A 133,861-nucleotide genomic window follows, 5' to 3' on the forward strand; every position below is an offset into this window, starting at 1 on the left:
CCTGCTATACGGGTAATAATTAATCCATTATATACATCACATATTGCTACCATATATACCAAAACAAAAAAGAATAGCAACAATCAAAGACAGATAGATAAATGTGGGACCAAATATACAAAGAACAAATAGCAAATTTAACCAAATATTTGCTATGTACAATGTCAGATTGAACTGAGAAACTTTATTGAACCATAGTAAATATAAATATTAATATTAAAGTGTTTACTGTCTTACCAATCCGAATTTTTGCAAGATTAACAAGTGCGTGTTCATTGATGTACTCCGCGTATACTCATATAAGACATTACTTGTACACTATTGTGAGAATATACATGTAAATCAATTGGGCCAGGAATAAAACGATTGTTTTCTTGATAGCAAGCCTTTTATTCCTTTTTATTCATGAAATTGACGCGATTAACATGTAAAAAATAACCTTTTAAAACAATTATATCTCATATTCTTTTACCAGTATGCTTTTCCTTTACCTCTATCAATTGGAGTGGTTGAAGTACGCCTGATGATATTCATTGCTGTGTATTGGTTGACAAAACAGTTATTGCAATGACGAACTGAAGCCCGAATTGAATACCCTCAAATTGTCACCTATCCCCAGCCGTTTATCCACACTGATTATGTATGTATACACACGGATAAACGCAACAGCTGGCACTGTCTTCTCTCTAATGTGTAACCTGTGTATTAGAGCGTTGAATACGCGCATCCCCATCAAGGGTTAAACAACCCGTTAAGGGTCTTAATTCATCCCGTCGACTGGCGCAACAAGCCTCATTATTCCTAAGCCGATAAGAAACACTCCTTGGATAGGCCTGTGACACTGAGAGTTAATTCTCTATGTCGACCCAATTGTTTTGACAAGATAATGGAAAAGATATATATATTCCGACTGGACGTCATTGCCTTACATCCTTCTCTTGAGCAACATAATCTAAGCAAAGGCAAACAGTCTGTGATAAAACCATGAAGAGCAAGGCTGTGAGGATCGACTACCTTCATATGACCAGCACGCCTGTGAACGGAGGGTCGAGGCCACGAAGTAAAATGGCTACACCATCAGCACCCAACATGAGCAAGATCTACTCTTCGTGTTGTCCTTTGAAATGTGTTGGGGATGATTCCAGTTGTGACGACTGGGATGTCAGCCCTGAAATATCGCCAGATCCCACTGTTCCGTCACTGACGTCTGTTTCTCGAAGACCGGAATTCCCCGTCCGCCCGTTAGTACGCATGCGTAGTGTGGAACAAATCGAAATGGGTGTTGTTGAAACTTTACGACGAGAAGAAGCAGACGTGATGAAAAGAAACGACGATCTTATTCGACGACTCTGCGGCAGTCTGCAAAATTGCTCCGAAATCCAAGATGGCGTATCCGAAGAGGTGAAGGACAGTCGCTGGAAGAAAGTGAAGTCGAGTATCAGATGTATATTGAAAAAGGACACGTCATCACAAAGACAACGTTCCAATTGCCCCGTCATCAGTGACCCCATATCGATACCCGTAGGAACAGCGACACCGTCGAAATCGCGGCTACTTCCCTTGACAGTTGTGCCACTATCAGAGGATACCCAAGACCACGGCATGGACTCAGGTTGTTTTGTTTCACCTGATATGGACTATCCACGGACAATACTAAAGGATGGAAAACAGTGCACATTTTGTTGATAACTTTCTACTTCCTTTTCGAATTCAGGAACCACTGGGGTTTCCACCTTTTGTGCTAGATCTGTGATGTGTTCTAACATGATGTAAGTGACGAATTGTCTTAAATTATAGTTATGAATATGTGCCAATCGATCAACAGAATAATATCAGATTCACCACATTGGACTAAAACCGTTTTGATGAGGATATAACAGGTAGCAATGTGTTCAACTACTTTCTATTTATTTCTATGTCTTCAGCTGATTGTTTCCGTCTAATTACTTGAATCCCACCTGTTGTTTTACCCACAGACATGTTGTTTTACCCAAATGTTGTTCTCAAAACAATCGCCTGTTTAACACAATCATACTGATCCAATCAACTATGTGCTTGGTTCAATCAGCGATGGGCTTGAACCAATCAACTGCTGTGCTCCTTCTTTGAGTTGTACATGTGATTGTTATTTGTACATACATATATATTGCTAGAACTCAGGTTCATTTGTATATACTGTATGTGTTGTATATACTGTACAATCTATCTCTTTCGTAAGGATGCTATATCATTTGTAAATAAACAACATAGTAAATAAACTGACCATTTGTTTTTACTACTGATCAGGTTAAATTTTCTGGTGAAAAAGACAAAGGTATATCGTAGGCGAATAGGGGTGGGGTGGATTGCGTTATTGCGAGAGTGCCAATGGTCATTTGTTAAACGTAAGGACAAAAATGGGGGATGTGGTAGGATCCTACCTTTTTCACCATGACAAATTGAGTTACTTATTAAATGCGCCTTCCCAGTGGAGCAAAAGGACCTGACGAATGGTATATCTGCCTCGAGAGGTAAAGTACGAGGTGAGGTAACTGTCTACCACTGTTAAAATAATTCTTCTCTTTTTCAAAACAAACCAGAAAAAAGACCTTTATTGTAAAGACGTCAGTATTTCAAAATGATGTAAACATGTTTACCTTCTGAAAGCACAGATAGTGATGACGCTGATGTGTTGTGTTAATTCAGGTCCTTGTTTTAGTAGGTGAAACAATACACAGAGTAAATCGGTCAACCTAGGCTGTGCTGTTATGAATCCTTAGATGCAAAAGGACCATACCAGAAGTTATTAACCTATAAGAGATTCACAGACGGTTCTTACTACTTAAACACTGTAGCCTTTAGTAACGAAAACTTTCGAAATCAGTTCACTTTACTTCAGCGAAAAGGACAACGTTCTCTGACTACACACCGCTATTTGATCTTGTTGAGGTAAAATGACCGACAACGGCTAGTAAGTTTTTCAGACTCGTAATTACAGGTATAACACATAATAACAAAGGGCGATTTGTACCCAATGCAATAGAGAAATACCTACAGTTAAAAAACTCACATGATGTGTACTTTACTGCGGTAAGTACATGTTTGACACAAAAGGTAGTTGTCTGGTCATCATAATCACAGGAATAAAATTGCACAGGGTATTTACTTGTTTTGATAAGTGAAATATAGACTGGCCCCACTTTACGGTAGACAGTCTCATAAAGTGTCACAATGTGCGGTTTCATAAATCAGCTGGGAAGACGCCTACAGTCTGACAGATGGATGTACACGGTACATGTTCCTTTGGCCGGATTACCCTGTGGAGGGAGTAGTGTCTCCTTCTATAACTACAGCACATTCTTATCATCATATCAGACTGGAGCTCTTACTCCTGTCTGCCGTACCAAGACGACACGCACAAAAGCTCTCAGTCGTATCTCTTTCATCAACACAAGTTGCAGAGACGGTATGCAGTCGAGCAGTGTTTGTCACACTATGTTTGATTATTGTATTACAGTATCAAGGCGATTATGCAATTAGGTTTTCCTACTGAGCTCCCAGGTTGCCTGGAAATACTCATCATAGCGTTACCAGCTTTGAGGGTTCGGTATTGAGGGCTATTTATTTCTCTTCACGAGTAAACAATTACACGTGTTAAACAGGCATTGCAGAAAAGAAGAACAATGAGCCGTTGATGGAATGTGTCCAAAGAATAATTATTCAGTTCAAAATTTGTATGTTTTCATATTCGTTTAATCATGCCACTTCAATACAGTCGCGCGATCCGGTCTTTTGCACGGATGCTACGTGTTCGAAACCTGAACTTGTCCTTGACCTTCACTAATTTTCAGAAAACACTTGCACGTATGTGATTTCTTAAGACTATCCCAAGTTAAAACTTTGAAACACTAGTTTTAATGGAATTTGTCATGTGTCAAATGTTATTCTATTTTGTGTTTTTCGTGATCAGAAGCTGGAACGTGAATGCTGACGTCAGATGGCGGAATACAATCTGACGCAGACATGTGATTCGCCACTAGCAGGGAGTCATACTGTTGTTTAGCTGTTAGAGATTAGATTAGAACAGCCTGTCTCGCGAAAGAGGCATGACATGTAGAGCGTCACACAAACGCATGTGGACCTGATGTATTGACGGAGCAGATGTCACGGCAGGAGAGAAACAACGAGATCGAGTTCCACGTGTCGTTGCTGACATGTTTTCTATCCGCTATTTTTATGTCCTGAAAGTATAAAAAAAACTTTATTACCTGAGAATGTTGGATCATCGTGGATCTCCACTTTAAGATAACAGTGTTCATCTCCAGCTAAAGCGATATGTAAATGGTATGTTCAAGGAGTACTTGGAATATTGTGTTCATCAAGTACACGTCATTGCCTGACTTTTAGCCCTATTCCTACAATATGGGCTGGACACATCTGCAATCCGTACGTTGTTTTTCATGTATGGAGGGGCGGTGGGGTAGGTTAGTGGTTAAAGCGTTTGCTCGTGAGACGGAAGACCGGGGTTCCATTCCCTACATGGGTACGATGTACACTGGTGTCCCTTGCTGTGATATTGCTGGAATATTGCTAAAACGGCGCAAAACCAAACTCACTCATTCTTGTGTAGAAACCCGTGTGCGTTTCAACCGCCGGGCCGATTTGACATTATGTTTGATCAGTTTCAGTAATTGTGCCTGCCATACACTCGTCTCTCCTTGAGTGTCCAATATGTTCTTCATCGTGTAAATTGAAAAAAAACTCCAATACTTTGAGTTGTGCCCTCTGGGGCTACCAGGATCTGTCAATCACGGTTCTAATCTCAGCCACACAATGATTGTGATTCTTGTTGTTTGTATGTCTTTCTCCGTGCTTGACGTTGCCACCAAGGCCGCAAATGTCCATTAGTTTATTGAAAAAAGAGCATTGCAATCTTTTTTCTTCACAACAAATATTTGGTATTCTGACACAGAAGAACAGACAGGACATGATAGATTGTGGGATCTATTCTTTAGTTAGCTATTACGGAAGTACAGACCCTGGTGCGTTTTATACTGCACGCTAATACATGATACGGTCTCTTTCACACATACGTGATACCTGCCCTTCCGCACATACGTAATACGGGCTCTTCCACACATATGTAATACGGGCTCTTCCACACATACGTGATACGGGCTCTTCCACGGGCTGCTCCGACAACCCTTATTTGTCGTTGCAATTGGTTGTGCTGCAGTGTGCGAAATCGTTCCCAGATTGTCGGGCTAACTATGCCTGAAAGTTATTAACCCACTAAATAATTCACTTGCCCTAACTTTCAATGTAGAAACAAGCAAAAGATTACAAAAATAAACGAAATGAAGGTATTGTCGGCATGACACGGGTGTCATCACTAAGCTGCTGATATGACGAACAGTCGCATTAGGACATAATCTTAAAAATGTATTGTTACTTGAAACAAGTGATATATTTTCAAAATAACCCCACTAAAATTCATCTAGTCTGTGAATGTTCATTAATGTATTTACTGACCCGACTGGATGTTTACTAGCCACAGACTAGCGGGCCAGTGTCACTTTCGCACACTGTTGTGCTGCGCTACTCTTGCGGGAATCTACGGTCAGATGTGCTGCCTATACACGTGTTATGTCCATCATCATTGTCATTGGTGCATGGCACAAAGTGGCCACAGTTAACGTAGATCGGTAACTGGAAGATCATGATTAACCGCGATTCAATGCACACTCAATTTACAAACTTCGTTTGAACAGAAAGAGACAGATCCAGTCAGACGGCAGAGATAATTTTCAACTTAGTGGTCCTTAATGCGCATTTTACAGCCGCATCTTTCAATCTGTATCACTGAATGTTAAGGATGGCTTACGCTGGCACGACAATCATATTCTTTTTATAAATGTAAATAGATAAAATGTGTTTTATTCGTGGAATGTCTTTTCATGTATGATAACAGTTTTAAAATCCAAGGAACTTAAGAAATCTAGATATGGAAACCGTTCCGAACTTAAGATTTATTAAATAGTTATGAGACATTTGTATGCAGTAAAGACTTGAGCAAACCTGAAGCAAACCTCCTTGCGAGAACGTGATTACAGTGGGTTGAGTATGTAAATAACTTGACATCGGTTACTGAAACAGAGCCATTAGTCATTTAAGCTGTCGGTGTACCAGTATTTCAGGCAGACCACCTAGAATGTTGCTAAACACAAAAGTCAAAATTAGTAGTAGTAACTTAAACCATACAAAACATGGATTGCTATTGTTCGTTCTGTTAATACGTATTCCTTCGATTTCGTATGTGTGTGTGTGTGTGTGTAATATATATATATATATATATATATATATATATATATATATATATATATATATATATATATATATATATATATATATATATGTGTGTGTGTGTGTGTAAAATAATGCCTTACCTTTATTAAACAAGCTTGATATGAATTTCTTCATGTCTGTTTCCGCACATGATAAAATGTGTAGGTTAAAAGCTAAACTATGGGTTCTGCGTTTGCTCGTTCGTGCCTCCAGAATATTTTTCTTTCGGCCCATCTATGTCAATGTGGGTAAAACAAATGAAGTGATGAAGCGCACGTAAATTGCCCAGCTGCTGCACGAAGTTCTCGGCTATGTCACCATTTCTCTAATGAACATCCGGCAAATTTATTGAAAATCAGTTTAGCAATAATATCCCCTCTTAATAAGACCGCAATTTATTAAACCAAGAGTTGTCATATCTGGGTCATATAGGACCTTGTCTATCACACTGACAAAAGAGTGGATTTGGAAGATATCGCCGAAGTCACACGAGGAGGCTGAAATTTTATCAGGTGTTTACAGTTTGAAATCCGACTTTGTGGCGGCCTTAAGCCTCACTCATACTGTCAGTCATTAGTTTGCATGACCTATGTTCCATTATAGTAAGGCCGCCATGATGAGACCGGACTATATTGGAATGCATTTTAAATAATATCCCTTATTACCCATACTGACTAGGAGATACAGCTGATTATTGTTGTGATAATCGGACATGTGCTTCTCAACGTTGATTTTCCCGCTGTATCCAATGTACAGGAGTAGATGAAAATATGGAGACAATAAATATATAAGTTATAAGGCTAAGTGCTTTAAAAGAACTAAACAGCATCACGGTGCTGTGTTTTATAAATTGGTTAAAATCAACCACAACTGGGATGTGGACTTGACTTGTACAGTGATGTCATATCACTGCCGATTGAACCTCGTCGAGGACGCGCACAGGGAACAGAGAACCGTGTGAATATTAATGACGTCACAATATACTTCAGCACAATATGATGACGTCACAGTCAGCTTCCACGGTACTTGATGAGCGTGCAATGACACTACACGCAGCCATTGCGTTACATTTTTCGTATTAGGAGGGAAACAGGTGCATTTATACACAATGCACGGGCGACCTGAGTAAGTGTTTCATCACCTTTCGGCTCAAGTATTTACGAATCATGCGGATTATGTTTGAACCGGTTTCATAATCGTAAAATAATGAAGATGTGCATCCTGCTAAAACCACCTGGGCCCTCTTCCACAAAACAATATTAGTAATAGGTCAGTCTCAGGTCTTTGTTCGAGTATGGGAGTTCCGAACATCGTTGCACTAAGATCGGTTTTGTGCAAGCGGGCCCTGTCTTGCATGTATGAAATCAAATATTGAAAGTGGGGTGAAATAATTAATTTAGAAATGTATTTGAAAATTGGAAGACACCTGTGAGGTGTCAATGTGCCGTTTTAACCGTAACTCATTGCAACAAATATGTTCTTGTTGATTGTTTTTGTGTAAAGATTTCAGCAAGAAAACACTACCCCAACAATGTTTCGAATAAATTAGGGCCTATTAATTCAAATGTTTTATTTCTCAGGGAGCCTAAAATTCCCATCAGCACAGCAATGTGTAATTTCTTTTGGGTTTAAAAAACTGTTAAATATTAATATAATGCGAGACATCTATGTTGATGTATTCTTGGAGTTCTGGTGAAACTCTGTACATTTCATAATATTTATTACTTAAGACAGTTTCAAATAAAAATGAAACAAATAAGAAGATACAAAGATGAGTACAGTTACTTTTGCTCCTCGGTGTGAATTTGGGGCAGGAGCTAAAGTAAGAAAACATATTTGTATATTTGATGAGGTTAAAGTGATATGTAAATCACGCGCGCACGCGCGCACGCACGCGCGCACACACGCACACACAAACAAACAAAGAATTTCGTCCACTTGAACAGTATATTGATGAAGTCTTTACTCGGCAATATTCAAGCTATACAATTCCGGGCTGTAAATAACCAAGTATGGATTAGACAGTCCAGTGACATCGCAAGCACTAGTCTATGCAGTCGGGATACAATGACATACTTAAACCGAGTCGGTCACTTCTGTGCTAACCTTCAGTCCCCCATCGATCATATATCAACACACACACACACACACACACACGCACACGCACACGCACACGCACACGCACACGCACACGCACACAGAGAGAGAGAGAGGTTATGTTAAATTAAACGTTGATAGTGTATGATAGGGGTTAGTGTTGTCGTATGACATCTGACAAGATTTGAGTTTACCTATGGTGACATTTTGCGTACTTGTTGATCTGTTTCTGGGATAAAACCGATTTTCTTACAATAACATGTACATAAACAATTATATACAAATCAAGAACATAATCATGCAGTTTGTTAACTAAATAACCGTTAATTAGGACCGACGAAATATTTTTAAAATCTTCTTATACGAAATTGGGAAAAATGAATTGTGTTGACTAATACGACCCACATAAACACATTCTCTTATCAAAAAGTGAGCAAAAACAATATCTAACGGTACACAGTAAAATCTGTCTAAACCTGACTCTGATTAAGCCAGATCTCTGACAATGTCCTCCTTTGTGTGACACTGAATATCGTTATTCAAACGAGTTAAATCTTAATAATACAACTTCAACTGTCTATCAAATAAAAGCCAAGCAAAAACTGGTCTGCAATTATCTGATTATACGTTGTTTTAACAGTACATTTGCATGCAAACAAAAAACAATTTTTATCTTTTTCGTCATGCCCACAAGGTATCAATATGGTTTGAACAATAGCTCCGCTATGTTGATTAAACTGTCAACTGCTGTGTCGCATAGTCTGTTTAATCGAGGGGAGATTGACATACGTTTGGACACCGCGCGTACTAATACGACAACACACCAAAAGATAGATCGCGTTTACCGTAACACGTGCTATTAATATTACGGTATCACAGCAGCTATCTTCCTGTAGGGTGTTTGGATTATGTAATAAATCTCGCTGTTGTGAATACCCGGGTCTGTGATATTAATTCGGTTATTCGTGTTGGAACAGGCGCCGGTCTTCGGATTTGGAGAATATCGGGCGGAAGTTATACGGTCGCAGTTTGTTGAGTGGTGGGTTATGTGGAAAGGCCAAGCAACAATTCATTACCCCGGCTGAGGAAAAACTACTGGACGCGTTGGTGACAGGGGAAAACTCAACCATGCCACAAAATCCTACATCTAAAAAGAAAAAAATCAGACCTAGCTCGGCCGCGGCCAATCTTCAAAGCCACCCAAGCTTCACTTCTGGGCTTTATGGAACGTCGGCCCGACCGTCCACAGCCCTTGGGCAGGACAGGGGACTGTTCGGCCAACGCCCTGCAACCCAGGCAGGAGGACCACGGCGTCCATGGCAGTTTAAGGGACAAACTGAGATCCAGCCTGAGAAAGAAGCGATCAAACACGGTCGCCGATTGACCCTAGGGGCAGTGGACGGCATAGCCGAATCTGACAACTTCACGAGACCAGGTCAAATTCACGGATCTATAGCACAACAACTGAAAAATAAGGTGAGAGAAGCTGAAAAATGTGTGTTAAATATGTTACCCTTGGTGATATTTAATTCATTTTCGATGTTGAAAGCTAATGTTAGTGTTGTTTACATGATGCCATTGTGAGCATGCGTGTATGTTGCTATCAACTCGTGTCGTCTGCTCCATGTGCGTTTGTTTGTGTTGTTCTGTGTTCTTTAAACCGCACCGTCACCGCGTGCTCATTTGACAACGTATTTGACTGACTTGTTACAATTCCCAAGAGTGTTTTCCTGCTACGTTCATTATTTATTAACTGTGCTGCGTGTTTCTTGTCAGTGGCGTGCACAGCCGAAACGAGACCTTCGTTCCCCATTCAATATGGCGTTTGTTGTAGCAACTAGTCGTCTTGCCCACTTCCGTATTTTGCTAGCATGTGTTCCCAGAAGCTCAGCCGTCCGCTCAGATATGGCTGACGTCTAACGTACGTTGTGTGGCCGGGGCGTCAAGAAATTGATCTGCTTAGAAACTTAATCAGCCGTTTGTGAACTGCCAGTATACTGCCATTATAAATATTAACGCCCTGTTGCACATGGTTTCCAGACCAATTCTGAAACTGAATAAATATATTTATGTGGTAAAAATGATTAAATTGTATTGCAGGTGTAGGGACTTTTTTTCCAAGAAATGATAAATAAATGTTTACCTTTTGCTCAAAATGTCGTCAGTGGATTCGTTGTTTCCCTCTTTCCTACTTGCATATCAATTTCAGGGGTGTAACAGGATATTTTAATGGATTCAGATCAAAGCCTGTTTTCGTGTTTGTGGTTGTAGAAACACTAGATTTTTATTGACATTTCAATTATATATCAAAGCAACACCTTTCAACAGGAAAGGTGAAATGTCATTTAGGAAACAGAGGCTTTTCAGTTTTGGCAGTAGGAAGCTGAAATATTGCCAGTTATTGAGAATAGCATACTCATAACGAATGCCCAATTTTACAACAGCAAGTAGATCAGAAGTACAGTAGGGGATATATATGACCTCATAATTACCTACTCAAGATGACTAGACATACACCCAACACCCATTATAAATCAGTATCAATGAGCAATATCTAACAGACATGCAATAAACTTTGTCCTTGAATGTACTCATTTTCATGTATGTTCAATGTTATGCTGTCTACAATTAATACTGTTGATGCATCACTATTCAATGCTTGGTGTAATTTTTTTTAGCTCAACATGCAATATCAGGTTCGTAGCAAGCTCTGAAGTCTAAAGGGAATTTTTATAATCACATTATTTTGCAGAATATTTGAAGAAGGAGCTTTTCTAGTTCTGACAAGAACCATAATGATATAGCTACCCGCGAAGATGCAGGTAGAATTGGCAATCCATGCTTTTTGTAAAGTGTGACTAAGTGGATTGGGTGGTCATAATCACTTGGTTGACACATGTCATCATATCCCAAATGCCTAAATGTCTGGTTTGGACTTGCTTATATACAGACTGGTGCCTTATAGCTGAAATGTTGCTGAGTGGGGTGTTAAAGCAGGGTTAAACAATAATCAAACAAAGTTTTCTAACACTAACAAAAGTGTTAGAGTTATCCTCTTCCTAATCATTGAATTGTGTCTGATATATCATTTATCACATGTTCCATTGATGATGTAGTATTTTGACATTGTGTAAATATGCACAGGCAATATGATATGACACACATTGTTTGTACAAAGTAGCATTTATGGCAACAAATTTTATCATATGTTAAAGTGGTGAATTGCCTTTTGTAAGTATAGATCTGTTGCAGTTCAATGATTACATTCTTCTCGACCTGACAGACACTCTGACACCAAGTAGCCTTATTTATCAGAAAGAAAGATTTGAAATATTGTCTCGTTCATCTACTCAAAAACTGAGAAAACATGTAGAAACAGACATATTTCAAACATCTACTTGAAATCATCTGTTTTCATATGACAAAGTAAATGTTCTGCACATTTTCCATTTCAAGACAGTAAACAACTGTTGTCATTTTCTTTTTGCTTTGAGGATGAACTGCATCTACATTGTCAAAAACAAGATTTTGAGTATAGCTGTAGTCATTTTATCATATTTAAAAGAGTGTCCAAAAACACCAGACATATCTACTAATCTGGTTCAGAGTACCAGCATTCCATGTTGATTACATTCATTCTGTTTTTCCATGCAGAGAAAGATAAGTCAATAAAATATTAATAGTTCAGCTTTTGAGCATGCATGTTCTAGGTGAAATTCCCAGTCTCATTTATGTAGTGGGTTTTCTACGGGACATTCTTGCCTCTGAACCAGTTCAGTGTGCTGGTAGATTGCCTTTCCTGTTCATAAACATGCCAAACATTGCACGTTTTTTATAAATTTGACTCTCACCAAGGAGATGGGACATACATTAGTCATGGGATGACAATGAGGTTGTCATCTGGAAGGTTTCCATGCATTTAGTTATGTCATGTAAACTGAATGTATGGATTGGATGGTTGAAGCTTATTAGTACATGTAAATGAAATGGGTTTAACACTGCTTTGAATGGTGACTTTTGCAATTGTGTCACAGTGAGTCAGCTTAGTATTGGAGAAAGGCACAGAGTGATAGAGGTCTCATACCTTTATCTGACCCGTGAAGGTCCAGGGTAGAATAGGCTTTCAGCAACCCATGCTTGCCGTAAAAGGCAACTATGCTTGTTGTAAGTGGTGACTAACGGGATCGAGTGGTCAGGTTCACTGACTTCGTTGACACATGGCATCGGTTCCCAATTGCGTAGATGGATGCTCATGTTGTTAGTCACTGGATTGTCTGGTTCAGACTCGATTATTTACAGACTGCTGCCATATAGCTGGAATATTGCTGAGTGTGGAGTAAAACTAAACTCACTCACTCATACCTTTATCTCAATAGACCCATTAGAGCATAGATATCGTGCTGACAGACCCAAAGAACATAAACTGGCTGTCCGGGGAGGGATTCAAGGCTACAATTGTTCCTGGGCTTAGATTTTCAAAGCTCTCTTGGTGCGAAGATAGTCGTAAGTGCCATACATCAACATTAACTTACGACTATCTTAGGACTAAGAGAGCTTTGAAAATCTAGGCGCTGGTGTGCCCAAGGCATGCATCTCTCCGTGATGGAATATGGTGTGACAGTGCATTCCTGTTTAGCAACAGTCAGTAAACCTTACATGACTGATGTCATTGTTTTTACGATGAGTATATTGGACAATATTTTAAGCAGCACAGACAATAGAACGAGTAAGGTTTTAGCAAAATTTCAGCCCTATCATGGTTGGGCATAGCAGATTTGGTTGGTTGGTTTGTTGTTTGATGGTGCATTCAGAAATATTTCAGCTCTATACCATGAGTCTGTAAAAACACCAAGTGTGGACTAGACAATCCAGTGATCAATCTATGCAACTGGTATGTGATGGCATGCATCAACCAAGCCAGTGAGTCTGACCAGCTGATCATGTCAGTTGCCTCTGGTGATGCATAGCAGAAATGGGTTTCAAACATTGTACATGTCCAATGCTGGTCTTTGGCAGGATGAGCGAATGCTTTAACCACTAGCCTACCCCCACTAGCCATGATTCTGAAAAACGGAAATTATTTCTGGTTTGATGGTAAAGCTACACATGATAATAGGTTGTTACTGATTTCTATCAGAGATTATAAGGAATATGAAGAGGGAATTTTGACATTAGATTCCAAGTCATCGGCAACCTATGCAGATTGTAATGGGGCACCAAATGGATTTGGCGGTAATAGACTTCTGTAGAAGTACCAGCTTGCTGACAACAGTGACCACTGGATTATTTGGTCCCAGTTAAATGATTTACAGGCTGCTATCACATAACTCCTCTTACACATGGAGTTTACTAAGCCACAAACATATTTTGTGAATTTGTGCAAGAAACATCAAAGGCAAGATACAGTTTGGAGGACAGATACAAAGGCACAGAATTCAATATGTTATTTAGAACCTGATGTTTTAGGCTTGGAAGTTCAGTTCAAAGAATAACAGTTGATGGCTGTGCCTGTTAAACTTTCATACGAATATTCATCAGTATTATTGAATGAGATAGTGGGCATGGTTTTATGTTGTTTTCTGCAATATCACAGTCGGGGACACCAGAAATGGGATTCACACATTTTACCATTGTGGGGAATCCTGTCTTCAGGAAGCTTTCCAGTTTAAATCTAGACAAGTATAGGAAAACTTCATCTGTAGTATGAGTTAGAATAATATACTCAAGTAAATATTAAGGTTGTGTTTCCAGTCAAACAAGGTTGAAGAAGAGATTTTGGTAAGTAAAGATGTTTTATAAGGCTTATAGTGAAGATATTAATTAAGGCTTTTAGTGCTACATTATCATGATTATTCGCCTCATTGTCTCATTACAGAGACAGATGCATGCTTTTTATGTTAACATACTCAGGCCCACATGGAATACACAGTAACAAAACACTTGGCGCTTTACATATAGAGTTATCAAAAACATTTAAAACATAGATATGTATGACTTTCTACAAACCTGACTCGGGAGGATGGGATGACTGTGTTTATTAATATTAATTTCTTTGTGTCACTTTGTTTAGTAGCTCACTCTGTTCTTTCATGCTGACAATAATGAAGTGTCCTTTTGCCCTAAAAGTTGGGTTATTTTATAATATAGCATAGAAATCAGGTGGCAGCAGATAAATATGTGTTAAGGTTTCAAGAAATCAATAGCCAAGTCAGGCTCAGTATCAAATGAATTTTGAAGGACAGTACCACATGGACAAAGCCATCTTAGCTCTGAAATGAGCAAAATTTGTGTGCTGTAGCATAAGCTTAAATGGTCGTGTTGTGCTTGTGGGCCCTTCTTACAAGGATTTGTAACAATCACGACAGATGTTTGAGAAATCATCAGTTGAAAATCTAGCCATTATCCATTTTGGCAGTTATTTCCTGTTTCAAATTTTCATACTGGACAGCTGAAAAATTATAAAGTTTACAAGTTCAAAAATTGTATTAGCGAGTTTGGTGACCATACAGTAACAGCAGGCTACAAAGCAGGTGCTTTTATCATACACTGACGGTTGAAAGTGTATTCAGGGTTTCAACAGTAAGTCATTAAATAAGCTGAAGGGGATTAATGACAGTCAGTTGTTTCTCACACATCTGATCTATTAATAGTTCACACTTCTATATTAACGATGTTATGTATCTCCAAAATGTAATGTACTTATGTTGGCAATGTGTCCAGCTCAAGTCTAGAATGTTTTGGCGAGGCTGGAGTGCCGTTGAGTTAGAAAAGACCAGACAGTTTTTAACCTGTAGGATTTACTTTTCATGTTAGTTTGCAACAACTTTAGTGCTGTATTTGTCATGCTTAGTAGCTCCAAGTATCTTTTTTAAGTCTGGAGTCGCTTTTTATTGTACTGTTATTACACTTCCATCAACAGTCACGTGTTTAGAAATTTTAGGAGCAACTTTTTTTATATTGCTTTTTATTGCATATAACAGCACACAGAACGTTTCGTTCCCAGGTTTATTTTTATTGCATTGTATAGTTTATATTGCCTTGACTCAATTATTCCACATCTGTTCTTTCCTATTCCTGGAATATTGTTGACAACAGCATAAAACAAAGACCGGAGAACACATTCCACTTGTATTGTTCTTTGACAACAATGGTGTGTGACTCACAGACTGTCTTGATCCTCAGATCCTACTGCCACAGTTGAGGTTGTGATCAATATGATTATGCATTGACATGACCAGTTTAATTGAAGCATTAAATGATTGATGTGTGTACAGTTGACAAACGCAATCATTTCGATACTGTTGAGTAATAATATAACTCTTTCAGTCTGTCTTTTGACAAGATACATGGTTTTGACAAGGATCACTTTATGACTTTCTTCTTAAAAAGTCAGCAGCAGGCATTTACATACCAGTACCGGGATATAAGATGCACAAATCTTTGTGGTCTTACTGGGTTTAAGAAACAAAACAAATCCTCATGTAGTCATTCAGATAATCTTTGTATTTGTTATGTGGTTTTTTTTCTTCTTTTTTTTTGTCTTTGATGAATTATACTTGTTTTGTCTGTTTGACCAAACCATACTTCAGAGAGTGACAAATTTATCATTACATGTTAAGCTGTAAACTTTATTGTAGCTCATATTTTTAAAAGGTTTATTGACTGAATCTTACTTGCTGAGAGCATGTTTCACCAAAGATATATTCATGATTTTATTTTAAACTATATCATTAAGAAGAACAAGCATGAAACATATTTTTTTCCAAAAATTTAGAAGTTTGGCAATGGTTGTAATATTGCAACCTTCAGAGATATCCCAAAGTTGGATTCAGTTCACTTGAATAGCACACACTGGTTTTTACATTTCAAGCTATGTTGAAGTCATTATCTTCTAGGAACTTACCAGTCTGTGTTTAAGGTGAATGTTTAAGGTTTACGAGATGCAGAAATATGTGTCTAAAACTCACAAATGTATAAAAAGGATGCAGAAAAAGACATGTTTTTGTCCTGAAGAATAGACAATAATGTTTATCCTACCAACATCTCCACAAGAAGTATAAAGCCCCTGAATTGTGTTTTGCATTCAATCTCAGACATCATTTCACTGCATCTTTTCATTACTTAAAAATACTTCCCTGGAAAGGCCCTCAAGATTAGTTGTCTTGGGCCATCTGGACTCCTAGTTTCGCAGGACAAGATAAAACCCTAGAAACTACATGGGTCTCAGTTCAGTGTTAGACTTTACGCAAACAATGATTGCTTGACTGAAATAAACTGAGCGAAACATCCACATAAAAGATACTCACTTGAATATTGTCTCCATCAGCATTTCTGTGTATATTTCATTGAAATAAAGTTCTTTCTGATAAAAATATTAAGAGACACTCGATGTCACCAACTTGATTGTTTACTGCTGGGAAATGTAGTACCAAAGAGCAAGCTTATCTAATTTTCACTCAGTGTCTGAAGAATCAATAATGATTGGCTGCATCTTATTGTGTTGGAGATCAACTGTCATGTTAATTATTCATGTATCTCATCCTCTAATTCCACACATGAGGCCTCGTTATAACTTACACCAACTGTTCACCGATTCCAAGAGCAAGGTACCAATCATGCCAACTAACATTGGTCATCCTACAAGTCCAACATGGTTTCCATGGGAAATGTGTTATTTATGTCCATTTGGTTGCATAACAGGAAGACTCCGTAACTCCGCGTTATTTTGAAACTTTTCTGGTTAATTGATGATGGGTGCTAATGTGTAGCTAATTGGACAAGATAAGCACTGTAGGTGCTAATTTTTGCCATGGTTGCATGGTAACAAGCAAATGTAGCAAGACTTGTGCCATCAGTTCAGCACTGTGGTCAACCAAGTGTAGAAAGATGCTTGTTGGATTCAATAGACATCATTGATATAACAGAAACTTTATCTCTTGTCTGGTATTGACTGATGATCGGTTGCCAGAAATCAAAAGACAAACTCGGAGACCTATATCCCCAGACAATATGTTTAGTGAAGTGGAAAAGATGTCTTTGGGTCCATACCAGTGCTGCTTGGTATACTGAGTATGGACAAGGTGCGGTATTTAGGGCTTGCTGCAGATTTTGTGGATGATACCCACATCAAGAACTGGAAGTTTTCTACTGCAGCCAAATCCTCCATTTATGAGAAGAATATATCTTTCTGTGGTGATGATGAAGAGAGAGCCGCTCGTCAAGCAGAAGCAGAACGGATAAGGCTTGCTAGGAAACAGAACAAATACAGAACGAAACGATGGGTAAGTGAGCACTGACAACACAGTTAAGGTGTAGAGATTTTGTTTGATTGACATTTTGAAATATGAGAAGAACGATACTTACAAAAATCTGTACCAAAATGTCGCTTTAAAGAAATTGCTTCCATAGATTTTTCAGTAAGGATAATGATATCTAAACAATAAACCACAATTATTGAAATACGTGTAAAACCTGTATAAGTGTATCTAAGCACTTGTGTAAGTGTATCTAAGCACAGGCAAACAGTAGTGAAGAAGACTGGTCATTTTCCCTATGCTGTGCAACCCATTTGCGCTACAGTTTGCCTGTGATTTAACTGTAATGATTAATTAAATATAGTGTTTTAACATAAGGGTGGCATCTAAATGCATCACCAGTGTAGTATCAGTCATTTTACCTTAAACTGTTTCTTAGTATGAAACAAAGCAACAGTTAGTGTAGTTTTTCCAAGGTTGAGTATAGAAATACACATAAGTAGCAGATTCTGAGATCATGTTCGGTTCCCGCTTGCACAGAGCAATCTTAGTTACAATCAATATTAGGCCCCTACAATCAAGTTTACGATCACCGTACAATTGCTCTAATCCACTTGCACAAACACGATCTTAAGACAGCATGGATTTAAGATCGCAATCTTAACTAAGATCGAACTCTTCAACGTTGGAGGTAGAAATTTCTTAAACTCGGCTCCTGTCTACAGTTTTCTTCAAGTACGCATAGCATACAGCGCAAATGAAACGTAGAACTGGTTACTGCACGCAAATGACACCCCTTCCTTAATCGCACCTAGCAGATTTTTAATGAAAACAAAACAAAACAAAAAAAACCCCAAAACCCCAACCCACAAATCGTTGAAGGAAATGATAACGTTGAAGAAGGAAGCGCTAACGTGAAAGGTAACATGTACAATCACTCGTACCTCAGGGGTTATTCGCTAGTTTTTCTACATTCTAATTTTTTATGAACTAAACATGTAATACTGCAAACACAGAAATATCATGTTTTATGCAAGTATTGAAATACAAACAAATATGTTAACAAAATGGGTCTTATTGACCTAAATGGGAGTTATTGACCTAATAATCATGAAATTAAAAGATAACACATAAATAAAATTTCCTTATGATATAACACCTAAATGTACCATTATTTGTCAGTGGCTGTCAGTTGAACATAGTTTGGCATCTCGTAGGTGTTTTTTGGAGTAAAATCCCAAATATATCCCACAAGCATTAGATTTGTAAAGATATGAAAGTGTCATATGACTGTGGGAGTGTTGTGGAAAATTCATGACAGGGAAATATGAAAACGTTATTATTTCGTGTGTGTTTTATGTGTTGTTGAATGCTCATCCACTGTATATTAATTACTTTATGCTATGTTGTTGATAATTATTTTTTCGTTTTGTTAGAAAACGTTTTATGCAAATTTCACATACCCCAGCAAGTGTATTTTTCACGTTTGAAGAATACTTGTATTATAATTAAAATTCATAGATTGCAACTCTTGTCTCTCGTCAGAGTCAATTTTTACAAGTAGAAAAAACAAAATTTTGCACGTTATCCAACTGTAGATTATTTCAATCACACACTAAGACAAAATCGTTAACCGAAAAGAAACATGTGGAGATCATGCTGTCACAACAGAACATGCATTGTATTTGGGCATGGAAGATTTTACGGCAGCGGCATAATATGCAAAGGGAAACCACTCCAATCTTGCGTAAAAACTAAGATTAGCTGCCCTTGAGTTATTGAAAAGGTCATGGCCACTGCTAATCGCATGCAGACACCTTTCATTACTATCCGTTCCTTGTTTATCAAAAAGGTATGGTGTTCATACTTTTTCCAACACTGAATCGGGTGAGAATTGTACTCTTTGATATCGACTCGATAATGATGTTGTTCACTACCTCAAATAATGATATATCAGACGTTAAATCGATGTTGCATTCTCCGTGTTGTTGAAGTGTCGAGGCAAATCATACAGTTTTATGCAATATAAAAGCAATCCCCTAACGCAAAGCTAATTATTTGCATGAAACTGACAACAACTTGAACGCCATTTTGCTACTGACTACAGTGATCTTAGCTCCTTACAATTGGTTCCGACCAATTGTAAGTTTTGATTGTAACTTACAATGATCTTAGCCTACAATCGCTTTGTGCAAGGGGATGGCGATTGTAGCCGAAGCCTAAGATCGCGATCTTAAGGATTTACAATAATTGTAGCTCTAAGATTGTTTTGTGCAAGTGGGCCCAGAACTGCAGTATCTTTAAGCAACAACTTCACTAAGTTAAAAGCGTGTATTCATCTTCAACATCTAGCCTCAAATTTAGTTCAGCGCAGGTGACAGACATCTTCCTCATAACAGTACACCTAGAGTGAAACTCAAGAGCAGGAATGTTAAATTTAGGAGCAGGAATGTTAAGATTTGGTCATGATATCTGAGCATCAGTGAACAATAGGTCAAGATTTGGAGCAACCATTTACTCAGTCCAAGGGACATCACTGTAATTTGCAACACAAAGTTCAAGGTCATAATACATGTTGTAGCGATGATTGTTGTAATAATTTTTTCAACATTATGGTTTATCTGTGAATTACACTACTACAACTCAACATAGGTAATCAGTACACTTGTTTTGGAATGTATTTTTTCACCTGTGGTGCGATAGGAATCTACAAACACTCAGGGATATGACATGTTCAAGTAAAATATGTCAAATCAGTTTGCAGATAGTGTTTGTCCATGTGCTTCTTGTGTTTCATGAAAGGTAGTAGTGCATGTCCGGAGTTAAACCTGTTATTGTATTGGAGTAAAGTAAATCTGGAGTAGACAGTGCCACAGTACATTGGCACAATGCAGCCAAATGCCCCATTCACTCTCCACCCATTACTGCCAAGAATATCCCATCTACATGCAATGTTATTCAACATTTTGATAAAGATGTATTGTTTTTATTCTTACTGGTTGCCAACAAGACCTTGATGGGGAAGGCTGTTATGGCATCAATACCATGCTGTTTGGACAAAGTTCTAAGGACATCTGACCCCTGCCAGCTTAATGGGTTGATTGATGATTAGTTGTAGAACTTCAATATTGTTTGATCAATACATCTGTCAGCAGACCCGTGAAGGTCTCGGGGTAGAATAGGCCTTCAGCAACCCATGCTTGCCATAAAAGGCGACTATGCTTGTCGTAAGAGGCGACTAACAGGATCGGGTGGTCAGGCTCGCTGACTTGGTTGACACATGTCATCAGTTCCCAATTGTGCAGATCGATGCTCATGTTGTTGGTCACTGGATTGTCTGGTCCAGACTCGATTATTTACAGACCGCCGCCATATAGCTGGAATATTGCTGAGTGCCGTGTAAAATTAAACTCACTCACTCACGCATCTGTGAGCAAACAGATGATTAAATAGAGGAAAAATAGTTGTAATATCAGCATTGTCTTTGTTATGTGTATCACAATAGTTCACATCAATATAATGATGAAAGAAAGATCCATGTCTGTCTGGGTTCATTGATCCTTCTTCCTCAAATATTTAATCAGCTTGATGATAATATTTAGTGTCATATTAGACACTGGGAACTAGCCAAACATTTATACACAAGATAGATACATTATCTAAAATACTGTTGTTGGCAATTGAACCCCATTGTCTCAAACACCATTTTGACCATAATGTATCAAACTTGTTCCATATTACGTCATGCACTCGAGTAACCATAAAGTTCAAACTTAACCTGATAAGTGATAGTAAACAGTCTACATAGCTCCAGTTAAAGCCCAAATCCAGGAAACTTGTTTAGTAAATATACAGTGCTGGTATCCTATTTTGTGTGATCTCTTGGCTGATGCGGAATTAAAATTGAAAGTTAAGTGCAGATAAAACTTTTGTTCTGGAACTACTTTCTCTAAAAGGATTGCACTGACTTGCAACATTTGGAACGAGGTCTAAGAATATTGGCAGGAACTTCCATGTATTGGACTGGCAAGGGATTATGATAGCCCTGTTAGGAACTTCCATGTATTGGACTGGCAAGGGATTATGATAGCCCTGTTAGGAACTTCCATGTATTGGACTGGCAAGGGATTATGATAGCCCTGTTAGGAACTTCCATGTATTGGATTGGCAAGGGATTATGATAGCCCTGTTAGGAACTTCCATGTATTGGACTGGCAAGGGATTATGATAGCCCTGTTAGGAACTTCCATGTATTGGACTGGCAAGGGATTATGATAGCCCTGTTAGGAACTTCCATGTATTGGACTGGCAAGGGATTATGATAGCCCTGTTAGGAACTTCCATGTATTGGATTGGCAAGGGATTATGATAGCCCTGTTAGGAACTTCCATGTATTGGACTGGCAAGGGATTATGATAGCAATGTTAGGAACTTCCATGTATTGGATTGGCAAGGGATTATGATAGCCCTGTTAGGAACTTCCATGTATTGGATTGGCAAGGGATTATGATAGCCCTGTTAGGAACTTCCATGTATTGGACTGGCAAGGGATTATGATAGCCCTGTTAGGAACTTCCATGTATTGGATTGGCAAGGGATTATGATAGCCCTGTTAGGAACTTCCATGTATTGGACTGGCAAGGGATTATGATAGCCCTGTTAGGAACTTCCATGTATTGGATTGGCAAGGGATTATGATAGCCCTGTTAGGAACTTCCATGTATTGGACTGGCAAGGGATTATGATAGCCCTGTTAGGAACTTCCATGTATTGGATTGGCAAGGGATTATGATAGCCCTGTTAGGAACTTCCATGTATTGGACTGGCAAGGGATTATGATAGCCCTGTTAGGAACTTCCATGTATTGGATTGGCAAGGGATTATGATAGCCCTGTTAGGAACTTCCATGTATTGGATTGGCAAGGGATTATGATAGCCCTGTTAGGAACTTCCGTGTATTGGATTGGCAAGGGATTATGATAGCCCTGTTAGGAACTTCCATGTATTGGACTGGCAAGGGATTATGATAGCCCTGTTAGGAACTTCCATGTATTGGATTGGCAAGGGATTATGATAGCCCTGTTAGGAACTTCCATGTATTGGACTGGCAAGGGATTATGATAGCCCTGTTAGGAACTTCCATGTATTGGATTGGCAAGGGATTATGATAGCCCTGTTAGGAACTTCCATGTATTGGACTGGCAAGGGATTATGATAGCAATGTTAGGAACTTCCATGTATTGGACTGGCAAGGGATTATGATAGCCCTGTTAGGAACTTCCATGTATTGGACTGGCAAGGGATTATGATAGCCCTGTTAGGAACTTCCATGTATTGGATTGGCAAGGGATTATGATAGCCCTGTTAGGAACTTCCATGTATTGGACTGGCAAGGGATTATGATAGCCCTGTTAGGAACTTCCATGTATTGGACTGGCAAGGGATTATGATAGCCCTGTTAGGAACTTCCATGTATTGGACTGGCAAGGGATTATGATAGCCCTGTTAGGAACTTCCATGTATTGGATTGGCAAGGGATTATGATAGCCCTGTTAGGAACTTCCATGTATTGGACTGGCAAGGGATTATGATAGCAATGTTAGGAACTTCCATGTATTGGACTGGCAAGGGATTATGATAGCCCTGTTAGGAACTTCCATGTATTGGATTGGCAAGGGATTATGATAGCCCTGTTAGGAACTTCCATGTATTGGACTGGCAAGGGATTATGATAGCCCTGTTAGGAACTTCCATGTATTGGATTGGCAAGGGATTATGATAGCCCTGTTAGGAACTTCCATGTATTGGACTGGCAAGGGATTATGATAGCCCTGTTAGGAACTTCCATGTATTGGATTGGCAAGGGATTATGATAGCCCTGTTAGGAACTTCCATGTATTGGACTGGCAAGGGATTATGATAGCCCTGTTAGGAACTTCCATGTATTGGATTGGCAAGGGATTATGATAGCCCTGTTAGGAACTTCCATGTATTGGACTGGCAAGGGATTATGATAGCCCTGTTAGGAACTTCCATGTATTGGATTGGCAAGGGATTATGATAGCCCTGTTAGGAACTTCCATGTATTGGACTGGCAAGGGATTATGATAGCCCTGTTAGGAACTTCCATGTATTGGATTGGCAAGGGATTATGATAGCCCTGTTAGGAACTTCCATGTATTGGATTGGCAAGGGATTATGATAGCCCTGTTAGGAACTTCCATGTATTGGACTGGCAAGGGATTATGATAGCCCTGTTAGGAACTTCCATGTATTGGATTGGCAAGGGATTATGATAGCCCTGTTAGGAACTTCCATGTATTGGACTGGCAAGGGATTATGATAGCCCTGTTAGGAACTTCCATGTATTGGATTGGCAAGGGATTATGATAGCCCTGTTAGGAACTTCCATGTATTGGACTGGCAAGGGATTATGATTGCAATGTTAGGAACTTCCATGTATTGGACTGGCAAGGGATTATGATAGCCCTGTTAGGAACTTCCAGTATCAGTATATCAATTGAACCAACTTATTTAGAGGATAAAATTTTACTTGAGTAGGAGCACACAAAAGCCTTATGCGTTTGGTTTCTGTAATGAAACTAAACGAGATTCGCATGTTTGCTTTCTACTGTCTGATGGCTATGTTAGATTGATGCTTAGAATGCTGAATAAGTCATTATTTTTCTGACTGTGGAATAATATATCTTGATTATCTGGCAAAGCAGATTCTATTGAATGTAAGAGGAAAATAGTGGTGGACATAATATATGAATGGATTGCGAGAAAGTCAGAGATTAAGCAGTCCAAGGATTACAGAGGTTGTAATGTTGTGATTGCTGTAGGGAATGGGAATCTGTTCACATGGTTTGATTTGTTTCTGTTTGTGTATTATATCCAATCAATACACTATTGAAGACAACCAACTGAAAATTCAATAGTTAATTAACACAGTCAGTAATAAAAGGTTGCAAATGGAGCTTACTCACTACCATAACATCTCAAATATGTTTTTGTTGGCCTAAATTTCACAGTAAATCAGTTATGTAGCATGAAGATGTAATACTGCTTACTATGAAATAAGAATTACTATTTACAATAAAGTATACTTCAGGTAACCATACTTTTCCCACGACCTTCACATTAGACTCATAAGACATGTTTCCTATCAACCACTCTTTATGACAGTAAATGTACATGCTACTGATATTTCTACTTCCCAGTAGAATCATTTGGGTAAATGGCACTATGTATTGTCAAGGTATTTTGAAAACTAAAATCTTTAACAATATTCTCAAGAGATGATTGGTTGAATTTCTTTTGCTCATTTTGGTTTTTGTTTTTGATGGAATATCTCTGGAACAGATACGTATCTACCATGATGCCCAGCTGCAGGTTAGAACTTGCCTTCAGCAGCCCCTGCCTGTCATCAGAGGGATCAAGTGGCCAGGATTTTTGATTTAGTTGTCTCAAATGCACAGAAAGATGCTCATTATATATGTCACTGAATTGGCTGGTCCAAAAATAATTATTTACATTTTGCAGTGTTTGCCCTAATGCAGAAACCTGCATATTTGATGCAAAAATGATCTCATATGCAAAGTGAATTTAAAGCTTGCATCATTTGTTACGAGAGTGTGTTTTCTGTAATTTATACTGTCATTGATTAAGTGGGTCTAAATGCTTATGGTTTTAAGTGTGAATTATGGGTCACTTTTCATAACGTATATGTCAATGGCAATAGTATTTATAGTGGCAGACCTTCTTGATAGTGCTCCAGTTACCAGCCCTTGACAATCTATGGTTTACTTCCTGTTTAAGAATGTATTAAGTTAATAGCGATGCAGTCAAACTGTGCTCAAATGTGCCTGACCGTGTCAATGTACATTGTTATTGTGTTGAGGGACACGCACGGACCTACACTTGGAATTACTGGAGTTCTGCTCTTCCCATCATGGTCTGTTCAGTGTTTGTCAGCATCATCTATACTAGGCACATAAAGAAACTGTACATACAAAAATTTTAAATCTAAATTTGTCAAACCTGTGTAGATAGATGAGGATTTAAAGTGACATATATCCAACATGCATGCACATGCCTCATTTCGTGATGTCAGTGGTTTCTCCTTGAGACATGCAATACGTTGTTGCACATGCTTTCCGGGAAAGAGAAACCGAGCAAACGAATGCCACACTATACTGTCACTTTGGAAAGCTCAACCCCTACCCTTGCAATCGTTCAAAAACTGAAATGGCTATTGAAATGGCTTGTGCTATTGCATGCCAAGGCTAATGTCTGCACAACGTCATGAGGCCATTGGGATGGTCAGTAGGGGAATGTCTCAATGACAAGTGGCTGCACATTTCCATTGCCACAGGGACACCATTTCTGCGTGGGTGAGATGCCTACCTTAACACAGATTGACTGACCACATTCTGGACATCAACATATAACAACGCCAAGACAGGACAGATGGGTAAGGGTGGCGTGTCTTTGCCACAGGTTTCAGACTGCAGTGATGAGTGCCCGGACAATCCCAGGACTTTGCCGTGTTCACCCCAATACAGTTCGACAATGTTTACATAATCACGGGATCAGACCACAACATCCCACCTTACGACCTATCATGACACAACATCATCGACAAGTTTGCCAAATGTGGTGCCGAAATCATGTCCGCAGACCCTTGTTTTGGTGGAGAAATGTTGTTTTCACAGATGAGTCCAGGTTTAACATTTCCCACAGTGATAGATGAAACATGCCTATAGATGCTTGGGAGAACGTTATGCACAGGCCTATGTCTTGGAAAGGAATTGCTTTGGTGGTGGTTCCATGATGATTTGATGTGGGATAACAACTCCTTTGGTGATTGTTCAGGGCAACATAACTGGTGTGGGCTACAGGGATCAGATTCTTCGACCTGTTGCAATTCCTCTTCTGCAACGTCATGGCCCTGGGTTAATATTCCAACAGGATAGTGCCTGCCCTCATCTGTATTGTGATTCATAGCTACTTGGTTATCGTTAGTTCAATATATTATTGAATGTTTGAGGCTTATCTGTGTTATATTTTGATGGTTCAGCGGGTATTTCTTATACCTTTTGCCACAGCAATTTATTAACCGTAACACATTGTTGATGCAATGCTACTGGGCCCTAAGTTCAGATGATCACAGCTTGTAATTTGCTGTTGGTCCAGAAATAGTTATTTACATTTTAATGTTACTGGAATATTGGTGAGTGCAGTGTTAAAGAAGAAAATTAGATATCTAACTCTGATTAAATGTGTCAGGTAAATTTGAATGTTTTGTTTAAAGCTTTTAGGATGATTTTTGGTCCTGTTCCTTTCTTTTGGGGGCTTTATAACATGCATCCCTGAAACAATACCCCTTCACAAATACAGTGTCAGAGGGTCCATAAAACTCAGGTTGGTCTGCTCTAACAAAAAGTCATACATAGTCTGGTCTGCTTTTATTTCCATCTGCCAGTAAAACAGTAATGAACTCTCAAGAAAATTGAAGCACAAAGTGAAGTTAGCAACTCCCCTGTGACTATAAATCAATATATGTTGTCAACAAAGGGTATGTGAATATCAAGTTTATACCATCTCTGTATGGAGATAAGAAGCTTATGGTAGCATCTAAGTGACTGAGATATGACAAGCACCTCAGTTAGCAGGTGGTGTTCTGGAGTATATATATTGTTATACAGCACTGGCTGAGAAGGTCATGTTCAGCACATTGAGTGGCACTATGCTTGAAGTGACTGTACATAGCAATGAAGAGTATGTCATCTTCGAATTCTTAGGATATTATTTCAATGTAAGTTGTTGTTTTTGCTTCAAATGATGAGTTTTCTTGCAATGATGTTTTTGTGTCATGATCATTGAACATGAAACATGTATTGATCTTTATTATAACTAGAGAAATTCTTTCAAATATAAGCTTTTACGTTTATGAGTTTCTAATATCTTACTAGAATGGCATGAGAAATTAAACCTTTGGTGAGAATATATCAAGATGCAGTTTGTTTCACACACATTGAGCCATGTTGTACACTTCTCTTAATTAAAAAGCAGAGATTTATGGGACATACATTTTTGTGTTCTATGCACAAAAATTTACAGTGGACGCACCAGTATTTATTATCATGTCCCCAAGGACCCAGAAAAAGTCCAAATATGTTTTGTTAAAAAACTGATGAAGTAACAATGGTTACAGAGATGGTAAGTTGTCACGGAGTGTGTTACTGGCTGGGCTCAGTTTAATTGCTGGAACAATGTGATGATCATGATACAAATACAATAACAGTACCTGAATTACAACACTAGTACAACATCGTATTAATAATAACACTTAAGTGTCTTGCCCCCCAATGTTGTCCAGGGCCTAGATTTTCAAAGCTCTCTTAGCACTAAGATAATCATAAGTTAATATTCATGTATTGACTATCTTAACACTAATGCTTCAAAAATCCAAATACAGGACCCCTGAATATTTCGGGTATGAGTCCCAGGGACATTCAGATATTGAACTCAGAGTAAATACCTGAAGAAGTTTGATAAACCTTCACAGAATTCACAATCTAACTGGAGTAGTCCATTACTGTGAGATAGTGTACACATGCAGTTATTGTTGGAAGTTAGCATGCACAAGATTTACTTCTTAGTACATATGTCATATATGTGGTATTTTTTCTCCTTGATAGGATTCTTGTCATTAGAAATAACTTTACAAGATGGGATGGTGACAGACTTTGTGATGGTTTGGATGAGGAAAATCACTTGATCATCTGGTCTGCACTAAGTCATCCATAGACCACATTCATATGGATGAAGTATTGCTTTGACAGAACTCATATCTGTCAGCACTCTAAGAAATGTCAAGACAAGCCTATTGTCTTTGTAATGGCAATATTTGGTTTAAATCATTTTAACATAATTTTATCATTCTTTATTTTCAGTGACTGTTAAATGGTAGCAATATGAATTTTACATCTTTTATAGATTTACATAGTGTATATTGGACATATATGGGTGCAGGGTTTGTGTGACTCTACTTTCTAATGGTCTTGTAGGAGCTTTCCTGACATTTTAACCAGTTGTGATGTAATATAACTGAAATACCATTTTAAGTGGTTACCAATCCATATCACTTCATGCAGACTGTTCCTCAACATTGTCCCAGGTTTGATGATATTATTTTGTTATTTCTCTGTCTGAAGTCACCATGAGTTATGTTCCCTTTGTTGTCATTCTTTTCTGTATGTTTACTAATATTAAAACAGCCATGAATAAAATCCCCCAGAAATACTAGGTTTCAGTATTTGATTTAGTTTCAAGTGAACATAAAAGTTTATGGCTTAACGTTACCCAGTCAACCAAGTCAAGACAAGCTATCAAACTCTCGAGAGGTGTATGGTTACCAAATCAGCATATCAAGGCAGCCATGTATTTGACATGAGATTTACACATTTTCAGAGAGCTATATCGGATGTCCTTCCCCCCTACCTTGTAAAATGTTATACTTATAAAATCAATAATACTTCACATTCTTGACTCATGGTGTGTCTGATCTGGGAAACACTTTTGTGATCCTTTTGTCAATCCAGCCTGTGGTTGGGTCTCTTAATCCATGTCCTAGATTAATCATTAAATTTGGATTATTGTATTTACAGGGATAGGTATGATGATCTTTTTCATGAACATTCTACAGTCACTAGATTTTGATAATTGCTGTGAGATAAGGGTTGGTAGGGTAGCCTTGTGGTTTGCTTATCACGATGAAGACCAAGGTTTGATTCCATCTTTGGATACTATTGTGAAGCCCATATCAGGTGTCAACCACCTTGATATTGCTGGAATATTGATACTCATATCATTCATTGTAGGATTTAGCCTAGTGGTTAAAGCGTCCACTTGTCATGTGAAAGTCTAGAGTTTGATTCACTTCATGGGTGAAATGTGTGAAGCTTATTTACCCCGCAAAGTGATACAAATAGAAGATTGCCAAGTACTGCATAAACCCCAATATATTCAATTCATTAGTCACATGGACAGTATTATATCACATACTGAGCACAAGTTATGTGATTCTGATAGTCTGGGGCTTGGCTTTAGCCACTTGACTGAGCTCAAATTGCAGTAAAAAGTAGTCAATTTATAGTATAACAATCTCATTATACGTCTGTGAATGACAAAAAAGGTAACATTTAGATTATAGACTTTAAAATTATAGGTGAAATTGCCAGTAAAATGTTGTTTCTTGTTGAGTCTTCCATTATTTATAAGAGCTGTAAACATACCAGGAAATAATTCGAGATGCTGGTTATTACGCACAATATGCAGATGGATAATCAAAGCTCAGTAATCGATCAATAATCAGTTGTAATCATAAACTCCAGCACAAAACTCCCATGGACAATGTGTTTGTCCAATGTGCAAATGAAACATCCACTGAATGGTGATAAAAGATACTTCCTGTTGAGGTAGCACATGGGAATATATAGCCTACGTTGCAGTTTTATGAGTTGAGAAACTGTGTTAGTTGCTTATGTGTTGATTTAACAAACATAACAATGAGACACTTACTCTCTAAAGTTTAATTTGATGTTTTATTTTCATACATATTGATTAGTCTCCCGAGCCTAAGCGAGATTGACTGATTGACCAATTATTCAATCAGTTGCTCCAGCACTAATAACCTGAGTGCCAGTTATCAAAAGAAAGTGAATTGATTGCAAATGAAAAACAAGAACACTTTATATTTTTATGGATCATAGAAAAACGGTCATCACACCAGGTGTTGACTGTGAAAGAAACACAATCACCTTTTGTTATTTCAGTACAGAATGAAGATAAAAGTTATATGAGAATAACTGAGGACAAACAAACCGGTGCAGTGAAAATATGACAAAGTAGTGTGAGGAAATGTGCTTGGCAACATAATTTACGCCTTTGCTGTACTCATAATAAGTGACATAAAATTAATGTCCAATTAGAGAAATTTCAACCATGCAGTGACCTTTTCATTCATAAATGACCCTTAGAGGAGAAGCTTCCAACAAGTCTGTATATTTTTCACTAAAGGTGAATAGATCCGAGACAATGGTACTTGTTAGTGATAACAAATTCGTTTTGATAAATTTGTATGTTTCATGCATGTGTGAATCTGCTTGCCCTTTTTACACTCTGTAATGAGCATATTTATTTGAGGATTGTTTGATTACAGGTGTAGCAGCTTTATGTGTGCATTTTTGATAAAGTTGACAACACAGCTACCGTTGTGATTTGATTTATTGATGATTGAGCAGATAGTTGCATGATTTCCTTTTACAGTATAAAATTACACCAAATGAAGGTGGTAAATACGGAGTCACTGCATTGTTTATGATACTGGCCTAGCAAAACCGTCAAGCATCTGACTATGCAGTACTGTCAAGTAAGGTACAACAACCTGAATTACAGTTGTCCGGATATTGAATATATGAAATATACACTCATCTTTCTGTATGTAATACATCATGAATAGATAATCATGAATAGGAATGTGAAATATTATTACCCTTAAATGAAATTTGTCAAATTCTGATTAATAGCCAAAGCATACGAAACCTTGTAGGCAGATTTTCCAGGGTGTACACCTCATCAAATCTGTCTCATTACACTCTACAAGGGTTTTATGAATGACCTTGACCTTAGATGAAATGTGGCTGCCAAATGGCTGATCACTTCAAAGTTTTAGAGACGGCATACACAACTATGAATGTGAACAGAGTAGTAAACTTGTTGCCATAATTTCTTATTTGCTTGTGTCAGATAAATATATCAGAAAAATTAAATGTTTCTGTATTTCACTTGTCATTTAACAAAACCTTAAACTGGGTCATTCTTATCATAAAGTAAGCCATCCTGAGTTCTCTTCCTTTATGACCGTTCTTGAAATATCATGGCAAAACATATGCATCTCATTCTGCCAAAGATTTAATGGTTGTTTAAGAATAAGTTGATTTAAAAGGTCTTAAGGGTGATAAATTTATTAAACATTGATTTGATAGGGTGTATGGGACTGTAAGACCCTTGAATAGTCCGTATTTCCTGCACCTCAGGAAATATAAAATTCCTAAGGGTCTTACAGCCTTGGACACCTTTTAAAAAAAGTAACAATAACATTTCAGAAGTATGGCCTCTAGTTGTAGGTCACACTACAGTTTTCCACGACAGTGGCACTGAAAGTACCTACAAATGTGGAAATGGTTTGGCCTCAAGAAACAAAGTCTTCTGGTGTTCTTTATTACCGACAGGAGACAATTGCTTCTTGTGCCTGTTCTGTCAACATATGAAGCTTGTTTTAAAATACCACTTAAATAACTATGAGATAACTCGTAGTGGCAAATTCATCAGACATTGATACTAGGAGTATACTGGCCGTCACAGTCAACATGTTAAGCCTAACTGCAGCCTGTAAACCTACAGGGTGTATTGATATTTGAAAGGCAAGTCAAGATTATTGTAAATCCTTGGTAGTCATTTTGGTGTCAGAATGATTATTGCAGTGATTAATGTAAAGAGAGTGATACATTTTCATACTCTTCGATTTGGATACATAGGTCTTGATGACACCAAAATAAAATAAGAAATATACCATTTTCATACCAGATACTCTACTAGTAATGTCAACAGCAGGTTTTCTGCACTGGGACCATTACAATTGTCCAACATCTCAAAATGCTTCACTAAATTAATACAATTTTTGAGTGTCATAATGGGTTGACATCCTGACTCTGTCTCAACTACCTTCTCCATGGTATGTGGAATAGTTTTATTCCATGTCAATGCTCAGATACATTACACATTGCAAGGCAATATACATCACATCTCTGAAGTATATAGATGTGCATGTACATGCATATATATACCCAGAATATCTTGACAGTATCTGTAGAGTATATATACTGAACATCATTGAAAACGCACCACCCCTAAAATTGTGGATTTCTAAGAGCAGAAGTGAGCAATCTATGTAAATTTTACATATTTGTGTAGACCAATGTTTGATAAAGAAAAGAAGCAAAAAACAATCAAGCAAAACAGTGAAGATTTAATGCAGCTGACAATGAAATAAAGATGGGGTCAAAATGGAAAGTCAGTAGCGTGTATGACCCCCGTTAGCAGCAACACAAGCTGTGCAACGTCTCCTCATTGAACGGATAAGTCTCTGAATAAAGTCCTGAGGCACTGCATTCCACTCTTGCTGCAAGGCATTGTCGAGTTCCCCAAGGTTGTTGATCTGCGGACGACGTGCGAGGCGTTGGCCGATGTAATCCCACAAGTGTTCGATGGGTGACAAATCTGGTGACAATGCAGGCCAATGAAGTAGAGGAATGTTGTTGTTAGCCAGATACTGTATCGAAACACGTGCAGTGTGGGCTCGTGCATTGTCATGTTGAAATGTGTGCAGATCTTGATGCTGGTGAAAGAAGGGAACGACGTTGTTCTGAAGAATGTTGTCACGGTAGTAAACGGCATTCACTCTGCCACGACAAACAATCAGAGCGGTTCTGTGGTGATAACTTATCCCCCCCCACACCATAATGCTGCCTCCACCCCACCAATCGGTTTGCACAACACAATCCTGATGATAACGTTCACCCCGTCGACGCCATACCCGTAGACGCCCATCAGCATTTCGCAAGTGAAAACGCGACTCGTCGGAGAACACCACACCATGCCAACGTCGTAACAACCACACACGATGCTGTTCAGCCCATTGTCGGCGTTCACGGCGATGCCTGTCAGTCAGGATGGGTCCAACGTAAGGGCGTCGACAACGTAACCCTGCCACACGGAGACGGCGTCGGACGGTGGAAGCGCTGATCAAACCACGTCGACCCTGGACAGCATTGGCGGTTCTGGCAGCGGGCAAGGTTCGATCCTGAATATGGCGCCGTACAATGTCTCGATCTTGACGAGGGGTGGTAACACGTGCCTGACCTGGGCGTTGCTGGTTCCTGTTTGTTGGTATCTGTTAGCAAGCCTCAGAATGGTCGAATGATGACACCCAAATCGTCGTGCAATGTTTCTGCTTGAAGCGCCGACCTGCAACATACCCAAGGCCTGTTCTCGTTCCTCTGGTGACAATCTTGGCATGGCGAAAAAACTTTACTTACGAAAGTACTGCGAAAATGAGAACGGTTTTGTGCCGAAGGTCATTTATACCCCTGAACAGCATGCTTTCTGCATGCAATTTGTGCCCTTCGTGTGTGATGTGCATGAATTTTGTTGTTTTCATGTGATGTGTTCGATGATGTGTTCGAACGATCCGTTTTTTACTGTAGAGCGTTATTTACGATCTGGTGTGTTATTATCAAAATTCCCACCATTAATTTTCCATTTCCAAAAGATTCTATTGCCTTATTTCAAAATTTACAGGTGGTGCGTTTTCAATGATGTTCAGTATATATGATTAAAAAATAAGTTTACTTAAAACGAATACATTGGGAAGAGATTGGAAACATCAATTGATATTATATTTTATGAGTGCCTTCCCCAAGGTATATGCCAGTTGTCCAGTGGAATTACTTTACAGAGGTTTATTTTTGAATACAGTACAGGATCCAGGGTGAGGTAGCCGAATGGTTAATGCGTTGGCTTGTCACACCGAAGGTCCCGATTTGATTCCCCACATGGGTACAATGTGAAAAGAGCATTTCTGGTGTCACCTGCCATGATATTGCTAGAATATTGTTAAATGTAAAACCATACTCATTCACTCACAGTCCTAATGTTTCTATATTGAATTATTGTAAAAGTACATACCATCCCTGCCCCATGCTGTATATTAATCAACTGTCTTGCGTCAGACACTGCACTCCTTCAACTAAGTTGTCAATTTCAAATAAAGGTATCCATGGAAAATCAATGCACATAGTTTGGTGGGTTCAATGTGTTCTTAAATTGTAAATAACGAATAGGTATTCTGGTTCAGCGGACTCCATTCTTATCCGTAACAAAATCCATTACTCTATAACAAGCTAATTATGAGGTTAATTAGGAAGGCGGCAATTGCCATCCTGATGAATCAAGAGACCTGGCAATCAATTATTCTCAGCGTGTCGAGGAATTGACAATTTCCATGGTGTGATAGATGATCCCCTTTGTGGTAGGGGTCAAATGACTTGGCAACCTGTGATACTATATTATCGGAAATTTGAAGTCACTTGAAACCAGGATGCAATCAAGCTGGGTTTGCTCAAGTAATAATATGGAGGGAGTCTAAAGCTCTTCATCCTTTCTCAAAGATTACAGTATGTTTGATACAGATACCTTTGCTATGTACAAATTTAGATCGATTGGTAAATGGTGGGGTTTAACATCGTTGTCATGAGAATGTCCTAGGATGAAGTGTTCAGTACTGAAGCAGGTGCTTGCCATCCTACTGTACCGAATGGGCATCTCCCTGATGAACCCGTCTTGCGGGAAAGAGGTAATACATAGTGTACAGTTAAAGGTTCTTGTCAAAGGTTGCAAGTCCCAGAGGGGCCAGGTGGTCTTTATGAACGTATGGATTTATTATCCATCTTCATGTCAGATGAAGAGTGTGTACTGAAGTATGTAACTGACCATTTCTGTAGTTGGCCTTAGTTCTTGAGGATCAGTACAGGTTGAATACTTGGGAAGTTGGATTGGACTTTCTTATGTGAATATGCACAACAGACGGATGTTACTGCTCTCATGATGATGTCAAATGTCTGTATTTTTCACCATGGTTTGGATTGGTCATGATGGAGTTAGCTGTCGACATTAAAAGTTTATGGACTCCTCAACCTTGTTCTGAAAGTTGACAGTTTTTAAATACCAACCAAGTGGTACTTCCGAGTGAAATTTTCTCAATTTTCACTTTTTCATAGAAAATGTGATCCACAAAGAAGAAGCAGGATACATTTTGATAATATTGGCCCACAATCTGGTCACTTGTGAATCCTCTTCTGCCAGTAATTATATATGTTCAGAGTTCAATAATATGTTAAACTGCAGTGACTAAATGGATGAAAACAGAAAACAGAAAAACTGTGACAGAAAAACACTTGATCAATGGAACCCCACTTTTCAGCAAGGGTAGTGGTATTGCAACTTGTTTTGTGAGTCTTGGTGTTCATAATGGACTCCAGAAGCTACACAACTGTGGGAAAGAGCACATTCTTAACTGGTGATGGGATGCCCTTAACTGATGAATCGGTGACCTCAATCAGATCTACATCTGGCAGTTCACTGTCATCCCAGCATAAATTGCAGAGTACCAAGTTGTCCTCCTCAATGCCAAGCCCTGGACCTGCTTTGCTTTCAGGCCAGAGAACAAGCAGCACGTCTGGACATTTTGGAGGAATCTGCAAGCCTTGCAAGTTCAGCGACACAACAGAGGTAGACTCTTACAGTTATGGTTTGTGAATTAATCATACAAAACAATATCTGGTTAAGGTGTTTTTATGATACCATGTGAAACAAGACATATTGCTAGCTTCGTCTTCAGCTCTTTGTTTGGGATTTGTTCTGCAAATTGTCACTTAAATTATAATTATGATTGTTTGAAAAGGTCTCATCCTTATTATTTCCATGTGATCAAATAGATCATAGCTTGAGGGTCATGAGTTACTTGATGCATGTATTGATTTTATCGTAGTTTGGTTTGAACATAGACAAAGTTTCCCCTTTGTGATGGACCTGTATTAACCCTCAGTGAAGGTTTTTCAGTCAACTGCATGCTTGCTAATAAAAGTTAAGGAAGAAGTGTTTCTGTTAGATAATGTATTCAGTATCTGGGGGAACACCAGAACTGGTCTTCACACATTGTAGCCATGTGGGGAATCAAACCTGGGTCATCAAAATGACGAGCCAGCACTTTAACCACTGTCCCATCCCTTCAGACTTTCCCTCCATGAAGGGATGACTCACCATGCTGTAGCTGTAACAATGTACAAAGTTGTATTTAACTTAACTCTCTCCCTGGGACAATATCAGGGTTATTGCCTAGTTGATGTATGAATATATAAAAATCTAACTAGCAAACAGATTGCATTGTGAATTGCCTGATCGAATTTGCCAGGATTGTGGACACATGACCAGGTGTTTGCTTTGTACTCACTAGTGGAAATACTGTTGTATTTCTATGTATCAAATGTAACCATTAATAGTGTAGCCATGTGTACATATGCTGTTGATGTGTTTGCAAGGACCATTTTATGGCCAGCTCTGACAAAAGGTTGTGATCCAAGGTCATAAGCGTTGACAGATTTCGACCTTTACATCATAAATGTCAGCATAAATCACATTAAGAAGTGCTTTCTTATGAGCAAATCTTTGTTGACAGTGTGATGAATCCACTTTCAGTATTCGTAGTGGATAAATGGTTTTGGAAGGGGGAGCAAGGTTGTTTCATGTTTATTAATGCTCCTATTGGGAACTCCTGAGTGCCTTAACAAGTAATATATATCATGTGTATATTAGAACTGCAAAGAGATCTATCTGGATGTGAAAAGCATTGGTGGTGCAGATGATGAAATCCGTTAAAAGATGGAGTTTTTGTTTGTTTCCAAGATTACTTTGGAAGGCAGAAATATGTATTACATGTATATCATATTTTAGTAGATTACAATATTATTATCCAGAAAATGGTTGGAACAATCATTGATTTTGTATGTATTTCCAGACAGACATCTGAGAAATTTTGTTTATTTTCCTTGATGTTTTAATGTAACAAATGTGATTGAAAGACACCCTTGTGTATGATCCCTGGAGAAGATGTAAAAAATATATTATGTTTGATTGTAAATGATCAGAGATGTTAACTTATAAAGCCATTTGCAAATGCTCATTTTATTCACTGAATCAGCATGCTCAAGTAGTATGCGACCACTTCAAAAGCAGTCAGAATAGCAACATTGCAGTACCCAAAGATCCATTCTAACTGAAATGACATTGTGTTAGCTCTCTGTGTGAAGATTCCTTCATTAAACATCTAGTGTCAATTGAACATTTCAATGAACTTGGCAGCAAGGAATCTGTTTTCTTTTACAAATGTGCTGAGCATTGAAAGCGCTGCAACCGATTCTTGTATCTATGAAAATGAACATAAATAAGCATTTCTCAGCTCAAACTGTTTAAAAATCACATAAACTCCAGGGGGTGCAAATGCATAAATCACTAACTGACATCAATATAAATGATTCCCCATCATTAAAACTGCTCATTTCGATCTTTAATTACCTTAAATCGATCTTTTTGACAACAGCGCACAGTTCTCAGCCACAAACGAAATTTCAACCAATCAGAGCAGCGCATCTCCATGGCGTAATAGTAGGTATAGATATGAGAGTCTATGCAGAATTCGTCTACATTTCAGGGGGTAAAGTATTTCATTTACAGGTTTGTACAAACCTAAAATAGCGACAGCTGTTGTGAGAACTGAAAGCTCTATGTTCTCACAATCTACTATCATTTAGTTTTGTCTCCTGCTTTGCCTAGTTTCCAAGTTACAGCCCTTGTTTCCATAGACGATTTTGTCAAAATCACTTGGTGTCGCTAGATTATAATCCATGTTAGGTGGTATAAACCTACGCGTTATTTGTCATCATTCACTAGATGCTCAGTTAATGAATTTATAACAGGCATAATTAGTGGTAGCGCCACCTAGATTACCCGACAAAGGTCCACATTTGGCATTTGTTGTGTCTGGATCGATCAAAGGATTAACCGATAACACACTGATTTATTAATTACTTTTATACTGATTTCAATTGGGATTTGTCAAAAGGTAGTGTTTATATATGTACATGTACAAATCTATACTGAATAAACTCTGTCATGTATGTGTCCTTGTAAAAACAACACCCTTCTTTCAAAGGATTAACTGTCAATACATTGATTGATTGCTCATTATTGGCTAACTAGATTACTTTGTTAAAAGAATGATGCACATTATGCAGTTAGTTGCCAGGTGTGCTATCTTGGGTGATCAATGAGACTATACAGCAATGTGAAAAACCTGAAACAATACATTTCGTATATTAGATTGTTGATAGACACGTCACTTAGGAAATCTGCAGATGAATTATATAGCACTCGTTTTTGTGCATATTGATGAATACATTCCTCGAACAAGGTAAGAGCCTGATATTGCTCCTATAACTTTAATTTGTTTTGATTTTAATATTTGCATTTTGTTTTTATTAAGTTGTCGTGGCTTTCAACAGAATCATTGTTTTCGTCGTGAAGTGTAATGATACAGACAACATACACTAGGGCATGCATGTGAATTATGATTCATGTAGGCAAACTATAAAATGTCTAGGTATTACATCCCTGTTATACAATCGCAGATCGCTTCCTTTTGTTAAGTTTCAAAATGCATACTTGTATGATTATAAAGTAATTAGGATCATGAGACCAAATATAAAGACATATATTGACAAGCGTCTGCATACAGGTGAGTGAACGTTTACAAACCAAGTAAATTTAGCAAGTGTAGAAATTATTCGTGTAGTATTTTCACTTCGACCCCCGACCTCGCTTACATTACGTTGTGTCATGCAAACTCCTTTTGGTCATGATTGAAATACTTATTTAACTACTAATGGAAAGCAGTTTTGATTTTCAACTTGATGAAAACAAACCATAATCTCAATAATTCAAATGGACTTTAGTCCGTGACTTCACGATTTTAAAAAATGGTGGCACCCTGTCTGAGAATGAATGCTATTTAAGTTTGTTTTCACCGACTTACAAAAGCAAAATTACTTTCTACTGGCAGTAAAATATGTATTTTATTGATGGACAGTAGGATTTTGCATGACATTGCTTGTAACATAACAATTTCACTCTTAGAAGCGAGGCAGGGGTCGATATAATATTACTTTCGATAATATTGGCACTTCGACCCCAACCTCACATCCAAGGAAGAAAGCGTTACATCCATGCAAAATCCTTTTGGTCAGCAATGTGTAGTAGACAGTCTTTATTTTATAAACTCAATGAAACTTGAACTCCATTTTCTATCCTGGAAGCATGGTAGGGGGTGAACCATCCGATTTAGTATATACCACAGGCTTCCACAACGCTCGCTTCACACACACAAACAACCAATTTAAGCACAAACTATGGGTTCCAGTGGAAATCTGTACATAGTGACACCATCACCCAACCCCAAGGAACAATTGAAGGCAACACAACAATTCGGCATGTCTTTGATGATGTCGAGAAATCAGCAAAATGACGAGCTTCCTACACATTTTCTATAGAACTAACTGAAAATAGTTCCTTCTATGACGTCACTGAGTTACGTAACCTGTCTGTGGTTTTGTTTGCGGGTGAGAGAGACGCAGATGACTTTTTAGCAACTTTTAGGCGCTTGGTATTAATTAACCACAAATTTCTTTTTAAAAAAAAATGGTGTTCCGTTTATGACTAACCAAAAGTCTTTCATATGCAGTGGTAAAAAGAGTACAAAAAAATTGAGTCTAGTTGTTCTTTGAGTGATGAGTGAGTGAGTGAGTGAGTGAGTGAGTGTACCTAAGTTTTATGCCACTTTTAGCAATGTTCCAACAGTATCATGGTGGAGCACACCAGAAAAGGTGTTCACACATTGTATCTCATGTGGGGAACTGAAAACGGGCCTTCAGCATGACCAGATAACGCTTTTTTAATCACAACGCAACCATACCATCCTACAAACTGTTCAAAGGCTGGACGTCAGTATTGTTGATATTTGAGACACCTTGTCATGTTTTATTGTCATGGCATGTTCACCCCAAATATGATTGTATGTAAACGATTTATGATATTTGTGTTAAATCTTTGTTTCCTCAGTTGAAGATTGAAATCATATTTCTGAATTAATATAGCTTTGAAGGGAACCTGCAAACAGCAAAAAAATAACATACTAACTGGTAACGTCTATGTTACTGTTTAAGTTTCCATTGAAGTGATTTAGTACAGTATGAACTTATGGGACATATTGTAATTTATACCCCAAATCTAAACATTAAATGTCAGGGATAGCCCTCTACACCCACGAGACCGGGTATGTTATAAATAATACTACATAGATCCTCACTGTAGGTTGTTGTAGCGAAGTGAAGTAGAGAGTCTAATTCACTGTTCTGTAGTGTCATTTTTCAGATCCGGGGGAGATATAACAAATGTTATGTGTAGAACACACAGGTTTCATTGCTTTGTCACTTGCTGATTTCCCAACTGCAAGTAGCTGGCATTGTAGATCCTTAATTAGATTTGAGATCTGATGTGGACATGTTTTATGTGTTTTAATTTCAATTGGTGGAAAGGACATTTGTGTCTTATAGGTTATGCTTGTCTCTCTTTGTTCACTATTCTCCATGTAGGATATTAATATTTCTGCATACAAATACAGTTTGTAATTTTTTCTGCCAAACTGCTATTGTACATGGTATAATATTTGCATTTGTGTGGTTCGTATGAATTAGATAGTTATCAAGGATACTGACATTTGGTCTGGTTCGTTTTTTAAGGAAGACACTTATCTGTTTATGAATTTGACTGGAGATGGAATGTAAAGTCAGTAAAGAAATTGCAAATCGTTTTACTCTCCCTTTATTGCAATGACTGCTCCAGCTTCTGCTTGTTTAATGAATTAGTTAACTAGAAGAAATATTTTTAGAAATCAACTAGATCTGTATTAGTAAACTGGAATAAGTATGTTTAGAAATCAACTTGATCTACCATATTTAAAGAATATGAACAGTTTTAATTATGATTAATCAAATACATTTAACTTGTAACTGGTTACTGAAAATCTTTAGATCTGGAGAAGAAAACCTTCTCATGAGAAATATAGGCATACATATATTAATGAAAACCTCTTTAAACCATTCCATGTTAATCAGTGTTTAAATTCATTTTTATATCTGTGAGTCAAACCCACCATCTTCCATAAACAACATCATGCCATGTGGCGTACTGAATGTAAGTATTTTTGGACAAGCTGACCTCCTCATTTTCTAATCATTTTGTGTTTTTTATTTTACCATCTCTTCATGTTTACTGTTCTACACATGACTGTAAGACAAGAGCTGTGGCATGTTTGATAAGTCAGAAAGGAAAATGTTTGATATCTCTCACTGCAGTGTTTGAATAATTAAAATAATCACAAGAGAGACGACTGTCTAATTAAATGATAAAATATTCATGATTTGTTGTATGTTGTCAAGTTGTAAATGACTTGGAAAGATTATGTAGATTTATCAGTTGTTTGGAAAATACTTGGATGTGAAAGTATCTCATCATGGAATCTGCAGCATCTGTACATTCTGAAAAGTTTGATCTGAGGTGTCTGCGATTAATTGGAAATACCCTCTCTGCACGGTACCGACAAGGATTGCAGGACTCCACTGTATGTTGACCTTATTACACGTATCACGCACCTTCCACAGTTCCAGGTAGAAATTGGTCACCTATTTTTTCTTTGAAAAATGTTTATCATACTGCAACAAGCTTTGTCTTTCTGTCCAGTAGGACAGAATTATATGTGTGTTGCCTACTTAGTCAGTGTTAAGCACTCCAACTCGACTAGCCTGTACTTCATCCTATCATTTGCCTTTTTGCTAGTTGCCATCGTAGTGTTCAGAACCTCATTTTTCTGTTCTGTGTCTTTATATCTTTTACAACATTTAGCTACAACAAGCTACAACATTTAGTGTGCTTATTTAAAACATTTAGTGTAGTCACTCCAAGGTTTTTCATTCATCCAACCATCCGATTGTTCAGCCAATAACTTGAAACCTAATGGTTGGATTGTTTTCAAATTTGGGAACCACCTTCTTAGTCTAAACAAAGGTGGAGTGCAAATTATTGTAGCAATATTTCATTTACGCAGTGTACTTTAAAAGCACAGTGTCATACGACCCCCTTCTCTAAGAATTGATTCTTACACCCTCTACTGACCAAACATTACTTCAAGCAAACCCCATAGACATATGTGGATTGGACGTCTCGAGTGCAAATTATTGTAGCGATATCTCATTTACGCAGTGTACTTTAAAAGCACAGTGAGTGTCATTCGACCCTTCTCTAAGAATTGATTCTTACACCCTCTACTGACCAAACATTACTTCAAGCAAACCCCATACACTTATGTGGATTGGACGTCTCTTTACAAATACCCTATGCACAACTTGTGGTTGAAATCAGCAAACACAGACAACACTGCATGGCACAGTTCTTGATGTACTGAGCAATCATGTATGGAAAGTATTATCTGAATGGAAGGTGATTGCCCCGAAGTCGCAGTTTGCGATTTCAGGAAAGTCATAATGGATAATAAGTCTTATTTGCATGAATAGGAAGCTAAATTGAGTGCACAGGCACCCAATATATAAGATATAGGCCAAATATCAATGAAGATGTGTGACATTTTGCCTTAAGTCAGCAATGAAGATGTGCTGCCAACTTTGACATTCTTCTCTTACTTACCAGAAACACTTTTCTCTTGGATATCTATTTATGTACTGACCACTTATTGGCACTATACGTTTGTTTTGAATAGGAGTGTGAGAATGAGACATGAGGGTTAAATAACCATTCCTCAATCTTTCCTGTGGACCATTATCCAATATTCTGAAGAATCATATGCATTAGGATTATTTCAGAAGAGAGCAATGTTATTGGAGACAAATCTACACATCACCATTACCTATGACTTAAAGTGTAAAAAGACATGTAGAACCTTTGGAAATTAGATTTTTTATTGGCAAATGCAGCCATGACATATGTTAAAGTCTTTTGGGGTTATTTAGAATTTTCATTGCAGTGTTTCATTGATGCTATGAACTCTATCTTATTCACTCAACATTTGTGATGGACGCTGGGATATTTCATACTGTTGCATAACTATATTACACCAACTGGTGTCCGTGAATTGTGTATATTTTTTTATTATCCCACCACATGTAATGTGTGAGGATGTAGTTGACGCCTCTTCTGTCTGTCTGTAATCATTTTGTTTCCGCAGCACAACTCAAAAACCGTTCAATATTCATAATTGGTAAATATAATAAACTGAACCAATGGTTAAGAATGAAGATTTTTATGGATATCAACTTCTTTATGAGAGAACACAACGTTTCGTGATATCACCTGATGAAGGAGTAAGCATTAACTCCGAAACGTTGTGTTCTCTCATAAAGAAGTTGATATCCATAAAAATCTTCATTCTTATGTATTTTCACTTCTAAATGACATTCAAAGACTTGAACCAATGGTTGTGCCTTTTTCTGTTTACATACTTTTGGTATTATTATTTTGTCTTTTTGTTTTTCCATGGAGCGTTTTGGTGTTAGTCTAATGGGAAGGATGGGCTTCGTTTCTGAAGCATAACTCAAAAACCATTCAATATTTTGCTGGCAGATATGTGAGGCAGACCTAAAAGTGGTGCTTCTTGCTATTTACAGATTTTTGTCATTTTTATTTTTCCCAGTTTCCAAGGAAACGATTTGGATCTGAAAAGGGAGGTATCGGCATCCTTTCCAAAGTACAACTTGAAAATCATTTGATATCTTTCAACAGGTCTTGCCATATATATGAGACAGATCTTGAAGTGGTGCCTTACGCTGTTTACAGATATATGGCATTTATGTTTTTCATGATTCAAACTAAGTCGAAGAAAACTTCAAGTAACTCTCAGATGATTTGTCGTTTCAAATATGTTGGTGCTGGGGGGATATGTCATCTCCTGGTGACCCTTGTTAAATGAATCTGAGCACAAAATAGTAGCATGACATTATAGGATATTATATATATATCAAATCATTGCCAAACCGCCAGCCTGCATGTTCAGGCCGTAACACTTTATATCCCTATCAAATGATGAACAGTATGCATTGTATGTATAAAGAATTTTGCAAGGTAGATGACACAGGCACAAGTTGTGGTTAGTGTAGTTTTAAGTATACTGATTTTAGTTTTTTATGATACAGTTTTGCATTGTATTGCTATGGCGTTAAGGTATTATACTACCGTGTTTCCATGTGATTAAGCCAAACTTATTATATGGTGATTATCTTGTGTATCCAGGCCTGTAATTAGGTTAGTGCAGGTAATCAAACCCTTCAGCTGTCCAATGTCTCAGGATTCTATAATGACTTTACCTGCAATTACTGCAGTCAACAATCAAGGATTGTCAATTACCTGTCGCACACCTGTCACACTCTAGAGGGTTAGAATGGCTTTATCTCTTTTACCTTCAGCAATAAGCACAAGTACACTGGCAACGAATGAGAAAGAGATTTCTTTACCAGATATCCTATATTTTATGTCACTGGTTGCTTGGAAAGTTGACGGAGTAATTTTTTTTCAGAGATTGAATGGAAGTCAACGAACACAATTAACAGCTTTTGTGATAATAGTTTATCAATGATATGTTCCTATTAAAATGCAGTGTTTCATATGACAAATCTTCTGTATGCAAAAGCAAAGTTTGAATCTGATGTAGTGAGGAGCCACCCTTTGAACCAATTTGTGACATATATTTTAATGCATTCTTCAGTGGAGTCAAGGGTGCTGTTATACAAAACATACTTTGTGCTAAGACTACCATAAGTCTGTGTTAAGGTCTCTTTAGTGCTAAGATGGCTTTGTACAGTTGTACCAAGTACAATAGACATATTAAGATGGTAAGATCACCTAGTATCTTTAGCTATGAACAGGCTGTAGAGACCACACTGCTTGGATCAAGTCGATAGGATGATTATTACTATCCAACAACATTCCTTGTATGGTTTGTCTTTAACGCTGTAACATGACTTTACACCACATGACCACATTTCACCCAACCATTGAGCACCAAGAACTTTCAATACTCTTACTTTATAAGTGAGCAACACATAAACAATTTGTAATCTAAGATTTTCAACGCATGTGACACAGGAAACAACTAGCAACAAAACTGTGAATGTATGAAGAAGTTTTCTTTGCCACACTCTGCAATATTCCAGCTATATGATGACGATCTGAAAATAAGCAAGTCTGAACCAGACAATCCAGTGTTCAACATGTATGAAGTCTACAGTCCACAATTACCAGTGACAGTCAAGCACCATTGTGTTGAACTGTGATAACTCGATATCACAGTTGTCTTGATATAACTTCTGTGTCTCAACAAAATCCTTCGTAAGTTATCATATTGAAGCTCTTTTAACTTGATACAGGAGTCTCTGTTATTGAGATAAGTTGATATAATTTCATTATCCCAACAAGCCGATTTACCCTTTAAAGGTCACATATACTCTAGTAGGGAACAAATACAAAATCACTTGCTGACATCGCTATAAATGAAACCCCGCCATTAAAACTACTCACTTCGACCTTTAATTAACTTAAATCGACCTTTTTGTCAATTCTCACAATTCTCAGCCGCAAACGAAATTTCAACCAATCAGAGCGGCACGTCTCTGTGGCGTAATTGTAGGTATAGAAATGAGGGTCTGTACATTTCAGGGGGTAAACTCTTTGCATTTTGTTTTTAGTAAGTTGTCGTAGCTTTCAACAGAATCATTGTTTTCGTCGTGAAGTGTACACTAGGGAGTGCGTGCGAATTATGATTGATATAGGCAAACTATAAAATGTCTAGATATTACATTCCTGTTATACATTCACAGATCGCTTCTTTTTATAAAGTTTCAAAATGCATACTAGTATGATTATAAAGTAGTTAGGATTATGAGACCAAGCATAAAGACATATATTGACAAGTGTCTACATACTGGTGAGTGAACGTTACAAACCAAGTAAATTTAGCAAGTAAAAAATTTATATTTTCACTTCGAACCCGACCTCACTTAGGTTATGTTACAGGTTGTGTCAAAGAAACTCCTTTTGGTAATGATTCAAATACATATTTATGTAGTTTTGATTTTCTAACTTGATGAAAACAAACCATAATCTCATTAATTCAATTTCTGTACATTTAACTGGAAATCGACAGCTTTTTTGCAACTATGGAGCGCTTGGTATTATATGACTAACCAGAAATCTTTCATATGCAGTGATAAAAAGAGTACTAAAAAATTGAGTTTAGTTGTTCTTTAACTAGATCCAACTTTATTATCATTCAAGATAGACCTTGTAACATGCACTGTATTGTGTGTCATTGTGATCCCTGTGAGTGAAAATGTATATACAAGTAAATGTACATGGAATCTACTGTCTGTGTTGTTTTCTTTCACAGTGATATGTGATGATGCGCCCTGGTTGGTTGACCCAGTATTCTTTCTTGGTCCCATGAATATAGAGATAAAGCTTCTCTAATGTCATTTTTTACCAAGAATTAATGACTAACTGGCTTGTAGATGGATTGTGATCCCTTTGCTATAGAACTGAGTTCATTTTTAAGGATATCTTGTGATTAGCAACAGTCAGAATTACAGGAAACTAATAACTGTGGAATAGACTATTTTCTATACAGAGGAAACTGTGATTTGAACACCTAACATAATCTATGGGCTTATGTTTTGAGGCATATTTGTCTAATATATGTTAATGTGATTGTGATTGCTTTTCATTTCAGATAGAAGAAAAGATCAACATCGACACACTTGAAGAGTTGAAGAGGGCATTTCAGCTTGCTGATGTTAACAGAACAGGATGTCTGGAACTGGACGAGTTCAAGGAACTACTGAAGAGTCAGCTGGCGCTCACAGCAAACAGGGTGAGTACATCTGGTTCATATCTCCTGTTATTCCAGGATAGATTTTTAACAGCTGCCAAAGATGCAGAATACAAACAATAGCAGAAAGGTAACCACCAAAGTGAAGAGCATACCAGGTGTTTTTGGTAGTTGTGCTTGTTTAGATCAGGCTCCATGACTTCGTTGCCTGTATGTACTGTACCCGTTGGTGTAGTTCAGTACTCATGCTTCAGTCAGGAGTTTGACTTATCCTTATCTTATTAACATTATCACAGTAGAAAACAACTATTGATGGCTTCACACTGCAATTATGTATCACTGATGTATTATCTTACTAAGGATATTGTTGCTTTTGTAAGTTACCACAATTCCCATGATACATTTTTGAAGATGCAGTTCGATTATGGGTGTTCGTATCCCTCCAAATATTAAGTTACATTTCTGTATGGGTACATACTTTTTGCATCTGTGGTGTCTCTATTTCTTACTCCTCGACATACTGTTTTTAATAAAAAGGTATCTATTAAAGCTTGGGCAATATACATAGCATGAATATTAATTCATATTTCCATGATATTTCCTTGGTAATATGCCATACAATGATTATGGGTGTCAAGTGAATATTTATACCTGCATCATTTTAACCTTTTCGTTAAGTGATCTTGAATTTTATCAAAGAGTTGTTTTAATCAAATTGATTTCCCAAATGTGTAATATCTGTCTGAGAAGGATTGTTTACACTACATACTGAAGTTAATCAAGCCATATTGGCTTGGGTATTGACTATGCTTTGGCGTAAATAGGTAATGAGTCTCCAGCACACAAGGAATTTAATTAACTAGCTTTCTAAATATGACCAATGGCAGTTTGAACTGCACATGTTACATAAAGTATTTGAGTTACACTTTTTGCTCAGTCTTCAACTTGTTTAACATATATGTTACCCTGCTTCAGGTAAACAAAGAATACATTGTAGTTTGAATAAGTATGTCTAAATGCTGTAGTGTTTTTACATGTTGCATCGTACATATACTTGGCTCATCTTTATTGGATCTGTTTGTATTCTCAGTGACAGGATCCAACTTATTACCCCTGAAAATGGTCCCCCATTTTTGGAATTGTAAGTTGTCAATTCATAATGATAAATTTGTTTCATCTGAATTGTGAAATTTACAGGACACCTCTTAATTTTGGAGTTTGTGGTGTGCAAGTTTTATTTGGCTGGAATAATTCTATTATTACCTTGTTAATAATTGGTGTTTCTACAAGTTATGCGTGCTTCAGTCATGTTACTGGATAGTGTGGTGTTTGCTCACTGACAGGTTTGTATGATCCAACCTTTCTTTTGTTCAAACCACTATCAAATAACCTGAATGTCATTGAGCGCAACATTATGTGCCAAGCTGATAAATGAGTACATGCAGTTCCGTATTGTCTGTTCAGGAACAACAAATAGATGCACTGTTTATGAAGATAGACTGGTCATCGGAAGGTTCGATCACGTGGGATGAGTTCTGTACATACATGCAGCTGGAGTATGCGGAGAAGGAAGATTCCTACCACCGCACCAAGGAGGTGTCTTTTCACCTACCTGCCAAGATTGAAAACATTCCCCATCGAGACCCCATCTTGAAGATAACAGATACCTCAGATGGAACATTTGTAGCTTGCAGTCAGGTAAGCGATGAATTTCTTTATTAATTACCAGAGATGTATCGCTGAGACTGATCTTGGCACTGAGACTGTTGAAACTCTGAATCTTTGACTGGAACTTAGTGCAGGAGTAGCGCAAAGATCGGACATTGTGGAACCTGGCCATAGACTGTATTTATTTCTTTAATAAACTGATGCTTCATAACATATTTAAAACATAAACTAAAATGGTTTGTACATATACAAAAATTATCTGATAACATGAGCTCATACTTCAGATGAAACTGGCAGGCTTGTGAGAAATGTTAGGAGTATTTCTCTATCGACTACAATCGACATTTACTTTTACTGTGATTTAATAATTTTGACACATTGAACATTGTTAGTAATGATGTAGACAGATTTTTGCTATTGGATAGCAAAGATTCTGAAACAATAAAAACCTTGAACTATTTTCATTTTTTTTAGAAGCCTGGTCTCTAATGTTCTTGTTTTCCTTTACTTGGAATCTCAAGACTTAGTTTTGTTCACACGTCTTTTAGCTGCATCAGGTTGTGCAATAAAGAGTATTTCATCTTCATTTTCAGGATGGTATTGTCTCCTTCTGGAACACAAATGCAGATATCCGGAGAACAAGAAGTGTGGTAGTAAGTGCTTTGATTGTCTTTTGTAACCTTTGTTGTTGAACAAATAACTATATTGTGTTTTGCAATGCATATACCTGGAAGAAGACATGCTAGGTCTCACCAGATTTATCTAGGATTACACATTCAGTGCCATTGTCAATTTTTCCCCCAAAAATTTTTAATTTCATAGAGCTCTTACTTTCTAATGGTAATTTAGAATAAATTGCATGCAAACAATTTAATATGAATTACAGTCAGTCCTTTTGAGTGGTTACAGAAATACAAGTGACCTGAACAACACCATGACATTAGCAATGACTATATAAACTGAATGCTTTTTCTTATATAAAATCAATTTTTAGGACTGAACATTGGTCTCTCAGTATGTCCAGATAAATATACGATCCTTGAAAATTTAACATCTCTCTACAAAGTGGTGTAGCATTTCAACTGCTTTTTGTAATTTTTATCCCAAAAATATATGTTGACATTATGTCAACACAAAAGAATAAAGACATCATTCACCAGTCAGTCAGTTTCATTTAACAAGAAGATGTGTTTAGAAGTGATTTAAAAAAGAAAGTGTGATGGATTAACTCTAATTCCAAAATAATTCTATCTGTATTCACCTTCAAAAACTAAATATACATTTCCTGTTAAGTAAGATTATTAAACAGATTTTGGCCATATGCATAACCTAATGTATTTTTGTTTTTATTTTTGCAAGAACTCAGAACAGAACAACAGACAGAAGCCAAAATGGATAACAGACTTTGTCATCATGCCACATTTCAACAAATTCATTGTAGGAACGGGGTCAGTAGTTTTACCATTTCTTCCATGTAAAGTTATTTCACTTTTCACTATTCAGATGTCCACTTAGACCAGTAGCAAAAACAAGGTAACTTTTGATATTCAAGACCTTGAAGATCCGGGTTAGAATTGATCTTCAGTAACCCATGCATGAGGTGACTAACAGGATGGGGTGATCAGGCTTGCTGACTTGGTTGACTTATGGCATCGTATCCCAGTTGTGTACTTAGATGCTAATGCTGGTCATCACTGGATTACCAGGTCCAGACTTGACAATGTGCAGACCGCAGCCGTATAGCTGGAATATTTCTAAATGTGGTTAAAAATTATAGTATTAGGCTTTATCCTTTGCATACATACAAACTGGAATCTCTTAAGAACCGTTGTCTAGATTCTTATCGTAGTTGGTATCTAGGTTCATCACAGTATGTGAAAGGTCCCACTTATGGTTGGTGTTCATGACTTTCACTTCAAGATCACAAGGGGACTAGCATTTTACCTAGTAAGCAGTAAGTCTCAAGAGCTGTTCTCTGGATTTTCTTCATATTTGACATCAAGCTTCATTTGGCGAATATGCAGGTCCCAGTTGATATTGGTCACCTTCACATAATTTTCAAGGTCATGGCAACACTTTGCAGATTTCAGTATCATAACCAGGGCCTAGATTTTTTAAGCTCTCTTAGTGCTAAGATAGTTGTAAGTTAATGTTCATGTATAGCACTTACAACTGTCGTAGCGCTGAGAGAACTTCGAAAATCGAGGCTCATAATGTTAACCTTGTCAGCAAGGTACCTCTAGGACTGGTCTCTGCATTTTTGCATATTTGACACTAAGCTTCATCTAGAGAAATGCAGGGTCAGTCGATTTTGGTGACTGTCACTTAATTTACAAGGTCATGGGGGCACTTTGGAGGTTTCAGCATGTTAAGATTGTCAGCTAGATATCTCAGGAATGATTCACTGGGTTTTCTTAATAGACTTCCAAGACTTCTTTTGAATGTGTTTTGATAAGTAGTTGCATATTTACTATATCTGGCACATTTCATACACCATGACATTCATGTCAAGGTCAAAGTGAGTCAGTAGAGGTACAGAGCATGATATCATGGGTTGGCTGACTTGTGATGTTTTCATTGACATTTAAGTTCATCTTAAACATTCACTTTCATTACTATTTTAGTTTGATCTTATAATTTGCAGCGGGGGATTATGTCACCTTAGTGACAATTGCTTGTTTTATTTGTGAGGAAAATTAAAAACATCATATTTTGTTCTAGTGATCGAGAAATCCAGTTCTTTGAATTGTCATCATTTGAACCTTACTGTCAAGTCAGTGGTTTAGAAACAGTACCATTAAAGTTAGATTACAGGTGAGTGCATTCCCTTTGCTTTTCACCTACAGTTTTGCTCTGTTGTAATTTTATTTATGTGAGATTAGTTAGTTGAGCATCAGTAACAATGTTCCATATGTTATTTCTATCGTTACTAGTCTAAGGACAACCCTTATTGTATTCACAATTCTGATCTGTGTCTCCGTTAATATTTTGTTTAAGGACTTGGATATATGCCCTCAGTTGTTATTAAGAAAAGTCTCCATCCATGCTAAGGGCATTACTTATTGTTTGTAACTTCATATCTGTGCCTCTGGTAGTTATTAAGAATATGCTCCGTGAATGGTAATGGCATGTCTCATTGTTTTAGAACTTCTTATCTATGCCTCCAGGCTTTATGAATGATATTCTCCATCTGCAATAATAACAACTCCTATAGTTTGACACCTGTTGACTATGCCTCTCTTGGCTCTAACACACATGGCTAGATTATTCTTGTACAGAAGTGTAGTATATTATTTTCTGTTAGACTGATTTATGCAGCAGAATCATTTAAGAGTCGGTGTATAGAGATTGTATGTACATCATTTGTTTGTGTACAGCTCAACAGGGTACGATGAGTGTCTGATACTGTATGGAGACAGTCAGGGCTGTGTCAACATTCTGGTCATCAAATCAGCTGGTGAATGTCTCAGGTAAGAGTCCCTCATATTTCCCACCGTTTGGAATACAATCAACTCTCTGACCATACATGCTACATAAGAGTCAGATGAAGTGCGAGGGAGTGTATATGAAAGCTTTTTCTAATCCTGTAAAAACGCTTTAACACATTCATTTATCGCCTATAAAGCATGAACAACACTTGACGAGGTCGGCTGTAGTATATCTATTATCTATCTTTGCTGAATATCAGTTTATTGGTAAGATTCAATCCATTAGTAAATTTCTGAGAAAAGTTTTGTCCAAAACCTGGACACATGGCTTACGAAGCTATCTTACACCCGTGGTCATCATAGACTTTTGACTGTGGTACAACTATTTAACTTTTTAGTATACCATCTTCTTCTAGGGCTCATGTTCCATTCACTGTGTAGGTATTATAATACAGCTGTATGCCTGATCAGCTCCTTAGGAATAAATATTCAGTAATGTTTAAATGTTTCCTGTAATCACAGCTTGTGTTGGTTTGCACTGCTCATGTTCAGCCAGTCATATGTCTAATATATTGTCTTTTCCCTAGGACGTGGAAGAAGATGCCACGACATGATGGCTTCATTGCCAGCATCAGCCTAGACTCTGTGGCAAGTGGTCCCAATGTCCAGTTCATCAGATGGCAGGTTCATGGGGATTGGGTGCAGCAGGTTAGCTAACAGCAACAGCGTTTTGCTATCATCAACAAAATGAGGATCTCCCAGTTACGAATTTTAAGCGTCCTTGAAGATTTTATGAGAGTGATGTAAAGTTACAAAATGGTTTAGAGTACTGTGCTTTTGGATTACAGCAGTATTACAATGATCATTTCCAAAGTGATGATGATTCATCGATATGCTCCAAAACATCAACGCCTGCCCTTGATGCTCTCTTACACTGTGTGAAGCCCATTTCTGGTGTCCCCTGTCATGATATTGCTGAAAGCAGTGTAAAACCATACTCACTCACTTGCTCACACACATTGATGCTCTGGAAGTACAATAGATATTACTGTGTGCCTCAGGACAGTGTGTAGTTTTTTCACATCCATTCTCTACATTTCAGCATACTCGATTCACATTGGCGTGTCCCATAAAACCCTGAATACCAAATCCTTCTAGAAACTTCCTCAAAGTCTTTTATTTGAGCCATTTTCCAGAATTGGGCCTAGTCATGAAGTAACTATAGAACTGTTTTTAGGCTGTTACTGTTTTTAGGCTGTTATTCCTACCATTTACTCAACTGCTAATAGCATATGTCGTAATAACCCACTTACCGGTAGGCCTAACTGAGCATTCAGTGAGATGTGTAAGAGGATATCCTGAAAAGCATGTTTACTCGTATTACAATGAGCTGCTGAAAAGAATAGATCAGAATATAAATGGCAATTTGGTCACTCAGACAACTATGACAATTGACCATTGACTCACCTGGCATGAAATGCATGTGCTGCCTACAGGAACAAGGGGTCATCTCAAAGATATTTTGTTCTTTTTCATGTGTGTTGAATATATTCTATAATCATCTATTGATTAACATCTTACATGTCTTTCCGTCATACAATTTTGTTAAATTATGTGTATGATTCTTGATAACCATAGAAAGCATGCCTTAAGATATATAGGTGACATGACCACCTGAAGTTCGACATGACTGGATATTATTTGTAAACTGTTATGACTTGGCGTGGTGGGCAAGTCGGCTAAGGCCACAGGCTAGTAACCAGCAAGCATAAGGTTACAGGATTGAGCCCACCTGTTACCGGGCGTAAAAACTTTGTGTGCAGACTTTTTCAGTGTTGTCATAACCCCATCTGTATCGTACACAACCCTGTGTAAGTAAAAGAATCCACGAATCGTTTAGTATATAACCAAAATGAACATGTGCAAACATTTGGTTGTGAGTACGGAACGTGCATTAAACTTGGACAAAGTACATTGACTTTGTGTCCCAGTCCACCCAGCTGTAACTGGGAATCTCATATGTGCACCTTGTAGCAGAAAGATTCATATAATCCACAGGGAGTTGAGATTGATAATGAGGTGTGCAACTGAGATTGACCTCCAGTGATCGAGGGGGAAAATACCAGTGCCTCCAGCCCAAACCCAACCATCATCTGAGACACCAGTGCTGTTTTTTCTTTCGAGATGAACCCTCTTATCGGTTTCTTTGTATATTGACACAGCGACTACATGTTAGCTGGACCATTAACAGTTTCAGCATGACAGTTAATTTTTTTGCGTCATCTATTGTTTATAATGACGTTAGGTCAAATGTCAGAATGGGCATTTAGAAAGTGTTCTTTGTAATACAATATCATTGCATACTAATTAGCACAAAGTTGCTTTGAACTTGGGAAAAACTGCATTGCACATTTCTACGCTAATATCTCACCAGTAAAGCCCTTTTTATATGTTTCCTATCTCCCTACCACTGTGACTGTAGGTAGGCAGATCTAGTTTAACAGATATTTCACACTTTCTCATATCAACTACAGAAGTTGTAGAGATAAGTGTATATATAAAATATCCTCATTATTCCTCTGTTTCCAGCAGTATTTTACTGTATATTTGATACCTGTGTTTGCCACATTGAAGAGCACAGTAGGGATGAAGGGTGTACAGTAATTTATCATCTACCCTTTTTAACAGCTCAAAAATATTTTGGCATGGTATTGTTAGTAGCATTGCATTAGCCTATTCACTGTGGCAAGTCTCTATAAGTACTGGGCTAGTTACCAATGACATACAAGGCACCTGCATGTTAAGTCAAGCATTATACAAATTTTGGTTATATATATTCATATTCTGGAATATTTACTGATCTTGCCTGAACACTAGCACCAGGGTTAGTCAAGATAAATGCCTGTAAGCTTTACTTTGCACCGACCAAATGTCGTATGAAGAGCATAATTAGAATGTTCAAGAGACATGTATTATGACTAAGTTAGACTTTACTGGGACAGTTGTCACATGTAGTGATGTTCTTTTGTTCTCTAGCTGAAGTACTATCATGACATTGGTCAGGTCATCTCATGCTCCAACCATGCAAACACAGCATTAGTCATAGGTGAGTAGTACGCCACCAGTCGGAGATGGTGGCCTTGACTTGTGAGATTATTGTGTTATGAAGACACTGCACAATACAACAAACTTTACTTGATGAAGACAGATTGTGTGCATCTGTCCTTGAGTTATGTAACATAGAAGACAGAAAAGGGATGTTCGATACTGAGGCAGTTCACAAGTAACAACTGTACCAGGAAAAAGCTTCACAAGGAAAGTACAAGAATTGAGTAATTCTGTCAATTGTGATATACCATATTGATGTTGTAGTATTTTCTTGTGTATAGTACAGATCTCTATTCAGAAAATGCATATTGCATAAAGAGTGTGCTTACTTTATAACTATTATTAAATGACATTTTTTTCTAAACTGCTTGCTCTTTGACAGAAAATGAAATGCATAGTTTGTAATAATCCTTATTTCTTTAATACCTGTATTTATTACATGAGATTACATTAAGAAAATGGGAAACCCTATTTTCCTATGAAGCTGCACTGTTCTGAGGCTCATCTTTTCTAGTAAGTCCTATGGACTAAGGCCCTCCCCTTCTGCAAAGGTCCTGTTGTCAAATTCCTGTTGCTTAAAATGTTTGTCGTATGTTAAAAGTCCTGCCTCCTCAACTGTCCTTTGATCTAAGGATTGCTAAGTTTTAACCATCCTAGGTTCAATAAGAGTCATCAAGTATTGATTTATTGTGTACTGTGTTTCAAGTATTTACTGTGTTTACAGAGGTATTTGACATGCAGATTTTCTGCAAGGACTTTTCAGTCAAAAAGTTTTTTGGAAAGGAAAACTTGAAAAGAAGTCATGCAGTCACAATGCAGTTCATGTATGTGCCTGCATTTGCTTCTTTCACTGTTGTGTGTTTTTGTTTTTTTTCCTTTTTGAAAGTTGTATTACCAATGGTATGTGTATTTGTATCGCAGGTTGCATTGTCGGTAATAATGCATTAATGCAGTATTCAGCAATGTTCGAGATACTTGGCAGTGGTCTGAAATGAATCAAGCTTGAACTAGACAGTCCAATGATGAACACCATGAGTATCAATGTATGCAGTTGGGATGCAAAGACATGTGCAAAGTTAGTCAGCAGGCCAGACCCCCTGATTGTTTTAGCGACCTCTTATTATAAGTATGGACTGCTGAAGACATTTCAAACCTGGATCTTCATAGGTCAGGTAATATACCATGTGTGTTTGTGTTTGTAGGTTGTACTATTGGCAGCACCCATGTGGAACAGCAACTGAAGGAGGTGAAGGACCCAGGTGCCGGCCAGGACAGGAACAAGGGGAAGGGCTTCTATGCCTACAACAACACCAAGACAAGGCTGGAGGCTGACCAGGCCATCTTTAGGGTCTACAAGGGTGTCAAGTGCTTCGACTTCTCAAAGGAAAAAAATATCATGATTACAGGAGGTGAGTGTGTATGACAGTGCTGTGTTGGCTAATAGGGAACTGAACTAGCTATAGGGATTAGGTGGCTTTGTTTGTTGTTTAATGCTGCACTCAGCAATATTCCGGCTATGTGACAGCGATCTGTAAATGATCTAAGCTGAACCACACAATTCTTTGACTTACATCATTAGCATTGCTCTATGAAAGTGGGATATGGTGACATACATCAACCAAGCCTGACCTTTCGATCATATTAGTTGTCTGTTACAGAAGCATGGCTTTTTGATGACTAGTTCTAACCCAGTCTTCAGTTCTTTTGGAAAGAGCAAACACAATGACTAATAATGGTGGTGCGATTAACTGAAATAATCAAGGATTGGTTGCAGTGACTAAACGACCAAGAAATCGATCGTGTTTTCTCATAATGGAACACACACAAGTCTAGGGCACTTGTATGCATTAACAATATTTTTCACAAGGTTGGTTTTGCCTTTTACATATCATGAGCATTACAGGCTCTTTCCAAGACAGAATTTAATGACTCCAAGAAATTTATTATCACCCACATCGTGTTTCGTGGGGGAGTAATAAAATGTGCTCCATCTGTCCATCCATGCATGCATCTGTCTGTGCACATTTATCTTTTCCGGAGCAGAGCTTTAAAACTGTTTGATATTTCTTCAACAAACTTGGCACATAGATAGCTCTGCTGTTGTACTGGTGTCTTTTGTTAGTTTTGGAATTCTGATTAAGATATTTTGGTGTATCCATAGCGACAAGTTTGACTGAAATTGATGGTTGCGCTCCTTTCAGGAGCAGAACATTTAAAACCTTTCATTGCTCTGCTTTCACTTTTCTATGTACACACCAAAACATTTGGCATAATCGTAACTTGTATCCATATTCATGGAGGATATTTTACTGTTGTGGAGAATATTGATGACTTTGTCTTCTTGTGTTCTTCATATACCGATCATCCTTTTAAATGATGTGAAATTTGCAAATGCATTTTGTGCATTTTGACCCAAACAGACCCCAAAGAACTACATGTCTACTATTTCTATGTTTTTGTGCATTATCAAAAATAACCAGGAATTTTCATAAATGATGCTTACCAATTATATTCAGTGATTGATAAGTTGTAATGAACCAGTCATCAGTTGTGAGATTTTAAGTAATTCCAAACACTAATGACAAACAGCAGGTCCTGATGTGTTCAGTATCTTTTCCATCAAAATGGTCTCTATATATACATAGGCCCCATGTTTAGAACAAACAGTCTATTAATAGAGCTTGATTTCTTGCAGGCATGGATCGAATTATCAGGTTGTGGAATCCTTATGTGTCTGGGTAAGTTGAAAAGCTGTCTCATTTTGGATATAAAATGCATCAAAGAACCTCTGTCCTTACATGCTGGTAGGTAATGTTGGTAACAAAGTTGTCTTAAGCAACTGTGTCCACTCACCAATGTCATGACACACCTGTGTTGTGCACTGTCAGCACAATTGTGTGTATTGTAGTCATTGTCAACAGTCTATGTCACTGGTCTTTCCCCTCACATATAATCAAACTGACATGCCATGATTTGACTAGTGTATGTCCAAAATGGTATTTGGCTCAGGTAGGGTGGTACTCAGAAGTGCTAATTCGCATATCCTGCCAAGAGTTATGTCCCTTGGACATCTTACCCATGTGCATTTAAGGAAATTGCTGATGCTTGCCTGTGGGGATTTTCTGCTTGCTTGTAGATATAAATTCCTTGGTATATTGATTTTCTTCCAGGAAACCAACAGCCATGTTGAGAGGCCACAATGCCCCTATCTTCTACCTTTTCATTGCTGAAGAAGACAGTAGGATATTCAGTTTGTCCACTGATAGATGTATAAAGGTATGTATCAGGATGGCTGCAAGAACAGGGCTTTGCTTAAGACAGAATACCTTTTTTCAATTACAGTTTCAAGACCAACAATATTTCCTTTAACATACACAACTTTTTTTCATAAAGGCACATGTTCATGTTTTAATGTTTCTTTCAAGCACCAAGTATTTCAATTACAATGTGTCTTTTGTTAAACCTATGATTAAGTGAAATTTGTGTGACTTTAACAATTCAAACCTATGGAGCACTCTCTCAAATGCTGAGGGGCTATGGGATAGCCTAGCTGTTATAAAGCTGTTATCATGCTGATTGCTAATTGTAATGTCACCATCATGGCTATGCTGAAATATTGCTTAAAGTGGAGTTTACCAAACCCACTCACTCCCTCTCTGTCGACACTTGTATTATAATCTGTGTGCCAGATCTGGGACATCCAGGATCAGAACTGCCTGCTGACAGTGAGACCCAAGGGGCACAAGATCCGCGGAGACCTGCAGGCTGTCCACTACTCTCACACGGCCAAAGCCATTGCTGTTGCCACTGACCAGATGGCCTGTCTCAGTCTCAGGATGAAGTGAGTGGTCACATGATGGCTCTGACAGCTGTTCAATAGCTGTTGAAACCACTTTTTCTCCGGCGCTGGGGGAAAATTAGTGAATTGTTTGAACTCTGATTTCATGGGCTTTTTTTCATTGTGTGTTTTTTTTAATCTTATAGGTAGAATAGGCATTTTTGCTGATTTGTTTTGGTAAGTGCATACCAAAAGGTATCAGAATCAGCAAAGTTGTGTTTAACGTTGCATGTGACCTTTAAAGATCGATTGCAATAGGTTAACTGTGAATTACATTTCCTGGGTTTAAAAGATGAAAAGTGCTTGTCTCTCTCCATGAACACAGAGTTTCATACTCTTCATAACAATGCAATTTTTAATTGATACAATTTGATATGATATTTGGAAGAAATACAAAACTGAAGATTTGAATAGTTCAGTGTCCAGCTTTTATTCAAGTGTACTGTCTTGAACACTTTCCTTTCTGATCAATCTATCATATTTTGTAACTTTTCAAGTGGTTTTATATATGCAGATGATTTTGTAACAGTAACAATTTATGTAAATTATGGATTTATAAATCATAAAACCTTACAGGTTTAGGTGTTAACATGATGAAATCTGTCCTCCATTACAGGCCTGTGCTCCATGCTGACATCGTGATAACCCACAAAGAACCAGTCACCTGCTGTAAATACAATCCTAGCTTTAAACAAGTTGTCACCTGTTCAGATGGGTCGGTGAGTGCAAGCAGAAATGCTGAAAATATCTTGAAGAATTGACTTTCATGTCTTTTTGAAAGTGTAAGAGTATGTTTGCAACACAGATTCATGTAAAGTGTGTTCACCATTTTCTAAGTATTAACTCCACAGAAGCCAGCCGTGTTTAGCCTCTCTTATATCCTGTATGGGAAGATAATGTTCATTGGAAGCTCTCAAAACTGGCATCTGTCCAATCTGGCAAGTTGTCAACACCGGCATAAAATGTCAGTCCCGTCCGTGGCTTGTACATTTATCTTCAGGTCTATAATCTGGAATGTTGTCTAAATTAGATTATTTCTTCAGTCCTGAAGAGTGCCAGTTTAGCCAGTTTCCACTGTATTCGGCAAAGGTAGAGATACATTAAGTGAGAAAATGAGTTGTTGATGAACATGTGATCAATGTCCTCAATAAAGTCTTCAGTGATGTATGAAGATGTGAATGTTCTTCACAGAAATATCCTGGTAAAATTAGTACAAGTTGCCTCCTGGACCTTGCAGGTAATCAAGCTGTGGGATTTTGAGACTGGGACTCCAATATTTGAGTATGGAGATGCACATGGGGACTCTGCAATCACCACCATGACATTCGATAACACAGGGAGACGGTATGTGAAAGTGTCCTTACACTCATATGTCATATACACCTTTACGAGTACTTTTGTCCTTACCCAACACGGGGTTGTACTGAGTGATTACTAATGAATATGTGTATGTCTGGAATATATTTGCCGAAATAATGAAAATAAGTCAACAACTATATATCATATCTGTGGGAAAACATTTCCTGATGCAAGATAATTAGGAGATAAAGCTTCTCTGTTTTCAATTTTGTTAGGATGTATTTTCAAGAAATCAAGACAAGATTTGTGTCACATGTGCACACATTATAATTACACTGCAAAGTTCTGACTTCCTGTCTTTGTCTCAAGGCTGATCACTGGTGGCCGTGATGGGATTCTGAGAATCTGGAACTACAACAATGGGCATTGTCTACGAGTGCTGGAGAAGGGTGAGATATTCATTTTCTCAATTCATTATCTAAATTATGCATGACAAAAAGTGCAAGTTGATGTACAGTCTGTTTGAGTCAGAAATGGGACAATGAATTGCAAATTTTATCATTGTACAAAGTTGCCTCATAAATATAAATAGTACACGTGTTTATCATTTACTATTACCCAACAGCTTTCTGATACATGTATATTTTAACTTACCTTACCATAGGTCTTATGCATATTACCTCTAGCTTCGCTAAACGAGATCAGACAGTCGTTGATTCGCCATCCCCTCGATGGCTACCTCATGTAATCTACGAATGTAGTCACGGAAGTGACGTGATCTCTCCACTCGCGCGAGAGCGCAGAATCCAAAATTCACTTTTACCTTTAGCGTTCGTGCGAACGGACGTGTTGGTTTGCAGTTTTTTTTTCCTACTGTGTGTAGTTTCAATAAAGTTGCTACTCCTTGGTAGGTATGGTTTGTATCCCCTCATTATGTATCAAAGTCAAGTCATACAAGCATTTAATGTGCTTACCTTGCTACCTCGTGTTGTTCTTTTCCATGTCCATTTCCTTGGCCATGTCGGAGGTGAGAACGACATGGCGTCCATGAGGGTAGTTCATCTTGTTGGTGGTTTGCTAGTCATGTTTCTGCCCATGCTTGGTCATTTTCACTTGTGTTTTCGGTATTTAGCATACTTTTTTCTGCCATGAATTTCAGCGTAGCGAAGGCAGCCATTGTGGTTGTTATTTTTCGCTGCCCCGCACTTACGGGTGTGCCTATTTTTTACGTAGGGGTGCAACTACTTTCTACATTTTTATGTAGGGGGTTTTCCTCCTAGTATTGTATTAACATGTCGTCAAGTCGTGGTTTCTTGTCTGTTACAGTTCTGTGTATGACTCGACACTATTGTACTGTCTGCAAGGGGCAGAAATCAGCCAAGGACCCACATCCCTGGTGTCCGGATTGTGCGTCCGCTGTTTGTTCCATCGATAGTCGGTGCCTACACTGTCAAGCGTTATCTCTCACCGATTTCAAGACCTTTTTGGCGGTTCGGAGGAAACGTTTTACGCAACGTAAGAGAAGAATGTCGTCGCCAGCATCTTCCTTGGGATCCTTACCTGACGACCAAGATCTACCACCGCCTTCAATACCACTATCAACGCCGAGTGTGGAGCGCTCATCTATTACGCCGGCGCGCTCCTCTCCAGAGCCTACGCGTTCGGACACCTTTGTAGATTTATCTCACCCGGATGCCTTATCCCATCCTGAAGTTCAGAGATCTCTCTTGACGCCGGGCGCTGCTGTACTCCCTACCTCGGTATCTACACCTTTACCAACGACAGCGCCTAGACTTACGCCAGCGCCGTTGCCTGTACCAGCGCCTCTGCCTGTCCCGGCGCCACTGCCTGTCCCGGCGCCTTTGTTTACATCAGCACCGGTGTTTTCGTCAGCGCTTATTCCGACGCCAGCGCCTGTACCAACGCCAGCGCCTGTACCAACGCCAGCGCCAATATTGTTGCCGGACCCTGCTCCTATAACTACGTCTTATCGGATCCCCAGAGTGTCTCATGCGCTGACTAAAGAAGAAATGTTACAGCGCCAGCTGGATGAAGAGCGCGCTCGTCGTTTAGAGGCTGAGCGCTCCCGGCGCAGATCTCGTTCTAGGTCCCCGAAGGGTCGGCGCTCTCGTTCTCCACACCGTAGCAGGCGCCGGCGCTCCCGGTCGGTTTCCCGCTCTCCAAGGCGCTCCTTAGAGGAAGACTCACGTACCAGAAGTAGACGTAGAGTGCGATCTCGGTCAAGATCACCACGACGTCTCTCTAGATCCCAGCGTTCGCGATCGCCGGAACCACTGCGGACTTCCGGCAAAGAATTTAACACTAAGAACTCTGCTTCCAACTCGAGTCAGCGACGAGAATCAACCTCTATTTCCTGGGAGGAACACGAGGAACAGTTCTTTTGCCCAGACTATCAGGAGGAACCTGGCAATGTTGGTGATAGTGATGGCACCTATCTTCCCTTAACTGCTGTCTTTGAGTGGATTGCCGACAGATTACTGGACTGTCCTTCCCCTTCTTCGGATTCAAACAACCCGGCGTCGATTCACTTGACTCCTGAGTTACTTATTCCACCACACCCTATGGTGGCGGATGCGATTACTTTGTTAGACTCGGACTTTGCGAAGTTATCCTTAAATCCGACCATCAAAGCGTCGAAGTCTAAGAAATCAGATTATAAAGTGCACAGTCTGGATTTTGCCGACAACGGGGCGGCGCTAGACGATTCAATTAAGAGGTTGTCAAGTTCAACTCCGTCATCTTACAGAGTTCAGGATTCAAAGTTAGCAGCTGTTGATACTGAACTGAAACGTATGCTTAAACCTATCTCGGCGCTTGCGTCAGCCACCTCCGCTGCAGCCTTGGATTTGTCAGAGGATAATGCCTCGAGGGTGGATCATTTAACTACCATTTTTGCTTGGCAAGGCAGAGTACTCCATGACCTACTTGGACACTTACGTGCGGCGCTAGCCATGACTACTACTATGCGCCGATCTGGATTTTTAGATGCTTGTTCTTGGCAAGAGGAATTTAAACGTCAACTTCTTCGTGCACCATTTACGTCTAAGTTCCTCTTTGATGAAAAGATACCGTCGGTGTATAAACAACATGCCGAACTTACTAACACGGAAGTGGCGCTGTCAACTTTCGAGGCCTTGGGCTCTGCATTTCGTGGCCGAGCCAGGGGTAATGCCAAGAAAAGATATGTACCCAGGAGAGAGTCGATCCGTTCCTCGTTTGGGAGGGGACGAGGTCGTACCAAAGACTCAGATGTCCAGCGCAAGCCTCAAGAACGTGGCAGGGATGCCCCAGCTACGTCCGGTCGAGGTAGGGGCAAGCGTCCCTACTCCGGCCGCTGAAGCCATGGACTACCAGTTCATCCGACCCCTGTAGGTGGGAGACTAGGGATCTTCTGGGCCAACTGGACATTCCTGGAAGACCCGTTTGTTTGCAAGATCCTGAGAGCCGGCTACAAGCTACCACTAGCCAGAGCTCCGCCGTTGACTACCACTCCCCTGTCACGAGGGTACTCAATAGATCAACAGGTACTTATCCTAGAAAACATCAACATTTTATTAACAAAACATGCTATAGAGATAGTGTCAGAACCCCATCTCTCCCCGGGGTTCTATTCACCCATCTTCCTGATACCCAAGAAAGGTTCCACCAAAATGCGGATGATTCACAACATGGCGACTTTCAACAACCTGTATTTAGCCGAGCCCCCGCATTTCCGAATGACATCACTGGATCAGATCCGAGCCAAATTGTCACCCGGAGCTTGGATGGCCAGCCTAGATTTACAGGATGCTTACCTGCACGTTCCTGTATTCCCACGCCACAGGAAGTTCCTGCGTTTCATATTCGACGGAGTACACTACCAGTGGCGAGTGCTGCCGTTTGGAATTTCTACGGCCCCGTGGCTTTTCACTCGGGTCACACTGCCTGTCACCCGGTTTCTGCACCTCCGGGGGATAGACTTCGATCCTTACATCGACGATTGTTTTCTAAATCACTGCAATCCTCAGTTGCTACGCAAACAACTGGACTTCTCCACACGCCTACTTCAACAGTTGGGATGGATTATCAATTTCGAGAAGTCGCAACTGAAACCAACGCATGAGTTAACGTTCATTGGGGGGTTGTTCCTGACTCGGCTCAATCTAGTCAGGGTCCCTCCCGATCGATGGCAGAAGATTCTCGCCTTTACGGATCGAGCTCTGTCCCTACCTCTCACCCTCAGAGAATGGCAGTCTCTGTTGGGCTTGTTGACGTCGGCGCAGGACCTCACCCTCAGAGGACGGCTTATGCTGCGCCCACTACAGAGGTTCCTATTACCATTCATTCGAGAGAACGACCTCCAGTCGTCATTTCTTCTACCCCCGCACCTGCATCAGTACCTCAGGTGGTGGACGGTAGAGTGGAACGTCTGCGCCGGTGTTTGTTTGACAAACTTCAACCACGACCACGAATTGTTTGTAGACGCATCCCTCTTGGGATGGGGTGCTCATTTGAACGGCCAGACAACCTCAGGGCTGTGGTCAGACGCCGAAAAGGAGTGGCATATCAACAGCCTGGAGATGCAAGCAGTCATCCTAGCGGTTCGCCACTGGCTACCGGTCCTAACAGACTCCAGACTCCTGGTAGCGTCCGACAATTCCACGGTCGTGTGGGTGATTCACAATCAGGGTACAACCAGGTCCAAACAACTTCTGGACCAGATGTTCCTGTTAGCGGATCTGGTAGACAGCAACGGCATCGTGATCGCGGCTCGTCACATTCCCGGCTGCAAAAACATTCTGGCAGACGCCCTGTCACGCCCCGGCAAACCATCCCCGACGGAGTGGATGCTTCATCCGGACGCATTTCGCCAGATTTGCTGGCAACTCGGGAGACCACTGGTAGATCTTTTTGCCACCAGTTTCAATCACCAGTTACCAACGTACGTATCTCCCGTGCCGGATCCACAGGCGTGGGCAGTCGACGCGATGTCTCTATCATGGGAAGGACTGGACGCATATGCGTTCCCTCCTCCAATTCTTCTCTCGGATGTAATCGCCAAGATCAGACTGACGCAGAACCTCCGACTGCTTTTGGTCGCACCTTGGTGGCCAGCCAGATCGTGGTTTCCCGATCTTCGACGGCTCGCCAGCGGAGACCCTTACAAACTTCCAGAGTGGTTGCATCTGCTTCGACATCCACACAGTCGACAGCTGCATCCGGATCCACGGCGATTCCATCTTCACGCATGGGTCATCTGCAGAGAGCATTAAAGGCTAAGGGCTACTCTGCGCACGTGGCGAACGTTATAGCTCGCGCGCATAGAGTTTCTACCCGTTCTTTATATGACGACAAATGGCGCTCTTTTGAGAATTTTTGCGCACGAAGATCTCAAGATCCCATGGCAGCATCTCCTCAGTTTGTGGCACAGTTCCTTCTCTACCTACGGAACTCTAGACATCTCAAAGGCAGTACCTTAGGCACCTATTTGTCAGCTTTGAATTCTGTCCTTGCTATCAAGTCAGATTCACAGATCTCCAAGATACCGGAACTTATTGCGCTTCTCAGAGCTTTCAAGCTGGAAGACCAGAAGACCAAGTTTCGTCCTCCAGCTTGGGATCTTAATGTTGTCCTTCAACATCTCAGAGGGCCGCCGTACGAGCCATTAGAAGAAGCCTCCTTTGAACATCTTTCCAAGAAGACGGTTTTCTTACTATCATTGGCAACAGCGGCTAGAGTCAGCGAGATCCATGCTCTTGACGTTACTCAGATCCGATTTGAACAGTCAAGACACGGACGTGCTCATTTGGGTTTGCTTTGGGATTTTGTGGCTAAGAACCAGCTTCCCGGGCAGCCTAACAGGTTATTCTCCATCCCTCCTTTGTCTACGATCTTGGGTCATCATGACTTGGAGGAGGAGCTGCTATGTCCAGTCAGGGCTCTCAGATGCTATATTAAAAGGTCAGCCTCTAGGAGACGATCCCGCAAAAGGTTATTCATTCCCTTTGCCGTGTCCTGCAAAGGTGAAGTAAACAGAAATACTATTGCCCTCTGGCTCAGATGGACTATCCTGGCGGCCTATGACGACAAGCACCTGCCTCATCCGGTAGCAAGTAACCCGCACGAGATCAGGGCCTTGGCGTCTACGATGGCCCTCCATCGGAACTGCACAGTACCGCAGATCATGGAGGGCTGTTTCTGGAGGTCATCAACTGTCTTCGCATCCCACTACTTGAGGGACTTGGCAGTTGAAGACGTGGAGGGATTACAGTCATTTGGTCCATTGGTGGTTGCTCAGCAACTTACCCGACCATCCGCCCATTAGGTAACTACACTTCTACTTACCTTTGGTCTTAAGATTAACCTCACCCCCAGGGTGCGTCGGTTTTTCTTTGGAGTTCTATTGGGTTGCTCTTTGTCCTGTTCCAGGTATTATCCTGAGACCGTTGACATTGGCTTTCCCGAGTTCTCCTGATGCATGTGCACTGTTTGCTGAGGGATGGTCCTCTGGAGTCCACACCACCATCCATCTGTCGAAGCCATATGCATAAGACCTATGGTAAGGTAAGTTAAAAATTTATTAAAATCTAAATATTTTAGATATTTAAATACTTACCTTACCATAGGGCGGTGACTCCCTCCCAACGCTGGATGCTCCTCCCCACTTTGGACTCTTCGGACCTTCCGGTTGACGGTAAAAGTGAATTTTGGATTCTGCGCTCTCGCGCGAGTGGAGAGATCACGTCACTTCCGTGACTACATTCGTAGATTACATGAGGTAGCCATCAAGGGGATGGCGAATCAACGACTGTCTGATCTCGTTTAGCGAAGCTAGAGGTAATATGCATAAGACCTATGGTAAGGTAAGTATTTAAATATCTAAAATATTTAGATTTTAATAATTTGAACATTTTCCACCAAAACAGAAACTAACATCATTGTAAACGCAAAAGTTGTTATCTGTTGTTGCAGGTTATAAAATGATAAAATTTGCAATTCTTCTGTCCATTTCTGACTGTAGTGATGTTGAAAATTATCCTTCATGAAATGGCTTTGCCAGTAGTTATCTCCCTTGATGCACTGATGTTTTGTATCTTGATGGGTGCTTATATGATCACATAATTTTATTTCATTTCCTTATTTATATCTTTCTCTTGTAAAATTTCACTATTGTTTTAAACTTTCTTTATTTCAGAGGAAGAAAATGAAGAAGTTTGTGATGTCACATATGTAGAGATGAATAAAAATAGGTATGTATGTGGTGATGACTTGTTGATGTTTAGTGACCACTTATGTGGAAAAATGGGATGAAAGTTTGCTTATCTCAGGTTCAATTCCCAACACGAATTATATGTGAAACCAGTTGTCAGTGTCTAGCACTTTAAAGCCTTAGAACCTTTCACACATGTATAATAACATAGAATCTAACTCTCACTCTAAAAGCGTCTGGCTCTTGAACTGATGCAACTATAGCTGGTTGATTTTTAATACTTTGTGGTATTTTTATGAAGTTATGTATATTTCAGGACATGAAGCATGTCCACTAAATAATTATGTAGATTTGAATTTGTGGTCATAACGTGTAAAGGCTGATAAGTGGATTCTTGAGAAGTCTCTCAGCCTTTTTGACAACAGTGATGTGATACTCTTATTCCAGATATGTAGTTTCTGTTGGCTGGGACCGCCGAATCAACATCTATTACGACTCCTTGTCAGACAGCAACATCCACCATGTACAGCACCCTCTTGAATACTGGAATGATGACCTGGTACGTAGCTGATGTCAGATTGCTAACTACAGCATTTTACAACATATATACTCCATACTGCGGGAGGTTCATTGAGACCTGATTGGGGGATGATATTCCATCCTAACTCAACAACCAATTACAAATGGATTAACATTAGTTTATACATTTTCCAGTTTCTTATGACTAACGTATTTTAAGCTAGTATTATAATGATGTGTGTTTCACTGATTAAAACATTAGTATAGAGGAAGAAGCACTAATTATTAAGTCAAGTTATTTCTATATTATTTCTTTGAGTTCACTGTTAAGATTCTGTGTTTACATACCTTGGAATTAAAATGAAAATCCCATATTTGGACAAAAATATCAGTTGTCCTGACTTTCTTGCCCATACAAATTAGCTCGTAATATTAGACTGTTACAGGCAGATTCTTTTTTGGATATTAAACATATCACCTTCATGTAATTATGTTCAGATCATCACCCCTTCTTCTTGGTCCTGCATCTGAGCCTAGCAACCTTTTAAAAGTAGTTATAATGGTGAAATGTCTTCCCCAGAAAAATGGTCACAAGGAGGACATCCTGACTGTGGCCCAGTGTCCCCCGAACCTACTGGCGACGGCCAGCTATGACGGGGAAGTGATCGTATGGAACATGGTGTCTGGGCACATCTTCTGTCACCTCATTCCCCCATCTCCTCCTAATTACCAGGACCAGTCACGTGAGTACACATCACATTCATCAATAAAACAGAATTGGGTTTGTTTTTCAATGCTGTATTTGTTTGTAAATGTGCCCTTTGACACAGTTTTAAACAAACACACAGTAGTCTATTTTAGTATCACTTACTACTACAAAATGTTAATGCACACAGTCTGTATGTTCTTGTGTATGATACTTATCACCTACAGGGCCACTGTAGAAATGGCTGAATTATATTCTCACAAGTATCACGTTAATTTTTTTCCCCTGGATGACATTACTACTTGCAAGTTCAAGAAAACTTTCCAAGTTTTGCACCATCTTTTTCTTCTGATTACAGGGCATCTTCGCCTTTTTGTTCAAACTAACTGTGACTGGTTTGCCTGGTACAAGATTTGGGTCCAGTGATGTCACATCAATGCTGTTCACTGGTGTTAATGCAACTTTCACTCACACTCTATAGTTTGTTTTAGTGGATGGAGACTTGAGCATCAACAAGCTGGTGTTTCTGCAGACGAGAGCCTACAAGAAAGATGCAGGGTCACTAGTGTCCAGCGGACCTCGTGCCCACATCCACATCTGGAACGTCTTTCAGGGAGGCAAACTCATGGCACAGTTTCCAGGGGTAAGCATCACTCTTGTTTGTAAATTGCTGGGATGATAGAGGGAGGGGATCTTGCAAGTGGGATGGACACATGACACAGCTGAGTGTGTCCTTAGTGGGATGGATCTGGGGATGTATTTTGTTTTATACACAAATTTCTGATTTGATGCATGTATTCTTTTACCATACCATATTATCTGTCATTTTGCTTTTTCCTAAAAAAACATATAGTCATTTGAAGATCCGGGTAAAAATTGGACTTGGTATTAGTAACAGGCACCTGACAGAACCAGGCGGTCAGGGTTCCTGACTTGGTTGTTGCATCTCATTGTATACCAGTTGCGCAGATTGATGCTTAAGATGTTCATCACTGGATTGTCAGATGCACACTTGACAATTTACATACTGCAGTCATAGAGCTGGAATATTGCTGAGTGCAACACTAAACAGCCAACAAACTAATAAATATTTCTCGTTTCAAGTATGACAAGTTTGTGTCAGTAAATAATAATCTGTTTATGTGGCACAGATTGTAGATGTAACAATTTACAATGAGGTACGATTGACACTTTGCATGTGTTTATACTGTATAAAACCATTCTGTGTATTACACAGTCCAGTGTGAAGGGAGCCATGGTCAGTACAATGATCACCAACAAGGCCAACACCTTACTGTTCACTGGTGACAGCATGGGCTTCATTTATGCATGGGACATCGACAACTACTGCCATGAAACACCTGCAGATTCACCCCCAGAGTGTGAGTGGATAAGTGAAATGTAGTTGTAGTTACTCATGTTTGTTTTGTATTTATCAAATCATGATCTGTAGATGAGCAGAATTGCGTCATTTGGAAGAAAATTGAATACCACTGATGAAATTTCAATGTATGTCATATTTGGGATTTCACTTTCTCAGTAAAGTACAAATTCTAGTTCTTTTTTTTGGGGTCGAGTCGCACCCAGAATTCGAACCCTCACCCTCAGAGTCAGGCACCTCATAGTCCCAAGTCGCGGTGGCTGAGCGGCCTAGGCGGCTGACTTTGTGTGCTGGCGATTAGGTGCCTGACTCTGAGGGTGCGGGTTCAAATCCTGGATGGGACTCGACCAAAAAAAGTACTAGAATTTGTACTTTACTGAGAAAGTGAAATCCAAAATATGACATACGTTGCATTTGACATCGTGTAATCATTGATGAAATTTGGTAGACACATTGCTTGCATCTGCAGAAATAACAGCACAAATAATTTGGAGTGATTTAGTGGTAAATTGTATCAGTAAATATCAAATGATGTATTAATATGTATTACATTCTTTAAAGTGAGAGAATGGTAGAGTTTTGTATTGCTGACAATTTTTACATTGATTTATTGTGAATAAAATATATTAATTTTTAGTTTCCCACATTCAAGTTTTTGAATTGCAGTGTTTAAGACTTGGCGAGGCCATGTAGAAAGTATCACAGACTTTGACCTGATGGAAGAACGTAAGATCCTGCTGTCCACATCAATGGACTGCACTGTACGGATGTGGACCACAGAGGGACATTATGTTGGTCAGTATCTCACTACCTCGACACTTGGTGTCACATTATTCCATTTCCCTCCACCTTATCCACTGGTGGAATCTAATGTATATAACGTATGCATGGGTTTAATCGACAAAGTGTTTTGTTAGATTGATTTTCATAGACAGTGTGTTTAGTATCATTGATTTAATTTGGTAGTGTTTGGTGTGATTGATTTTCAGAGACAGTGTGTTTAGTATCATTGATTTAATTTGGTAGAGTTTGACGTGATTGGTTTTCATTGTCAGTGTTATTATGATTGTTTTCAATGGGCAGGTGTGAATTTTTTGATTGGCCAATGTATGATGTCCAAGAGTGTGAAGAGTGCGATTGTGTTAATGTGATTGTTATCAATGGACAGTGTGAGAAGTCATCATTATCAGCTTACAACATCTGTAGTAGCACAATGTTTTGTTCAGGAACTTTTGGTCAGCCGGAGCCATGGGACTTGTACAACCCTGCAACCTATCAGCACCCAATGGTTCCATACGATGTTCTGATTGACCCAATGAGTCTGCCTTCCCATCCCCTGTTAGGGGAGAAGCAGACCACCCACCAGATCATACATGAAGACTCAACACATGGATCTGACGATGAGAAGGTTAGCTTATGACCGAGTGAGTGAGTGAGGGAGGGAGGGAGAGAGAAAGGAGAGAGAGCAAGTTTGTGTATTCTCATGAAGATGACACGAAGAAAAATACAAATGAACAGAATTGTTTATGGGAGCATACATAGACCGGTTTTCATACAGTTGCTTCTTCTTAACAGTAGTTATTTATGCATACAACACTTTAGGGATATAAAATAAAAAAAAAAAGAAATAAATAAATAAAAAAATAAATAAATAAATAAATAAATAAATAAATAAATAAATAAATAAATATTGATGGGTAATTACATAAACAGTTTTGAATTTGTTACATTTCTTAAATATGGAAAATACAACCTGAAGTGAAGTTCATCCATTGTATTTTTACACAGTGTACATAAACTTTCTTCTTTGATGATAATATAGAATCTACCTCTTTCTATTTTGAGCTTATGGTTACAAATTCTAATATAGGTAAGTTAGAGGCATACATTTAATGGAAGATGTAATAAATAACTTTCAAGATATGAAGATAACTTAAACATATTATGTAGTGGCCTTTAGATGATTTTGATTTACATTGTCACAGTGCTTGATGATGTAAATAGATTAGCATATCCTTTTAGCCAAATATTACTTGCTTCTGGTCTGGTTCCCGACTCAGTGTGTGCTGCAACACTTTGTGACTTGAGCCCAGCTGACACAGATAACTAAATACTTTGACAAATCAGGATATTGTCACAGCATTATATGTCTCAGAAAAACAATTTATAATGCATAACCTGTCATAGTCATAATGTAGTTGAAACACTACCGATGTGACTTTAAAGTCTGACTTGCTTGCTTGCCTACTCATTACATGGCACTTTCGTCCAGGAATGCATGGCATGAACTTGTGTCCTATATTTATAATATGCGTTACTGAGTATGGAGTAAAATATCACCCACATCCTGGAATGTATGTGTTGAGATGTGTTTCAGCCTCGACGGACTCCCTCTCCACCTCCTCCTGTTTTCGGCAAGTCCACATTCTACGTAGATGACAAGACAATTGCAGAGCAACTCAAGGAGAAGCCTTTTGAGAAAGGCAAAGGAAAAAGGTGAGCTTACCTTTGATGCAGTAAAGACTTGATTATGGTCAGAATGCTGTGTTGCTGCCTATGAATAAGAATGTGTAAACTGAACTATGATTAACTGTCATGAAATTGGAGATGACTATTTAGGGGGAAACAACTATTACAATAGCAGTAGTCAATTGCAACATACTACTGTTGCAATACTATTGCAGAGGGTTTTTACCCCTTGAATTGTCATCATTTGTAGTCATTTCCAAAATGAGTGGTTACTTTATATGAAGTAAAAACAATTTGAATTAGTTTCAGTCTCTTTTAATAACAGACAAGAAACCTTCAAGTTAACAGTGAGAACAAACTTCATGAAGCTGCAGGTCTCAAAGTGAATGAATCTGTTCAATTCATGTATTTTGCACAGTGCAATGATCAACAAAAGTCAATTACTATAGTGTTGTTAGTCACATATGCTATCATATGCATCAGCAGTGTTTCATTTCTACTTTAAATGTTATCAGAGACTCAACAGTTGCAATCCATTTGTAGTTTGGTACATCATTGCAACTCAACATGAAATGAAAGATTGGAGTAATCCTGAACTTCCTTTGAGAAGTATCATGAGCAGTACACTAGAGTCTACACTTTGTCTGGCCCGGATTGTCTTAACTGCACCCATGCATGATATGGTTATATGTTTACTGTAATGTATTACTTACCATGACTTTAAGGTCCCACTTATAGCATTTTATAACCAGACATACTTACCAATCTGTTAAGATTGCGGCATGAGAAGCTGAAACCAGTGAGGATCGATCGTGGTGGCCCTAGTGAGTACCAGATGTTACGAACATACAATCTGGTGGACACTCCCCAACCTACGCCTCCCTCTCTGCACTACAACAAGGATGACCCATTCGACTCACTCTTCATTGACTGATCTGTCATATCATCATATCAAACAGTCTCTCTAGGAATATCTGCAATATCACCCAAACACAACTGTCACTATCTATATACCAAACTGCAACTGTCTCACTTTTTAAAGGTGTTAAAGGAAAAGCTTTAAGTCTGAAAATTACTCCACAAAATATCTGCATGAATATTATAGGTGATATTTTGTTGTTGTGAAGACTTACATAAAAATATCGCCTTAAGATTGTCATGGTCACTAACAGTATTTGTTCAGTAAATTTGAACTGAAAATCTTATGATTGCAGACATTGTTATTACTTTGAATAGTTAATGTAGAGATTCTACATTCTCAACTTTCAATGAATATCCTTAAAATTCCATAATATGATGATATTCCTAGATTTGTCAGGCATAGCTTATACCAACATGTTTTTGACATGTCTAGCTTTAAAAGCTATCCACCATTATGATCCAGGGCCTAGACATTCAAAGCTCTCTTAGCACTAAGATAGTCATAAGTTAATGTTAATGTGTGGCACTTACGACTATCTTAGTGCTACGAGAGCTTCGAAAATCTAGGCCCAGTATGTTTCATGAATCAGAAACCTGTCACCATCTGTTTAAGCAATCATTGCTCATATATGCATGATTTTAAGTTTCATTCAATTTTCTAAACATGAAAACATCCAATATCAAAATACTGTATTATGTTGTGCTATACTTTTGTTTATCTTTTTATATGTTGACATGCTGAGTGTGATTGATGTTTAAGCTTGAAAGAGCCATGCTATGTACCGGTATTTGCTTCTCTGTGAGTGAGTGTATTTAACATTAACTCTTTGATCTGATGGAGTGTGATGTGGTGAGCTTACAAAACGGGTTTGTTTCTTTATGCTTGTTATGATATATTTGTTGCCATATACATTGTGTTACATTGTTGTGAGTTCAATGATTTATCAGTGTGTGATACAAGCAGTGTTTGTCTATATCAGTATTGTTTATTTTCATCCAGTTTTCAAATGAATCATTGTCTCAATTATGAAGTCATTCATTTATTGTTAAGATGTGAAGTCATTCAATCATAGGCACAATAGAAGCAGTTGATTTCAAGCAGTATGCTCTTTTGCCATGCTTGTGGATTTGAGAATTTGGAAATAGTTGCTTTTCAAATGTTAGAAGTTTTGTTTTGAAAAGGAAAAACTTCTTGCAATCATCCAGGTATGTATGTTTCAGTGTGTGCCTGTGAAACCAATACAATAATGAAGTTTATTACTCATTAATTTATCTGAAGGTGATCATTATTATTGAATTTACGTCCAAGAATACACTAAATTTCTGGATGAAAATCAAAATACATTTAAGAAATACAGCTTGCTCTACCACCATGTATAGTGTAATAAAGCACACTTTTGCCCTGAACTATTACATCGTGAAAGCCCTGGGATCCAAGCAATATAATAGTTCAGGGCGAAAGTGTGCTTTATTACACTATACATGGTGGTAGAGCGAGCTGTATTTCTTTTCAAAGATGCTGTATTTAATAATTTTTAAGCCTATTTTCTATTAATCTATGGCAGAAAACAAATGACAGTGTCTGTGACCTAAATTAAGAATCCTTGCACAGGGCTAACTGATGCACTGTTCTTTTGATGTGTCAGCCCCCTACGTTAAGACAAACGTTACTAGAAAAACAAATGATGAACAGTTTGGTGACGATTTATGTTCGGGTTAAATATCTTCTCTAGATCATTTTAATTTCATCTGTGATTCTCTTAAACCATACAAGGCAATATGACTGTCTCATATCTTCTACCAACTAAAGTTTAGATCAGTACATTCAGCTGAAGCTGACTAGTCATGCAACATTCCACAATTGCATTGTGGGAATGTAAACATTACCGCATCTCTGTAAAAGTTTGAGTCGACTTTTTATCCTTCTGAAAACATAAATGTAATGTTTCCACCAGTGATGTTAGCTGTGTGATGCAACTGCAAAACCAAGAAAGGGGATGCGATGAAGCAGTTTACTGTGTGAGACTGTACCAGGTGATGGCAACCCGCATCCATCGTGACGTCGGTTACATTGTGGCATAATGCAAAAAGTGCACATTATCGTCTGATAAAGTATTGTTGGCGCCTTTGATCTTTCACTGCAGCATCTTAGAATTAATATTCCGATGAGATCACTAGTAATTCGAAAATTGGATTGAATATTGTTTTGTTTTTCGTTATGTAGGGTTTAACAGGGTTTTATGCTTGGGTACATCTTAGCACATGGTATTGTCAAATTGGTGTTACTGTCCAAATATGATCTCATATTCTTTTGTGTATGAATACTTTACTGTGATCGTTCTGCTGTGATGTTGAAAAATCACATATAACTGTGATAGGAGTGAACATGAGTTTTATTTTATATACAGTGTTTCTTTCTTTTATCAAGTACACATATTCACTTGAATTACTCCACGAAAGTCAGCATTATGTCCAAAGGGAGCTGTCACAAATTGTATTATATATATGTTCACTTGATTCCTTGAAGCAGGGATAAAAGTTTTTCAGAAATATGTCACTATTTCTGAGAAAGAAACAGAGATACTGCAGCTCTGTAATTTGTGATATTTATACTTTCAACATTCATGAGATGATCACTTTTTCAGACTGTACACATGTGTGTATGTATATATATATATTTACTGCTGATATGTTGCAGACCCTCCAAATATTTAATATGCCGTGGATAAGAGCACTTATTTTTGTCAAAATCATAGATTGTTTCCAAATCAGGACATTGGCATGAAGTGTTTTCATATTCTCATACATGTTGCCAGAAACAACCATTTTTATATTAATCCTGGAAGAAACATTGTTTCAGGTACAGTGTAACAATCTAGTAGGAAGTACTCTGAGTTCTCTTGCTGGTATGTTGAATGCAATAAACCTCCACATTCCTGATTCCTGTGTTCAATTTGTTGTGTTATTCATCGTAGACATTATGTTCAACATAATATTGCATATTATGAATAGTTGACATGTCACTGTAGCTCACCTTTCCAGTTCTGTAATGCGCAGTGCTCACATTCCACTTGTTACAGTTGGAAGTTGTATGTTCATGAATTAGAAAAAGTGAGACAATTGCAAAGATCTCATAAATTTACCGTAAACTGTACAACGACATGTTTAACATGGAGGACAGCACCATGAACAAACTCATGGGCATAATATGCATTTCAGTCGTTTACACATGGACCAAAATGTGCACAGTGTGATTTTGAAAGACGTGATACTTGATCAGTGATTTTCCATTTCACTGTTGTCATTAATAGACATATTTTAAGAAAAAGCTAGTACACCTTTAATGTCAAAGGTTACATTAGTTGTCGTGCGACATGACTTGTTTTGAAAATGTGTTATGTAGCATGTTTTAGCTGTAAAGGAATTCAGGATCTTTTGTTAGTGAAAGGACAAATTTTGTATTTTATACTCAGATACGCATATGCTGTATGGGCACTGGTTTACAAAAACATTGTGTACACATTGGAGACATATCTTTCCTGAACATTTTTACCTTTAAAAAAACATGTTAATGCAGATAGGTTGAATTGATAAGAGTCACACAAGCACACAGTGCTTATTTAATGTAACCACAAAACAAGAATGAAAAATATAAAAATTCTTTATTCATATTTCAGATTATGGTGTAGATGTAAATACAAATATGTTATCAATATACTTTGCACGGGCTATAAAAACGTTCTAATAACAATAAAGGCAGACATCTACTGACTTTCATTAAGTCATCACTTTGCCATATAAAATCTGATTAATTATAGTAATGATAAGTACATGTCAAAAGTAATCATGAATCACAGGATACAGGAATAAGTAACTTTGAACATGGGAATCGTTAGAAAATAACCAAAGAGATCTGGGGAATAACGAATGATCTATCTGAGGAATGAAACTCTTGAAGTAATTCCTCGTTTGCCCTCAGTCCTGTTTGATATTGTCCATGTTGCTCTGAGACATTTAGAAATTGGAGAAAACTAACATCACCAGAGTTAGTCTTTCGCTGGAGCAATATAAATAGACGTTGTAATCGTCAGTGTGAACCCAAAATATATTCAAATGTATCTGTGTGCTTATGGGTCAGTACTTACTGTGTTTTTTGCGTTTTGTAAATGCACAAGGTACCATCGATACAGACGTGTTAGTAATTAACACTATATACTTTTAAGATGTTCCCAGGAATCATATAACACCACTAAAAGAGGTAGCAGCAACATTTTGAAATGGTCGAGAAACACTTCCAAAACATGCCACTGGCTGACTAAGTTTCGTTTCTGCTTTTTATCCAAAATATCATTCTATACGATTGAAATATATGTTGTTTTTTTCTCTTTTTTTCACATTGGTTCTTAACTTATTTCCTTGTGTGCATTTGTTCACAGCTGCAGCATTGTAAACATTGTTTACAATAACACGATTACTCATTCAAATGAAGTGGGTAAGAACGTGAATAACGTAACTGTTAAACGAGTGAAAGAGTTAAACACAACGTGAAAGAGCACAAACCCATTAAAGTTTGACTCGTCTAAGTCTACAAAGAAAAATCCTATGACTACTTGGCTATATGACGAATTTAACTGATTCCTGTAGCGCCCCGCTGGTTACAAGACTTTGAAATGGGCTAATTTGAACAGATCGCTGTGAATCAATTAGTGGCACCAAAATGATAATTCCACCTTCAGTTCATCAGTATTTTGTCAATTAGTTTTTCCTGTCCTAGTCAAAATATGGAATTGAAAGTTACGAAATCTGCTATAGTGTTTCGACACCACACAAGTTCTGACACCCAGTTTGACAATAATCGATTCTGTTTGAACACAGGAGTATTGACATTTGAGTATTTTTCACAAAAACCAAATCTTAACATACCAAAATCACTCAATCACACATGCATCAATCAGCACATGCGTTTTATCACAAATATGTTTTAAGTGCTATTCTATTTATATTCCATTTCAAAAGATCTGAGAATAATACAGTTACGGGTAAAATACACAATTTTAAATGTAATGAAATACTGCATTGCATAACTGAAAACCCACGGATAGTAAGGCAGTTGAACAGTGTTACCAAATGTAATATATTCCAATTACTGGTATTTGAAATAAAACACTTGTATACACTTCAGTTGTTTCCTTCAAGACTATTAACAATATTGCAATAAACATGATGTCACCCAATCTTAATGTGGTTCACATAACAGGAAATAGTTGTGGAAGATTGCTTAAAAAATTATTAAAAATAACAACAAAACGGGATTTTACAAAATAAATGAAAACAAACTTACGCTACGGTTGAGCAACTTCTCGTCTTACAACATTATCTGTACCCCGTACTCTAATTCAGTGCTGTTTATAACTGAGTAAAGTAAGACTTTTCCTTCTCGAAGGCTGGATTTTCGTACGATGGAGGGGGTGTACCTCCGCTGGACGCTGGGGGACCGTACTGTTCTACAGTGGTGGGCAACCCTTGTCGCTCTCTCAAGACGTCGTCGTAGGTCTTGCGGCCGTAGTCGCACGGTCGCATCTGATGTTGTTTCAGCCCCGTCGGACGTAACAACACTCTTATGTCCTGTAAAACGTAAAGATTGCGAGTCTGTTTGCTTCATGCTTGGACACTAGTTCTACAGTTTTGAAACGATTACTTCAAGCTGTGTAAAAACTGAAAACAAACACGTTCAGCTGTCCTTAATATACAAGCTGTTATACGCTCAAAATAAACGCATTATGCCCAGTGCGTAGACACCATTAGTTGCGCCGTGAAAATACTGGTTGGAACTTCGTATCTCTTATATATATCTCGATACATATTATGTAAATGACTGTATTTTCGGGTCCTGACTCGATTATAAACAGAATGCTGTTATATAGCTGACATACTGCTAAACTAGGCATTAAACAGTAAACAAACTTTGCCGTGTACTCCCAATGATTCCTTAGGGGTGTAGTTTGTTTATATTTCACCAGACCTGAGACTGATTATCTGCTGCCTTACAACGTACCCTGCACTTGATGTACTTGTAGACTGCGATGATGGGCACCCAGACGATGGAGAAACACGCCATTGTCCACCCGATAGCTACAGCCCATTCGGGGTAGAAGTACTTTCCTGATGGCCTTTCGTAGGTCAGCTCAGAGTAGTTTATGGCGCTCATCACGAAGATGGACTGCAAAACAACAGTGTTAAATCACGTAGATTAATGACAGTGTCCCTTTAATAAAGACCCCTCCTATGTAAATAAAACACCTCGACTTGGAAAGGTTAGTATGTTGGGGTTGGGGGTGAATGGGGCAGTCATCTGAGCAGGTCAGTGAGTAGAGTTATGTCCCTTGGGCACGCCAGACACCTGTGATCATGGCTTTCGTTGGTGTCACTTAAGGACGTCTATTGTGTATCATGTTCTACTTTCGCCCCACAATGGTATGTCACCGTGACATAAGTAGAATACTCTTCAAAGCCAACTCACTCACTTATTTGAAGGTTCCCGATGTCCCCGCTCCTCAAAGCGACTTTAGCGCTACGATAGACGTTAGGCTATGTTAAAGTATGGGAGAAAACGGTCATCATAGCGCTACCATCACTGCGTGGAATGCCCAAGCATTTGTTTGAGTACATGATTTTAGTGCCCTATACATAATGGCCCTTGACGAAGAGTCGGATGGCATCCCACTGAGTGAGTGAGTTTAGTTTTATGCCGCACTCAGCAATATTCCAGCTATATAGCGGTGGTCTGTAGATAAATATATATCGAGCCTGGACCAGACAATCCAATGTCCATTGTCGCCTTTTAGGGCAAGCATTGCTGAAGGCCTATTCTACCCCGGGAACGTCACAACTCCATCCCACTGAACATAGCATTGAGTATAGTACTGATGTCCGCATATATCACATTGGAAATATCGTTAAACATGGTATCAAATAGTACTGAGAATATAATTGACAAAACACAGTATAATCTTTGGGCATAATCTTTAACATAGCATTGAGCACAGTATTCAACGTCTCATCAAATGCAACATGGACCTGAGCACAGTAGTCAACATTTCACTGAATGCAGCATTGCATTGAGCATAGTATTCGTCATGTTGAATGCCACATAGGACTAAGCACAGTATTTGATATATCATTGAATGCAACACAGCATCAGCAGCATAGTATTCGACATATCTTTGAATTCAATATAGCATTCAGAGAACTCACAATGCAGAAAACAGGTGAGAAAAACAGCCAACAGATCTTCATGAAAGGTAGGATGGTCCACCCAAGCATCATCTCAATGTTGTCAAGGAAGCGGTTGACACCTGAAAACAGAAGGTTCAAGATCGTGGGAAGGTTTAGTCATTACGTTCCCTGACACCTTCACATCGGACCAGCCTACCAGTAATTGACGAATCGTTTTCTTTCTGGAGTGAGTGGGTTCAGGTTGTATACTGTTATGGTCTGCCATTTTCCAGCACTATCGGAAATTGGCTCAATATATTGTAATCATACGTGGGGAATCAAACTGCAAGACTATCAATTTGCTCCTCCAGTTGTTGTGGATCCGGGTTAGAAATAGTCATCAGCCCATGCTCGTAGTGAGGGAAGACTCACGACATATGGTGGTCAGGCTTTGCTTACTTGGTTGCCACTTGTCATCGTATCGCAGTTGTGGAGATCGATGCTCGTGCTGTTGATCACTGAATTGCCTGGTCCAGAATCAAATATTTGCAAATCGTCACCTTATAGGGGAGTCCTGATAAACAACAACCACCCAATCCAATAGTGGTGAAAACACCAGTGGTCCACACGCTGAATTTCGTTGTGCAGCCTTATGTCCCTTGGGTGTGCAATACATATATTATCATTGGTTGGAATTTTGGTTATCAATACGATTCTTCGATCTGCATTTGTTCCACATCAAGGTGACATAAATGAAATACTGATCAAAGTAGTGTTAGAATCAGTCGCCACCTCTGTATTTTATTGCAACTCACCATAGATATAGGCGATGGCGATGAGCTCGAAGAATGCCACCAAGAGAATAATACGACTTCCAGAATAGTAGTCGAAGAGCTGGAACACGTACATCCCTCCCTGAAACATTCAACACATAGGGTCACTTCATAATTTGTTGTTTACAATGTTTCCACCCACCCCTGGAATCCAAGAGATTCATTGCAGTCGTTTCTGGATTTTCTCCTCCTTGAGGTGATCGAGACTGAGAATCTGCGAGATCAACAAAAATATTTTACTCACGTTAGTCACCATGGAAAGGCCGATGAGGAAAGATATGAAACACACAACGCCGATGAAAATCTCTTTACGGTAGCCCTTTCTGAGGTAGGAAGGATACTGGTCGACCACAGCTGTGATCACACCCTCAACACCCACAAACTACAAACAGAAACAAACAGTACACAGGAAGTGGTTCACTTCAGCGATGTGCAGAAACAAAAACAGTACACAGCAACCACTGAGATGAACGTTTTACAGCTACAGAAACGTCATCTATCAAACAGGTTTTAGGCCTTCAGTAATGCCCTACATCTAAATACACGAACCACGTCTATTGCCTCTTAAGCGACTTTCTTCCATATATGCCTCTGGTCACCCAACAGTAATAGGGTACCCGGTAGGAGGGAATATTTAGCGAAAAAACTAAAAACACACATGAAATAGAAAGTGGGTACAAAATCGTGCGCTCGAATTATACCAAAAAAGAAACAATAATCACACACATGGACAGTCCTCTCCCCATCTGGATATGATCCCGGGAAACCATACAAAATGCATCAAAGAGAATAACCGTATTTTAAGTGTTCTCAGATCACCCACCCATCTCGCGCATCATTTAGGTGTTCTGCTGTTTCCTCAAGCAACGTTTTAGGACGAAACAAGAAGACCGATCGGAAGGCTTATTCTAATATGCTAGCCAATAGGATGGTCGCCACATACCTGGCTGTCGAGGCCCAGTAAGATGATCATGAGGAAGAAGAGGATGGACCACACAGGAGCCGCTGGCATCTGAGCCACAGCCTTAGGATAGGCAATGAAGGCCAAACCAGGACCTGGATGGGAGTAAGTTAAATGTAAATATGTGAACATTTTGAAAGCGCTTCGGGTGTTCTGAAATATGTTTATTTTGCATCACACGTTCATGAGTTGCATAAGAAATACCAACTATGCAAAGTATAATGCTGAATGGTGATACACCGACGAGGGAGAAGTCATGATACATGGAGTTATCTCCCTTGATCCATGAACCTGACCACTTGAAACCTTCCACAGTGGAAATCGCGGTGGCTAAGCGGGCTAAGCGGCTGGCTATTAGGTACCTGACTCTGTGAGTGCGGGTTCGAATCTCGGATGGAACTCAACCAAAAAAGAAAGTACTAGAATTTGTACTTTACTAAGAAAATGAAATCCAAAATATGACATATGTTGCATCTAACCATTTTTTACATGCCATTGTGTAATCACTGTACAACAACGGTTAAGTACAGTCACAACTTGGACTACTCAACGAAATTACAGATCTATTGATTTTTCTTATGAATGTTTCTAAGTAATATGAGTAAAAAGATTTTCTCTTACTCTTTTGAGTAGTATATGTTGTAGACACAGAAGAAAATGGACCATTCAGTGAAAATATCCACAGGCATAGCTAATTTAGTATTGTAAGCGCGTAGCAAACAAATTTTTTTTATGTAAACCGGATAGGTTGCAAAGCTTTATATTGAGAGAGTAACGATGGCTAGACCAGCCTTTCTAGCAACAATCATTTGTAACCCGGGGCTTGTTTTATAATGGTAGTTAAGCCCTTGTAAATGTGCAGCTCTCCATTGTCGTCTGTTTATACCTGATTCGGCTACGTCCTCTATAGACCTGCCCTGGGTCTTCGCCATATAGCCCAAGATGGTGAACACGATGAAGCCGGCGAAGAAACTGGTACCGCTGTTGGTGAGTGAGAACAGAACCGCATCCCTGAAACATGGAGCAGTAAGTGAGTTCATTTGGACGGATACCTAACTACATGACTGAGAAACGTCGCTTTTAGCAATATCCCAGCAATACCATGGCTAGGAATGCCAGAAATGGGCTTCAAACATTGAAGCCATATGGGGATTCGAACCTGGTCATTGACGTAAAAAAGCGGACACGGAAAATTAGGCTACCCAACCGCCCCTCTTTGCAAAAGATCTCAGAACACCTTTAAGTAGGTCCTCGTGTGTGTACTTAGGTCAGTCCAGTGACCATCAACGACATGTCACTTAATTATCCCTATTTTGCTTTGTTTCACGTTGTGATCAATAATATTTAGTTCTTCTTCTTGACCACATGTAACTAGTTGGGTCTCAAATGGGCAAATCCTTGGTTGACGTGGGAATTCCCGAATTATGGGATGCGTCCAAAGAAAGGACGATACTAAGAATGGGCAATTTTTGACGTAACACTGTAAAGAAATTGCTATATAGTCCGTTTGGCTCAAAAACGAACCGAATGACAATTCAACCTGAAAGCTAATAAAAATAAACTCAGTGAAACGCTGATCATAATCAAAATATCAGACCAACTCTATGAGGTGTTTGCAGATTTTTTGTCCTAAAAAGAAAAGAATAGTAGTTTAACAAACTATCATTAAATACTGACACAATTCACTGTTACGAGAGAGGAGTGCAGAGAAAGGGACAGACAGTAGCTCGAGAAACACGTGCAAAGGTGCCGACAAAGTTATTGTTTCATTAATTTGTGTTGTGCCATTTCCATCCTTCCTCAAACATTTTCAGGTAAAAAATTCTACAAAACAACTCACAGAGTTGGTATGATGTTTTGATTAGCATTTCATTTCATTGAGTATTTTATGGTTAGTTTTCGAGTTGGATTGTAATTTACCGGTCCGCTTTTGAGCCAGATGACAAAATATAAATAAATGTATTTCTTCAACTGTGATTTTTGTGATTTATAGGGTTTTGGTGTAAGTAGATGAAATGTTTACAAAAAGTCTCGCTTTATTTTGTGGCAACCAAAATGAAAAAAACGGCTTTATAACCCGTATAATGCACGTCTTCATGATCTAACGTGATTCAAAGGTAGACAACTCGTGGTTCCTCTAAATATGGAGCCTTTCAATGCGTCGATCGTTTCAGATTGCGACACTAGGTCATGGATTCACGTCGAAGCGGAGGCCGTCGTGTTTGTACATCCCTGAGGTAAGATGGTGTAGGACTAAACGCAATGTTACATTATATATGTTAGTAAACAACCACACTAACATTGCATTGTTTGGTGGGAACATACCGTGGACACGTTCCCGCCCTTCGTAGCGATGTGCATTCTTAACATATCCTCGAATTCTGAGCTGGCTCGTTGGTCTAGGGGTATGATTCTCGCTTTGGGTGCGAGAGGTCCCGGGTTCGAATCCCGGACGAGCCCTGCAAATCTTTTGCCTTTTTTCCCTTTATGCGAAGTCAAGAATTTGACGTTTTCAATGCAAATTGTGGTTGTGAAATTGCATTTTGTGTTCAAACTCTACAGCATCATCCAATAACTTGAAAATTATTGTTTGAAATGTGTCCACATTATGAAATTCCTTGTCCTAAATGTGATGTACAAAGTAAAATTTTAAAATTTTGAAATATTTGTCGGTCGCAGGAAACCTATTTGATGAATTGTTTTCAAATTTTTCTAACATTTTCTTGTCTTGTTCCTAATGGTCATCTTTTCATGATTCTTTTTTGAAAATTTGGAGTTGTTCCTGTATTTGACAAACGACAAGTCAGTAACTCACACTGGTCTCAAGGCATGTCAAGGTCAGTTTAATATTGTTGTTCAGCTGAAGTTGGGAGTTAGGGTCTGGAGGTATTTGTGAGCCCTCTTTACATGTTTAAAAATGTTTTCATTATAAATATTACCTGTAGGAATTGTGATGGAACTTGTTGTAGGATCCAAGCGCTGTCAGTGCACCCAGTGATATGGAGTAAGAGAAGAAGATCTGTGTCCCTGCATCCACCCATACCTGCATCAGTCGTATACCCACACTCAGACTCGTTTATTCAATACTGCAGGATATATCACCTTGGGTACAATTGCACCAGAGCATATAATTTTTAATAAACGGCGTGCATTAATACATGCTTTAAATATGATGAAGGTAATGTGATTGTCTGTGGTTTTTGTGAACAAATAAGTTTGATGAAGTTATATTTGTGCGGTGCAACAGAGTGTAACCAAGGTAAACATTTTGGACAGAAATATTATACGGACTTCTTCTTGGATGTAGAGATCCCTCCAATGTTCACAGCAGCTGCTGTTATAGTCATCCTGTTGTTTCTCCTTCATGGATACATTTACCGTCAGATTGTTCAATGCTATTCTCAATTTATAAAGACGTGTCTTGGCGACGGGTAATATACGTTTCTGTGTTAAAATCAGTTTTGAATCCAGAGTATATTGACAGAAAAGCCGAGGTAGAAACAGACAAATGCCAATCCTGGATAAAGATCCTGGATCCTGTAACCTTTGTTTGCAAGTGCTGGTAAATAACTTTTCGTTACCAACTTGTTGTGATAGCCAAGTCCACGTGAAAACAGTTGAAAAGGCACGCGCCTCCTTCAATTACCATTCAAGCACGTGAATATTTAAACGTTGACATGCAAAAGTGCCCTGAAATGTTTTCGAGCAAAATGTTTTGCGAAAATGTCTTTAAGATAATTCTGTCTATCGTATCGTGCAGACCCTGACCTTCCCCCAATGAAGCCCATGCATGTCCATAATATGTGTCCTGTCATCATTAGACTAAGATCTTTTCTCTGAAATGAACATATTTTACAACAGTTCAGGACAAATAATTGTGAAATATAATCATGAAATATAATGACAAGGACCAGAGACTTTCTTCATTTCCAGACCCTTGCCACATACTCTAAGCTAGCATGGGCTTTCTTGGATATGTTTGTTTCAGGGTATGGCAGACTAGTCAGTTTCGGGAACATTAATAAAGTTTTTGCACACATTTGTTATTTCATGTAATTTTCTGTAAAATGGGTTCATTTCAGCAGTAGGCTACTCTAGTCTATAAAATCGGCGTAAGCACAATCTTGACTTGAATACACACACGTCAGCCAATGGGGCGGATGAACATACCTCGATGTCGGCTAGCTTAGCGACGTTTGGTTTCAGGTAGAAAATGACGCCGTCGTATGCACCGTCGAGGAGGGAGTTCCTGATCAGGAGACACAACATGAAGATGTATGGGGAAGTTGCCGTCACGTACATCACCTATGGACGGAAGAGCGTCGCAACATACATATGTCACATGTTTGTAACGTGAAAGGGACCGATCTGGTGCCCGGCAAATATAGGATAAACAAGGGCTTGGAGTAAGTAAACATACACGTGCATATCGTGCAGGTCCATGTATAATCTTGAACACGGCGTTAAACACCACTTCACCTCAACGTTAAAAGGGGCCTGTGCTCGGTATGTTTGGCAGACTAAACAAACCTACACTTTCTCATGCATCCCCTTATCGTTAAAATGTGGTGTGTGGTCCTGTGCATAAAGCACAAGTCATAAATCAGTTAAAGTTAATCAACGTTTGGCACCGACAAGCCTTGGATTGGTGACCGTGTTTGGCAGCTCGCCTCCTCCTTCTAAGATTTCAATCCTGCTCCACAACGAAGCACATGTTATACATGCGGTCTCATCTTAGGCATGTGAGTTCAACTGCCCCTGTTCACCTAGCAGAAAATGGGTACCCGGTGGGAATCATGTGCTTATTACCCTTCTAGCCCCGCACAGTTTGTGTTATCGGGGGTAATTATGTGCAGAGCTTTGATTGTTAGAGCCATGAACATTCACATAGTGAATGGAGTTTATAACATTGTAAATGCACTTGGTATTATGGACCCCATCCCAGGACCCCATCTCTGGTACTCCACTAAACCAACTACACGGGGTCTTCTAGTTTAGAACTGGTCCCTAAAAATGAATGAGATTACATGATTGACTGGGTAGTCAGGCTCGACGTCTTGGTCGATTAAATGTTCTCTACGGCAAGCGCATAATAGCCACTGGATTGCATGCTCCAGAACCCATCACTTACAGACTGGCAGCATGTTGCTGGAATATTGCTGACCATTAAACATCACTTTAGTCCGTTTGCTTAAAAACCGGGCCGATGAATTGCAATCTAACTCGAAAACTAATCAACATTAAATACTCAAGGAAACGCTGGTCATAATCACAACATCAAAACTCTGTAGGTTTTTTTTTCCAGAATTCTTTGTCTTGAAGCTAAATAAACCCAAGTTGTTTAACAAACAATAATCAAAACATCGATACTGTTCACGTTTTGTTACAAGGGAGGAGTGCAGAGAAAGGGACAGCCAGGTGTTCTAGAAAGGGTGGAGATGGCACAGCAATGGTTAATGAATAAACAAATATGATGGCACGTGTTCAGGTGCTTCTAGATCATCTGTTTGTTCCTTTCTCTGCACTCCTCCCTCGTACCAAACAGTGAGCCAAACGGACTATACCCGCTCAGTCAGCTTTAGTAATACCCGGCTAATTGAGATAATACAACCAGCAAAGATCTTACATTGATCATACATAATCCAATATTTTCCAATATAGCTTCTCGTTGTTTCTCGTTGTGTCTGTTTTGACAATCCATCATGATGTCAACAAAGGTCCACATTAGTATTCTGCATGCATTTTTTGAGAACCTTCCATTGTCATGCATCTTCACCTTTCAAGTCCGTCGTGAACCCCCTGGCATATGATCATTCAACCGTTAATCAAGACCCAGTCTGGAGAGTTTCACCATCCTGGGTTCACGGAGGTCTAGATGTGACTGTACATCATTTCAGTGTAATGGTCTAGTGAGCATGTATGCCAGGGTCTAAGCGGAATTCTAACGTTGCCTAATTTAACGGCCAAGAGATCCGGATATAGGTGGATTATAGGAACATTGTCCAGGGTGATTTATATCACCTGTATATACTGATATACTATCCGCCATTACAACATTGAGTGACTGATTTTAGTTGTACGCCGCACTCAGCAAAATATTATAGTTATATTGCGTCGGTCAGTAAATAATCGAGGCAGGATCAGACAATCCAGTGATCAACAGCATGAGCATCATTCTGAGCTCTTGTGAACCGATGACGTGTCAACCACGAGAGCGAGTCTGACCACCAGATCCCGTTAGTCGCCTTTTATGGCAAGCATGGGTTGCTGAAGGCCTATTCTAAACATGATCTTCACGGGTCCCAATAAAACAGTCAACCTAATGGTTGAACGAAATAACTGAACCCTTCTATGGGAGTGACAATTTGCGATAACCTCTTGCCCTTTTAACAACTGGTTCTACACCAACGCTAGTAGTGGGCATTTTTTAGTTGTGAACCAGGACGTAAACTGACTTTTGGTATTCATGTGGAACAAATGACTCGATTTGTTTTTAAAGAAATTACCGGTTTTTGAGCGGGATATGGGTATAATCATATTAAATGATATACAAAGAAAACCATAATCACTTTTACATTGTTTTAGATATACCTCTTCAGTGTAAAAAGTACAGTTACCTTGCCCGATGATTTGATACCCTTACAGATGCAGGCGTAGACAACGATCCAGGCGAAGATGAGGCAGAGGCAGAGATCCCACTTGATGCCACCCATATCGTCCACCCCGGTGGAGATCCCCAGAACCTTACGTCTGCAGGATACAACGACAGGCGTAACAGTCAAGATACAACGACAGGCGTAACAGTCAAGATACGACAGGCGTACTAGTCACGATACAACAACAATCAAGAAACAGTGGTAGTCATAATAGTAACGAGTCATTAATATTTGTAACAGTCAAGATACAATGGAAGTCGTAACAATTTTCATCGTACGTTAATATTATCACCATACAAAATGACTGCCGGCCTGGAAGCCCGGCGCCAGTTGTTATTGTATCGGGCCGGCAGTTTCAAATATTTCCAGGCCCTTGTGGCCTTCAGTAAATTGGCAATTTATGTTGTTGTTTTTTCAAGAATTTGATGTCATTCCATATAATGACAGAAATAAACAATAGAATACCGTTTATATTGTAGCAGTAGTAGTATCTTTTGTTTCTATTGGTTTGACTTTAACAAACTGGACCTGCAGATTTAATTCAGGGCCTGTAGATTTTAAAGCCTGCAGGTCCTGATGGTCAGTTAGCAAATTACTAAAGTATTTCATACAATGAAATATATATCACCTGCCCCTCGTGTAGGCTGTAAATTATCTGCAGTTATAACAATATAAACTACCACAGAGTGAACCAGTTATGTCAGTAAACCACTGAAAAAATACCAACTAAAGACCACTTTCAACTCCCATACTATTACTTACTCCCAGTATTCCGTGACAGGGTCTACAAACGACTGAGTGATGTTGGGGTCAGTCAGGTTGGTGATGATATTGCCGGGGTCGGTTGAGTTGGTGCCGTTGCCGGTCATAGGTGCTGACACGAAGTTCTCAGAGCAGTTCTCGGTGTTCCAGTCATGGTTACAGGTTGCCCATGGCAACGTGGTGGTGAATGACGAGAACATGTAATAGAACGCCCAGCAGAGAATCACGTTGTAGTAGCAGTTGAGGAGGAAGACGATGATGACGGTGGCCATACCGATACCTATCAATACAAAACGGTGCCAGACACCATCGGTTGCACTAGACACGCCTAACGTCTAACGTCTAACCCGTGAGGATTCGAGTAAGAACTAGTCTTCAGCAACACATGTTTGTCGTAACAGGCGACTAATCCAGACTGGGTATATCTGCAATATTGCTGAGTGCGGCGTTACGCATTAAACGAACCGAAACTGATATTTTCAGTACATTATGGTAGCTACATGTACCCCGGAGACATCATCCTTAGGTTTCAGGGACATAATGAACCCACAACTTACTCCTGGACCCATTACTTTGGTTCTTGGATCGAGAAAGAACCACCCTTGAATTGCTTTCACCAACCACGCAAACCAAGGGAAACGTCTCGAGGGAGGGAAATGTCACGGCATGGGTCCCGGCATGATGTTGTTAACGAAATTTTGAAACCGGACTCAAAATATCTTTTGAGATTTTGTATGGGTTTCAGATCATTTGGTTGGCAGGGTAATGAGCTAGCAGATAAGTAAGGATTGATGAGGAACAAAGTTGATCATGCAGAATTCAGGCCTAACCAATGCGATATGAATATGTTATTATGAAGTCGGTCTCCAGAACATGTCAAAAGTTATGTGCCGGTTGTTCCAGTGGGCGGTTTATGGACAAACTCTTGTCCTTTAAATACATCATAGATGCCGTCGCAAGAGACGTGATGAATTTGCTTTCACTAGACTTCGTCATGGACACTGCATGCATACAATGTACACACAACTGTTATTCATTAGAACGTTCACTTTCTATTTAAATTATAATAATTAAACACCTGAAAAAGTTTAACAGTGTATATTGCAATGTGGTCGCTGGCTGAACAAAAGACAACATCTTCGGCGCGCCGTGCTCGAAAAAAGTGAAACATTTCTCTTGCTTGGCCCCAACGTGCTATGTGATCAATTCAAAGCACAACAATAGAGTACGTGACTGTCTCGGCACGCTTGACAATCTAATAATAAAGTCGTCTGCTGGAAATAAACATTACGCTAATTATATGCAATGGTTTTGAATCGCTTTAACACTTCCATTCTTTGTTAGACTTTTCGCTGAGTCATTGAACGAACGTTACTTTTCTATTGAAAGGGTTGCTGTTGTCTGAAGTTTATTTCAACTGGTTAAGTACATATTCTTGTCATGATAATCGAGTAATGTGTAACACATCTATACATGGTTAATATATTCCCTCGCCGCGGTACACCTACTGATAACTATTATTGTAAAACATGATTTCGTGTATTTCAAATAGACCTTAAGACCCGTGAATGTCCGGGGTAGAAGCGGATAAGAAGCGACTAACGGAATAGGGTAATCAGGCTCGCTGACTTGGTCGACATGTGTCACCGGTTCCCAATTGAATAAATCGATGCTCATGCTGTTGATCACCGGTTTGCCTGGTCCAGACTCAATTATTTACAGACCGCCGCCACATAGCTGGAAAATTGCTGAGTGCGGCGTAAAACTAAACTCACTCACATTAGTCTGTGTTGACCAAACACTAAACAACTGCTTTGATTTTCCGCGGACTCATTGAAAGTGCACTTTATTTTTGTTAAAGGGACTGTGGTTGCACTTGATTAAGAATATAATATTGTCACGCCATCATAGTTATCGAGTACAACGTGTGACATATATACATTGTACTTATATTTCCTTGCGGTATATCTACATGTAATTATTACTGTAATCTACATCATGTAAATCTATATGTAATTATTATTGTGAAACATCATTTTCAGTGCTGTGTTTGGCACAGACCTCATTTCTATTTCATGTTGACCATGCTACTACTGCTGCTGCTGCTTCTACTACTATACAGTAACTACTATTACACAAAATACACCACCAGTCTCAACTGATATACTCAGTCTCAACATACTCTGCTGCACCAAAAGAGTTTTAAGGGAGTCATCTTGGCTGTTTGTCACTTTTTCCATAACTGAGTGTCTTGTTCGATCATAACCAACCGGGCTACCCTACGTTGAGACTGGTAGGGAATCCACATTCTGCATGACACGTCAAACCTCGATATCTTAGCTAATCATATTAAGTGCCTAAAACATAATCTGCGTCAGCTGCTATTACTGAAATAGCACTTTCATCACTGGGCTTTAAATGCTTACTTTAAAACCATAGAATTACTTTCTAACGATGTGTATTTTGACCTGTCCATCACTTGTTGCAACTGCTAAATGACGTCATGTCCTACAAGTCCTACAAACGTTACGTTCATTCTCTTTGTTATGAGGTTGCACTAGCACACATAATGAGTTCATTTGCTGTTTAACACAACACTCCTCAATTCACCAGCGACCTGACATCGTCCTCAATAAATGCCAGTATAGATTCAAACTAGCCAAGCATCTTTCTAAGTCGATTCTACACAATTGTCCATGTCACCGGTGCTGAGCGTCCAATTCATTCATTCATCTTTTCAGACGAATCGCGGGGAATCCACTCTTACTCGGAGCCTACACGTTAAGTACAAAGAAATGATAGGAATCTGAAAGGTAATCCAAGCTGTTCCGAGTGTGTATTTTCTGTATATTTTGTTATTAATTAAGTAATAATTATTATTGGGTCACAACATTTAGTGGTTCGAATATTAAATATCATGGGTCACATTTCGTTTTAAACGATGGTCAACACTTTTAGGATTCTGGTTTTCCGGAAATTATCTGCTCCTAGTTTTCTATATGTTTACTTCCGGGAGACTTATTCTAGGGCATTCTACAGTGTTGACGATGTTCGTTTGTACCCGAACTTTCGGGAAATGACTGAGAATAAAAAGGCTGGTTGAAGTGTTGAGGGCGACACACACTCATTTATTTAAACTGGAGGATATTGTTACGAGTGTGTTTTTTCTGTATATTTTGTTATTAATTAAGTAATAATTATTATTGGGTCACAACATTTAGTGTTTTGAATATTATATATGATGGGTCACATTTCGTTTTAATAGATGGTCAACACTTTTAGGATTCTGGTTTTCCAGAAATTATCTGCTCCTAGTTTTCGATGTGTCTACTTCCGGGAGACTTATTCTAGGGCATTCTACAGTGTTGACGATGTTCGGTTGTGCCCGACCTTTCGGGAAATGACTTAGTAAGTATATATAAAGGCTTGTTGCCGTGCGGAGCGGGGCACTCACACTCATTAACATCACTGCCAACGCTTGAAAATCCATCAACGCCTCACCTACATTATCTGCTGTCAAACCGATAGCTGTGTTTACATTCTGCATAGTTGATTACCTCTCGTACTGAGACTTAGGTGAGTTTGCTATATTGTATTTTGTGACCCATTGACTTAAATTTTGTCTCATTTGTATTGAATTTGTAATCAGCATTGTGAAATTGACTTGTGACTTTGCATACCGTGCTCTCGTTGCATAACAATACAGAATTTGAACAGTTTATGACTTGTCTTTGTTCTGTTTTGCTGGTTCACAAGGGGTTTTCTTACATCGTTTGTCACGGTAAATAATTAACCGTAACAATATACACCACTGCCAACGCTTGATCACCAAAACCAGTCAACGCCTGAATCTACATTATCTGCTGTCAGGCTGATCGCCGTGTTTACATTCTGCATAGTTGATTACCTCTCGTACTGAGACTTTGGTGAGTTTGATATATTATATCTTGTGACCCACTGACTTAGAGTTTGTCTTTCTTGAATTGTATTTGTAATCAGCATTGTGAAATTGAGTTGTGACTTTGTATACCTTGCTCTCGTTGCGTAATAATACAGAATTAGAACGTTTATGACTTGTCTTTCTTCTGTTTTGCTGGTTCACAAGGGGATTTCTTACATCGTTTGTCATGGTAAATTCTTAACCTAAACAAAACATACGGGCTGATACTTTAGAATGTTATTTATCTTAAAACTGTTAATTGTAAACCAGAGTAAAATTCATTGAAATGTATCCTATTCCTGATGAATGTTTCAGGTTTTGAGAATATTCCGCAAAATGTAGAGACTTGGAGATCAACGCAACTTTACTCCATATTTCACTATTATTTACGAGTGTCAGCTCACGGGAGAATAGTATGAGGCTGTTTCAGTTTGGTGAAATCGACGATCATATGTATGGTTCGGTCAAACAATATGATATTAATGAGAAATGTGGGATTCGAACCAACGTTCAGATGATTCTGGAATGTCTAAGGAAGCAACTTCAAGCAGTAGGCAACTGGGCCAACTGTATGCGGTGAACGTGCGACGCCAAATGCGTATGTTGTCCCGGCTTACCTTGCAGCAGAGGTACCACGTTCCATGCTTTCAGACCTCCGACTCCCATGAACTGTCCGAGGGCTACCTCCAGGTAGAAGAGCGGAATACCTCCGAAGATGACACACAGGAAATACGGAATGAGGAAGGCGCCTGCAACAGTATCATACAAAATTATGGAAAATGACATTTGTAGTCGAGATGCTGCTGCATTGCTAGATTTTGTAGGAATGTATGTTTGCACAACAGCGGAAGGAAAACTTCACATCAACAGCGTGTGGAGGGGTGGTTGGTTAGCAAAATGCTTAACGCGTTCGCTCGTCACGTAAAAGATTCCGGTTCGATTCCCCACAATGGCACAGTGTGAGAAACCTATCTGGTGTCTCCCACCATGACACTACTGGAATATAGCTAAAAACGGCCTAAAGTTAAAGGAGTTACAGGAGTTAGTTAACATTAGAATCATTTCAAAGGTTCAAGGGCCCGGATGCCGCCGTTCCCAAATTCCAGCTTTTTAATATTCATATATGTGGTAAATCCAATAGGCGCCCCAGTCCTCCATTGTTGAAAGGGTATCCGTCTCTGTTTCTTATGCTAATCTTCCGTCACGTTCCCGATGTGCTGGTCGGCACAGCGTCATGCACTACCTCCGCGTTAGTATGTACACCTAACAAGATCTGAAGTTAGCTGGTGGCTTATAAGCTTTAGTAGTGTTGAGTTAGTCGTGACAGTCGGGGACGATTTGGTGAGAACATTTGATGACGGCTCATTAAAGTTAAGATGTAGATATATTTGAGTACATGTTGCGAGTTCCACGATGATTGTTCATTGGGCAACGTTTGTATATGCTCGTGTGTCTGGTCAGATGTGACGTGTCTGTGAGAACTGTTGAGTAGTTGTGGCAACAGGAGCTCTCACGTTGTAGTTTGGTGGGCATTTGGTGGGCATTACTTGCAGTCGTTTTGGAGTCGACGGGACGGCGTAGTGGACGTTCAGGTGGACGTCAGGGTGAGCAAGGTTGGACGTCGGGGTTATATGTTTAATATCAAGATTGATGTTGACGCCTTGGGCATTTGAGTAATATTCCAGCAGTATCACGGCGGTGAAACCAGAAATGGGCTTCACACATCGTGCCCATGTTGGGAATCGGACACAGGTCTCCTGAGTGACTAGTGAGTGCTTTAACCACTACGCTACCCCGACGCCCAGTTGGGCACATGGTGAAGGGTCTAGGGTGAATGATGAGGGTGAGGTCAGGGTGGGGTCAGGTTGGATGTAGGGACGAGCGTCAAGGTAGATGGCAAGGTGTAGATAATAAAACGTCTTCGATGATTGATTGTTGATGTTTAACACCTCACTCAGCAATATTCCAACTATACGGAAAGATAGTCTGTAAATAACTGAGTCTAGGCCAGACAACCCAGTTGACAACAACATGAGTATCGGTCTACGCAACTGGAAGACGATGACATGTGTCAGACAGAGAGCCTGACCACCCGATTCTGTTAGTCGCCTCTTATGACAAGTATGAGTTGCTGAAGATCAGTTCTAACCCGGATCTTCACGATTGGGATGTATGTGTTTCCATATGTTGGACTGGGTATAGCAACATAAAGAGACCCGACTCTTGCACGTTTACCTGTTATTAGGAACCAATGATATAGTTACAAAGTTATGTGCCTCTGCCTACCGACATCGTCTGTCTGTCAAATCATTTGACATAGAAGACTGACACTTGGTGCCAGACCAATGACTTTGTAAACCCCCTTCAATTAGTATATCTGAACTCACTGTAAAATACCCTGATTCTGGTGAGTCGACATTAATATCATACAATAAAATAATAATATGAATATTAATATTAGTGACCCAATACCTTAGATTTGTGACGGCATTGTACTAGAAATCTGTAATACAATTCATTTTAACTTGCTCATTGTTTGCTCAATATATTATTGAGTATTTTAGACTTGTCTTTGTTATGTTTGGTTCCGAGGGATTCTGTTACACATTTTGTCATGACAATTCATAAAGCGTATCGACAGTAAATTATTCTGTACCATTGCAGTTTCTTCCTTCAACATGGCTTCTTAGATTGCTAAAACAAAGTGCAGCGTAACATTTGCAGTTGATGACCTGAAACTGAAGTGTTTTAGGATGCATTTACATGCATGTAATCAACATTAACTACAGGTACACAATCCATTGAACGAAACATTCGTGTTGACACCCTTATGACACTTGTGCAGTGCTATGTACGAAGCCTAAAACTTGCCGAGTACCGTACGGGGAAGCTTGGCAAGTATGTGGGTAGCAGTTGCCACTTTGATATATAAGGCGACCGGCTTAGCAGCACTTTTGAAAAATGTCATCACTAAACCTGTTCAACCTTTCTTGTGGTAAAGATCTCATACTTGAACTATGAAGCCCTTAATATGACATGTCTAGAACAACTTGGAGTACGCGGCCCTTTATTGGTTAAAGTCATAAAACATGGAGTTGGCAGCCCATGTTTCGGCATCTAAGACGTTGTAAAACCTTGGTTACGCAACCCATTTTACGGCATGTAAAATCTGGCTTACGCAGCTACTGGTTTGCTCCCTGAAACTTTGTGATCCCTAGCCTACGAAACATCCGTGAAACATCTTGTAAAACCTAGCTTATGCATCCCGTGTTTCGGTCTGTAAACTCTTGTAAAATCTAGTCTACGCTGTTTTTTGAAAGCTCAAATCTTAAGCTTTGTACTTAAAATGTCTTTGTATCCAGACTTGGTCTTGTGGCTAAATGGATGGGAAAATACGGATGTGACGAGAAACTCAACTCAGATTAAATAACCTCAACCTGTTTCGGTATGTAAAACCTTGTAAAATCTAGTCTACACGGACGTTGTAGTGGCATGTTCCATAACACTTGGACTTCACAGCCCTTTTGTAGCACGTTTCAGAAGATTTATGGGGAAATGACACCTAAGAATGACATAGCTTTGGCCCTAAAAGGTTAGGGAATACTCCGCCCCTCCCACAAACGCCCACATCAAACCCCAGACAAACAGTTACAAATAAAAACCTTCCTGTCTCGATTCAATACGGCAGCTGCACTGTCACCCGCAGGACAACCTCAAAGAACGCCGTGACCCTTTAGACAACATTACACATCTTCAAGCAATTCGATCCCGCCGTATCAAGTTACCTCAATGTCTTGAGCTGTAATTTGGCGGAAGGACAACATTAAGTACAACACTTTGGAAAGGCCCACACGTGTGGCCTTGACAAATCGAGGGAATCAATAAGGGGAACTTGAGATTCGAACCAGCAACCGTTGCTTCCCTCTTATCTACTGGACTCACGTTGCAGCCATTTGGCCACCTGTAGCGAAAGTACTCCGTAGAAACCACAACATTCTCTGCTTGCTATCCATAACTACGACAACACTGAACCTAGTAGCTACTATCGCCCAGCGTTTTGTGTGTCTAATAAAGACCCTTCGTTGCACTGAATACACATTTCATGTAGCGTTGCGTACGTCTAAAGTATGTGATTACGCTTTCTGATGTAAAAACTAGGACCAGAAACACAGCCAGGGTGTAAAACTCCAAACAAAATCAACTTCCAGTCTCGAATTGCGTGCTTCGTATGTATTAATTTCATGTCACCCAATACATACTGTGCAACAGACACTGTGCCTAGGCAAACATACAAAAACATCCATATTCACCAGAGAATGTGATCATTCATAGTGAATTCACAACAAACATTTATGATACAAACAAGTCGTTGCGTCACAGACAGCTCAGATGACGTTGGTTGAAATACTAACTCCCATCCCACACATTCCGAGTCCTTGGCTCTGTGTGCTAGACGTAATGAAGCGAGCCCATGCTATTCAAGGTACACTATCTCGCTTGGCCCCTTTTTAAATTCAAACAGAAATTGTGTTTCCAGCAAAACTATAAATTTTCAGAGACTGAGCCTATGTCTGGTTGAAACTGTGAAACACACTGAGGTGAGACAGACTGTTAATCTCTGAATACACATGTATATTACTTTGATGACAGTCAAATGAACAATTCTATTTGTAAAGGAGACCCATTGAGATGAGAGAGTGAATCTGTGGAGCATAGATTTGCTTCGTGTTTATGACTTAAGCGTTACAGGGGTTGGGGTTAATGAGCGGCGAAAAGACACTAGGGAAAATACTGCGGTTCCGGGACTTTGACACAGACTAGACGAAACATAGTGGAGAGAACATGATGTGACTCATCACCGTTTCACGGTAGGACAAACACACCACACCAGACCTGACACACAGTGTCGATATTCATAAGTAAACCAGCATTCTGGGCGTCTTGTCCGGCTCGACGCGGCTGACATGTCTTCAATGGCAACACTCGTTGCTGAAAGGTCAAAAGGGCAATCCTTGTTCGCTCCCAGTAGAGCGAGTGACCCGTACGTCGAGCTGAAGGGAGGCTCTTCACATGAACAACAGTTGTCCCTACAACACTGTAAATACTTTGAGTTGGGAGGCAAGAATAGGAAAGGATCATGCTCTACAGGTCTCTTTTTGTGAACATTTATACATTTATGTACGTTTATACATCTTGCAGATTTATGAATACATTGGGAAGCTTTGAAAACGATACAATCTATATAACCTAAGGCTTAATTAAGGACTGACTTAAATAAGTTTTGAAGTATATACATAAACTGGGTTGGCATTTCGTATAAATCAAATATACCAACTTGATATCTATATCTTGCAATTAATGAATCGGGTCTTATTTATTACATTGTCTTCACTGTATATAGCTATACGGACGCGTGTAAAAAAGTGAATTCGTGTATGAAGCTTATAAACAGACAAACAGTTAACATAGCTTTGCTCTAAACATGACTGCATGTAAGCATTATATTGTTAATGGTAAACAAGCACCAGTAAAGAAGGAAGAATTCATATATGTAGCTTCAAAAGACAACCATTTAATATAGCTTTGTTCTAAACATGATGGTTTGTAAGCATTGTAGCTAATAATAGCTAATAGTGCATTCGTGTTTGAAGCTTTAACGAACAACCCTTTAATATAGCTTTGCTCCAAACATGACCTAAACCCAAGTCTTTTGGGAAGAAGAGCAAATGATTTTTGACATATATATTTAAAACTCGTTAATTTTGTTTATTTCACTGGAGTGTTTGCAACAGCACAAACATTGTTGCATATTGTTCAACACAGCAATATCCCCATTCTAATCACAGATCCATTTACTTGTCAGTGGGGGTGTTTTTTCCTAGATGGAATACTGCTCGATTTAAGAAGATACCCCTTCTAACATATATCATGTTACTTTAGTTGCAGCATGAAGTATTGTGTACAACCAATGGTAAACACTGTATGGAGGCTGGCAATTATACGGCGATCACACGAACATAAGCTGGCCTGCGCTACTAGACACACAATAGATGTTTGTCCTTCATGAGATCACGAGGTGACAGTTGCGTTGTTGTTTGCACTGTCAACCAAACCTCAAACAGGAGTCTGCCCGGTGAATAGTTCGTTCCGGATTACCATGAGGGCCTACTTTAATCTATATTTCCAGTCTACGTGTTTAAGCGTGGATGAGTGAGCACAGAGCAATACCCCAGCTCTATGATGTCAGTCTGTAAATAGTCGGGTCTGGACCAGACAATCCATGTCATCAGCAGCATGAGCATCGGTCTGTGTCACCCAGTCAACCCAGTCAACCCAGTCAACGAGCCTGATCACTCCCTCCACCACACAGTGGGGTAGGCTAGCTTTTACAGCGTCACAAGGAAGACACGGGTTCGAGTCCCCACATGGGAACAATGTCTGATGCCCATTTCTGGTGATGTTGGTGATGTATCGCTAACAGCAGGTAAAACCACTCACTCACTATGTTTTTAAGACGGCAAACGGGTTAAAACAAGTCACGACAACTTGTTTTGATATAAATATCACGCGTTTTGTAAATGCTGTTTAACACTTTTAACCTAAATTATAGAAACGAGGAATGGTTTTAGTTACAGATATACATAATCTCAGAGCAAGGCATTGCTTTACAGTAATAACAGACACAAGTGCTTCACCTATTGAGACTTCAAAGAGCTCTGGTTTCAACGGGGAGGGTTACAGCGTGAAAGGGGTGGACTAAGGTATTCATTCCCTTTAATGGAACCGGGATATCTTGGTCTTTCCATGACCTCGGTTTAGTTTAAAATGCACGGCTGATTGATTCACCATGTTATAACACAATTCTCTATAACGTTATAGCTTGCGTTATCTGCCACATTAAGATGCTACCATATCCTGGCGAATGTGTCAGTGCTAGTGCTTCAGCTAAAGGCGTAACCTAGAATCACCAAGATCAGTGCTTGTACTTATGTTCGCAGTTTAAGGCAGCCCTGTAACAACTAAGGTGCCCAGGATATGGATTAGCCGAGGGACGTAGGAAGTGACGTCGACAGCTGCTCTTGACGTCAGCCCCTGGTTGCACCGGTCCAGACCACCTATTACTGTACATTTCCCGTTATAATGAAATACTATTGATAAAATATACACGGAAAATAATAAAATGGTAATAAAAAGACGTAAACCTTAACATACACTACGTGCAACGTAACGGGACGCGTGCTACATGAAAGGAAATGCGCGCGTATGGTTGTGTTTTGCGTGTCCGTTTGCGATTGCGTGTGCGTGTGAGTCTGTGTATTTGAGTGCGTTTGTATGTGCTCATGTTAGGTTTTAGTCAACATACCTGACAGGATTTGTTACAACCAAAACAAGGTGGCAGCACTCATTAAATACACACTTACAGAAGACGGGTTTTAATGCAACTACTTGCAGAACCTACTCTTCCCTGTGCTGATGGTGATTGCGATGAACCAGGTCGCGGTCCACATGTGTTTCTACTGAATATCCAGTACTGTGTTGTCAGATGCTGCCATGAATACAACAAGGTATTCCAGTGCTATAATCGATCACATGACATTCAACAGAACAGCATGTTGAATGCAGGGCAGGTCTTATAATTTACGATATTATTTTGAGCTCCTGAAAATAGAATGAGTTTGGTTTTACGCCGCAATTCAGCAATATGACGGTGGGGGACACCAGAAATGGGCTTCACACATTCTAACCATGTGGGGAATTGTACCCGGGCCTTCGACGAGACGAGCGAACGTGTTAACCATTGGGCTACACCACCGCTCCTTGAAAAAAAAGGAGGTACTCTCAAACAGTATTCCCTAAGTCTGAACCAATCAGACTTCTCCGTTTGTTCCAGACTAACTAACATATATGCTGAATATACAGTTGTTTCATGAAATCAATATCTCGATCAAACGAGGGAAGCATTGGCCGATGGTTTTTTTCATCCATAAACGCCGGTGTTGGTCTCATATTTACATGTATAAGCTTAAGTTGACGTTATGATCAGACACTATGTTTGGTTAGATAACGGCTCTCTGGTTATGCCAAGTCGACTTGGGTTAGTCGTGCTGGTACCGCCTTGATTAAAGAGTGGGTCTACTGTACAATAGGACACGGGGTTCAAAAGTTTAAACCGTGGTAAAGAAGAGCACTTCATCTGCAGGAATACTGGTTAATAGTCTCAGTGAATGTTTGCTTTGACACTTAGGCTTCATATTAATACCGCTTGTCCTTTGAAATCGGTCGTCTTAAGTTTATGGCACTCTATCCCGACTAGCACGGACACTGCACTGACTATCGGGTCGACTCCGGGATTCGAACCTTGACACGACAACGAAATGCGTCAAACCTTTACACATACGACCTTGATTAACACTCTGTGCTTGCATCTACTTTCATTGCATTTTAACATTATAGTGTGTGTTATATTATAACCGAGACTGTCATGCGTTATTGTATGTTGTAAACTAGGTTCATGGCGAATACGTTTATAACGAATTGACGGATATAACGAACTGTTTTCTGTCTTCGAATTTGCTGTATGTTTTTGTCGAAATTCATTTAACAAACAATGGTTATAAAAAAAACTAACATCAGTGGTAACCCTGAGTTTGTTATAACCTGAGCTTTTTAGCTATTTTATTTGTGATACATACTTCAGGGAAGGAATTCTTCGGATATAAGGAGGTATATCGCGTTTGGTTCTGACCAGTCCTGACACGCCAATCCATATGACCACGCTTTGTACATTGCATAACGGACAAACGAATAGGGTGTATATCGCGTTTGGTTCTGACCAGTGCACGTCCTGACACGCCAATCCATATGACCACGCTTTGTACATTGCATAACGGACCAACGAATAGGGTGTATATCGCGTTTACAAAAAGTTCCATTATCACTCGACCCGAAATACAACATTCTTCCAACTGTACCACTGTTATAAAACTTTTGTCCCGCACAAGTATCCTCATCTCGCTCTAAATATTCACCAAACTAAGCCAATATGTAACAGCTATACTTCATAGGCTTGTGTCTTATAAGAATTCCGTTATGAACTTAGGAGTGGGACCCCAAACATTGTTGATACTTAAGTTTCCAATAACCAGAGCATGTCCTGTTTGTTCATGTTGGTGACAAAGACGGGACATGGGCGTCGCCCTTGATGGACACCTCGCTGGAAAATGTTCTCGCGCAAACTCCCGTTGTTGACAGCTCTGCTTGTTTGCTAGTCAAGGCTGGGAGCGTAGGAACTAGAAATAATGTTATAAAAGGTTCGAAAAGCAATAAAAATGGCCTTTGTGACTCTGAACTGTTGCGTATTGAAACGACCAGTTCAGCTACAATAGTGAAGAACCGGTTAGGGTGACGGTGTGACTGTGACAGGGAATGCTATCAGTGGAATTAACCGTGCAACATATTCAATAGATCCCTGTTAGGGGTGACAGTTACTGTGCGATATAGTGTCATGACCATGTATTTACGAATATAGGTTTATCACAGGTTGTTGAGGAAAGCTAAAAGTAAACACCGCATCATAAAAAAGAAAAACAAATCCCACAAAACACAACCTAGGCTTACATAGTCAACCAAGTTTTTCTCTTCACTGCTAAAGTCACTCACTCACTCACTCACTAGGTTGTTTTACTATCATACACTTATTACCATCATGTTTCAGTAAGTACCAGCTACTATCTTTGTGTCTCTCTGTTTATAAACCAGAGTAAAACTAACATATTTCCTGTTTCATATAACACTTTAATAATTCTGAACACCCTAGAGTTAATATCGTGGAAAGTTTAACTGTTTGAACTCTGCGATTCAGTGAACCGAAACGGAGTCTGCGATTGAATGGGGCGGTTGTGTGAAGTCGGTGATTTGACTGACGCGGTGCGAATAGAGGTATTAAAAACACCTTACACCCGACTGCCGAGCCAAATACACTCGTTATAAGGGGTTATGGGTAAACTCCCAAAGGCAGGTGGAGGCTGATCGTTCAGTTACAAAATCTCCATTGCCTCGTGTAATGATCCAAAGCTCTCAACCTTGAAGATAAGTCTGAACAGGGGCTGCCAAGGAGATGACATTTGGTTACAAATGTGTCTATTTTAGTACATTAAAATTCAGCAGTGGTTTTCATTGTGGATTGTGTTGCATTTGTCATATATCATAAATTACAAGTAAAACTTTTATGTTTTACAGCATCTTGAATATATGATACTAATATATCATTTATTATGTGCGCAATGTAATTGAGGCATGTCAATTCTTTTTATCATTTATGATATAAAAAGTTGGGATGTGTTTCTGGGATATTTAAAGCGTGTTTATCGAGACATAACCAGTAACAACACAATAAGCGGAACTCTATGACCATCATTCCTGACAGGCGTATGACTGACATTGACGTCATGAGGTCTGTCAGTCTCGTTAATCTACGTGTGAAATTACGTTAGTTTGACACATCGTAACACATGCTACATTCAATGATACAGACAGTATATGTATGTGTGTATGTGACTGTGTTTGTGTGTACACGTGTACTTGAGCGAGTGTCCCGATTTGATGGCTGTGGAATATTCATCTTTAACTAAAAAGTACATACGGCAAAACATGCATACCAATTACAAAATTGTGAAAACATTCAACGTAAAAACATGAATGAACATGTATTTCCATTCAATTTCAACTGTCCAATACACAGAATAGTTACTAAAGAATGTAACTAACTTGTCTAGATGGTCAGGCAACCGTACGTGATCCACTGGATACACTAACAGGGCTCATTCCATTCAGCACCAGGCTTTATCAATAACCATCTGCTTGACTGGCGTTTTAGAAGTTGATGAATAATAAGAAAGGTAAGGTAAGGTATATATGATATATTTAATTATATTTAAGACCCGTGAAGGTCCGGGTTAGAATACGTTTTCGGTAACTCATGCTTGCTGTAAAGGGCGATTATGCTTGTCGTAAGAGGCGACTAACGGGATCAACTGGTCGGTCTCACCGATTTGGTAGGCACATGTCATCGGTTCCCTATCGCGCAGATCGATGCTCATGCCATTGATCACTGGAGTGTCTGATCCAGACTCGATTGTTTACAAGCCGCCGCCATATAGCTGAAATATTGTTGAGTGCGGCGTAAAACTAAAGTCACTCACTCATTTACGTTTCGATATAATGTATCACAATATGGTTTCTTGTTTAACAACGGGTATAAGAATTCATACCGAAACGTCGCATCATAATAAAATAAAGAAGCTGTTGTCGACAGAGTATAATATATTTCCTGTATTGCCAACGGTACGACAGGGGGTCAAACCATATATTCACAGAAAAAAATCCTACGTCATCATATTTCGCAAATGGAAGTGTTTCAAAAGTACGGGGAATACCAGGCCTTTCCAGGCCTCGCGACAGATTGCATCTCCGGCGGATTTATTTTACTCGCATTGAAGTACGGGTATTGCTTACATTGGTGACTGTTGACATGCGTGCACTTGAAAGTGGGTCATCGCTTGCGGGGGTCTGAACTGCACCAACTGATGTCAACACAAAACGTCATGTGTGGAAGTTTCCTATTAATGGTGATCTAGGCCAGTACAGACTATAATTATACAGCGCACGGTGTCCCAATGGGCCCTGCTTGTGTCAGCATACGTGTCAACAGATGTTCTCTGACATAGCTGTATACTAAAAATACGAACATGTATGTTAACGCATTTCAAATAATATGTTTCATTCACTTTCTAGGTTTGGGATCAATGATGTAAAGGCACATATGTCTACGGTTTCTGTCTACCTTCGCCCTACCTATTCTGTATAAATCAGCCATGTTTACTCGTAAGTCTGACATCTTTCTCATCCACCTTCCATTCAGTCTGGGTTTGATTCAACGGACTAAACCAATTAGCCTGTCATTCCTACCTACCTACCTACCTACCTACCTACCTACCTACCTACCTATCTACCTATCTATAAAATCCCATTCCCCACGTACCTGGCTATTCATTATTTGTCATACCTGTATGTAAATTAATCATTTAAGCCATACCCGTCTTCCTGTCTAGTAAGTCACGCAACAGAATAATGATCAAACACATTACGTCATGCATTGAGGCTGACATAGCCATGTAACATCCTGGTCTCGCTTCACCATCACCGCACTGTATGACGGTGATAGATTTGGAAGTCACTATAACCTCGGCTATACAAGGATGCACATTCTAAAACCTGATTCCTTCAGAAACCTCGCTATAATACTATTGTATCGTCGTACCTTCTGTCACCTCAGTCATAAAAATATTGTACGCAGACATATATTCATTTAACATGTATGTTCATATGCGTTCACAAATGTCAATAGGATATAATAAACACTGGAGGGCAGGTAAATCAAAATCGAAATATTATGGTTTTACAACGACTTCCAGGTTAGACAAATGACTGCTATCATATCAACACCACCACCATCACGTCAGTCATATCGTGTAATAATCTCCATCATACCAAGTCAGTCATGTCGTGTAATAATCTCCATCACACCAAGTCAGTCATGTCGTGTAATAATCTCCATCACACCAAGTCAGTCATGTCGTGTAATAATCTCCATCACACCAAGTCAGTCATGTCGTGTAATAATCTCCATCACACCAAGTCAGTCATGTCGTGTAATAATCTCCATCACACCAAGTCAGTCATGTCGTGTAATAATCTCCATCACACCAAGTCAGTCATGTCGTGTAATAATCTCCATCACACCAAGTCAGTCATGTCGTGTAATAATCTCCATCACACCAAGTCAGTCATGTCGTGTAATAATCTCCATCACACCAAGTCAGTCATGTCGTGTAATAATCTCCATCACACCAAGTCAGTCATGTCGTGTAATAATCTCCATCACACCAAGTCAGTCATGTCGTGTAATAATCTCCATCACACCAAGTCAGTCATGTCATGTAATAATCTCCATCACACCAAGTCAGTCATGTCGTGTAATAATCTCCATCACACCAAGTCAGTCATGTCGTGTAATAATCTCCATCACACCACGTCAGTCATGTCGTGTAATAATCTCCATCACACCAGGTCAGTCATGTCGCACAGCATCTCTACGTCAATCATGTCCTGAAAAACCAAGACCATGTCAGTTCGGTTGTCCAACATGCTCATCACCAACAGTGACATGTTAGACATGTCTTGCAACATCACCCCACAACCAAGTGAATTAACTACATCAGCACCACCGTCACATCAATCATGTGCATCACCACTGCGTACGTCGGCCATATCGTACAATATCACCTCTCAACCATGTCATGTCATCATGTCATCAACGCCGTCACGTCAATCGCATCGTGCATCACCATCACCTCGGCCATGTCGTACAACATCACCCCTCAATCACGTCATCATCACCACCGTAGCGTCAATCCCATCGAACATCACCATCACGTCGGCCATGTCGTACAGCAGCTCCACCAACAGCATGTCAATCCAGTCTGTTTTTCCTGTCTTATTAATGTATATCCCAAGACTTAGGGCAATCCCAACATACAAAGGACATTAAATGTGGCAGGTAAGTGACAGGTCTTTACTGAGCGAAACGCTATTAAAGGCGGGTTACGGTTCACATTTATGATGACCAATTCGAGATAGACAATTTTAAATTTTGTGTTTCGCAAAGGTTCCAATATCGACACGACACAAAATCACCCAGTGTTGTAGCTTGGTGTTTATTATGGACCAACTTACGCTTTACCTCAACCAGGATTGGGTGATGAACACCGTGTTGAAAGTAGCACGGTCAAATATTTGCTTCTCTGTTCAAATAAGCATTGTGTGTCGTCTAGAATGTCTATCCATTGGGGATTGTGGGAGAGAGGGAATACATTAACCGCCACATTGACCTTGGGGTGTATGATTTAACCATACAGACACGTGCTAATGAAATAATGATGGAAAAGACATCACAATGAGCCAGTGATACTATATTGAGCCTGTGACATTACACTGAGCTGGTGACACTATACTGAGCCAGTGATATTACACTGAGCCAGTGATATTACACTGATCCAGTGACATTACACTGAGCTAGTGACACTATACTGAGCCAGTGACACTACACTGAGCCAGTGATATTACACTGAGCCGGTGACATTACACTGAACCAGTGATATTACACTGAGCCAGTGAAATTACACTGAGCCAGTGACATTACACTGAGCCAGTGACATTACATTGAGCCAGTGACATTACACTGAGCCAATGGCAGTACACTGAGCCAGAAACAGTACAGTGAGCCAATGGCAGTACACTGAACCAGTGACATTACACATTACTCTGGAGTCTTGCTTTGTGTAATAAAACAATATTTTATTTACAATACAATAAGATGTATTGTCTAATGAGGTGGAATAATTAAACGAGTTCATGTGGGTTATATTTAAAATAAGTTGACCCCCAAGCTAATGTATGCATGTGTATGTGTGCATGTGTGTGTGTGTGTGTGTGTGTGTGTGTGTGTGTGTGTGTATGTGTGTGTGTTCATGTATTCAAATATATTTTACTGTAACGACACTCGTCATGGCCAGTAATGAATCTCCAAATGCACATTAAGATGAAATTTAAATAACAGGGATTACTGCAAACGTACCCTCCAGCTCACCAGAAAGACTGTTTAAGCAAAGTACACACGATGTGAACGGTGTGCAAAAGCATCTGGTGTGTCATGCAATATTCAGCAACAACAGGGTTAATAAATTTGGATTGTCGTTGTTGAGGTCATCAGAGCGTGACGGAAGAGGGGCTGGGGTCGGCTAACAGTTAATAGAAGGTGTGTTGCGCAGTCCGTCGTGTGGGATGTCGCTGTCAAGCAAAGCTCTACGCTAACACACCCCACTTCTTAAAACATAATTTTGTTTCAGGTTTCAAGTTCAAGTCGAAGTATCCCTTGAGAGCAAACAGTTAACGGTACATTTACAAAACATTCAATCTACAAGGTACTCCTATAAATTTACATAACGTTTGTGTTTAGAGCATGGGTAAATGTCTGTGCATACCCATTTGCATACAGTTTAATACGAATATGCGTGGTTAATAAATATACAGGATATCGACTCTACATACCTCCTCCATTCTTATAACACAGGTATGGAAATCTCCATACATTTCCAAGACCGACGGAAAATCCAATACAAGCCAAGAGAAAGTCAAAAGCTCTTCCCCATGTTTCTCGCTTGTTAACCCCTTCTTCTTCCTCCAGTTCAACAACGGGAGCAACAGCTGCCTGAGCGTTTGACTCGTCCTCTTTCTTCATATCTTTGTTTCTTTGGAACCAGACAAGAAGAAATGGGAAAGACTTCTAACCCATGCACGACCACTACCGCTTGACTGCGCTGATGATCTTTCGAAGCCTGTCAAACAACTTGAAGCAGGTCCCATTTGTCACGGGGGTGACAGGTTACTGGGTTAACTGAAATGTCTCTGTGAACGTGATGGTGGCCGAAGACACTTGAAATGCCCGCTCAGGTGCGCGCAGCATTAATCAAGGCATTCACCTGGAACGGAATGACATTTTTAATGTCATTCCATTGTTTGCTTACTTCATTACTTTCAGGAGTGGAGCGTTGAGTACCAGTTGAAAAGTAAAGACTTCATTTTGTCATTTTAACATTTAAGTTTGATAGCAGAAATATTCCCAATACTTTGCATGTAAGTTAAGGGTAATATCCTTGTAGCTCTCCATTCCTTGAAAGTAATGTGCCTCGGCTCTTCCGGGGCCTCGCATCCATAGTTTTTGAGAAATAGAGAGTTACTAGCTCTATTATTAGCTCTACGTTACTATACTGTCCATTGTGTTGGAGTTAAGTCCTGCTTTCCTACTTGCCACCCCTCTGTAGAATAGACTGACCCAGGCCTCTAACTGGGTGTGGAAGCCACAATGGTATATCAGATTTTTACACAAGCAATGCAAATGGTAAACAATGTCAATTTTTTGCTGTCTCAGATTTCCATGCGATAACTTGTATGTATTATATGCATGCTTATTTTGTTTCTGAAGGTTCAAGGGATTTATTTCTGTGAATAGATTTGTGAACTTGTGTTGAGTGGTGGGATTCTTTTGACTTTGTGCAGTGAAGTAAATCGGGTATTTCTGGTCAGTTTGGGAAACGCCAATGTTGTACATCGGGTCACTGAGTCATTCCTTATTTCTAAGCATACATATATAGCGACGTGACAGATTATGACAGTGTCAAGTGAGATATCATTGCACTCGCACAGTTAGCTCGCGCTGTGTCTTCATGACATGGATGTCGTGCTTGGTATGATGTCTGTCCCTGAAAGGACACACAGAAATGTCCCTGAGTTGATTTGATGGATTCACTGAGTGTGTCGTTATATTGACTTGATGGACACGCTGATAATGTCATTATATTGACTAGATGGCCACACTCTGTGTATCGTTGTATTGACTTCATGGCCACACCGGGTGTATCGTGGTATTGCCTTGATGGGCACACTGAGTGTATCGTGGTATTGACTTGATGGACACACTGACTGTATCGTGGCATTGGCGTGATGAACGCACAGAAATGTCGTGGCATTGATTTGATGGACACACTGATAATGTCGTTATATTGACTTGATGGACACACAAAGAATGTCGTTATATTCACTTGATCGACACGCCAAAAATGTCGTGATATTGGCTTGATGGGCATACAGAGAATGTCGTTATTTGGACCTGATGGACACACTGAGACTGTTGTTACATTGACATGAATGGACACACAAACTGTCGTTATATTGACTCGATGGACACACTGTGAATGCTATTATATTGATTTGATGGACACAGATAATGTCGTTATTTGGACCTGATGGACACACTGTGAATGTTGTTATATTGATTTGATCGACACGCTGTGAATGTTGTTATATTGACTTCATGGACACACTGGTATATGCTAGTATTATGTTTACTTCATTTATTGTTCAAACCAATAGTATATTTATATTAATTTGAAAGCTTGCCTTTTTATTGCTAACTACCGACTGCTGTGATATATGTGTAGTTTGTAGTCACAGAATGGTGTAGTATAGTTCTAATATTGTAACATAATCGTAATATTGAAATATACCACAAGTGATATAGCAGATAATCGACTTCCGTCATTAAGATCTAATCTTGCTGACCACAGCTTCAGTGGTATCTGTCGGGTAACACAAGGACACCATATATAGTATAGTGTAATGTTAAAGAATGGAAGTTAAGGTTAGCCTTACTAAACGTTGCCTCGTGAAAGGAGCCCCAGGTCTTCACAGTTGGGCCAAGATTCGCCCGACCTTTTGAAAATACCTAGTATCATCACTATTTGCAAATGATTCCCGAACACGTGTTTATGATAAATACGCAAAGGTTACGAAAGATGTAATAAGCTTATTGGTTCTCATAATGTACTGTTTGTCACTCAGGAATCACGCAATTCCATTGTCTTTAATGCTAGACTTCGGTCTGTGAGAGAGAAGGAGATTATGATGTTGAAGAGGATACCCGTGGATGTTGCATTGTCTAGGGAGATGATCGATACAGAGAGACACGTGTTAGGAACGCGTGTCAATGACACGTGTTTCGCTGTAAGTAATAGGCTTATAGGAGCTGTGCTCAATAAGCATTAACAAAGCGTTATAACTTTACCGACAACAGTAATGATGCCAGTTGCCCATGACAGAAGGAGGACTGGTCAGCATGGAGTGGCTAACCAGCCAAGGAGGCTGAGTGGGTTAGATCGTTGACGTTGTGTGCTTGCGATTAGGTGGCTGACTCTGAGAGTAAGGGTTCGAACCCCATATGAGACTCAACCTAGCATAAGTACTAGAATCAGACCTTTACCAGGAAAATGAAATCCCCCGGTTTCACAGACACACAAACAAAAAGGACAAAGAAGAATAGGCACAACGACAGACAGACACACTAAAAGACAAGCAGGCAAAAAGGCAGAAACACACACGTATATACACAAACGCACACCAAAGCATTAACAGCAATTCAGGACAGACCAAACTAACCTATAACCAAGGTTGAATATCTCAGCATTTATTGGCGCTGTATTTTATTTTATTTAGTTATGTGTGCTTGTGGCAAAGACCTTTACCTGCTCACATTCAGTATTATACAAAGTATTATACAAAATTCTCCAATCAAGCTTGTGACCTGTGGTCAGTGAATAAATTATACCTAAATAATATTACGAGGTACGACTACGTTCTTGCAGTTTACTGTCGGCTGTGTTGTGTTCACAATATAGAATGCAAAACATAGGACATCAACTATAGAATCCCTCAAGTTATATCACAAAATGTACACTGCGCTTGGGCAATACAGCCAATTATTGAGAATTCTGTGTCAGATAAGACCCAGTGTACAGTGTTATGGCAGAAATATCCGACTAAAAGCAGGTACTGATATTGTTTGACGCTATAAGGAATATTCGATGCTCCAAGAACGGAGCTTGATACACGGAATTTCGTTTCTCAAGTACCTCTTGCATTTTTCTGTTATCTTTCTGTTCAACTGTACATAACATTTGGGTTTTGTTGCCAGTATATTGCTCCACTGCTTTCTTGCAGTTCCTTCATTAGCGCAGTGGAGTAGCCTAGTCAAGCCTAGTCCATACAAGGATACAATTATTACATGTGAAGCCCATTTTTGGTGTACCCCGCTTATACTAGGCGGCGTCAAACAGATCTCACACTTTCGAGATGTGACGCCTTGTCACATGGTAAGTCTAAGTTTGATGTTCGAGTGTTTCAAATTTAAACGTTTATACATTAATATATAATGTGTATAATATTTAACTTTCACTGAAAATGCATTGTGAAATGGTTAAACCATTTCAGTGTGCGTATAGATCGATATGGATGCCTGTTTGAGAGCTATCGACACAATGACTTCAGTGTGTAAGCATGTAAGGCATATATCTATTACTCTGCAGACCGATGAAACTCACTGAGCGCATTAGTGATCTATTCGCTCTGTCTGCCTACGTTCACATGCAACAGAACAGTTTGATCTCGTGACCGGCAAAATTGCCCTGCTGCAGTGTTGTACTGCTGCATCATCAGTTAATCGGAGGGTGATATAAAATCATAACTTTAAACCCTATACGAACTCTCACTCCCTCAAGCCCCCTATCTAAAACCAGCGCTCCAAAGCCATGTAGAATCAACAGAGTTATGTCCTCAGGCATGCAAGTAAAACAGCAATGCCTCCCCACCCCATGTACAACCCTCACAGCAACACCCTCAGGACTACCTTCCTCCCCTCCCCTCCCCTCCCCTCTCCTCCACTCCCCACATACCCTCCAGTCGAACGACACACACTCCAGTACACCTTCAATCTATGTATAACACTAATAGCATGTCGCTACCCCGTACGGAAAACCCATACAATATTCCTAATGGTCTTCACAAAATGAATAAAAGGTTATTTTTATTAGACTGTTGAGCTCTGCGACTTGTCATGAATGTTGATAAATAAAGCAGGCTGTGCAAATTGTTGTCAACCATGCGTGCACACATCCTAGAAGCGCCACATCGTTAAAACGAAAAAACCTTATCCGACGAAAACAAAGGTAAGTTAACCCGTAGATTGTTCAAAACGCTTGAACTATTATACTATTCACCATACACCATTAGGCACAAATAAACATGTCACTAGAACAACAGATACATTACACGTCTTACTGGATATTAACTCTTTTTTAATTACCCATATTTCACAATGACACTTGCTATTAGGTGAACATTTACAAAACGTTTCAATTACGAAAACGAATAAGACATACCTTCGACAAATCTCATTACTAAACCCATGCAACTAACACCTGCTGCGGCTTCAGTTATTTTATCAACTAACATACTACCCACGAATATACCGTTTATAATTATGTAACATATTAATGCTAGAAAAGGTACTACAAAACACAACCTTGTGCTGCATTTACGTTATTTGGCAGTCATTGAAACTATATTCGTAGGTAACGCAAAACATACTACCCGAATTACCAAAATGAACAATTAAGCCTGGACGAAATCATTGGGGGGGGGGGGGGGGGGGGGGGGATTTATTCACGAAATATTTGGCTCTCTGATTAGTAAAATTTCTGTTCATCCAGTGTGATTAGCATTTAATACACAGCACATCTTGAACAAACAATTGTATTATATAAGTCAATATGAAATAAAAAATGTTTTGGCCACCCATAAGGGTAATTTTAGTAAAGAAATAGTCATGTTATACAAAAGTATATGACTCGAATTATTTCATCTGTGTCGATGTGATGGGCATCCCGAATATATGGATAGCAATGCTGAAGTGTTATTAGCCTAAACATGCTGGGTACACCTTTTGTTGGAATCCATCTCACTCGTGAAGGTCATGTGCATGGAAAGATACAAGAAGGGAATGCACGTGGTTTAATACACGCGGGACATATTCTTGATCATTTGTAAGAAAGGCATACACATGGTCGTGTAAGATGGGCACACACATGTACGTGGTGGGATCAAAGAAGGGATATACAATGTACATGGTCAGATAAAATAATGCCATACTAATGAAAATATACAAAAATGGGTATATACGTGTTTGGATGTAAGAAGGTACACACGTAAGTGGTCTGATATGAAAAAGGCGTGTGTGGTCAAGAAGAACATATACGTGGAGGGCATTATGGCTAAATGTTTCAAGATGATACACGTGAACATCACTGGGTACCAAACTGGAATTTTCGTAGCCCGATACCAGGATGCATGTTGTTGGTTTTAGATGCGAATAAAGATGTATAAGTGGCTTGTTCAATTGCCTGTTAAGACATACATATTCTTGGTGACTGCAACTTTACAGTAATAAACTATCCTCTCGTGTCGATCAAATCTAGCAATAGTCTGGCCTCTCCAGTCACACACCTGTACTAGTCGTGCTAAGAGCACCATACGACATCCTTGCTCAGATGTTGTTTGAGATTGCAACATTCAAAGGTTATATTGCAGACATGTAGAAGGTATTTCCAAATTCGAAAAATCACTGACCAAAGTAACGTACGACGTCTTTATTATGTTTACTTGCAGCCATGTTCCCTGACTTTTCCTCAGTTGAGCGATTGACAGATCTTTGCGTTTATTTTGACATGTGCCACCAGAAGGGCAGAACATCAAAATTGTACGGTATTTATTCATTAAGAATCGTTTTAGGAAAGTGTTCTAGTGGGTGTAGACAGATAACTTGTTTGAGTTAGAAATTGAGGTGTACAAATAGGACAAATTGTTATGGATAACAACTTTTTTATTGCGTGAATGCGACGTTTCGATACAGATTCTTGTACCGTTGTCAAGCACTCCTGCACAAGAGTCTGTATCGTACTCACGAAATAAAGAAGTTGTTATCCATAATAATTTGCCCTAGGTGAAGAAAGATTTTTATGACTTCAATTCATGTGCAACTCTGTTTGTTCCTATGTGATTTCAGCAATAATGTCAACGTGACCTACAAGTAACCCTTACTTGTATTCAAATATGTATTCAAATATTTACTCTATAAAAATACAAATACATAATTAGTACATTGGGTCTCAAGGAAAGGACTGAATGCACTGTTGAGCACAAGGATGTGTCAAGACTGTGGTATGTCAGACATAAGTAGGATTACTGCTACACACAGCGTTCACATTCACTCATGCAAGTGAAGGTGTGGGAAGGGTGCTGTAACTGTGATCGGCGGATCTGGCAAAATGTCCAGTACGGATTATGCATTGGTGTGTGTGTGTGTGTGTGTGTGTGTGTGTGTGTGTGTGTGAGAGAGAGAGAGAGAGAGAGAGAGAGGGTGACAGACACAGTAAGTGAGTGCATGTATGTAGTATTTGAATAGCAATTAATCCTGTTGACAACAACAGTAAATGACAATAACCGTTTTACAATTATACATTGCTTTTTTTCTGCATTCATACACAGGTCATATTTACAGCAATACACAGGTCATTATCCAGTTGTATACTCCAGTTATGTTTACAGTTACATGCTCCAGTCATTTCCACGGTTATACACTGGTTGCTTCTGAAGTAATACACTTGTCGTTCTTCACAGTTATACATAAGTCGTTTTGCCACAGGCGTATTCATACCGCTTTTATAAGCTATTGCATGCAAAGTACAACCTGACAACTGCCTTTACAGAGCTGTTTTTAAGGACATCACAATGTGCCTTCGGGCCCAATTATTCAAACCTATGTAGTTATCTCCTAAACTTTTTCTCAACGTACACAAAGCTACCATAATTGTAGCAATAAACGTAAGTAAATGACGGTCCTTGATTCGAGAGAGTTAGAAGGTAACAGATATAATCACAGCACACAATTACTTAACAATGAACCGTAAGAGGATATTTTGAGGCAACACAGACGATGTAGGCCGTCTCACGGGAGAAGGAGTACGCGTGACATCATGTGCAGGAGCTTGGTGACATTCAGTAAAGCTGTACAGAGAGCTTTGGAACAATACTTCGTGCTTTAGCTACAGAATGAATGTCCCAGTGCATTTTGATAAAGGATCAGAGCTCCAGTGCAACACTTTGACTGCATGTGTATAGATCTTACACAACATTAGAGCTCCTTTCTGTTTTGGACACATTGATACTCCCCTGGCTTGTTAAAAAGTAAAATGTAATGCTATGTTTCTTTGATCTGCTCACATGTGAAGAGTAAAACGTTTCTGGTCCGTCTGACCGACCGAGATGCATGTATGTATGGTTGCTATGTACGAAGTTAAGGCTAGGTGTGTATTCAAAGTGAAATGGAACTCTGCTATGTCCGTTTACCCTGAGGGGTTTATAGGGGGTCTTAGTGACTCTTTTAAGAGTGCTTTTAGAATGTTTTTGAAAATGTGGTTTGAAAGGTAATAACTATCTATCTTCGGCATTTGGGTAGCAATAGAATAAAAACAAAAAAAAAACAAAAAAAACAAAACAAAACAAAACAAAACAAAAAAAACAAACGAAAAGCAAAAACAAAACAAAAAACAGAAAAGGCAAACCACTTCGTGTGAACAAATTCGCGCACGCACGCACGCACACTCGAACGCATGAACACACACACAAACATCGCCATCAATAAAAACTCAAGATAAGGCATACCTGTTAGCACTATAGCTTAAGATGAATAAAGAAATTAACTAAACAGTTGGCAACATTTTTCATCGGGTAACTAAAAAGCTGGAATAACAGTCTTCGTAGAGTTACCTCCCTTGCCTCGTGTTCCGGTCGGAATTCAAGGAAGTCTTCATATTAAATATCTCACTTTATTTTAAGTAATATTTTTACGATATGATAAAAGACCACATTAATTTATCGTAATGAGTGGCAAATGTAGATATTGGTTCAATGTGAATCAATTCTACACAAAATATGTATCCCCGAAATCAATCAATAATGACGTCAACATCAATATGAAAAGCGATGGCTGATGTAATCCGGTAGCGTTAGGGTTTTAAATAGTCTGTGTGTCCATTCCATTCAAGAGCAGAGTGGCGCAGTGGAAGCGTGCTGGGCCCATAACCCAGAGGTCCGTGGATCGAAACCACGCTCTGCTACACATTTTATCACTGCCATTTAATTTATTTTTTTGTGAGCTGTATGTACAAGAGTTAACCAATTCAAGACTACAGGTCCACAATAAATCTGCAGATTTGTAAAACAGTATAGATTCTAATCAATAGTACAGGACGAATGGACATTGATAGATGTTTAAGAATAGAATTATCATTTCAAGACATCGAATGAAATGTTTGTTGAGTAGTTGTCAAGGGTCTGTACATTACAGTATTTCAAGTAGATTAAGAATGTTTCTGACCTTGTTGTATATGCGAAATAACAACATTACGCTCGTGATTCGCTTAGATAACCACCTCTTGGTTCCCTCGAGGTGGTTATCAATGTGAATCAATTCTACACAAAATATGTATCCCCGAAATCAATCAATAATGACGTCAACATCAATATGAAAAGCGATGGCTGATGTAATCCGGTAGCGTTAGGGTTTTAAATAGTCTGTGTGTCCATTCCATTCAAGAGCAGAGTGGCGCAGTGGAAGCGTGCTGGGCCCATAACCCAGAGGTCCGTGGATCGAAACCACGCTCTGCTACACATTTTATCACTGCCATTTAATTTATTTTTTTGTGAGCTGTATGTACAAGAGTTAACCAATTCAAGACTACAGGTCCACAATAAATCTGCAGATTTGTAAAACAGTATAGATTCTAATCAATAGTACAGGACGAATGGACATTGATAGATGTTTAAGAATAGAATTATCATTTCAAGACATCGAATGAAATGTTTGTTGAGTAGTTGTCAAGGGTCTGTACATTACAGTATTTCAAGTAGATTAAGAATGTTTCTGACCTTGTTGTATATGCGAAATAACAACATTACGCTCGTGATTCGCTTAGATAACCACCTCTTGGTTCCCTCGAGGTGGTTATCACGGCGAACCTCTCGGTTGGCGGTTATTATTTCAACCATAGACTCCAGTCATTTCCACGGTTATACACTTGTTGTTTCTGAAGTAATACACTTGTCGTTCTTCACAGTTATACATAAGTCGTTTTGCCACAGACGTATTCATACCGCTTATACAAAGCTATTGCATACAGAGGACAACCTGACAACTGACTTTTCAGAGGGCTGTTCTTTAAGGATACCACAATGTGCCTTCGGGCCCAATTATTCAAACCTATGTAGTTTTCTCCTAAACTTTTTCTCAACGTACACAAAGCTACCATAATTGTAGCAATAAACGTAAGTAAATGACGGTCCTTGATTCGAGAGAGTTAGAAGGTAACAGATATCATCACAGCACACAATTACTTAACAATGAACCGTAAGAGGATATTTTGAGGCAACACAGACGATGTAGGAAGTCTTCATGTTAAATATCTTACTTTATTGTAGGTAGTTGTTTTTACGATATGATAAAAGACCACATCAATGGATCGTAATGTGTGGCAAATGTAGATCATGCTTCAATGTGAATCAATTTTACACAAAATATGTATAACCGAAATCAGTCAATAATGACGTTAACATCGATATGAAAAGCGATGGCTGATGTAATCCGGTAGCGTCAGGGTTTTAGATAGTCTGAGTGTCCATTCAAGAGCAGAGTGGTGCAGTGGAAGCGTGCTGGGCCCATAACCCAGAGGTCCGTGGATCGAAACCACGCTCTGCTACAAGTGTTTTTTCTTTATGTTGAATCCGCTGATATTTGCAAAAAAAGATTTCTGATGACTATCTGATGATGAGTCAGTGTAGGAAAGTAAACCACCTATGGGCACAGGAATCCCGTTGTTGGATTTGAAGAGTAAACACAATGACCATGACGTTCTTTTGTGGTTTGGTGTTAATATGGGTCGAAGTCTACCTAAACCCGCTGAACGAAACGATGTAATGGAACTGGCTGTCGGGAGAGGGACTTAATTGATACTGAGTTACATACTATGGTGAGCAGACAACATATATAACTGGTCATATCATTCGAAGACTTGAAATGCACAGGCTCAGTTGTTTACAGATCGTCGTCATGTCATTGATGTATTACTTAGTGTGGCGTCAAACAACAAAAAATAGTAAGTTCAAAACTGAAGGCATCACTATACATGTTATGCGCCGTTCAGACGTGCTCTCTACCGAGCAATCTAACACATAGAGTAAGCTCCCTTGTATCCTAAATATCTGTAGATCTGAGACAGACTAGGCCTCATCTGCTAAACCATATCACTTCGAACAATTCGTGAAAATGGGAGATATTTTGTACACTGAAAACATGTAGAGAAGTGCACACCTCAACATGAGTTTAATACCACGAACTCCCTTTAACTGAAAGTAACCAATTCATTAAGGCCCACAAAGTGATGACTGGGCTCAACCTCAATGCTGATGACCTTACAATAGACAGAAGACGATAGAAAGGCTTATCGCCACTCATCTCTGTATAGAAAAGGAGGCACAAAGGGAAGGATACTTTCTGCTGAAATGTTCTCTTGACATAGGTTTGCCTCTGGAACGTCTCTCCTCGTTTGTCCGTGCTATGCATCCAATGTTGCTTCACATTCTTTCCTGGCCTAGTTCCTATTGCAACAAAAGAATATTTCTCCCTCTTTCATTTGAAAGTATTCAGGTAAAACGAGTACACATCGCCTCGTCAGACTTTTAAATAAGAATAGTTTATGTTACAATGTGCATATATACAACACTGAATGTTCATCACTTTCCTATGGAGACAAATGAATAATTCAAGTGTTTACAGTAATATGTCTATATCCGGAGGTTGACATATTCTCTATGATATTCTTGGGATTCGTTTCAACGGGCAAATAACTGGTTAAGTGTGTGAATAAACTGAAAGCACAGCATAACGACATTTAAGCAATGTGAAGGCTGACGGCTGATGCAATCCGTTTTGTGTTAAGCTTTAGCCTGTATGGTGTATATGAAGCTAGAGGAGCAGAGTGGCGCAGTGGAAGCGTGCTGGGCCCATAACCCAGAGTTCCGTGGATCGAAACCACGCTCTGCTACAAGTGTTTTTCTTTATATCGAATCCACTGATATTTGCTGAAAAGGCTTCTGAAGACCTATATGACTATGTGATGATGTGTCAACGTCATGAGCATATAAAGCGTTCTAAGTATGCTTTTTGTCAGAGATATTTATGTCATCTTTGAGTGATCTGAGAAAAGTGTTGGTGAGTCACCTATGGGCACAGGAATCCCGTTGTTGGATTTGAAGAGTAAACACAATGACCATGACGTTCTTTTGTGGTTTGGTGTTAATATGGGTCGAAGTCTACCTAAACCCGCTGAACGAAACGATGTAATGGAACTGGCTGTCGGGAGAGGGACTTAATTGATACTGAGTTACATACTATGGTGAGCAGACAACATATATAACTGGTCATATCATTCGAAGACTTGAAATGTACAGGCTCAGTTGTTTACAGATCGTCGTCATGTCATTGATGTATTACTTAGTGTGGCGTCAAACAACAAAAAATAGTAAGTTCAAAACTGAAGGCATCACTATACATGTTATGCGCCGTTCAGACGTGCTCTCTACCGAGCAATCTAACACATAGAGTAAGCTCCCTTGTATCCTAAATATCTGTAGATCTGAGACAGACTAGGCCTCATCTGCTAAACCATATCACTTCGAACAATTCGTGAAAATGGGAGATATTTTGTACACTGAAAACATGTAGAGAAGTGCACACCTCAACATGAGTTTAATACCACGAACTCCCTTTAACTGAAAGTAACCAATTCATTAAGGCCCACAAAGTGATGACTGGGCTCAACCTCAATGCTGATGACCTTACAATAGACAGAAGACGATAGAAAGGCTTATCGCCACTCATCTCTGTATAGAAAAGGAGGCACAAAGGGAAGGATACTTTCTGCTGAAATGTTCTCTTGACATAGGTTTGCCTCTGGAACCTCTCTCCTCGTTTGTCCGTGCTATGCATCCAATGTTGCTTCACATTCTTTCCTGGCCTAGTTCCTATTGCAACAAAAGAATATTTCTCCCTCTTTCATTTGAAAGTATTCAGGTAAAACGAGTACACATCGCCTCGTCAGACTTTTAAATAAGAATAGTTTATGTTACAATGTGCATATATACAACACTGAATGTTCATCACTTTCCTATGGAGACAAATGAATAATTCAAGTGTTTACAGTAATATGTCTATATCCGGAGGTTGACATATTCTCTATGATATTCTTGGGATTCGTTTCAACGGGCAAATAACTGGTTAAGTGTGTGAATATACTGAAAGCACAGCATAACGACATTTAAGCAATGTGAAGGCTGACGGCTGATGCAATCCGTTTTGTGTTAAGCTTTAGCCTGTATGGTGTATATGAAGCTAGAGGAGCAGAGTGGCGCAGTGGAAGCGTGCTGGGCCCATAACCCAGAGTTCCGTGGATCGAAACCACGCTCTGCTACAAGTGTTTTTCTTTATATCGAATCCACTGATATTTGCTGAAAAGGCTTCTGAAGACCTATATGACTATGTGATGATGTGTCAACGTCATGAGCATATAAAGCGTTCTAAGTATGCTTTTTGTCAGAGATATTTATGTCATCTTTGAGTGATCTGAGAAAAGTGTTGGTGAGTCACCTATGGGCACAGGAATCCCGTTGTTGGATTTGAAGAGTAAACACAATGACCATGACGTTCTTTTGTGGTTTGGTGTTAATATGGGTCGAAGTCTACCTAAACCCGCTGAACGAAACGATGTAATGGAACTGGCTGTCGGGAGAGGGACTTAATTGATACTGAGTTACATACTATGGTGAGCAGACAACATATATAACTGGTCATATCATTCGAAGACTTGAAATGTACAGGCTCAGTTGTTTACAGATCGTCGTCATGTCATTGATGTATTACTTAGTGTGGCGTCAAACAACAAAAAATAGTAAGTTCAAAACTGAAGGCATCACTATACATGTTATGCGCCGTTCAGACGTGCTCTCTACCGAGCAATCTAACACATAGAGTAAGCTCCCTTGTATCCTAAATATCTGTAGATCTGAGACAGACTAGGCCTCATCTGCTAAACCATATCACTTCGAACAATTCGTGAAAATGGGAGATATTTTGTACACTGAAAACATGTAGAGAAGTGCACACCTCAACATGAGTTTAATACCACGAACTCCCTTTAACTGAAAGTAACCAATTCATTAAGGCCCACAAAGTGATGACTGGGCTCAACCTCAATGCTGATGACCTTACAATAGACAGAAGACGATAGAAAGGCTTATCGCCACTCATCTCTGTATAGAAAAGGAGGCACAAAGGGAAGGATACTTTCTGCTGAAATGTTCTCTTGACATAGGTTTGCCTCTGGAACCTCTCTCCTCGTTTGTCCGTGCTATGCATCCAATGTTGCTTCACATTCTTTCCTGGCCTAGTTCCTATTGCAACAAAAGAATATTTCTCCCTCTTTCATTTGAAAGTATTCAGGTAAAACGAGTACACATCGCCTCGTCAGACTTTTAAATAAGAATAGTTTATGTTACAATGTGCATATATACAACACTGAATGTTCATCACTTTCCTATGGAGACAAATGAATAATTCAAGTGTTTACAGTAATATGTCTATATCCGGAGGTTGACATATTCTCTATGATATTCTTGGGATTCGTTTCAACGGGCAAATAACTGGTTAAGTGTGTGAATAAACTGAAAGCACAGCATAACGACATTTAAGCAATGTGAAGGCTGACGGCTGATGCAATCCGTTTTGTGTTAAGCTTTAGCCTGTATGGTGTATATGAAGCTAGAGGAGCAGAGTGGCGCAGTGGAAGCGTGCTGGGCCCATAACCCAGAGTTCCGTGGATCGAAACCACGCTCTGCTACAAGTGTTTTTCTTTATATCGAATCCACTGATATTTGCTGAAAAGGCTTCTGAAGACCTATATGACTATGTGATGATGTGTCAACGTCATGAGCATATAAAGCGTTCTAAGTATGCTTTTTGTCAGAGATATTTATGTCATCTTTGAGTGATCTGAGAAAAGTGTTGGTGAGTCACCTATGGGCACAGGAATCCCGTTGTTGGATTTGAAGAGTAAACACAATGACCATGACGTTCTTTTGTGGTTTGGTATTAATATGGGTCGAAGTCTACCTAAACCCGCTGAACGAAACGATGTAATGGAACTGGCTGTCGGGAGAGGGACTTAATTGATACTGAGTTACATACTATGGTGAGCAGACAACATATATAACTGGTCATATCATTCGAAGACTTGAAATGCACAGGCTCAGTTGTTTACAGATCGTCGTCATGTCATTGATGTATTACTTAGTGTGGCGTCAAACAACAAAAAATAGTAAGTTCAAAACTGAAGGCATCACTATACATGTTATGCGCCGTTCAGACGTGCTCTCTACCGAGCAATCTAACACATAGAGTAAGCTCCCTTGTATCCTAAATATCTGTAGATCTGAGACAGACTAGGCCTCATCTGCTAAACCATATCACTTCGAACAATTCGTGAAAATGGGAGATATTTTGTACACTGAAAACATGTAGAGAAGTGCACACCTCAACATGAGTTTAATACCACGAACTCCCTTTAACTGAAAGTAACCAATTCATTAAGGCCCACAAAGTGATGACTGGGCTCAACCTCAATGCTGATGACCTTACAATAGACAGAAGACGATAGAAAGGCTTATCGCCACTCATCTCTGTATAGAAAAGGAGGCACAAAGGGAAGGATACTTTCTGCTGAAATGTTCTCTTGACATAGGTTTGCCTCTGGAACCTCTCTCCTCGTTTGTCCGTGCTATGCATCCAATGTTGCTTCACATTCTTTCCTGGCCTAGTTCCTATTGCAACAAAAGAATATTTCTCCCTCTTTCATTTGAAAGTATTCAGGTAAAACGAGTACACATCGCCTCGTCAGACTTTTAAATAAGAATAGTTTATGTTACAATGTGCATATATACAACACTGAATGTTCATCACTTTCCTATGGAGATAAATGAATAATTCAAGTGTTTACAGTAATATGTCTATATCCGGAGGTTGACATATTCTCTATGATATTCTTGGGATTCGTTTCAACGGGCAAATAACTGGTTAAGTGTGTGAATATACTGAAAGCACAGCATAACGACATTTAAGCAATGTGAAGGCTGACGGCTGATGCAATCCGTTTTGTGTTAAGCTTTAGCCTGTATGGTGTATATGAAGCTAGAGGAGCAGAGTGGCGCAGTGGAAGCGTGCTGGGCCCATAACCCAGATGTCCGTGGATCGAAACCACGCTCTGCTACAAGTGTTTTTCTTTATATCGAATCCACTGATATTTGCTGAAAAGGCTTCTGAAGACCTATATGACTATGTGATGATGTGTCAACGTCATGAGCATATAAAGCGTTCTAAATATGCTTTTTGTCAGAGATATTTATGTCATCTTTGAGTGATCTGAGAAAAGTGTTGGTGAGTCACCTATGGGCACAGGAATCCCGTTGTTGGATTTGAAGAGTAAACACAATGACCATGACGTTCTTTTGTGGTTTGGTGTTAATATGGGTCGAAGTCTACCTAAACCCGCTGAACGAAACGATGTAATGGAACTGGCTGTCGGGAGAGGGACTTAATTGATACTGAGTTACATACTATGGTGAGCAGACAACATATATAACTGGTCATATCATTCGAAGACTTGAAATGTACAGGCTCAGTTGTTTACAGATCGTCGTCATGTCATTGATGTATTACTTAGTGTGGCGTCAAACAACAAAAAATAGTAAGTTCAAAACTGAAGGCATCACTATACATGTTATGCGCCGTTCAGACGTGCTCTCTACCGAGCAATCTAACACATAGAGTAAGCTCCCTTGTATCCTAAATATCTGTAGATCTGAGACAGACTAGGCCTCATCTGCTAAACCATATCACTTCGAACAATTCGTGAAAATGGGAGATATTTTGTACACTGAAAACATGTAGAGAAGTGCACACCTCAACATGAGTTTAATACCACGAACTCCCTTTAACTGAAAGTAACCAATTCATTAAGGCCCACAAAGTGATGACTGGGCTCAACCTCAATGCTGATGACCTTACAATAGACAGAAGACGATAGAAAGGCTTATCGCCACTCATCTCTGTATAGAAAAGGAGGCACAAAGGGAAGGATACTTTCTGCTGAAATGTTCTCTTGACATAGGTTTGCCTCTGGAACCTCTCTCCTCGTTTGTCCGTGCTATGCATCCAATGTTGCTTCACATTCTTTCCTGGCCTAGTTCCTATTGCAACAAAAGAATATTTCTCCCTCTTTCATTTGAAAGTATTCAGGTAAAACGAGTACACATCGCCTCGTCAGACTTTTAAATAAGAATAGTTTATGTTACAATGTGCATATATACAACACTGAATGTTCATCACTTTCCTATGGAGACAAATGAATAATTCAAGTGTTTACAGTAATATGTCTATATCCGGAGGTTGACATATTCTCTATGATATTCTTGGGATTCGTTTCAACGGGCAAATAACTGGTTAAGTGTGTGAATATACTGAAAGCACAGCATAACGACATTTAAGCAATGTGAAGGCTGACGGCTGATGCAATCCGTTTTGTGTTAAGCTTTAGCCTGTATGGTGTATATGAAGCTAGAGGAGCAGAGTGGCGCAGTGGAAGCGTGCTGGGCCCATAACCCAGAGTTCCGTGGATCGAAACCACGCTCTGCTACAAGTGTTTTTCTTTATATCGAATCCACTGATATTTGCTGAAAAGGCTTCTGAAGACCTATATGACTATGTGATGATGTGTCAACGTCATGAGCATATAAAGCGTTCTAAATATGCTTTTTGTCAGAGATATTTATGTCATCTTTGAGTGATCTGAGAAAAGTGTTGGTGAGTCACCTATGGGCACAGGAATCCCGTTGTTGGATTTGAAGAGTAAACACAATGACCATGACGTTCTTTTGTGGTTTGGTGTTAATATGGGTCGAAGTCTACCTAAACCCGCTGAACGAAACGATGTAATGGAACTGGCTGTCGGGAGAGGGACTTAATTGATACTGAGTTACATACTATGGTGAGCAGACAACATATATAACTGGTCATATCATTCGAAGACTTGAAATGTACAGGCTCAGTTGTTTACAGATCGTCGTCATGTCATTGATGTATTACTTAGTGTGGCGTCAAACAACAAAAAATAGTAAGTTCAAAACTGAAGGCATCACTATACATGTTATGCGCCGTTCAGACGTGCTCTCTACCGAGCAATCTAACACATAGAGTAAGCTCCCTTGTATCCTAAATATCTGTAGATCTGAGACAGACTAGGCCTCATCTGCTAAACCATATCACTTCGAACAATTCGTGAAAATGGGAGATATTTTGTACACTGAAAACATGTAGAGAAGTGCACACCTCAACATGAGTTTAATACCACGAACTCCCTTTAACTGAAAGTAACCAATTCATTAAGGCCCACAAAGTGATGACTGGGCTCAACCTCAATGCTGATGACCTTACAATAGACAGAAGACGATAGAAAGGCTTATCGCCACTCATCTCTGTATAGAAAAGGAGGCACAAAGGGAAGGATACTTTCTGCTGAAATGTTCTCTTGACATAGGTTTGCCTCTGGAACCTCTCTCCTCGTTTGTCCGTGCTATGCATCCAATGTTGCTTCACATTCTTTCCTGGCCTAGTTCCTATTGCAACAAAAGAATATTTCTCCCTCTTTCATTTGAAAGTATTCAGGTAAAACGAGTACACATCGCCTCGTCAGACTTTTAAATAAGAATAGTTTATGTTACAATGTGCATATATACAACACTGAATGTTCATCACTTTCCTATGGAGACAAATGAATAATTCAAGTGTTTACAGTAATATGTCTATATCCGGAGGTTGACATATTCTCTATGATATTCTTGGGATTCGTTTCAACGGGCAAATAACTGGTTAAGTGTGTGAATATACTGAAAGCACTGCATAACGACATTTAAGCAATGTGAAGGCTGACGGCTGATGCAATCCGTTTGGTGTTAAGCTTAAGCCTGTATGTTATAATGAAGCTAGAGGAGCAGAGTGGCGCAGTGGAAGCGTGCTGGGCCCATAACCCAGAGGTCCGTGGATCGAAACCACGCTCTGCTACAAGTGTTTTTCTTTATATCGAATCCACTGATATTTGCTGAAAAGGGTTCTGATGACCTCTATGATTATGTGATGATGTGTCAACGTCATAAGCATATAAAGCGTTCTAAATAATGCTTTTTGTCAGAAATATTTACGTCACCTTTGAGTGATCTGATCTGATTGACTGTTCCGGATTGTAGAGCTGGTTATAAGTGGAGAAGCCGCTGATGGGCCTGAGATTTTTGGCGGTGTTGAAATCTTGCTTCATTGAACAGATGCTGGTTTTGACAGCTTCCACTGTATCTGATTTGTTTATGTTTTCCCTTGCAAACCAGATGCAAGTGTCCTGCCTAAGCATGTAGTCCTTAGAAAGTACTTCATAATGTTTCAAAGACTGTTCATGGTACGTTCAAGTTTTCCTAAATATTTCAAGGAATTTATTTGTACTGGTTGCATTCAACACAAGAAAACACTTACTAAGATTACTTAAAGGAAGTAATTGGAAGTATAGTCAAAATAACTTGAGCAGATTTTGAAAGTATATTTTAACATAATATTTCTCTTTTCTCGAGCTAACCACTGAATGGCATTGAAAAGGACATAAACACTTGAAGATTTGTAAAAATGATCAACGTCTGGATAAACACAGTCATGCATACAGATGCATCTTGCTCTCAGGCCCTGTTTTAACTGTTGTTTAGATCAATGAGTGCATGCAAAATTAGTTTATTAAATGCCCAGGACATACTCGACATCACTGACAACAAATCACTCAAGTACAACCCCAGTATTACTCTGAATGTAAGTTCGTGTGTGTACCGTCAACACAATAACTATACGCAGTCACTGATTCTTGAGCATTCCAGCGACGTATGGAAGCATCGCGATCGGCCTTGTGTTTACCAACAGTCAAAACACACACCGAACGGAAGAGTGCCTAAAGAGAGGCAACTCTAAATCGCTATCTTAAAAGGTGTGCCGCTAAAATACTATTACCGTGGTAAGAAATGTGACAACTATCCCTCAGAACTCTAAACATTGTGTCACAATAATAACTATCACTCAATCAATAATAATGCAAATTACAGTAATCACACTCTCGAAACACTGAATATTTTTTCAAACCCTATTCCTTGTGCAAAACCATGTATTTGCACTCGAATCCACCTTTCAGTATATTTGTATGCTGTCCATTTGCGGCCCAGTGCAACCATTAGGTAGTCCCTCGACTGCAGTTTAGGATCTCTGTTAACTACAAATTATATCGATGGTCCTCTCCCTTGCAGCAACTCGACAAAACGGTATAGTAGATTGTGCCTGTTTCATACATACCTTTCCATACCTTTAAACTTGCAGTTTCAATTGATACAAAGGAATGATAGTGGTTGGTAATTAGCACTGGTAGGGAATAACGAATAAAAGGAGATGGGGTGGTGGTTGTCATGGAAGCCAGCTGGATGAACATTGGCGCAAATAATTAGGTACCAAATTAGAGAAACAAGTTTCCGGGTCAGAGTTCGTGACTGGTTAGCGCCTACCCACCAATAACTACCTCACTCCATGACCAATGGATTCGATCACGCATCCCCGGCACTTGTTCCAACAAGCAAACCTAGCAGACCATACATGGCACCTGAAGTGCATCTACGAGAACTGTTTGAAGACTACTTCGTCATCTGTCCTTCTACGCCACCCTGGCGACTAATTCTGACTTCACAAAATCGACGTCGACTAATGGAGCCAACAGCATTTGCGATAACAAACGGGAATGGAAAAGAGACAGCACGTTGCTAGGATGTGGCAAAGAGACAACGCTTTGCTAGGATGTGGAAAAGAGCCAGCGCGTTGCTAGGATGTATAGTAGTAAATCTTATAGAATGATGTGGGAGTGAGGTGGGTGTATTGGTTTGTTTTGAAGTTAGAGGTGTTTTGTGGAAAGTGCTGGTGGTGATGGTGTCTGTCCTCTAGGCTGTATATGCAAATGAAGTGGTGGAAATCAGTGGGGCAGTGGCGGCCAGCACATCAACATGAAACGAACGTGTAACGTTTATTGTTGTGAAAACGATGGGCTTTTATTTGTCGGCCATCACAATTGCATAGTAGATAAAGAGTGAAAGGTGACTGACAGAACCTCATATCATCAATGATAGACAGACAGCGCGACCTCGGTTTGTCCCCACATCCCCAAGCACCATTTGCCAAGCCTATGGAACCGTTATCAGACGCAGATGTCAACACGTGTGTTATCTTGAATATAGATTGTAGGTCGAATATTGTTGACAAACATCCAGAGGCACACAACTTCAGTAATTCCGAGTGTACGTCCGTGTGTGTCCGTCAATACAACCAGCCTTTCTATATATTAACAGTATCGGAAACAATCGAGCAAAGCGTGGCTATATCGCCATTACTATTGCCATTAAATATACATGTATATGATAACAAAAGTGAACACAACCCACAACTCCAGCTCAAAACTCTAAACATTGTGATCCAATGATAACTATCACTTAATCAATAACAAATTGAATACAAATTACAGAAACCACACTCTCGTAACACGTGCCCAATACAGATTCGATCGAGCACATGACACAACTACAACGCAGGACATTTTTATACGGGGTTGACATTGACGACAGACGACGAGGTCGGTATGCCATTCTGACACCATCGTTGGCGACGTCATTTGTGCCATAAGTTGCCATAAAATTGGAGACGTGTTTGGTTTAGTGACGAGTTACGTTTTTAATTTCCCTGTACAGATGAAGTCGTGGGAACGTTGTGCCAGAAACTGCATGCAGGAAGCGTACACGTTTTGAGGTCATCACCTACACCGGCGCAACAGACTTGGTAAACGTCCAGGGCAATTTAACGGCACAACGTTACAGAGAAGAAATTCACACGTCCTTCCAATTATGCAAAATGCAAACGATCTTACGACCTTACGACAACACACGACCATCAAGCTTGTATGAGACGATCTTGTTCAAAGTCTGCAATGTCAGCAACAGCCGCAGAATTTTATTTTCAACAGTTGGCACAAGCTCGGCGAATAGGCATCATTCCCTTCTCCAGAAGTCGTATACTGATTGGAACAGTGCCATCCCTTCTGGCCTCTCGTGGGGTCCACGCAAGATACTCAGCCACCTTAACCTTGACATTTGATTGTTTCGCGTGTTCTTTGAGGAACCTAGGTCAGTGACAATGACCTGTGCCAAACGTGAACAATTTGTATAATCTGTATTTATATAATGTAAAAAGTATACGACTGAAAACCACTTTTGTTTTTCTTTTTACAGAGTATTTTTCTGTGTAGGGAAAGCGCATTATTTACTTTACGACGCTGAGTTGATAAACCGTTTATGAATTGCGAGCCGGTGATGTAGGCTTGTGGGTAAACTGTGTGAAATCCATTACTAGTGACATCTGAATATTCAAAAAGGCAGCTGGGAACATTAGTCCCTATGATATACGTTATGCGGTATAATACTTGCCCGTATTTTCTTCTTTCGTTCTGATTTGATTGCAAGTGCTGTGTTTCGTGTCAACATTCATTAACGTGAAAAACAGCTGTTATAATTTGAATGTCCGTCAGAATGGAAAGACAAATGTTGAATAATGAGTTGCATGAGTGTCCCATATAGAACATGTGCCACATAGACAAAACTGATAACCCTTGCATAATGCAACCAGAGTGGGTCTGTCATGCCCCTGCAGAAAAAAGAGAAGCATACACAGTCAGGAATTGTGACGCCATGCTCCCACTGAAAACATCATTTTGACTCAATCCTACGAGATTTTCCATGTATGAGAAGAAGAAGAAGAAGAAGAAGAAGAAGAAGAGAGGGCGATAGAGGGGGAGGAAGAGGGGGACAGCGAGAGCGACAGAAATGGAGAGAGGGGAAGGGGGAAAAGACAGATTCAGAGTAGAGAGACAGAGCGGGAAGACGGAGAGAGAGAGAGAGAGAGAGAGAGAGAGAGAGAAAGGGGGCGTAGAGAGACAGAGAGAGGGAGGTGAGAAAGACACAGGCAGATACAAGCAGAGAGTTCGTGAATGAGGAAGAGAGAGACAGAGACAGTGTGTGCGCGTCATGTTCAGTAAATGTCAGTGCAGACGTGATGCTCTCTGTAATGTTTCCATGTCATCTCCAGTATGGATGATGAAAGTAAATGCTGCAATACACGCGATGTCCTCAATGTAGACCGTATTAGCCCATGTATCGTGATGGGTCATGCAGGAACAAGACATACATGCAACATTTATATGACATAATGCTGATAAACATGTCTCTTGCAAATGAGGAAATCGGCTCACCGGGATGTGTTACTAAGATACTGACACTAAATATATTTGTGTAAGAACATTGCTCGAGACCAGCCTTATTACGTTAGGGAATAAGAAATGAGGACACAGTACAGGGCGATCAATACAGGGACGCGAGCTGATGATTGATTGATTACACTGCGAGGCATGATGCAAGTTTTTAAGTCCGTGGGCAGGGTTTGGAAAAAATGACCTACTAACCTTGTGGCGCTGTACACTAGTAGTGTCAAGAGGCTTGCTGTTTCATGCGTTAGTCAATGGAAACACTTCCAAACAGTCACAACAGGGGCATAGGTTTGTTGATGCATTACACATCTTAATTACTGCACACTGAGACATGTACGTTAGTGCATGGAAACACTGACCTACTGTATACGTTCGTGCATGAAGACTGTGGCCTGGTCTATACGTTAGTGTATGGTAACACTGACCTACATTAACACGAAAGTGCAAAGAGACAGTTGTTTGCGCTTGTGCATGGAGAAACGAGACACTGGAGACACTGGATTGTTACATACGCCAGTGCATCTAGATACTGTTCTGGTGTATACGATATTGCATGGAGACACTGCAATTTTTTTTAACGGTCTTGCATGAAGACACTAATCTGGTACACATATAAATGCATAGAGACACTGATCTAATTATACGTTAGTGCATGGAGATCCTGGTCTGATATGTACGTTAGTGCATGGATACAGTATGTGATCTGTACGTACGCGTACGGAGGCACCGACCCGATCTATACGTTAGTGCATGCGGACACTAGTCTGGTCTATACTTTATTCCATGATGTCACTGGTCTCGCCTATACGTACGTGAGTGCATAGAGACATGGTGCCATGCCTCTTTCGTACGTGCATCGATGCACGGTCTAACTTAATACATCTCTGCACTGAGACACTGACCTAGAGTGGATAGAGGCAAAGCCCTGTCTTCCCTGATGCTTTATTAAATTTAGCATGGAAACCCCGCTACCTCCCACGTCTCTGTTGAGAATGCTGTATGGAGACACTTAACTTTCACCCTTGTCCTTGTATACAATAGTGTATGGCGGCCTTGAGCTGCCACTCTTGTCTCAGTAAACTCTAATGTACGTAGACGCTGTCCTGTTGCTCTTGTCCTTGTATACAACAGTGGATGGAGACACTGTACTGCCACCCTTGTTGCTGCACAAGAGTGAATGGAGCCTGTACTACCGCTCTCGCCTCAGTAGAAAATAGTGTATGAAGACACTGTATTACCACCCTTGTCACAGTATAAAATAGTGCATGGGGACACTGTACTGCCACCCTTGTCTGTATACAATAGTGTATGGAGACACTGTACTGCCGTCCGTGTCTCTGTATATAATAGCATATGGAACCTGTACACCCACTCTCTCCTCAGTATAAAATAGTGCATGGGGACACTGTACTACCATCCATGTCCCTGTATGCAATAGTGTATGGAGACACTGCACTGCCATCCTTGTCTATGTGGACACT

At 39.5% G+C, this 133,861-nt stretch overlaps 2 protein-coding genes and 1 non-coding gene across 3 annotated transcripts; 2 read left to right on the top strand and 1 right to left on the bottom strand.

The window, feature by feature from the left end:
- Nucleotides 1-9,422: 9,422 nt before the first annotated feature.
- On the top strand, nucleotides 9,423-74,762 carry LOC137274535 (cilia- and flagella-associated protein 337-like). The gene is made up of 25 exons (XM_067807776.1): nucleotides 9,423-9,897; nucleotides 47,263-47,403; nucleotides 48,826-49,059; nucleotides 49,623-49,682; nucleotides 50,389-50,477; nucleotides 51,751-51,843; nucleotides 52,407-52,499; nucleotides 53,045-53,165; nucleotides 55,494-55,563; nucleotides 56,768-56,974; nucleotides 58,261-58,303; nucleotides 58,736-58,841; nucleotides 59,255-59,406; nucleotides 60,020-60,122; nucleotides 60,641-60,747; nucleotides 61,072-61,151; nucleotides 67,898-67,952; nucleotides 68,360-68,471; nucleotides 69,012-69,174; nucleotides 69,629-69,780; nucleotides 70,375-70,519; nucleotides 71,185-71,313; nucleotides 71,745-71,926; nucleotides 72,896-73,014; nucleotides 73,762-74,762. The coding sequence occupies exons 1-25, from the start codon at nucleotides 9,550-9,552 to the stop codon at nucleotides 73,919-73,921; spliced, it is 3,264 nt and encodes a 1,087-aa protein (XP_067663877.1). The 5' UTR covers nucleotides 9,423-9,549; the 3' UTR covers nucleotides 73,922-74,762.
- Nucleotides 74,763-77,553: 2,791 nt separating this feature from the next.
- LOC137274537 (sodium- and chloride-dependent GABA transporter 2-like) lies at nucleotides 77,554-109,796 on the bottom strand. Its single transcript, XM_067807777.1, has 13 exons — nucleotides 109,444-109,796; nucleotides 94,893-95,024; nucleotides 90,336-90,615; nucleotides 89,535-89,667; nucleotides 87,088-87,222; nucleotides 85,857-85,960; nucleotides 83,804-83,928; nucleotides 82,900-83,012; nucleotides 82,201-82,338; nucleotides 81,939-82,038; nucleotides 81,163-81,263; nucleotides 79,964-80,128; nucleotides 77,554-79,533 (listed from the first exon to the last, which is right to left on the bottom strand). The coding sequence occupies exons 1-13, from the start codon at nucleotides 109,631-109,633 to the stop codon at nucleotides 79,315-79,317; spliced, it is 1,935 nt and encodes a 644-aa protein (XP_067663878.1). The 5' UTR covers nucleotides 109,634-109,796; the 3' UTR covers nucleotides 77,554-79,314.
- Nucleotides 85,306-85,377, top strand: Trnap-ugg (transfer RNA proline (anticodon UGG)). Its single transcript has one exon. It is a non-coding gene; the product is annotated as a tRNA-Pro (tRNA).
- Nucleotides 109,797-133,861: the final 24,065 nt, after the last annotated feature.

This window comes from Haliotis asinina, chromosome 2 (genome assembly GCF_037392515.1).
Source record: "Haliotis asinina isolate JCU_RB_2024 chromosome 2, JCU_Hal_asi_v2, whole genome shotgun sequence".
Lineage (NCBI taxonomy): Eukaryota > Metazoa > Mollusca > Gastropoda > Lepetellida > Haliotidae > Haliotis > Haliotis asinina.

What these genes read in the sequence shown, in the direction of transcription:
- LOC137274535 (XM_067807776.1), top strand. Translation starts at nt 9,550, where the DNA reads ATGCCACAAAATCCTACATCTAAAAAGAAAAAAATCAGACCTAGCTCG. An exon ending in TCAGCTGGTGAATGTCTCAG is followed by an intron (nt 52,500 to 53,044) that starts GTAAGAGTCCCT and finishes TCTTTTCCCTAG; the next exon opens with GACGTGGAAGAAGATGCCAC. An exon ending in CACAGAGGGACATTATGTTG is followed by an intron (nt 71,314 to 71,744) that starts GTCAGTATCTCA and finishes TGTTTTGTTCAG; the next exon opens with GAACTTTTGGTCAGCCGGAG.
- LOC137274537 (XM_067807777.1), bottom strand. Translation starts at nt 109,633, where the DNA reads ATGAAGAAAGAGGACGAGTCAAACGCTCAGGCAGCTGTTGCTCCCGTT. An exon ending in CGTGGTACCTCTGCTGCAAG is followed by an intron (nt 90,616 to 94,892) that starts GTAAGCCGGGAC and finishes TTGTATTGATAG; the next exon opens with GTATCGGTATGGCCACCGTC. An exon ending in TACTGGGCCTCGACAGCCAG is followed by an intron (nt 82,339 to 82,899) that starts GTATGTGGCGAC and finishes TTCTGTTTGTAG; the next exon opens with TTTGTGGGTGTTGAGGGTGT.